Here is a 144179-nt window from a genome sequence, read left to right as displayed (position 1 = left end):
CACCACATGCTTGACCAGACATATGTTGACCTGCCATGCAGGTCGTTGGCAAGTGTACCTCAAAGACCCACACCAAAGAACAAAGCGGACCTCTCCTTGCTCCTCAACAGCTGGCATCTCCAACCCCACTAGACCTTCAGTCCTCTCTGAAACCTGCTCTGAGAGGAATGAAGGTGTAGAATTAGGTGTGTCACAGCCAAGTGCTTCCGGGAACTTTGCTAGCAGTACACCCACGTCCGATTATAGCAGGCAGATGTCCCTGCCCCAGCTGCTGGACCGGCGAAAGAAGTTCACTCCCAGCCATCCACATGCCCAGCGGTTGAATGCTAGCTTGGCTAAATTGCTAGCACTTCAACTGCTGCCTTTTCAGTTGGTAGACTCTGCCCCCTTCCGTGAGTTTGTACAATGTGCGGTTCCTCAGTGGCAGGTCCCCAAACGCTACTTTTTCTCACGGAAGGCGATTCCGGCTCTCTACCGGCATGTGGAAGGCAATGTCCTTGCCTCGCTGGACAGGGCGGTTAGAGGTAAGGTGCATATTACCGCTGACTCATGGTCCAGCAGGCATGGACAGGGACGTTACCTGTCTTTCACGGCCCATTGGGTCACTCTTCTGGCAGCTGGGAAGGATGCAGGACAAGGTGCAGTAGTGTTGGAGGTTGTTCCGCCACCACGCCTCCAAAATGCTACTATTGGTTGTGACACACCTCTCTCCTCCACCCCCTCCTCTTCTTCTTCCTCCATGGCCTCTTCCAGTGCTCTGTCCTCAGAACCAGCGGTGCTCCCTAGGCGTTCCAAGGGCTACGCAAGTACGCAGGCAAAACGATGCCATGTCGTGCTTGCGCTGGTTTGTTTGGGGGACAGGAGCCACACTGGGGCGGATGTTTTGTCAGCTCTGCAGGGGCAGGCCGAGAGGTGGTTGACGCCACGCCAGCTTAAGCCAGAAATGGTGGTTTGCGACAATGGCACCAACCTCCTCTCCGCCCTCCGACAGGGACAACTGACCCATGTGCCCTGTGTAGCTCACGTCCTTAACCTGGTGGTGCAGCGGTTCTTGGGCAGGTACCCCGGCTTACAGGATGTCCTGAAGCAGGCCAGGAAAGTCTGTGTGCATTTCAGCCGATCATTTAATGCCTGTGCTCGGCTGGCTGAGCTCCAAAAGGAGTTGAACCTGCCCAAGAACCGCCTTATATGTGACATGCCCACCAGGTGGAACTCAACGTTGGCCATGCTGCAGCGGCTGCACACGCAGCAGAGGGCCATCAATGAGTACCTGTGCGACTACGGCACCAGGACAGGGTCAGGGGAGCTCGGTTTTTTCTCACCACGCCAGTGGGGCATGATCAGGGATGCATGCACTGTCCTGTCACCATTTGAGGAGGCCACAAGGATGGTGAGCAGTGACAGTGCATGCATCAGTGACACTGTACCTCTTGTCCACCTCTTAGAGCATACGCTGCGTGGAATAATGGACAGGGCACTTGAGGCAGAACAGAGGCAGGAAGAGGAGGACTTCCTTGCCTCTCAAGGCCCCCTTTATCCAGACAGTGTTCCTGCTGTGCCACCCATCACACAGGAAGAGGATGAGGAGGAGGAAGAGGAGGAGGAGGATGATTGTGTCAGCATGGAGGTGGAGGCTGGCACTCAGCATCAGCATCAGCAGCAGCAGCAGCAGCAGTCTTGTAGGGATGATTTACAGTCCCAAGAAACACGTGGACTTGTACGTGGCTGGGAGGAGGTAGCTGCAGATCATGTTGTCCTTAGTGACCCAGAGGACTCCGGACCGAATGCCTCAGCTAACCTACGCTGCATGGCCTCCCTGATCCTGCAAAGCCTGCGGAAGGATCCTCGTATTCTTCGGATCAAGGAGAGGGACCATTACTGGCTGGCCACTCTCCTTGATCCACGGTACAAGGGTAAGGTTGCCGACCTTATCTTGCCATCGCAGAGGGAGCAGAGGATAAGACATCTCCGGGAGGCCTTGCAGAAAGGTCTGTGCAACGCGTTCCCAGAGACTGGGAGGTTACAAACTCGTGTTGCTGAGGCATCGGTCAGAAGGAGCGGTGGAGAAGGTGGCCGTCTGACTGATGCTTTCAGACAATTTTTTAGTCCGCAGCCCCAAGGTATGATCGGTTCCAGCAACCATCGCCAGCGTCTGATTTACATGGTGCAGGAATACCTAGGGGCAAGGTCAGACTTGGACACCTTTCCCACCGAAAATCCTCTGGCTTACTGGGTCTTGAGGATGGATCACTGGCCAGAGCTTGCACAGTATGCAATTGAGCTACTGGCCTGTCCTGCATCCAGCGTTCTTTTGGAACGCACCTTCAGTGCGCAGTTACTTTAGAGGGTAACGAATAATCTAACTGATTACTCTTCCCCTCATGGTAACGCCATTCTCATTACTCATTACCGCAATTACATCCTGTCTGGACCCTTTGGACCCTTTGAAATGAACGGACTTGCCCACACATGGAGTAAAGTCCGTTCATTTTGACCGTGACTCCAGGTAGATGGGACTAGCGATGGAAGTGAATGTCGCCCCCTCCATCGGCGAGATTCACACCTCGCAAGCCCAGTCGCCTGGTATGGATTTAAAGGGGAGCCCCTAGGCCAAAAAACAGCGTGGGGGTCCTCCCAAAGTCCATTGCAGACCCTTATCAGAGCATGCAGCCCGGCCGGTCAGGAAAGGGGTGGGGACGAGCGAGCTGCCCCCCTCCTGAACGGTACCAGGCTGCGTGCCCTCAACATGGGGGGGGTGCTTTGGGGAAGGGGGCCTCCAGATTCTGACCCCCTACCCTATGTGAATGAGTATGGGGTATGATGTACCCCTACCCATTCACCTGAGGAAAAAAGTGTTAATAAAAAAACACAACACAGGTTTTCAAAGTGCTTTATTAGACAGCCCCGGGGGTCTTCTTCCAACTTCGGGGTCTTCTCACCGGGCTCCTCCACTATCTTCTGCTCTTTTACCGCTAGCTCTTTTACTAGCGGAGGAGCCTGGCTTTCTCCTTCTCCTCCGCTAGTAAAAGAGCTAGCGGTAAAAGAGCAGAAGATAGCGGAGGAGACCGGTGAGAAGACCCCCGAAGCTGTCTAATAAAGTACTTTAAAAACCTCTGTTGTGTTTTTTTTATTAACACTTTTTTCCTCAGGTGAATGGGCAGGGGTAAATTGTACCCCATACTCATTCACATGGGGTAGGGGGCCTGAATCTGGGGGCACCCTTATTAAAGGGGCTCCCGGATTCTGATAAGCCTCCCACCCACAGACCCCGACAACCAACGGCCAGGGTTGTTGGGAAGAGGCCCTTGTCCTCAACAACATGGGGACAAGGTGCTTTGGGGTGCTGGGCTGCAGGGCCCCCCTTCCCCAAAGCACCCCCCCATGTTGAGGGCACGCGGCCTGGTACAGTTCAGGAGGGGGGGGGCGCTCACTCGTCCTGACCCCCTTTCCTGACCGGCTGGGCTGTGTGCTCAGATAAGGGTCTGCTATGGACTTTAGGGGGACCCCATTACGTTTTTTTGGTGAAGAGGTTCCCCTTTAAATCCATACCAGGCGACAGGGCTTGAGAGGTGTCAATCTTGCCAATGGAGGTGGCGACATTCACTTCCTTCACTAGTCCCGTCTACAGAATATTAAAAAAAAGTCACAGTTACTTTGCTGAGTAACTAATTACTTTTCCAATGTAGTAACCGAGTTACTAACGTAATTACTTTTTGGGAGAAGTCATTTGTAACTTAATTAATTACTTTTTTAAAGTAAGATGACCAACACTGCATACCAGCAACAGTGTGTGACAACCTTGTGAAGACTTACAGAAAACGTTTGACCTCTTTCATTGCCAATAAAGGATATATAACAAAGTATTGAGATGAACTTTTGATATTGACCAAATACTTATTTTCCACCATAATTTGCAAATAAATTCTTTCAAAAATCAGACAATGTGATTGTTTGGATTTGTTTTCACATTTTGTCTCTCATAGTCGAGGTATACCTATGGAGAACTTGCACAATTGGTGGCTGACTAAATGCTTTTTTGGCCCACTGTATATATATATATATATATATATATATATTAAAACAAAAAAATGGCCACAGTAGATGTGTAAAACTGGAAATCCAAACACATATCTTACCAATGGGGATCTTTCAGATATTTATGAAATAATCAGGTTTTTTTAACTGTGAGTTTGGAGTGCATTGTCCCTTTAAATAAATTACAAATGCATACAGAAAATTATATTACTTTATTACACATCCATTGTTTTTCTTTTATTTAACAGCCTGTATGTGGTTTTGTAGATAATATAGATGTTGCATTAACTTGAGTTTTGTTGATTACGAGAGTGAAACTAATGATCAAAAATCATCATGAGAACAAGAAACAAGTAGGGCAAAGGTAGGACAAACAGAGTAGGAGGGCGATTAATAAAAAAAAAGGGAGGTCGTTAAAGCAATGGGGGAAACAAGACAGACGATAAACAAAAAGTGGAGGCCAGAGTGAGGGAGGTAAAGAAGATTGAGTATGAAAGGGAGTACTGGAATAATAGTCAATGTTAGCCAATCGGGCAGAGCAAATGAACGGAAATTGAAGGAAATTGAAAGAGCAAAGGCTATAATTATAGTTTTCAAGTAAAAAAAAAAGGCTAAAGAATGCTGAGAAATAAAACATAACAAAAAAAGAAATAAATCCATTTTACCCTAGAGACTAGATGGAAGGAAAGATCAGATTTATGAGCGTCAGGGAGACAATCCTGCAGGTTCTCTTGTAGCCACCCAGCATTGTGAGAACAAGAAACATGAAGTCATTAAGTCAAGTGTGATTACAGACATTAGTAATTTTATATATATGTTGTAGTGTGCGCCAATGAGCCGGCATGTTACTGTTACGAAATATTCCCAGTGCAGAGGACTCTACAAGACTGATATGGCTGAATGAAAGAGGAGTTATGTGTGGCCTGACAACACAGAGAAGGGTCATGTCTGAAGGAGAATAAGATCAGCCAAGGGGGAGGGAGAGGACGGAGGGGAAAAAAACAATAGGAAATAAAGGGGATACAAATCCTTTGGAGCAAGATTACAGGCAGACAGTGACAAATGGAAATGCTGAGTTTAGTGCAAGATTTAAAAAAACAATGTTAGTAATGATGAGAATCTTATTGCACTTCAGTGAAATAAAAAGGCCTACATAGATTTAAAGGGAAAATAAGAATTTGGCAGGTAAGAGCATTGCTATATGGGAAAATCTTCTTTTGTGCTACTGGGTAGCCATGAATTGGCACTGTTCTCCTTCAACTTTTAATAAATGAAAACCTGGCTTATTCCACATACTGTGGACACTGGCAACAACACCAAACCGCAAGTGTTTCTTAGGTTCCTAAGCATTCTATAGCAGGTCAGGTTCTTAACCACTTCAGCCCCGGACCAATAAACACCTTAAGGACCAGAGGTCTTTTTCCAATTTCGCACTGCGCTGCTTTAAATGGTAATTGCGCGGTCATGCAATATTGCACCCAAACGAAATTTGCGTCCTTTTCTTCCCACAAATAGAGCTTTCTTTTGATGGTATTTGATTGCCTCTGCGATTTTTTTTTTTTGCGATATAAATGGAAAAAGAGCGAAATTTTTTAAAAAAAAAGATATTTTCTTCTTTTTGTTATAAGAAAAATCGAATAAACTAAATTTTAGTCATACATTGAGGGCAAAATTTATTCAGCCACATGTCTTTAGTAAAAAAAATGTCAATAAGTGTATATATTTTTTGGTTTGCGCAAAAGTTAGAGCGTCTACAAACTAGAGTACATTTTCTGGAATTTACACAGCTTTTAATTTATGACTGCCTATCTAATTTCTTGAGGTGCTAAAATGGCAGGGCAGTACAACCCCCCCCCCCCCAAATGACCCCATTTTGGAAAGTAGACACCCCAAGGAAACTGCTGATGGGTATGTTGAGCCCATTGAATATTTATTTTTTTTGTCCTAAGGGATTGAATAATGACAAAAAAAAAAAAAATTTTACAAAAAGTTGTCACTAAGGCTGCTTTCACACTGCAGCGGTAACGGCGTCGGCGGTAAAGTGCCGCTATTTTTAGCGGCGTTTTACCGTCGTTTTAGCGGCAGTCTGCGGGCGCTAGCGGGGTGGTTTTAACCCCCGCTAGCGGCCGAAAAGGGGTTAAACCCGCCCGCACAGCGCCGCTGCAGCGGCGCTTTGCCGGCGGTATTGCCGCGGTGTCCCATTGATTTCAATGGGTAGGAGCGGTTTAGGAGCGGTGAATACACCGCTCCTTCACCGCTGCAAAGATGCGGCTAGCAGGACTTTTTTCACCGTCCTGCCAGCGCATCGCTCCAGTGTGAAAGCCCTCTGGCTTTCACACTGGAGTTAAAGGGGCCGTTTTTTTTCAGGCGTTACACAGGCGCTATTTTTAGCGCTGTAACGCCTGAATACCGCCCCAGTGTGAAAGCAGCCTAAATGATATATTGCTCACACATGCCATGGTTATATGTGGAATTGCACCCCAAAATATATTCCGCTACTTCTCCCGAGTATGGGGATACCACTTGTGTGGGGCTTTTTGGGAGTCTAGTTGCGCACGGCACCCCGAAAACCAATCACCACCTTCAGGATTTCTAAGGGTGCAAATTTTTTATTTAACTCCTCACTACCTATGACAGTTTCGAAGGCCATAAAATGCCAAAATAGCAAAAAACAAAACAAAATGACCCCATTTTGGAAAGAAGACACCCCAAGCTATTTACTGAGAGGCATGTTGAGTCCATGGAATATTTTATATTTTGCCACAAGTTGTGGGAATATTACAAACTTTTTTTTTTGCACAAAGTTGTCACTAAATGATATATTGCTCACACATGCTATGGGCATATGTGAAATGACACCCCAAAATACATTCTGCTGCTTCTCTTGAGTACGGGGATACCACATGTGTGGGACTTTTTGGGAGCCTAGCCGCGTACGGGACCCCGAAATCCAAGCACCGCCTTCAGGATTTCTAAGGGCATACAATTTTTATTTTACTCCTCACTACCTATCACTACCTATCACAGTTTTGAAGGCCATAAAATGCCAAGATGGCACAAAACCCCCCAAATGACCCCATTTTGGAAAGTAGACACCCCAAGCTATTTGCTGAGGGCCATGTTGAGACCATTGAATATTTATTTTTTACAAAAAGTTGTCACTAAATGATATATTGCTCACACATGCCATGGTTATATGTGGAATTGCACCCCAAAATATATTCCGCTACTTCTCCCGAGTATGAGGATACCACATGTGTGGGACTTTTTGGGAGTCTAGTCGCGCACGGCACCCCGAAAACCAATCACCTCCTTCAGAATTTCTAAGGGTGCAAATTTTTGATTTAACTCCTCACTACCTATCACAGTTTCGAAGGCCATAAAATGCCAAAATAGCACAAAACCCCCCAAAATTACCCCATTTTGGAAAGTAGACACCCCAAGCTATTTACTGAGAGGCATGTTGAGTCCATGGAATATTTTATATTTTGCTAAAAGTTGCGGGAATATTACAAACTTTTTTTTTTTTGCACAAAGTTGTCACTAAATGATATATTGCTCACACATGCTATGGGCATAAGTCAAATTACACCCCAAAATAAATTCTGCTGCTTCTCCCGTGTACGGGGATACCACATGTGGGAAACTTTTTGGGAGAATAGCCACGTACGGGACCCTGAAAACCAAGCACTGCCTTCCGGATTTAAATATAAAATGCTACCAAAAAAACTGTTAGCGATCGCAGGGATCAGGCCTGACTCTGCGATCGCTGCAGTTATGTGTTTAGTGTTTTGTAAGTGACAGTGATAGATCGATACTGCACTTGGGTGGGCTGGGTAGAGGGGCAAAACGCAGGTGCTAGCAGGTATCTGGGCTGATCCCGCTAACAATGTGTTTTTTTGGAACCCTGAACTGCTGGGGACGCTAGTATAGATCTGATCAGATCAGATATTGATCTGTTCAGATTCTATACCACTACGGGAGGTGTATGCTTTGCGCGTGGGTGTTAGCGGTACTGGCACTAACCTAGCGCTGCCTGGGGCGACGCAGACCCTGACCCTAAAACCTAATTGATATCACCCGCCGGGTGATCAGGGGGTTAAACCTTTATTGGATAATAAATGGTGGGTGCCCTGATGCTATAAAAAGCAAACTAACCAGAGTCACCCGTAACACTTATACGGTGATCAGTGGTGAAAGGGTTAACTAGGGGCAATCAGGGGGTTCAAATTTTTATTAGGTAGTATATGGGGGTCCCTGGCGCTATATAAAAACCTGACGGGGAACCTAAATAACTAACTGGCTAACCAGCGTCACCAGTGACACTTATACTGTGATCGCTGGTGAAAGGGTTAACTAGGGGCAATCAGGGGGTTAAAACCATTATTGGGTAGTATATCGGGGTACCTAGCGCTATAAAAACCTGGCGGTGAACCTAAAAAAATAACTAGCTACCTAGCGACAGTAGCGACACTGATGCAGCGATCAGAAAAATTATCGTTTAGTGACACTGGCAAAAGGGGGTGAAAGGGTTAACTAGGGGCAATCAGGATGTTAAAACCATTATTGGGTAGTATATCGGGGTACCTAGCGATATAAAAACCTGGCGGTGAACCTAAAAAAATAACTAGCTACCTAGCGACAGTAGCGACACTAATGCAGCGATCAGAAAAATGATCGCTTAGTGACAGTGGCAAAAGGGGGTGAAAGGGTTAACTAGGGGCAATCAGGGGGTTAAAACCATTATTGGGTAGTATATCGGGGTACCTAGCGCTATAAAAACCTGGCGGTGAACCTAAAAAAATAACTAGCTATCTAGCGACAGTAGCGACACTGATGCAGCGATCAGAAAAATGATCGCTTAGTGACACTGGCAAAAGGGGGTGAAAGGGTTAACTAGGGGCAATCAGGATGTTAAAACCATTATTGGGTAGTATATCGGGGTACCTAGCGATATAAAAACCTGGCGGTGAACCTAAAAAAATAACTAGCTACCTAGCGACAGTAGCGACACTAATGCAGCGATCAGAAAAATGATCGCTTAGTGACAGTGGCAAAAGGGGGTGAAAGGGTTAACTAGGGGCAATCAGGATGTTAAAACCATTATTGGGTAGTATATCGGGGTACCTAGCGCTATAAAAACCTGGCCGTGAACCAAAAAAAATAACTAGCTACCTAGCGACAGTAGCGACACTGATGCAGCGATCAGAAAAATTATCGCTTAGTGACAGTGGCAAAAGGGGGTGAAAGGGTTAACTAGGGGCAATCAGGATGTTAAAACCATTATTGGGTAGTATATCGGGGTACCTAGCGATATAAAAACCTGGCGGTGAACCTAAAAAAATAACTAGCTACCTAGCGACACTAGCGACACTGATGCAGCGATCAGAAAAATTATCGCTTAGTAACACTGGCAAAAGGGGGTGAAAGGGTTAACTCTAGGGGCAATCAGGGGGTTAAATCTTTATTGGGGGGTGATAGTGGGCTACCCTGGACCTAACACTAACTGCCCTGACAGTTTTTACTTTTACAACTGACACTGAATGCATTGATCAGTAAAGAAATGATCAATGCAATCAGTGACACTGTGACTGGGGAGGAGGGGCGGGGAGCGATCGGGGGGGATCGGGGGGGGGGGTTTGTGTGCCTGTGTGTGCCTACACATCAGTGTAGTGTTGGTGCACACTTACTTTTAGTCTTCTCCTCGTAGTCCGGTCAAAAAGACCGCCCCGAGGAGAATGACATCACTTCCTCCTTCCTGTGTAAACAATACACAGTGGGAGGAAGTTCGTCATTGGCCAGGACCGATCGAGAGGGGGTGGCCAGAAACCAACGGCCATCCCCTCATCACGGATCGCTCCCGGAGGGAAACGGACCGCCGTATCCAGCGGGAGGGGGTCTGATCGGACCCCCCACCCGCTGGAAGGCAGGCACGTACATGTACGTGCTTGTGCCTGCCTGTGCCATTGTGATGACGTACAATAGCAATATGGCGGTCCTTAAGTGGTTAAATATAACAGTAGCCAGGTTATGGACATTGTAATAATTACATATTCATAACAAAAGCGTTTAAAATAAGTACTCAGTAAGTAACCTTTTTAGTTACAGCCATTGTGGAGCAATTTATCTAGTGCAAGTGCACTAAAGAGTCAGAAAATTGTTCAAGTTAAATCTCAGCTGTTTTCTTCCTGTATACCTACTCTGTGTTTACAGAGCATCCGGAAAGTATTCACAGCCCTTCACTTGTTTCACATTTTGTTATGTTACAGCCTTAATCCAAAAAGGAATAAATGTATTATTTTCCTCAAAATTCTGCAAACAATATCCCATAATGACAATGTGAAAGGAGTTTGTTTGAAATCTTTGCAAATTTATTAAAAATAAAAAAGGAAAACAATCCCATGTACATAAGAGTTCACAGCCTTTGCTCAATACTTTGTTGAAGCACCTTTGGCACCAATTACACCCTTTTTGAGTATGATGCTACAAGCTTGGTACACCTTTTTGGGCAGTTTCTCCCATTCTTCTTTGCAGGACCTCTCAAGCTCCATCAGGTTGGATGGGGAGTAACGGTTCACAGCCATTTTCAGATCTCCCCAAAGATATTCAATCGGGTTCAAGTCTGGGCTGTGGCTGGGCCACTCAAGAACATTCACAGAGTTGTCCCGTAGTCACTCCTTTGTTATCTTGGCTGTGTACTATCTGGTCTTGAAGGTCTACAGACAATTCCTTGGACTTCATGGCTTGGTTTATGCTCTGACATGCTCTGATAATTATGGGGCCTTGTATTGACAAGTGTGTGCCTGTCCAAACGATTGAATTTACTACATGAGGACAATCAAGTTGTAGAAACATCTCAAGGTTGATCAGTGGAAACAGGATGCACCTGAGCTCAACTTTGAGTGGCATGGCAAATGCTGTGAATACTTGTGTACGTGTGATTTTTTTCGTTTTTTATTTTTAATAAATTTGCAAAGATTACAAACAAACTTTCTTTCATGCTGTCATTATGGGGTATTGTTTGTAGAATTTTCAGGAAAATAATGAATTGAAGCTGCTTATTCTTAAGTGATGGTGCAGGTGAGTGGCTCTGAACACACATTTTGTGCTGATAGCTTCCAGGTCCAGTGCCAGGTGGCTTCCCTGCTGATTAAAGAACACAGGACTTTGCATTTTCTCAATGAATGCAAAGTGTTCTCTAATTGGATGAGGTGGAGAGGTGGGGTGGTGAAATTACAATCTCCACCTCATCCAATCAGAGAACACTTTACATTCATTGAGAAATTGTAAACTGCACCTGGGACCTGGGAGCTAGAAGAGATCACTGAAGCAGCAATGCCTACTACAGTAATCCAAGCTGAACCAATGAAACCTAGCAAAAATATTCATACTTGGAATTCAACTTTGAACTAAAAAAGCTGCAGCTACCCCAACGATGGCTGTCCCCTCACCAGCTATTGCTCAATGGTGCACTACAGTAAATGCTGTTCTGGGTAGGGAAAAGCATACTTACCATCACAGGAGTGTCTAAAATAATTTAATTTTAATTTAAATGTAGCGGTGGCTCCTGAAGAGCACACGCTATGCGTTTTTCAAAGTTAAAGTTATGCCTGAACTGCAGTTTGGTTTGGGTACAATTGTCTAAATTTAGACTTCGGCATCAGTCTGACTGGACTGTGAGATGTTCAGCCTGGCCACAGGGGGCACTGTCTCTTCTGGCAGGCATGGAACTCTGGTCTGGTTAGGTGCTTAAGTTACTCTCTCTCTGAGCCCACCCAGTGGGAGTGGCGCTCTCGCTGTGCTTTCTGGGAGAGTTTATTTAAGATGTGGACATCAAGTGGTTCGGGATTCCGGTCCAGAATGATGTACTGACTTCATGGTCCTGGTCCTCCTGACCAGCCCCCAGGAAGGCTATGGCCTGGGGTGCGGATCCACCCGATTTTGATGTCTCAGGGCTGGCTAGCACGAGGCAAGGAAACTAAAGAAGGATTCTGAGGTGGTTGGGTGCTGTCTCCGGTTTGGGAGAGACCCAGTAACTTCAAGCATTCCAGGGGAGGACTCTTCAGGCGGCACAGTGGTGTAGTGGTTAGCACTCTCACCTAGCAGTAAGAAGGGTCACTGGTTCAAATCCCAACCACAACACTACCTGCCTGGAGTTTGCATGTTCTCCCTGTGCCTGCGTGGGTTTCCTCCGGGTACTCTGGTTTCCTCCCACAATCCAAAGACATGCAGGTAGGTTAATTGTCTTCTGTCAAAAATTGGCCCTAGTATATGAATGGGGACCTAGGATTGTGGGCTCCTTGAGGGTAGGGACAGAAATGAGTGTGTACAGGGATAGGGACAATTGTAGACACTCACTCAGGATGGACTGGTGTCTTTATTCAACCTAACTAATTATGAAAGTATGAAGACCACATACGGGTTGGTTTCTTAGTAAGAGCCTGGAAGGGCTGAAGTACCCGAGAGAATCCGGTCTTGTGGATATAGCCAAGCTGGCTGAAAGATCCAGGTATCCTACAAGTGTTTTCAAGTTTAGTTTCCCTGCGTGTTCTACAACAAAGTCTATGGCAGAGACATTATATTGTATGTTCTACAACAATGTCTGTGGCGGGGACTTGTTCCTGAGTAAGCACCTTGTTGGTTGCTAGGCCTTGTGACTGTCCAATCTGAGTGATCATCCAGTTGCGAATGGCTATTCTCTGGATGCAGTCAAAGTAAGCATGCTCTTCAACATTTTGACTTTGACACTAAGAGTAGCTGAATTTCCTATCCAACCCTCTGATCCCAATTTAAGAGACTGTTCATTGTGTACGTTTTGCAAATAAAATCCATCCAAGTGGATCTGTTGTCGGTCTCTCAAGATACTGGGCCATTTACCACGGGACACCCCTAGACGTGCAACAAGGAAAACAGAAGGTAACGGTAAGCCCAAATCTAACCAGTAGCTCCTTCGGGGGTTAGTGCTACATAATATTATTTGGTCCCCTTTGCTCACCACCTTGGGGATGGCTACCTAAACAGTTGGAACACTTTTGGATCTGCCTGAGGATGCTTTCACTCTATCATAGGTCTATGGTCTCAACGCCAAGGTTGGGTCCTGGACGAGTGCTATGTAGCACCTATATTCAGGTTGTGGTCCCTTTAAGGGAATCCCGGTAGGCTTCAGGGGGTCACCCAAAAATGGGTGAGAAATTTGGGATAGTATTTAGGAGAGGACTGACTCGCGGTCCTCTCTATATTAAAAGAGAAATAGTTAGAACCTGGAATTTGGGGGGCTCTGAAGTGACATTTGGGTGGGAAAGAGCCTCCCTCTCTGACCACAGGGATTCTGCACACAGGGGGCCTCCAAGAAGACAGCTCATAAGACAGGAAGTAGTAGAGAGGTGGTGGTGAGGAGGAGTAGGAGATTAACACCTGTCTGAGGAGCTATGTTGCTGTCTTGCTGTCTTGCTATCTTGGAGGCTACAAAAGAATGCTGTAAGGACTCTGAAAACTTTGGGGCGAAGACCTGACTACAGAACTGTAGGTGCTTTCTTTTCTTGTTCTTTTTGTGCTGAAGATAAGCGGACTTCAATTTACGTTTTGATTTGTATGCTGAAGAAAAGCCTTATTTTGATTTAATTATAAATAAAAGTGGTTTTGGTTTCACCTCTGACCAGTTTATGCACTTGGTGCTGCGGAGCTAGTATCCCCAAACTTTACAACTGGTGTCTTGGATGCTGGCAAAAGTGCATTTGCAGCTGCAAAAAAACGTTTAAAAACCAAAAAATGACATTTAAAAGAGACTGTGTACAAATGGCATGTCTTGGGTGAAGTCAGCTCATACACTGCAAGCAGCAGGTAAAGACATGGAGGAGGTCATCAGGGCTTTGGCACAAGCCACCGTGACCCAGCAGCAAGCTTCAGCAGATGCAAACCATCGCCATGAGGAAGCGATGGCTCAGCAGCATCAGGCCCTGGCACAGGCCATAGCTGCACAGCAGGAAAGCACACGGCTGCTAGCCGCCCAGTTTGCTGCTCAGCAGGAGTCCACTCAAGCACACGTGGCTGCCTTGCAGGAGGCAGTACAGCGGCTGGCTCAGGGACGAGAACAAGCTGGCAACAATGTGTCTGTGAGGGCCAGCCATTTTTTACAAAAACTGACACCCAGTGATGATATAGAGGCCTTTCTCACCACCTTTGAGAGGATAGCGGAGAGAGAGGGGTGGCCCCGTGACCAATGGGCCGGCATTATCTCCCCTTTCCCCACCGGTGACCCACAAAAGGCCTATTTTGACCTCCCAACGGAACACATCAGCGACTATGAGCATCTGAAGGCAGAGATCCTGACCCGCCTAAGAGTGACCACAGCCGCCTGGGCTCAGAGGGTGCATTGCTGGCGGTACAAACCTGACTGACCACCCAGGTCCCAAATGCATGAACTGGTACAGCTGGTTAAAAAATGGCTGCAGGCAGAAAAACTGTTAGGCCCACAGATGGTGGAAGTAATATTGATAGACTGGTACCTGCGGCCCCTGCCAGATGACCTACAGCGCTGGGTAAGCCATGGAGACCCTGCAACCACTGACCAGCTGGTTGGGTTGGTTGAAAGATAAACCATAGTGGAGGACCTGCTTGGGCCTGCCAAGCATTGGAAACCCACACCAAGGGCAACCAGACCAGGTTGGGGTGAACCACCTTCCTGCCAGGGCGCTACTGGACTCTGGTAGCATGGTAACACTTGTACATGCCAGGGTGATTGGGAGACTTGGCCCTGTAAGAAAAACCCTACGTGTAGTGTGCATCCATGGGGACACCAAGGAGTACCCCTTGGTTTCGGTGACTGTGTCCTATGGCCATACCTCAGTGACACAAGAGGTCGGGGTAGTGAGAAGCATAATACATTACATTATAGTGGGGCGGGACTGTCCACTATTTTTCGAACTGTGGAGCCAGGTACAGATGGGGCTACCAGGACAGCCAGGAGAACTGGGGACACTGGGCCTGGAAGAGACAGAGTCTGAGGGACCTGGGCCTGAAACCCCCACAACACACCCCACTGATATGGAGATACCGGTTACTGATAATGATATTGCAGAGAATGTTAAGTTAAAGAATGATTCTGTTTCAGGTTTCTAAACCGAGTTAACCTCTGAGGGGGGGGGGGGAGTCTTCCCGTTACAGGTTATGCTGGGGGAGTATGACGAGGAGCTCTCCCCGCTGCAGTTCCTGGTTGAGGAAGGGGAAGGGGAAACATCCTCAAGGCCAGTACACCCAAACCTGGATGTACCCAGGGGTGCGTTTGGCACCGCCCAGTTGCAGGATCCTAAATTGGTCAATGCCCGAGAGCAGGTTTCTGTTGTGGATGGGGTCTCACAAATGCCAGGGGCAGATCAGAGGTTTCCTCATTTTGCGTTGAAGGGGGACTTGCTTTATCGAGTGGCTGAAAGCCATGAGGAAACTATAGAGCAGTTGCTGGTTCCCCAATCGTATAGGCCGATGCTACTTGATCTAGCCCACGACGACGCACTGGGAGGACACTTGGGGGCAGAGAAAATAGAGGCCAGGATAACCGACCAGTTTTACTGGCCAGGGGTGAAGGCTGAGGTTAAAAGATATTGTGCATCTTGTCCCATTTGCCAGTTAACTGCCCCAGTGCCCCACTATAGAAGCCCTCTGGTACCCTTGCCAATTATTGAGGTTCCATTTGAGCGGATCGCTATGGATCTCGTGGGACTCCTGGTAAAGTCGGCAAGGGGGCACCAATATATATTAGTCATCCTAGACTACGCAACCAGATATCCAGAAGCAGTTCCTTTGAGGAAAACTTTCTCTAAAGCCATTGCCCAGGAATTATTTCAAATGTTTTCATGAACTGGATTTCCCAAAGAGATACTAACGGACCAGGGCACCCCTTTTATGTCAAAGGTGATGGCGGACTTTTGCAAACTGTTTCAGATTAAACAGTTGCGGACATCCGTCTACAACCGCAGACCAATGGCCTAGTTGAGAGGTTTAATGAAACTCTAAAGTCCATGCTAAAAAGAGTGGTCCAGAAAGACGGGAAAGATTGGGATATGTTACTCCCTGTCCTCTTGTTTGTCATCCGGGAGGTTCCACAAGTGTCCACGGGCTTCTCACCATTTGAGCTAGTGTATGGGCGAAGGCCCCGGGGGTTGCTTGATTTGGTAAAGGAAACGTGGGAAAGTGAGTCCTCACCGCACAAAACCGTGGTAGAGCATATCTCTCAAATGCTCTCAGAGAGGGTGGCTAAGGTGATGCCGCTGGTGAGGGAGCACATGCAGAAGGCTCAGGATGCCCAAAGAAGGGTGTATAACTGATCTGCAAAAGTCTGACAGTTTCAAGTAGGAGACCGGGTGGCTGTCCTAATACCCACAGTGGAGAGTAAGTTCTTGGCCAAGTGGCAAGGTCCATTTGAGGTAGTAGAAAAAGTGGGGGAGGTAAACTACAAGGTACACCAGCCAGGAAAAAAAAAACCATACCAGATCTATCACGTAAATTAGTTGAAACCCTGGAGAGACAGAGAACGGGTATCCGCGGTGGTAGCGGTACAGTCAGGAGACCATGCAGGGATCGACCTGGTGCAGGTGGCTGCTACCTTAACTTGGCCCCAAACCCAGCAAGCAAAAGAGTTCCATCAAAGAAATAGGGACATGTTTTTAGGGTTGCCGGGACTCACCAATGTCCTCGAGCATGACATTGTAACTGAACCCAATGTAAAAATGTTGTTAAAGCCTTACCGTATCCCAGAAGCTCATAGAGTGGCAGTGTCTGAAGAGGTCAAAAGAATGCTCGAGCTTGATGTCATTGAGGAGTCGCAGAGCGAGTGGTCAAGTCCAATCGTGTTGGTACACAAACCCAACGGCACTCTTCGCTTCTGCTTTTAGAAAACTTAATGAAATCTCCAAGTTTGATGCTTATCCCATGCCACGGGTAGATGAGCTAATTGAGAGGTTGGGTCCTGCCAGGTATAGTACCACGCTGGACCTCACGAAAGGGTACTGGCAGATTCCCCTGACCAAGGAAGCTAGGGAGAAAACAGCCTTCTCTACCCCGGAAGGCCACTTCCAATACAAAAGAATGCCATTTGGTTTACACTCTGCCCCCACTACGTTCCAAAGGGCCATGGACAAAACTTTGCATCCACATCATCGGTATGCTTCTGTTTATTTGGATGACATAGTCATCTTCAGCCCTGATTGGGAGTCCCATCTTCCCCGAGTTCAGGCAGTCGTAGACTCCTTGAGAAGAGCGGGATTCACCATCAATCCAGAAAAATGTGCAATTGGGGTGGAGGAAGCAAAGTACCTAGGGTAGATTGTGGGTAGAGGGCTGGTGAAGCCCCAAATGAGTAAAGTAAAAGCCATACAGGACTGGCCCCGTCCCCTAACCAAGAAGCAGGTCAGAGCATTTTTTGGCATAGTTGGCTACTACCGGAGGTTTATCCCCAACTTTGCCACCATTGCTGCACCATTGACTGACCTCACCAAAGGCAGAAAGTCGGTGATGGTAAAGTGGAATGACGATGCCGAAAAAGCTTTTCAGAAGCTTAAGACGGCATTGTGCCAGGATCCGGTGCTCGTTGCTCCGGACTTTACTAAGGATTTTGTAGTACAGACAGATGCTTCAAATGAAGGGTTAGGAGCAGTCCTGTCGCAAGTGATCAACGGGGAAGAGCACCCCATAGTTTTTCTAAGTAGGAAGCTGACGGCAGCAGAGAAAAACTACACGGTGGTGGAGCGGGAGTGTCTTGCCATTAAGTGGGCTTTGGACTCTTTGCGGTATTTCCTCCTAGACAAAAGGTTTCGCCTGGTATCCGACCACGCCCCACTGACCTGGATGAGGCAAAATAAGCACACTAATGCCAGGGTAACAAGGTGGTTCCCTTCTCTCCAAAAGTTCAATTTCGTGGTAGAGCACAGATCCGGGAGACAACATCAGAACGCCGATGCCCTCTCCCGGGTCCATTGTATGATGTCAAGTGGTGCCTCCAACACCTCCGCGTTGAGGCAGAGGGGGGGATATGTACAGGACGCCAAGGTTGGGTCCTGGACAGGTACTATATAGCACCTATATTCAGGTTGTGGTCCCTTTAAGGGAATCCCGGTAGGCTTCAGGGTGTCAACCAAAAATGGGTGAGAAATTCCGGAGATAGTCTTTAGGAGAGGATTGACTCGCGGTCCTCTCTATATTAAAAGAGAGATAGTTGGGACCTGGAATTTGGGGGGCTCTGAAGTGGCATTTGGGTGGGAAAGAGGCTCCCTCCCTGACCACAGGGATTCTGCACACAGGGGGTTAAAGGCCTCCAAGAAGACAGCTCATAAGACAGGAAGTAGTAGAGAGGTGGTGGTGAGGAGGAGTAGGAGATTAACACCTGTCTGAGGAGCTGTGTTGCTGTCTTGCTATCTTGGAGGCTACAAAAGATTGCTGTAAGGACTCTGAAAACTTTGGGGCAAAGACCCGACTACAGAACTGTAGGTGCTTTCTTTTCTTGTTCTTTTTGTGCTGAAGATAAGCGGACATTAATGTACATTTTGATTTGTATGCTGAAGAAAAGCCTTTTTTGATTTAATTATAAATAAAAGTGGTTTTGGTTTCACCTCTGACCGGTTTATGCACTTGGTCCCGTAGAGCTAGTATCCCCAAACTTTACAGAAGTTAGATCTGTCTACACAACTTTGTGGATACTTGCTTGTGTAGCAGCCTGCCCAGCTTCCCCTAATACTTACCTGAGCCCATCTCTATCAAGCCATTCTGTAGGAGAGACTCGGCTGCCTGGGATTCTCCCTCCTCCATTGGCTTCAGCTGTTGTCAATCAAAGTCAGTGAGCTAATGAGGAGAGAGAGGGGGCCTAGCCATGGCTTCATCTCTGAATGGACGCACGGAGCTATGGCTCAGTTGCCCCATAACAAGCTGCCTGCTGTGGGGGCACTTGTCAGGAGGGAGGGGCCAGGAGCGCTGAAGAGGGACCCGAGAAGAGGAGGATTTGGGCTGCTCTGTGCAGAACTACTGCACAGAGCATGTAAGTATAACATGTTTCTTATTTTTAGGCAAAAACAAACAAGACTTTAGTATTATATTAAGGAGGTATTAGCTGACAAGTTTGACTAAATATACTTGCTATCAAAGGCATGCATACAGAGTGTAGCAGGTGTGCCCTGGCACACCCTACCGACCCTGTGCAGCACAGATTCCCCCTCTCAGATAGCAAGTAATTGTGCTGCAAGTTTGAAAACGACTTGCTAAACTATTGCTAGACTTGCCGGGCTTCACAAGTTAGTTGCACAATTGCAGCAAGTCTGCATTGCATGACTCCAGATCAACTTTCTTTTTTTTCACAAAAATAAATTGTTTATTCAATTTTTACAGTACAAGCGATGCATACACACAGTTGTTCACAGAAGATTGTTACATGAATTGTCACAGGGTAGATGGGCTATACATTCAAATAGGAGAAAGATGTGGCGGCTTTTAAGTTACAATACATTGGGATATGGGTTCGGAGGCATTAGAATACAGCAGTATCAAGTAAGGAGGTCGGTGGGAAAGGGGGGGGGGTGAGGAGGGTAGGATACAGGAGGAGAGGAGAAGGGGGAGACTGTGTAGGTTTGTTGTGTTAAGTTGAATCTGTTTGTAATTTTCAACTGGTACATTTTTAAAGTGTAGCTCCAGTCAAAAAAAATTTTTTTAAGCTTTTTGGAAAACATAGGGAAGGGTTATCACCCCTGTATAATTTGTTTTGTCGTCCATCTTTTTTCATCTCACTTGCTGTTGTCTCCTTCCGTTTGCAAGTAGGAGATGTTTGTAAGTTGGATGTTTGAAAGTAGGGGCCTGCCCTATATGCTCTGCAGAAATGGCGGAACAAGGTGTTGGTTTTGCCACAACATTGTAAGCCCTCAAAGTGACTCTTGGTGGGCGCTGGAGCGCCCTGCTGTGAACGATTATATCAAGAATTGTAATTACATGCCATTGTTGAACAGTGGTAGAAAAATTTACCTTTGGTGGTTGTGGTGCTGGTGCCACAACACTATAAGTCCTCACAGTTACTCTGGGTGGGCACAGGAACGGGCCCTCCTGTGAAATATTATATCAAGAATTGTAATTACATGTCCCTGTTAAACAGGGGCAGAAAAATACTTAGGCACTGGTGCTGGTGCCACGATACTGCAACCTCTCCCATATACTCTAGTTTTATTGCAGGAATTAGCCCTGCTGCAAAGCATTGCATCAAAAATTGTAATTAAACGCCCCTGTTAAACAGGGGCAGAAAAATTGGGCTTTAGGCACTGGTGCTGGTGCCACGACACTGCAACCTCTCCCATATACTCTAGTTTTATTGCAGGAATTAGCCCTGCTGCAAAGCATTGCATCAAAAATTTTAATTAAACGCCCCTGTTAAACAGGGGCAGAAAAATTGGGCTTTAGGCACTGGTGCTGGTGCCACGAAACTGCAACCTCTCCCATATACTCTAGTTTTATTGCAGGAATTAGCCCTGCTGCAAAGCATTGCATCAAAAATTGTAATTAAACGCCCCTGTTAAACAGGGGCAGAAAAATTGGGCCTTAGGCACTGGTGCTGGTGCCACGACACTGCAACCTCTCCCATATACTCTTGTTTTATTGCAGGAATTAGCCCTGCTGCAAAGCATTGCATCAAAAATTGTACTTAAATGCCCCTGTTAAACAGGGGCAGAAAAATTGGGCCTTAGGCACTGGTGCTGGTGCCACAACACTGCAACCTCTCCCATATACTCTTGTTTTATTGCAGTAATTAGCCCTGCTGCAAAGCATTGCATCAAAAATTGTACTTAAACGCCCCTGTTAAACAGGGGCAGAAAAATTGGGCCTTAGGCACTGGTGCTGGTGCCACGACACTGCAACCTCTCCCATATACTCTTGTTTTATTGCAGTAATTAGCCCTGCTGCAAAGCATTGCATCAAAAATTGTACTTAAACGCCCCTGTTGAACAGGGGCAGAAAAATTGGGCTGATGGCATCACCCAGAAACAGAAATGTTCTTCCAACATATCATCGGAGGAGGAAGAGGATAGGCAATCAACATAACAGGACAGTCACTCAGCATCAGCATAGGCAGTCTTGAAGGGATGTGATATTTCAAAAAAATTTTTTCGGTTACATCAGCTTCAGGTGCTTGGTAGCTGTGGGTGATCCAAGACTGATTCATCTTGATGAAGGTCAGTCGATCAACTGATTCGGTAGACAGCCCCACCCTGTGATCGGTAACAAAGCCACCAGCAGCACTGAAGGTGCGTTCTGAAAGAACGCTGGATGCAGGACAGGCCAGTAGCTCAATTGCATACTGTGCAAGCTCTGGCCAGTGATCCATCCTCAAGACCCAGTAAGCCAGAGGATTTTCGGTGGGAAAGGTGTCCAAGTCTGACCTTGCCCCTAGGTATTCCTGCACCATGTAAATCAGACGCTGGCAATGGTTGCTGGAACCGATCATACCTTGGGGCTGCGGACAAAAAAATTGTCTGAAAGCATCAGTCAGACGGCCACCTTCTCCATCGCTCGTTCTGACCGATTCCTCAGCAACACGTTGTCCAGGACCAGGAGTTTGTAACCTCCCAGTCTCTGGGAACGCGTTGCACAGACCTTTCTGCAAGGCCTCCCGGAGATGTCTCATCCTCTGCTCCCTCTGCGATGGCAAGATAAGGTCGGCAACTTTACCCTTGTACCGTGGATCAAGGAGAGTGGCCAGCCAGTAATGGTCCCTCTCCTTGATCCGAAGAATACAAGGATCCTTCCGCAGGCTTTGCAGGATCAGGGAGGCCATGCAGCGTAGGTTAGCTGAGGCATTCGGTCCGGAGTCCTCTGGGTCACTAAGGACAACATGATCCGCAGCTACCACCTCCCAGCCACGTACAAGTCCACGTGTTTCTTGGGACTGTAAATCATCCCTACAAGACTGCTGCTGCTGCTACTGCTGATGCTGAGTGCCAGCCTCCACCTCCATGCTGACACAATCATCCTCCTCCTCCTCTTCCTCCTCCTCATCCTCTTCCTGTGTGATGGGTGGCAAAGCAGGAACACTGTCTGGATAAAGGGGGCCTTGAGAGGCAAGGAAGTCCTCCTCTTCCTGCCTCTGTTCTGCCTCAAGTGCCCTGTCCATTATTCCACGCAGCGTATGCTCCAAGAGGTGGACAAGAGGTACAGTGTCACTGATGCATGCACTGTCACTGCTCACCATCCTTGTGGCCTCAAACGGTGACAGGACAGTGCATGCATCCCTGATCATGCCCCACTGGCGTGGTGAGAAAAAACCGAGCTCCCCTGAACCTGTCCTGGTGCCGTAGTCGCACAGGTACTCATTGATGGCCCTCTGCTGCGTTTGCAGCCGCTGCAGCATGGCCAACGTTGAGTTCCACCTGGTGGGCATGTCACATATAAGGCGGTCCTTTGGCAGGTTCAACTCCTTTTGGAGCTCAGCCAGCCGAGCACAGGCATTAAATGATCGGCGGAAATGCACACAGACTTTCCTGGCCTGCTTCAGGACATCCTGTAAGCCGGGGTACCTGCCCAAGAACCGCTGCACCACCAGGTTAAGGACGTGAGCTACACAGGGCACATGGGCCAGTTGTCCCTGTCGGAGGGCGGAGAGGAGGTTGGTGCCATTGTCGCAAACCACCATTCCTAGCTTAAGCTGGCGTGGCGTCAACCACCTCTCGGCCTGCCCCTGCAGAGCTGACAAAACATCCGCCCCAGTGTGGCTCCTGTCCCCCAAACAACATATGTCTGGTCAAGCATGTGGTGCCCAAGCGGCTGATGTTTTGGCCACGCGAGATACGCTTGAGACATATGTTGCAAATAGCAGCGGTGCGATCTGATGCACTCGTCTCAAAAAAGGCCCACACCAAAGAACTTTTAGAATAACGTGCAGAGGCAGCGCCCTGCACAGGCGGAGCTCTGCGGTGTGATTCAGTCGGTGTGCTGCCCCTAAGCTGGCCCCCGGAGGGCATCCTGCCTCGTTGGACATGTGCCTCCTCCTCCTCCTCTCTCCTACCAGGCACCCACGTGGAGTCAGTGCCCTCATCATCCCCTCCTTCTTCATCGCTGTAGCAAACCTGGCAATATGCTGCAGCTTGTGGAACATGACTGCCAGATTGCTGTCCTTCTTGAGCATCCCCTCTCTCTGCATTCACACTACTGCCTTCCTCTAGCTGAGTGTCATCATCAGAGGCTACAAAACACTGGGCATCCTCCTGGAGCATGTACCCAACACTGTGCTCAAAGAGTTCAGGAGACTCCTCAGGAGGACGTGATGGGTCTAGGGAAGGAGTCACTGATGATGACATTGAGAGAAGGGAAGACGATGCGTTGGCAGCTGCTTTGCTAATACCCTGAGACTGGGTGAGAGAGGATGAGGAGGATGAAGAGGGCTTGGTCATCCACTCTACCAAGTCGTTGGCATGTTGCGGCTCAACATGTCCAGCTGCCGAAAAGAAGGACAAGCGTGTCTGACTGCAAGCTCTATTATAAAAGATAGATCACTAGCTATATAGGTGAGGTGAATATAGCGGTGTATACTGCGGTCAGGGCACGCAGACAACAACCACTACACAACGGCAAGATCGAAAATCGTCCAAAAACGATCGGTGTGTACTGTGTTGAAGGTACACAGAACAACCACTGCTTCAGACGCCAACTCACTACACAAGGCCGCCGCGCTGGCGGCCTTATATAGTGTGGGGCGTGCACTACACAGCCTGAGCTATGATTGGCCACAGGCATCCTGCCTGTGGCCAATCATGGCTCTCCTCGCTGCTGGCGCTGTGATTGGCCAAGCATGCGGGGTCACAGTGCATGCTTGGCCAATCATGAGCCAGCAATGCACTGCGCCATCGCAGTGCATTGTGGGCCGTGAGCGCCACACGAATTTGGCGCGAACGGACCAAAACCTTCGGACTTCGCCGAACGGGCGAACAGCCGATGTTCGAGTCGAACGTATGTTCGACTCGAACACGAAGCTCATCCCTAATCCTGACCATATTTTTTCAAACTTGCCAGGGCAATTACGATTGGCATAGGTAAGCTTATACAGTGGCAACACCGAATTTAGTGTTAGGTGCCATGAGGACACCCTCGGAGGCACAGCGTCTTTCCGATGTAGGAATATTTCTCTGCAGGCATAAAAAGTAGCATAATTTTGAAATAATCTAGTATATTTACCCCTTACTCTGGAATAAAAGACATTAAGCAGCATAATTTTGGGGTCTGTTCCCAGCTCCAGAGAGGTAACCCGACCCAGGGTATCAGCTATCTCTGACCAATAGTCTCCAAGACGGGGACATGACCACGTCATGTGAAAAAATGAGGCGGAGGTACTATCACATTTAGGGCAGGCCACCGGGCTTCTAGGGTTCATAATTGTTAACCGCCTAGGAGTGTAATAGGCCCTGTGGAGGAACTTAACCTGCATAAATCGGTCTCTGGCCGATATCATGTTAGTGACAAAGGAAGATACACAAGTCTCCCATTCCTCCTCTGTCAGGTCTGGGGTGTCTAACCTCCACTTTACCAGGGTTTTTGCAAGCTTCTAACAGTTGGGCTATAGATAAGTGGAAGTATAGGGAGGAGAGAGGTTTATCTATGATCTTGGTAGTAAGTAGTCCCTCCACAGAGTCTGACTCCAGTACGAGCTGTGGCGGAAACTGTTTCCTATATGCATGGCGAAGCTGGTAGTAGCGAAACAGCATCCACCCGGTAGTAAGTAGGCATTTTTAAGAACAGAAAAGGTTCTCAGCTTGCCCCCCGAAACTATATGTTTGAGCTTGGTTATACCCTTCTTTGCCCATACTTGGGGACCTGGAACTGTATTCATGTGTGATCAGATCAACTTTCTTTAAAAACGTTCTGCAAGTCTGCTGTAAGTTCTGGTTCAGTTATGTTGTGCACAGGGGTCACTGTGGCTGAATTTTCATGCTGTAGACTTGTAGAGCTCTTGCTGTAGACTCACCACTGTAACTTTGCTCTTGCTAGAGACTTGCCATGCAAATTTTCTACAAATTGGAAAAGTGTCAACTAGAACTTGTGCTTCAAGTGCTCTGCAAATGTCCAACTTGCCTGTGGAAATGTGGAGCAAGTTAAAAAACGTACAATTAATAGACATTTGCATTAGTTTTCGTCCGAATGCATTTTCGTCCGAATTTACGGTATTTTCGTTTTCGTTTTGACAAACGATAACGAAAGTGCAGAATCCGAAAAACAAAAGATCCGACATAAATAAATGCTTTATTTTCATTTTCGTTGTTACAACAGTTCGATATAGAATAGGAGATTCGACGTGACTCTGACAATAACAATCTGTGTCTATAGAACCTGTGGTCGAATGTGCCTTACCTCTATTAGTCCAACATTATAGAGAGAAAATATTCGACAGAGAGAAAAGATTCTAAAGTGCTAATTTTAAAGGCTAATATGCAAGTTACTGTCCTAACTTGGGGAACGGGGTCCTGCCCCAGGGGACATGTATCAATGCAAAAAAAAGTTTTAAAAATGTCAGTTTTTTCGGGAGCAGTGATTTTAATAATGTTTAAAGTAAAACAATAAAAGTGTAATATTCCTTACCAGGTACGAAATTTTAAGGAATATTACACTTTTATTGTTTCACTTTAAGCATTATTAAAATCACTGCTTTCGAAAAAACGTCAGTTTTTAAAACTTTTTTTTGCATTGGTACATGTCCCGTGGGGCAGGGCCCAGGTCCCCAAACACTTTTTATGACAATAACTTGCATATAAGCCTTTAAAATTAGCACTTTAGATTTCTCCCATAGACTTGTACGGCTTTTCTTCGAATTTGCCGCGAACGCCCCAAATTGTTCGCTGTTCGGTGAACAGGCAAACAGGCAATGTTCGAGTCGAACATGAGTTTGACTCGAACTCGAAGCTCATCCCTAATCGTGAGAGATCAGTGGTGTGTGTTTGAGCTTTGGGGTACACACCCTATTGCAATAGGCTGCAAAAACCTATGCTTGCTATGGAATAGTCATTCTCCTTTACATATGTTGGAAGCCCTGTACCCGAATGAGTTGTGTAATCAGAACTATATCTTGCCCTTACTTTTATACTTGTCGTACTTAGTGTAGTTACCTTTAATTATAGGTAACCTGAAAGAGGACAAGGGCTGAACCACACAGCTATGAGTGTACAAGGGAGAGTACCAGAGAGAAGGTGAATATTGCAGCAATGCTGACAAAGATAAAAAGATAAAAATCTTGGGAGTTTTCATACTTTAAGTAATTCACTGACTCACCAACAGAGCAATTCTCAGATGTACATCTCTACAAACAAAAGCTACCCTTGCAAAAAGAAACAAAATATATGTATGGGAAAACCAAACAGGTTGAGTAAAAAAACTTTCTTTGTTGCCAAAACAGTATACAAATATAGTGTAAAAACTGTATACTTTTATTCTGTTTTGGCTACAAATAAAACATTTTCTTGAGAGTACATCACGGGACACAGGAGCTTCATTACATAGTGGGTTATATAGGTACCTCTGGTGATTGGACACTGGTTGACCCCAATTAAGGAGAATTCCTCCCCTATATAACCCCTCCCATCTGGGAGGCACCTCAGTTTTTTCGCCAGTGTCTATGGTGATGGTCACGTAAAACTTTAGCTCTATGAAGGTCCCTGCGAGGGCCTAAGGGCTACAATAAACCGGATCCATACCTCGGGCCGATATTTGACTCCCAAGATGGTATGGTACCCGGGCCTCGTCAGCCGAAGAAGCGAGGTTTTGCCTGTAAGTCCTCTCCATTGGAAGACTGGGCTCTGGGAAAACCAGACTTGGTGTACTGTTTATACAGAGTGCACGAAAGTTTCTGGCAGAGCTTTCTACATGGCCCAGGTGGGAGGTTCTTCCGAGAAGGAACCCCAGATATACCTGAAGGTTGGCTAACAATACCCGCCGTGAAGGGTGAAGGCTGGAATTTGTCTGGTTCAGCAATTCCTGCGGCAGGGACAGGTAAGGGAAGTTATCCTGTATATTTAATTATATGAATGGATTTCTTCATTGTGAGTAGTTGTATGTCTTCCACCACTAGAGGGAGTAAGAGCAGCCTGATGCATACTTACATGCATTTTCAATACACATGCTCAAGTGAAAGCCTGATTCTCCAGCTAACTCACGTCTCCATTGCAGTCCCTGCCACAAATAAGGTAAAACACTTCAGGGGTCCCACGCAGCTCCGTTTTTGGGTTCTCCTTCCCCCCCTGGATTCCGCGGTCCTGGTGCACGCGCGCCGGGCGCGCTCCCGGCCTAATGGAGGAGGGGGGGACTGTGGTTGCGAGCCGTGCACGTCAGTGTGCACGGCGCTGTACTGCGCAGGCGCCAGGCGGCAGTTTTAAAAGCCCAGAGCGTCAGGGGGCTGTAATTGGAGACACAGGAGCTGTGGGCAGTAAGCATCCATGGGGATTGGATCCAGGCAAACCTAGACACCTACTCAGCATCAGGTTGTGCAATTTAAGCATATATATTATTGTGAGACTTTAAGCACAACAGTGATTGCACTTGTACTAGTACCTCTGCTTTGTAGCCTAGTACTATGTCTCCTCGTAAGAGGGTCTCAGGGGGAGGTAAGAAGGGCACTGGTAAATCACCGCCTAGGTCCAGGGGTTCCAAAAGTGCCTGTAAATTACCATCCCCCCCTGCAAGACTGGAGCCAGCCTCTCAAGACGAGTCAGTGCCCCTGTCGGGTTTTGCAGCCTCTCCTAATGTTGCAGCCCCGGTTTATGTCACTGAGGACTCCCTTAGGGCTACATTGGAGGGTTTTGAAGGGAGAATCATGAATTTTATTTCTGCTTCCCTAAAAGATAGCAGGAAAAGGGGTAGATCCCTTCCCTCTGCTGATATCCCTCTCTCAGATGATTCTTATGAAAATGAGGAGGGATCCCTATCTTTGGATAGGGATCATGAGCAGTCGGATGAGTCAGAGGAAGAGGAGATAGTCCCCTCCTCCCAGGCGCTTAGAAAACAGGTGCAGTATTATACTGAATTGGTGCGTACCACATTCAGAATGCCTGCTGCTGAAGTCGCTACGTCCTCTGTCTCTTCCCTGGGAGTCAGGAAAGCCCCACAGACTGCCTATTCCTTCCCAATTCATCCTTTAATGGATAAATTGATGTATGAGGATTGGGGACATCCCGATAAACTGTTTGCTCCTCCTAAAAGGTTTTCTATGCATTATCCTGTGGAGGAAAGTTTCACCAAGAAGTGGGGGGTCCCATCTGTCGATGCGGCTGTTTCTTGTGTGAATAAGAACCTAACTTGTCCTTTGGATAATGCGCAGGTATTCAAGGATCCAACTGATAAAAAGCTGGAAACCTTATTAAAAGCCTCCTTTTCCATGGCTGGCACTGTGGTGCAACCTACAGTCGCAGCCGTGGGGTTGTGTCAGTTCCTCAAGGAACAGGTTAAACAGATGTTTGGGCTCCTTCCCAGTGAGGAAGTAGAAAATTATACAGAATTGCCTCACATTCTGTGTTTCATAATTGATGCGATTTTGGATTCCGTCCAACAAGCATCACGTTTGTCTCTCATGTTGGTTCACATGCGAAGGGCCCTATGGCTAAAGAATTGGGCAGCTGAGCTGTCATGCAAGAAGCATTTGACTGGGTTCCCGTTTAAAGGGGAGCGTTTGTTTGGAGAAGAACTAGATAAGTTCGTCCAAAATATTTCAGGAGGAAAATCTACTCTCCTTCCAGTCAAAAAGAGCAAGCGTCCTTCATTCAGGCGTGCTCTCTCTCCCGAAGCATCAAGCTCTAAACAGTGGCGACGGCTTTCTCAGTCCTCCTCTACCAGAAAGGCTCAAGGCCAAGCCCAGGGACAGAAAAAGACTTGGGGGCGAAAGCCTGCCAAGCAGAGCCCAAAAACTTCCTTGTGAAGGGGCGCCCCCGCTCGGCAGAGTGGGGGGAAGGCTCCTGCAGTTTGCAGGCGCCTGGCGGGAAGAGATCCAGGACAAGTGGGTGATCTCTTCAGTATCTCTGGGCTACAAGCTAGAGTTTCAGGAGATTCCACCTTCTCGTTTCCTAAGGTCAAGGATCCCCAGGGATCCAGTAAAGCAAAAACCGCTATTTCTGGCCTTAGATCAGTTACTATCCCAGGGTGTGATAGTAGAAGTGAACCCGAAAGATCAGGGTTCGGGGTTTTACTCAAATCTCTTCACCGTTCCAAAACCAAGTGGAGGTGTCAGACCTATCTTGGATCTGAAAGACCTGAACCGGTTTTTACACATCCGGTCCTTCCGAATGCAGTCAATCCGCACTGTGGTCTCCTCCCTGCAAGGAGGAGAATTCATGGCATCAATAGATATCAAGGATGCATATCTCCATGTGCCAATTTTTCCAGCACACCAAAAATTCCTAAGGTTCGCGGTAGAGCGGCGCCATTTTCAATTTGTGGCCTTGCCGTTCGGGCTTGCTACAGCCCCTCGAGTCTTCACAAAGATTCTAGACCCTCTTTTAGCAAACTTAAGAGCTCAGGGCATAGCCGTCATGGCTTATCTAGACGACTTGCTTCTCATGGAGAAAAATGCAGCGTTCCTAAGTCGCAGCGTCACCAAAAAGCTAGAACACCTAGAACACCTAGGTTGGATTATAAACCTAGAAAAGTCGTCCCTACAACCGACTACCAGGTTGGAATACCTAGGTATGATCATCGACACCGCTCAGGGCAGGGTGTTTCTTCCAAGGCTAAAAGCCTTGGCCATTGGGGATCTGGTGCGCCTGATTCTGGGCAGAAGATCTTCCTCCATTCGGTTGTGCATGAGACTGTTAGGGAAGATGGTCGCCTCCTTCGAGGCCGTCCCATTCGCCCAGTTCCATTCAAGGCCTTTACAAGGTTGCATCCTTGTGGCTTGGAACAGGAAGCCCCAATCTCTGGATCTTCCTATGCGTCTATCCCCAGGGACACGCAAGAGTCTTGTCTGGTGGTTACAAACCAAGAATTTGCTGAAGGGCAAAACCTTTCTTCCTCTCTCATGGAAGATTATCACAACAGATGCCAGCCTGACAGGCTGGGGAGCTGTGTTGGAGGAAACATGCTCGCAGGGGAAATGGTCTGCGACCGAGAATCTACTGCCCATAAATATCTTAGAGTTTACATGGCACTCATGGAGTGGTCTTACAGACTGCGAGGTTTCCCAGTTCGGGTTCAGTCCGACAATGCCACCGCAGTGGCTTATATCAATCACCAGGGTGGTACCAGAAGTCTGGTGGCCCAAAAAGAGGTGAATCCCATACTTGTCTGGGCAGAAAAGCATGTTCCGTGTCTTTCTGCAGTCTTCATCCCAGGAGTGGAGAATTGGCAGGCGGATTTTCTCAGCCGCCAGCAGTTGTGCCCAGGAGAATGGGCTCTGCACCCCGACGTGTTTCAGAACATATGTCACAAGTGGGGTACTCCAGACGTAGATCTGTTTGCTTCCAGGTTCAACAGGAAGCTGGACAAGTTTGTGTCAAGGACAAGAGATGCACTTGCTCAGGGGTCAGATGCTCTGACGGTTCCCTGGGATCAGTACAATCTGATCTATGCCTTCCCCCCGAGCCCGCTTCTGTCGCGGTTCCTAGGAAGGGTCAAGAGGGAGACAAAGTCGGTCCTTTTGGTGGCCTCGGCTTGGCCCAGGCGACCATGGTACGCAGAAATCATGAAGTTGGCAGTAGGCAGGCCATGGACCCTCCCTCTCCGGCCAGATCTGCTCTCACAGGGTCCAATCTACCATCCTGCTTTACGAAGTCTGAATTTGACGGTCTGGCTGCTGAGACCCACATTCTGAGAGACCGTGGCCTTTCGGGGCCAGTCCTTTCTACTCTGGTCAATGCCAGAAAGCCGGCCTCCAGACTTGTTTACAAGATCTGGAGGACATATGTTTCCTGGTGTGAACTCAGGAAATAGCATCCTAGAAAGTATGTCATTAACAGAATCTTGGCCTTTCTCCAGTCAGGCCTGGAAATGAATTTGGCCATAAGCACTATCAAAGTGCAGATTTCGGCCCAGTTGGTATTTTTTCAAAAACCGCTTGCATCACATTCCCTAGTACGGGCTTTTATCCAGGGGGCTATGCGGACAAAACCGCCAGTTAAACCTCCGGTATGCCCATGGGATCTGAATTTGGTTCTCTCGGCCTTACAGGGGCAACCATTTGAACCTTTACACCTGGCTTCTTTAGCTCTCCTGACTAAAAAGCTGGTCTTCTTATGCCCCGTACACACGAGCGGACTTTTCGACATCCAAACTCCGACGGACCGAGTCCGTCAGACTATCCGATCGTGTGTGGGCTGCAACGGACTTTTGATTCGCCAAAGTCTGACGGACTTTAGAAATGAAGCATGCTTTAAATTTTCCCGTCGGAACTCCGCCGGACCCGGTCCCCTTCGAAAAATTCGCTCGTGTGTGTGCTACTCCGACGGACTAATACCGACGCTAGGGCAGCTATTGGCTACTGTCTATGAACTTCCTACGTCGAATCCAGTCGTACGTCATCACGTTCGACTCCGTCGGAGTTTGGTGTGATGGTGTGTGGTCAAGTCCGTTCGGTCGAAAAATCCGCCAGAACTCCGTCGGAACTCTGGCGGAACTCCTTTGGAGGTCTGTCAGACTTAATCCCTCTCGTGTGTACGGGGCATTAGTAGCCATATCTACGGCTAGAAGAGTATCAGAGTTGGCAGCTCTTTCCAGTAAGGAGCCGTATTTAATTATCCATAAGGACCGGGTGGTCATGCGTCCCAACAGGTCCTTTCTGCCTAAGGTGGTTTCGGGTTTCCATTTGAATCAGGATGTAATCCTACCATCCTTTTTTCCGGACCCTCAATCCACAGAAGAAGAATCTTTACACACTTTAGATGTGGTTAGAGCAATCAGTATTTATCTTCAAGCAACTACTCAGATAAGAAAAACTGATTGTTTATTTATTCTGCCGGAAGGCCCTAGAAAGGGCCAGGCAGCGTCAAAATCCACTCTCTCAAGATGGATCAGGCAAGTTATCTCTCAGGCCTATGGTTTAAAGGGGAAGATTCCTCCTTTTCGGGTGAAAGCGCACTCTACTAGGGCTGTTAGTGCTTCTTGGGCAGTGCATCACCAGGCCTCCCTGGCTCAGATCTGTAAGGCTGCGACTTGGTCATCAGTCCACACATTCACCAGATTCTATCAGGTGGATGTCAGAGGGCAAGAGGATATCGCCTTCGGGCGCAGTGTACTGCAGGCTGCAGTTTGGGTCCTCCGGTCCCTGGCGGCCTATATTTATGATCTGTGTCTCCCTCCCCTCAATCTGAGCATTGCTATGGGACACTATGTAATGAAGCACCTGTGTCCCGTGATGTATGATCAAGAAAATTGGATTTTTATATACAGCTTACCTGTAAAATCCTTTTCTTGAGAGTACATCACGGGACACAGGGCTCCCGCCCCTCTTGGGTTTTACGTGGTTTCTTATTGCTTTGCTACAAAACTGAGGTGCCTCCCAGATGGGAGGGGTTATATAGGGGAGGAATTCTCCTTAATTGGGGTCAACTAGTGTCCAATCACCAGAGGTGCCTATATAACCCACTATGTAATGAAGCTCCTGTGTCCCGTGATGTACTCTCAAGAAAAGGATTTTACAGGTAAGCTGTATATAAAAATCCCATTTTTTTATCCAAATCTCATAAAGCCTCGCACTGACTTTTTAGTTTTCCTATATTTCTGGATTTAATTTGGCAAGTTGCAGTTTTTATTTTTAACAAGCACTAACCTGTATTTTTATTTTTATTTTTTTATTAAACTGGAATTGCCCTTTATTGTCTTCTTAAAAACCTGTGACCTTTTGCACATGTAATCTGGGTATGCCATGTTATATAGCTCACTACTGGAAGCAGGTAACAGATCTCCTGTCCCCAAGGTTATCATTACCTGTACCATGCACTCCTAGAATATGCCTTTTGGGGATTTTGGATGTGGAGCAGTGGCAGAGGTATCACAGAGTTCCACTGAAAGATACACTGTTTCTGGCTAGGAAGGCTATTGCACTCAAGTGGATTGAACTCAATCCTCCATCTGTTGATACATGATGGTGAATTAGATATTGCCTTATTAAAAACTTGTATATGAACATAAAGGTTGTTCTAAGAAATATAATAAAATGTGGGATGTATTGTGTACATCTACCCTTATTATTTCCAGTAATTAAAAAAGCACAAATTACTTGGCTCACCGACTCAGGGGTAAGGTATAGTAATTATCAGAACCCAGTCCTATTAATGCAGATTTCATATATCCAGGGGTATAGCTGTGAATTATTTTATGTTTCTTTTGGCATTTGTGATCCAAGCAAAGCTGTATATATATTTGTTACATGTGCTTTGCATGAATCTATCCGTGGCCGTCGCTGCCACCCCCTATTCAGGCGTCTGGACCCTTTTTAGATGCCAGGCACCTGAATTTCTGTGGTGCGGGTGTTTTTTTGAAGCACCTGATTAGTCTCTTACAGGCTTTAAAAAAGGAGGACTCTGAGCACAGAGCATTGGGCTCGCAGTCCACCCAGATGTGTTAGAAAAGCAAATTAATATTTGCTTTTCTAACACTGAACTGCCTCTCTGCCAATCAGGTAGCCTGGGTCTAATACTCATTACCTGACTGACTGAAGGCAGAGGCGCTCCGATTGGATGCCTATCAAAAATGGAACAACAGAGGAGTGGGAAGTATAGAGGACACAGGAGCATCCCACAGTCAGTGCCTGACCTGCCACTAAGATTGGGTAAGTGCCGGGCAGACAGCAGGCAGGCGGGCGGGGCCACAGTGGCAGCATATGATGGGCACAGTGGCTGCATTTGATGGACATAAGTGGCTACATTTGACCGTCACAAGTGGCTGCATATGTTGGGCAGGAGTGGCTGCATTTTATGGGGCACAAGTGGCTGCATTTGATGGGCACAAGTGACTGGATATGATGGGCACGAGTGGCTGCATTTGATAGGAAAAAGTGGCTGCATATGATGGGCACAGTAGCTGCATTTGATGGGAACAAGTGGCTGCATTTGACAGGCGTGAGTGGCTACATTTGATGGGCACAAGTGGCTGCATATGATGGGCACAAGTGGCTGCATTTGATTGGCACAAGTGGCTGCATTTAATGGGCACAAGTGGCTGCATTTGATGGGCACAAGTGGCTGCATTTGATGGGCACAAGTGGCTGCATATGACAGGCACAACTGGCTGCATTTGATGGGCTCAAATGGCTGCATTTGATTGGCACAAGTGGCTGCATTTAATGGGCACAAGTGACTGCATATGGCAGGCACAAGTTGCTGCATATGATGGGACACAAGTGGCTGCATTTGACGGACACAAGTGGCTGCATTTGACGGGCACAAGTGGCTGCATATGACGGGCACAAGTGGCTGCATTACACGAGCACAAGTGGTTGCAGTTTGAGTTGAACAAGTGGCTGCATATGATGGAGCACAAGTGGCTGCATATGATGGGCACAAGTGGCTGCATTTGATGGGCACAAGTTGCTGAATATTTTTCCGTTTGTTTGCACCCCCCAAAACATTTGAGCACCAGCCGCCACTGCTTTATATGCTATGGTGCTCATTTTGAGCAATATGTTGAATATGTTAATGTAATGCACAATTGTCAATAAAAAGAGTTTAAGAAAAAAAAAAAGATTTCCATATTAGTAAAGAAGGCTGGCCATGCATATAAAGAAATTGTTTAATATAATGAATGTTTTAATGGAATCTTATATTTTAGAAATAATGTTACACCAAAAGGCCAATTTGATCAATAGTTCATCAGAAATCTCAATCTAATGCGTAACTTTTCTTTTGTTGTATTGAACAATTATTTTTTAGTGAAAAATAGTTTGAAACAGTAAAAATGTATCTCTAGACAAAAATGGTTAGAAACCTTGACAGTGTTTTTTTTTTTTTTTTTTAAGTGAGGGGATTTGCAATCTTAAACAGTTATCAATAGAACTTTGTCCCATACTGAAAGATTTTCCTTTAACTCATTTTTCAGTAACGGCTATAAATTTTGGAATTCCTACCACTTTGTATTATAGGGGCAATGGTCATCAGGAAAATTAACATTCCTTACACAAAAAAAAAAAAAAAACAACAAAAGTTTGGACTTTATATCTTTGTACGGCCAACAATACACCTGGCAATTTCCAAAATCATAGGATAAAGTGTAGTAGATAGTACTACATTAGCATTTACGTTGCCAATACAAACAGTTGTCACTTTATAACACCATACTGTATATTGCAGTCAGATAAAACCTCCTACAAGATGCAATTTAAATCCCAGCCAATTTTGTTTTCAATCTCAGTGATTTGTTTCAACTTCTGCTAATCAAATGATCTAAAATAGCCTGGAAATAGGTTTAAAATGCCCTTAAACTGACAATAAAGTGGATTTAATTGATTTTCACAACAGTTTGGAATTGGATTTTGGATTTGCTTGGTATGTTGTATCAATTTCTACCAGTTTTCAATTTTAAAAGCTACTGGTTGTATGTAGACCAGTTTTTCTCAAACTTTTTTCAGTCATGGCACCCTTCGAAAGTATAAACAAATCTCAAGGCACCCTACTTTAAAATAGGGTCTCCTGTCGCATCAGGATCCTCTCTTTCAAATATAAGTCACATCAGAGTCCTCACTTTCCTCATCCCCCTTTCACATTAAAGCAGAACTTCACCCTAAAGGGGAAGTTCTCCTTTATGCCTTTCTCCATCCTCCTCTTCTATGTTTGCAGGTGCCTGGGTTTGACAGGCCGGAAGTTCCACCAGAATCTCAACTTCCCCCCCCCGCGCCCCCTCAGCAACCTTCTAAGACATGTCATAGGTCCCAGAAGCCTCTAGGACCATTCACAAAGTGCAGTGTGGCTTGTGCATGCGCAGTAAGCAGCTGACTGTGAAGCCACAAGGAATCACAGCCAGGTGCCCACAATAAACATGCCAATACTGGGAACCAAAAGACTAGTGGGGAAGTGGTTCGGGTGAGCATGGCGCTTTCCCCCCTGGACAGGTAAGTGTCCAGTATTTGTTGCTGCTGACTTCAAGTTTTTTCTCAAACAGGGCAAAGAACTGCTTTATAGGTGGTTCTAAAGGCAGAAGATTTTTCATATCTATGCATTAAGATAAAAAGCCTTCTGTCTGCATCAAACCCCCCTCAGCCCACCTAACACTTACCTAAGCCCCCTCTAGATCCAATGATGTTGCATGAGACACTCGACTGGCCAGGATTCCCCTCCTCATTGGCTGAGACAACAGCATGATGCCATTGGCTGCTGTCAATCAAAGTCAGTCAGCCAATCAGGATAGAAATGGGACCGGGCCGGTCCACGGCTCCATGTCTGAATGGACACACAGAGCTGTGGCTTGTCTCGAGTGCCCCCACAGCAAGCTACTTGCTGTGGGGGCACTCAACTGGAGAGAGGGGCCAGGAGCCCTGAGAATAGGAGGATCCAGGCTGCTCTGTGCAAATCCACTGCACAGGGCAGGTAAGTTAAGGTATTTGTTTTTTTTACCTAAAACAATATGAAACTTTACAATCACGTTAATGTCCTTTGTCCCAGTCCCTTCACATCAGAACATTAGAGACCTCAATCCCTCCCCCTTTCACATCAGAGTCCTCAGTCCTCTTTCCTTCACATCAGAGTCCTCAATCCTCCTTCCTTCACATCAGAGTCCTCAATCCTCCTTCCTTCACATCAGAGTCCTCAGTCCTGCTTCCTTCACATCAGAGTCCTCAGTCCTACTTCCTTCACACCAGAGTCCTCAGTTTTCTCCCTCATCCTATCACATAAGTGTTCCCCACCTTTTTACAAGCAATCTCTACCTTCTGGTCTTCCCGGCAGTGTGGCTGTGGCTGCATGGCAGTGGGCAGGAGGTGGAGTAGGTCTAAACTGAGGTAGACTTCTGCTCCCTTCTGAATGCTGGTGCTTCTCTGAATGCTGCCCATCCTCAATTAGCCTCCTGCAATTCCATGGTGCTTGTGGTCGGCCCGTGTGCATCTTGGTAATGCAAGTGCAAAAATACCAGAAGCAGCATGGCACCATTGACAACCCCAGATGGTACACTAGGATGCTACGGAACCCCAATTGGGAAAATATGATTTAGTCAACCTACCACTAACGATCAACGGTTTTGATTGTTTCTAAGTTTTGTTTCAAGAAAGCTGAACTGATACATCATTTGAAATAAAAACATTTATAAGTAAAGGTATACTTTAAGTTTATGCCAAATGTTTTCTTAGTAATGGATAGAGAAGGGCTCATTAAAACCTCTGCATTTTGCTTTCTGCATTCCGTTGGCAAGGTTTCCCTTTCATTTTCTGAGAGAAGTACAAGGCATCCAATGTGTGGAATATGTGCAGTGAGATAAGAAAAGAAGTAAGGAACATGGCAAACATACCTTCATATCTAAGGTGCAAATATAGATGCCCCCATGTACAGGGTTAAATACAAACTATTTATAGATGGCAACTGTCCTGAATTTGCCAGGGCAGCCCCACAGCTATGTGTTCTGTCCCAGTGATGCTATGTTTGGACTGTATCTAGAGGTCACAGAATCATTCCTTTTGTGTGGGCTGTGGGCAGGGGTGACAGTATCCTTGCGACTAGGACAAAGATTGTGGCTAGTATGTAAAAGTGGAAAGTATGCAAAGTGCAAAAATACATTACCATGCATTGATTAACATTAAAATCATCACGTTCACATGTATAGCTAAAAACAAGTCAACAGTCCCCAGCTTCAGGAAGCCTTTTGTGAGACCGGAGGCCAGCAAGTATGATAATACAAACTCACATAAACAGTGTTACATAAATTTGCATAGTGAGTCAATGGCATTAAACATGGATACCGACTATATATACCAACTATAGGGCCTCATAAATGCCTTAGTTTGTTCCAGCATTAAAGACATTCCCTGTTAGGGGCCCACTCAAGAGAACTATCCACATACACTCCAGGGGGGGTTACGGAAGTGAATGAGGATCGCTCTGCATTAAAATGTACTGCAGTCAATGAACACTTGTGTGTATCGAGCTGTACACATCAATATACATTCCCTAATCTTGGCATCCCTGGTGAGCACTTGGTGATGGCAGTAATGTACATCTTTTATCCTAATTTGGCGCTTGTGTATACAAATCCTGGCATTAATCAGAGGTCTCGTATAGCAGTTCTAAGTGTAAAGGCTGCTTGTAGATCCCTGGGACCCCAGACCTAGTCATGGCAGGGGCGGCCGTCCATTAAGGGCGCACGGGCGCCGCCTCCCTTTTCCATCACCGACACCACCCCTATTCATGCGCCTGGGTCCCTTGTACACTATCTGCATGGAGTTTTCATGTTCTTCCTGTGCTTGCATGGGTTTCCCCTGGGCACTCTGGTCTCCTCCCTCACTCCTCTGACATGCCAGTAGATGAATTGGCTTCTGTCTAAATTAGTCCTTTTTTGTATGAATATGAACTAAGGCCCTGAAACCACTTGCCTACTGGGCACTTTCACCCCCTTCCTGCCCGGCCAATTTTCAACTTTCAGCGCTGTCACACTGTGAATGACAATTGCGTGGTCATACAACGCTGTTACCAAATTCATTTTTTATAATTGTTTTCCCACAAATAGAGCTTTCTTTCAGTGGTATTTAATCACCGTTGCTAAAAAAAACAAAAAAAGACCGGAAATTTTGGAAAAAAAAAATTTTTTCTTTCTCTACAGAAAATTTAGAAAATAAGTAATCTTTCTCCTTTACTGATGTGCGCTGATGAGGCTGCACTGATGGGCACTGGTAGGCTGCACTAATGAGGTGGCACTGATGAGGCGACACTGAAGGATACTGATGAGGTGGCACTGATGAGGAGGTACTAATGTGCAGCACTGATGGGCACTGATAGGCGGTACTGATAGTTTGCACTGATGGGCACTGAAGGGCTCTTGGACTATTGATATGATTCTTTGGTGCTCTCTCTTTTACAGTTGCCCCCCCTTATACATGTGGGCTGTCATTTACCTTGCAGTCATAATAACAATTAAAGTGGTTGTAAACCTCAGACATTAAATATAAACAACGTATATCCCTCTACAGTGTGTACGTGTCTCAATTTAAGTATAATTTCTGTGTGCGGCTTCATTCCTCTTCTATTAGCATGAATTACTTCTGACAAATTTTCCTGACAACAAGAGAATAATGATGACAGGGGAGGAATCTCCAGCTGATTGACAGCCTCAGCTCTGTTCCTGTGTGCTATGTGAAGGGGGTGTGTCCCTTCCCTCCAATCAGCAATCAGGCCTCTCCTCACTGAGCTCTGCAGAGTGTAACTTCAGCTCTCCACACCCTTTTTTTCTAAACTCTCACACAAGCTTAAAGCGGACCTTCAGTAATTTTTTCAACTTTCCATCTCTTAAATCTTCTGCCCTTGTTGTTTTAACTTTGGATAGTAAAGCATTTCTTTCTGTCAGTAAATACCTTATACAGCCCACTTCCTGTTTCTTGTCTGGTCATTAGCCTAGGCTTATGATATCAGGCATACCTCTGTCTCTCACTCTTGTGAGAGTTTGCCAGGAAAGGAGGGCATGAGTCATAAGAGGACCAATGAAAGCAGCAGGGCTGCAGAGCTGGAGGTGTGCCTCTGTGTAAATCCAGGAAGTGAACAGGCAGCAGCTTCAGCTGCCCACAGTTAAAATGGCTGCAGCCAGACTTAGTGGAGGAAGATTTCTACAGCATGTTTGGCAAGTAGAGAATCGCAGTATATATAAAAGAATATGCAAAGTGATTGGAGGGAAGCTTCAGAATGGCAAATATGCTTTTATTACAAATTATCCGAGCAGACTTCAGTTCCTCTTTAATAATTTTGGTCTTTTAACAGAGGGCTACAGATAGACAGGTACAACTTATGTAGGATAATTTGTTTCATTTCTGTGTATCACCTGAGGGTAGCCCCTTCATTGGGTATACTGTATGTAAGGGTTTAAAACCACTTTAACCACTTCAATACCAGGTACTTGCACCCCCTTCCTGCCCAAGCCAATTATTAGCTTTCAGCTCTGTTGGACTTTCAATGACAATTGCGCGGCCATGCTACACTGTATCCAAGCAATTTTTTTTGTCATTTTGTTCCCACAAATTGAGCTTTCTTTTGGTGGTATCTGATCACTGCTTGGGTTTTTATTTTTGTGTCACAAATAAAAAAACTGAAAATCTTTGTTTCTGTTATAACATTTTGTAAATAAGTAAGTTTTCTCCTTCAATGACTGGCACTGATGAGGCTGCATTGATGGGCACTGATGAGGTGGCACTGATGATGGGCACTGATAGGTGGAACTGATATGCAGCACTGATGGGCACTCATAGGCGGCACTGATGGGCACTCATAGGCGGCACTGATGGGCACTGAAAGGCTGCACTGATGGGTACTTATGGGTGGCACTGATAGGTGGCATGGATGGGCACTGATAGGTGGCAGTGATGGACATTGATGGGTGGCAATGCTGGGCATCACTGTTCTGGCATGCATTTATAATGGGCATTGACTGGCACCATTTGTGGGCACTAATTGGCATATATTGGGCACACTGTGGTATCCCTGGTGGCCATATCTGGCCATCAACGTGTTGGGGGCTTCCCTGGGGGTCCTGGCAGCATCCCTGCCACCGATCGACTCTCCTCTACTCACATCTGTCAGACGCGAGTGAGCAAAAGCCGATAAATAGCTCTTCCTGTTTACATTGTGATCAGCTGTGATTGGACACGGCAGATCACCTAGTAAAGAGCCTCCATCAGACGCTTTTTACCGAGATCGGTGTACACCAGATACACCAGACAGGTCAGGTCAATACACCAGACAGGTCAGGGATAAAGTTTGAAGCAAGGTTAGGTTATAAAAAAATATCCCAAGTTTTGTACATCTCACAGAACACTGTTCAATCCATCATTCTAAAATGGAAAGAGTATGGCACAACTCCAATCCTACTAAGACAGGGCCGTCTACCTAAACTGACAGGCTGGGCAAGGAGAGCATTAATCAGAGAAGCTGCTAAGAGGCCCATGGTAACACTGAAAGAGCTTCAGAGATCCACAGCTTAGGTGGGAGAATCTGTTCACAGGACAACTATTAGTTGTGCCCTCCACAAATATGGCCTTTATGGTAGAGTGTCAAGAGGAAAGCCATTGTTGAAAGAAAGCCAGAAAAAGTCCAGTTTGCAGTTTGCGAGAAGCCATGTGAGGGACACAGTAAACATGTGGAAGAAAGTGCTCTGGTCAGATGAGACCAAAATTTAACTTTTTGGCCTAAAAGCAAAATGTTATGTGTGGTGGAAAACTAACACTGTACATCAACTTGAACACACTATCAACTGTGAAACATGGTGGTGACAGCATCATGTTGTGGGGATGCTTTTCTTCAGCAGGGACAGGGAAACTGGTTAGAGTTAATGGGAAGATGGATAGAGCCAAATACAGGGCAATCTTAGAAAACACCTGTTAGAGTCTGCAAAAGACTTGAGACAGGGGTGGAGGTTCACCTATCAGCAGGACAACGACCCTAAACATACAGCGAGAGCTACAATGGAATGGTTTAGACCAAATCATATTCACAGTCAAAGTCCAGACCTAAATCCAATTGAGAATCTGTGGCAAGACTTGAAAACTGCTGTTCACAGACGCTCTCCATCCAATCTGACAGAGCTAGAGCAATTTTGCAAAGAAGAATGGGCAAAAATGTCACTCTCTAGATGTACGGAGCTGGTAGAGACATCCCCAAAAAGACTTGCAGCTGTAATTGCAGTGAAAGGTGGTTCTACAAAGTAGGAATGCACGACACACTTTTCAGATATTTATTTGTAAAAAAAATTGAAAGCGATTTATCATTTTCCTTCCACTTCACAATTATGTGCCACTTTATGTTGGTATATCACATAAAATCTCAATAAAGTAGATTTACGTTTTGGGTTGTAACATGACAATGTGGAAAATTTCAAGGGGTATGAATACTTTTTCAAGGCACTGTATGTATTGGCTGTCTCATACCTTCCTGTGATAATACCAATAAAAGATTTTGGACTCTTGAAAGAATAATTTGGTTGGCCCTCTGAATTGCATTGGATGTTTATTACCTTCATTAGATAATAATAAGACCCCTTTCATACTGAAGACCAATCCACGCTAGCGGTAAAGCGTTGCTCGTTTTAACAGCGCTTTACCGGCTCTGTGCGGGTGGGAGATGGCCATTTTTAACTCTAAAGGAGGGGTTAACAAGGGGTTAAAAGTGCCCAGAAAGCATCTCTGCCGAAACGCTGTGCAGGTGCTTCGGCAGCGCTGCCCATTGACTTCAAAGGCAGGGGTGATTTAGGAGAGGTGAGTACACTGCTCCAGCACCGCCCCAAAGACACTGCTTGCAGGAGTTTTTTTTTCGTCCTGCAAGCGCACCACCCCAGTGTGAAAGTACTCAGGCTTTCACACTGGGGAGAAAGGGGAGGCAGTTTACAGGCGCTATTTTTAGCCCCTAAATGCCTGTAAAGCACCTCCAGTGTGAAAGGGGTCTAAAGGAGCTTGTGCTGTTGAGCTGTTAATTTGGCACCCTCTATTTAGACCTCTTTCACACTAGGGTGCTTTTCAGGCAGTTTTGTGCTTAAAGCGGGAGTCCGCCGGAAGTTCCGCCTTTTTTTTTTTTAAAGCCAGCAGCTACAAATACTGCAGCTGCTGACTTTTAAAATAGTGACACTTACCCGCCCAGCGCGCCCGCGATGTCGGCACCCGAAGCCGATCTCTCGATCGTCTCTCGGGTGCTGCCGCCGCCATCTTGGGTATGGGAATCAGGAAGTGGAGCCTTTCGGCTTCATTTTCCGGTTCCCTACTGTGCATGCGCGAGTCGCGCTGCGCAATAAGGATGGTCCCGCTGCCTCTGGGATCCGTGTGTTTCCCAGCAGGCAGCGGGGGACCTTCGGAATGGGGCGTAATCTACTTTCCGCAGATAGCTATGCCGGAAGTGGGTGCAGATACCTGTACTGTACAGGTATCTGCACCCCCCTCCCCCCTGAAAGGTGCCAATTGTGGCACCGGAGGGGGGGAGGATTCCAATGAGCGGAAGGTCCACTTTAGGGTGGACCTCCGCTTTAAAATAGTGCCTGTAAAGCGCCAGTAAAATGCCTTTCAAGCCACCCCAATGTGAAAGTCCAAATGATTCCACTGCACTTGCAGGACAGGAAAAAAAGTCCTTCAAGCAGCATCTTTGGGGCGGCATGGGAGTGGTGAGTTCACCACTCCTCCACTGCCCCTACCCATTGGAATGAATAGGCAGCACTGCCGAAGCACCTGCAAAGTGGTTTGGCAGCACCGCAACATGGGCGCTTTTAACCCTTTATTCGGCCGCTAGTGAGGGTTAAAAGCACCCAGCGAACAGCTGAAAAGTGATAAAACTAGTGGCACTTTCCTGCTACCGCCCCTACCTCCCCAGTGTGAAAGAAGCCTTATTGTTGGCCCCATGATACACATTGGCTGTCTATTATCCCTGTGATAATAACAATAAAGGTCCTTAATTGTTGGCCCCTTGAAAGACATTGGATTTTTTTTTATATATTCCCAATTTAACAATTATAAAGGTTCTTGGACTGTAAAGAAGATCATTTGGAGCTCTCACTGACAATCATTGGTTGTCTATTACATTGGTCTACAAAGAGAAAGCCTCAGAAATGAAAGTAGTTACATTTTATTACAATTGGATATAAATAAATATATTGGGTATTTGGGTATAATTTGGTATAAAATATATTGGGTATAAATAAAGGAAAATTAAGTCCTGACTTGGCTCCAGTTTGCAAGATACAGCTTCAGGTCAAAATTGCAGTAAAATAATTCAAAATTACAAGGGGGATGTGATATAGCAATGCAAATGGCGCCACACCAATTATTATAAATGCATCTTTTTATTGATACTTAAAGTTAGATCTTGGGTCCGCTGACATCCACGGCCCCCGATCAGCTGCAACCTGCCCATCGTCTTTATCATCATCTGAGTCTAGAGAGTAGGATTCTGGGGGATCTGGAATTGGCAAGTCCTCACCATGGAGTAAAGGACACAGTGCAGATGGAATATTTGGATATTCCATGCTCCACTTCTTTATTCTTACGATCGCTTTTGCAATCAGGGAAGCCATGCAAAAATAGCATTCGCTACTATAAATGGGTTCCCTCCACACCATTGACACTGAGAAAGCCATGGATTTTTCTTCTTGTTTAGCCAATGATGAGGGGCCCAACTCTTGTACAGATCTTCTATTTTGCTTCCAAACTATAGGTGGTCTGCCTTTTTATCACTGCCGTCATACTTCACTTTTGAGATGCAAATGTTACCACAAACGTAGCAGATTTTACCTGCATTTTTTTATACAGTTTAGAGTAATCTTGGCTTCTGAGGGAAAATATCACACAACTGTTCCCTGGAAATGTTAGGCAATGCCACTTTCACAAGTCACCAGATGTAACGGTATCATGCATAGATCTGACCATTGCAAATGTACCTTACAATAAAAGAACAATAAATTACAGTCAGGGCTGGTGCAAGGATTTTTGACACCCTAGACAAAACCTAATTTTTCCACCTCTTGGCTCCACCCCTGACTCCACCCCCTGTGCCCTGCCATGTATGCTCTGCCTTTTTAATGAAGCGCCCATCAAATGCAGCCTCACCAGCACTCATCCATGCAGCCTCACCAGCACCCATCAAATGCAGCCTCACCAGCACCCATCCATGCACCCTCACCAGCACCCATCAAATGCAGCCTCACCAGCACCCATCAAATGCAGCCTCACCAGCGTCCATGCATGCAGCCTCACCAGCACCCATCTTGCAGCCTCAACAGCATCCATCAATGCAGCCTCACCAGCACCTATCAAATGCAGCCTCACCAGCGCCCATCAAATGCAGCCTCACCAGCATCCATCAAATGCAGCCTCACCAGCGCTCATCCATTCACCCTCACCAGCACCCATCAAATGCAGCCTCACCAGCACCCATCAAATGCAGCCTCACCAGCACTCATCAAATGCAGCCTCACCAGCACCCATCAAATGCAGCCTCACCAGCACCCATCAAATGCAGCCTCACCAGTGCCCATCAAATGCAGCCTCACCAACGCCCATCCATGCAGCCTCACCAGCGTCCATGAAATCCAGCCTCACCAGCACCCATCAAATGCAGCCTCACCAGCACCCATCAAATGCAGCCTCACCAGTGCCCATCAAATGCAGCCTCACCAACGCCCATCCATGCAGCCTCACCAGCGTCCATGAAATCCAGCCTCACCAGTGCCCATCAAATGTAGCCTCACCAGCGCACATCCATGCAGCCTCACCAGCGCCCATCAAATGCAGCCTCACCAGTGTCCATCAAATGCAGCCTCACCAGTGTTCATCAAATGCAGCCTCACCAGCGCCCATCAAATGCAGCCTCCCCAGCGCCCATCAAATGCAGCCTCACCAGTGCCCATCAAATGCAGCCTCACCAGTGCACATCCATGCAGCCTCACCAGCACCCATCAAATCCAGCCTCACCAACACCCATCAAATGCAGCCTCACCAGTGCACATCCATCCAGCCTCACCAGCACCCATCAAATCCAGCCTCACCAGCACCCATCAAATCCAGCCTCATCAGCACTTATAAATAAATGTTTGCTTTCTTCTATTCATTCAGGAGTTGGGACACAGACACAGTCCTCCACTGCCGCTGCCCCTCTGACACTATGGGGGTTATTTACGAAAGGCAAATCCACTTTGCACTACAAGTACAAATTACAAGTGCAAAGTGCACTTGGAAGTGTAGTCGCTGTAGATTTGAGGGGGACATGCAAGGAAAATAAAAAAACAGCATTTTAGCTTGCACATGATTGGATAACAAAATCAGCAGAGCTTCCCCTCATTTCAGATCTACCCCTCAGATTTACAGCGACTGCACTTCCAAGTGCACTTTCAGAGCAATTTCAAGTGCACTTTACACTTGCAGTGCAAAGTGGATTTGCCTTTTGTAAATAACCCCCTTAGTTGCTTGCTGCAGAGAGAAGAGAATAATAACACTAGTGGCCATGCGCCCTAGGCAGCAGGGTGCCCTAGGCAGCTGCCTAGTTTGCTAGTTGTAGCACCGACCCTGATTACAGTTAGGTAATAATCTCTAGTTTTAAAGTAAAGATAAATGTATACACTTCCATGTGGTATCACTCTCATTGTTCTACTGTACTTTGTAGAGACGTTAGGAGGCATCATGATCATCAGACACCTCCCACCCTTGTGGGCAAATATACTTGTGTGTTTTAAATTTTTTGGGGTGAAATATCTTTAAAACTTTAGCCAACCAGCACCTTTATCACCTGTTTTCTAATACATCTATTTAAAATGCGTAAGAATTAATATATATTATCTCGGAGGTGGATAATTTCCCAAAATGTGTTCTTTCTTCCCACATTGTCTCTCTGATAGGCCCTGGCTGTCTTTTACCTTCCTGTAATAATAACAATAAAGGATCTGGACCTCTTGAGACCATCATTTGGTGTTCTCTGGTATATCAGGTAGATGTTTGGAATGGAGGGGATGTGTACAGAGCAGGGCAGCCTGGCATTGGAAAGTAGTTGACAGGTGAGCACAGACATGGCAACCCAATACAGGGGAGGAATGGGGTGATCAGAACCTACAGGGGCAAAGCAGAAGGGGTGAATAGAAGAGGGGGGGGGGGCACACTGTGAGCATGCTGGCAGATGGGGGAAGAAGGGAGGACAAGAAGAAAGAGTTAAGAAAGAGAAGGTGAAAAGGGGAGGGAAGAAGGCAGGGACAGAAGGAAAGAGAAGGAGAGGAGAGGAGGGGGGAGAGGTGGGACGGGAGATTGGCTCTCAGCATTCTGACAATGCCTTGAAATATCTTACTTTTGCTCAGTTTATCTGCGGGCTGCCATTCACACGCAGCGTAATATGGACAGAGCGCTGAGCTCCGACTATTAGACGGCTCTGTGCGCAGCCCGGACACCGACCTTCCATCTCCCACCTCTCCGTGTGTGTGTCCGCCCATCCCGACCCGGGTCCATGGAGAAAGTCCAAGAGGAGAATGAGACCGAGCGCTGGGGGAGAGCCGAGGACATAACGGACACCGACAGGGGCATCATCAAGGAGACCTGGGAGCGGATCTATGCCAACTGTGAGGACGCCGGGGTCTCCATACTCATCAGGTAATCAGATCAGCCCTCCGCCTGGCACTGCCAGCACCACCTACCTACCCTGCACTGACAGCACGGAGCACCATCACCACCTACCTACTTACCTACCCTACACTGACAGCACGGAGAACTATCACCACCTACCTACTTACCTACCCTGCACTGACAGCACGGAGAACTATCACCACCTACCTACTTACCTACCCTGCACTGACAGCATGGAGCACCATCGCTACCTACCCTGCACTGCCATCACAACCTACCTACTTACCCTGCACTGCCATCACCACCTACTTACCTACCCTGCACCGACAGCACGGAGCACCATCACTATCTACCTACCCTGCACTGCCAGCATAGAGCACCATCACCACTTACCTACCCTGCACTGCCAGCATAGAGCACCATCACCACCTACTTACCTACCCTGCACTGACAGCAGGGAGCACCATCACCAACTACCTAATTACCCTGCACTGCCACCTTCTACTACACAGCACCATCACTACCTACCTACCCTGCACTGCCACCTTCTACTACACAGCAGCACCATCACCACCTACCTACCTACCCTGCACTGCCAGCATAGAGCACCATCACCACCTACCTACCTAACCTGCACTGACAGCACGGAGCACCATCACTACCTACCTACCTAACCTGCACTAACAGCACAGAGCACCATCACCACCTACCTACCTAACCTGCACTAACAGCATGGAGCACCATCACCACCTACCTACCTACCTACCCTGCACTGCCAGCACAGAGCACCATCACTACCTACCTACCTACCCTGCCACCTTCTACTACACAGCACCATCACTACCTACCTACCCTGCCACCTTCTACTACACAGCACCATCACTACTTACCTATTCTGCACTGCCTCCTTCTACTACACAGCACCATCATTACCTACCTACCCTGTTACCTTCTACTACACAGCACCATCACTACCTACTTACCCTGCTACCTTCTACTACAAAGCACCATCACTACCTACCTACCCTGTTACCTTCTACTACACAGCACCATCACTACCTACCTACCCTGTTACCTTCTACTACACAGCACCATAACTACCTACCTACCCTGCACTGCTACCTTCTACTACATAGCATCATCACTACCTACCTACCTAACCAGCACTGCTACATTCTACTACATAGCACCATCACTACCTACCTACCTAACCTGCACTGCCACCATCTACTACACAGCACCATCACTACCGACCTACTTATACCTACCTACCTAACCTGCACTGCACTGCTACCTTTTACTACATAGCACCATCACTACCTACCTACCTACCCTGCATTGCCACCATCTACTACACAGCACCATCACTACCTTCCTACCCACACTGAACTGCCACCATCTACAACATAGCATGATCACTACCTACCTACTTACCTACCCTGCACTGCTACCTTCTACTACACAGCACCATCACTAATTACCTACCCACCCTGCACTGCCACCATCTACTACATAGCACAATCACTACCTAATTACCTACTCTGCACTGCACTGCCACCTTCTACTACACAGCACCATCACTACCTACTTACCTTCCCTGCACTGCCACCATCTACTACGCAGCACGATCACTACCTACTTGCTTACCTACCCGCACTGCCACCTTCTACTACACAGCACAATCACTACCTACCCGCCTCCTGCCTCCATCTACTACATAGCATGATCAATACCTACCTACTTATCCACCCTGCATTGCCACCAGCTACTACACAGCACAATCACTACCTATCTACCCTGCACTGCCGCCATGTACACAGCATGATCACTACCTACCTACCCTGCACTGCCACCACGTACTATACAGCACAATTACTATCTACCTATCCGCCCTGTACTGCCACCATCTACACAGCATGATCACTATCTAGACTACCTACCCTGTACTGCCACCATGTACACAGCATGATCACTACCTACCTATTGACCTATCATGCACTGCCACCACGTACTACACAGCACAGTCACTCTCTACATACCTACCTATCATGCACTGCCACCATGTACACAGCATCATCACTATCTACTTACCTGCCATGCACTGCCACTATGTACACAACATGATCACTCGCTATCTATCTATTGTGCACTGCCACCATGCATAGAGTACCGTCACTCTCTATCTATCATGTACTACCACCATGTACACAGCGCCATCACTTTCTACCTACCTACCTATCATGCAATGCCATCACCATGTACCTATCTACCATACACTTCCACCATGCATGGAGTACAATTCCAACTACCTATAATGCACTGCCAGTGTGCACAAAGCACCATCACTCTAGTCTCTACCTACCTACCTACCATTCACACAGCACCATCACTTACTCTCTACCGATTTTGCACAGCCACAACACTCCCCATGAACACATACATGTAACAGTGGCCATACACTTCAATATCACTATGAAATTGATGTGCGATTCAATCAAAACGATCAAACTGTCGAATAGACGTTACTTCCCTTCCTATTGGATTACATTGCATTCAATCAAATGATTGGCCAGGGTGGAAAATGATCAATTATGTTGCATTGATCATGTACTGAGGTGCTTTGTTCATTAATGGAATTAGATTTTATTTCAATCAATCAGATTCTCAGATTACAAAAAAAAAAATTACAAGAAAAAAAAGAGATGCAATTGATAATTTATGATCATATCATCCAACTATCAATTGAAAATCTGCTTCCATGTGTGTGTGATATGAATTGAATGGGTTGTCAACTATCAGAAGAGAGTGATCAGAAAATAAATGTGTGCCCACCAAATGTTCTGTGCCACAAATAGGAGTTCCCCTGCCTGGCAGTCTGTCCTGATTTACTTACAGGTTGGTATCCTGTATAAGTTTCAGCCAATCTGACTGTACAATCAATAGGCAGCCTCCTAATCTTATCAGTCAAAATCTTAATTCATTTATGACTGCCAATAGATGCAAAGCGATGAATAATTTTCCTCCCAGGCCTAACAACCTGCTTTGGTCTGAATCAATTGCAAGGGAAGTTATGACTATTTGATCATTTTCTGGTTCGATTGTTTTGACCAAATTCCACATTAATCAGTTCATAAAATCAAACCATACAGCTTTACCAAAACGATGTAATATGAGGACCTACCTCATCTATCCCTGTTTTCCCGAAAATAAGACCTAGCCCTACCCCCCAAATAAGCCCTACCCTGTTTCCCCCAAAATAAGCCCTACCCTGAAAATAAGACCTACAAGGACTTTAACTAGGGCTTATTTGGGGGGGGGGGGGGAGGTAGGGCTTATATTGCAGCCATCACCGACAATCACGATAGGTTATTTTCGGGGAATCAGGGTAGCTGTTGGTAGATCTAAAGTAAATTGTACAATCAGATTGTAATGTGTGCTGTGAGTTTAAGAACTACTGGCAGCTATGTGATACAAGGACCTGCCTAGTTGGATACAAATGGATTGCATCTTTTAGCTAAGTCCTAATATTACATGGTTTTGGTAGATTGTGCGGTCCAATTGTCACATGTATGGTGACCCATGGAGACTTGAACCAAGCAAATGACTTGAGATCACCCCGGGGATCCTGATTTCATAATATCCTGGGGAAAGTCATCCTGTGACTGCTCTGTTTATATTACATTTTCTATGTTTTACTGGTCCCTGGCATGTTCCAGCAGGGGGATTCTGACAAGTGTGTATAGGGACAATGAGGACAGCTCAATGGTAATATCATTTCACTGCTGGATCTGATCATCATTCCTCTCTATTATCTATTATGCCTAGCTCCACCTCCTATATTTGTTTAACCTTTTCTGTTTGTTATGAGAAATATTTTCTTTTTCTGAGTTGTTCTCAGGATTTGATACATTCACGTGGTGAAAAGAGCGATCCTTAGTCTTGTGTTAAAGGTTGTGAATTCAGCTAATCCTAAACATTTTTTTTACTTTGATACATTCCCTGCATTAAAGTGGAATTCCACTCCAAAAATTATTTTAGCATTTTTCAGCTCAATTAAAAACGATTAATAATATTTGGAAAAAAAATAAAAAAATGTTTTTTACTCACCTCCTATTGCCTGTTGCTAGGGGGTCCCTCATAATCTGCCTCCTTACTCATCTCGGCTCCTTATGTCACTTCCCTTGGCACCCTCGCCGCCAGAAGAAAGATCACCTCTCCTCTTGCCCTCTAGGCAATCATCTGGGACATGTCACAGGTCCTAGATGATTGTGCGGCCAGTTACGGCGCGCGGCGTGGCTCGCGCATGCGCAGTGGGTGCCCGGCTGTGAATCCACAGCCAGGTGCCCACAGTTAGAATGCTGGCACCACCAAGCGGAGGGGTAGACGAGCAGGGCTTCAATCCCCCGCATCGATGGACCCTGGGACAGGTAAGTGTCTGATTATTAAAAGTCAGCAGCTGCAGTATTTGTAACTGCTGACTTTTTATTCTTTATTTTTTTTTAAGCGGAACTCCACTTTAAGGTAAAAAAAATGTTTTGGTAGCAGTATGCCCCTCAACCCCCCCCCCCCCCCCCTTAGCCCTTGTACACACGGTTCGGAGACTCCAACAGAATGTGTCCTATCGGACCGTTTTGTTGGATAATCCGACTGTGTGTGGTCTCCATCAGACTGTTTCCGTCTGAGTATCCGACGGACCAAGTTTTCCAACTTGTCCGTAAAATTTTCCGACAAAATGCTCCGATCGGACATACGCCGATCATGTGTAGCCTACTCCGACGGACAAAGTGCCACGCATGCTCAGATCAAATTCCTAGACCAAAGCTATTGGCTACTAGCCTGAACGTAGTCCCGTCGTAATGAAATAACATTATCATGTTATGTACAATCGGATTTTCCGACAACTTTGTCCGACCGTGTGTATGCAACAGTTTCGGATAAAATCCGTCGGACAAAATCCAAAGGATTTGGTTGTCAGAATGTCCGACCGTGTGTACAAGGGCTTATACTTACTTGACTCTTCACTCTATCCAGTGCCTGTCTGTAGTGGCTTTCTCCACTCTCACAGGCTTTGCTGAGGCAGCAGGAGCCATTGGCTCCGACTGCTATCAGTCATATCCTGTGATGAGGGGGTGTGGCCGAGCTGTGCTCTCTGAGTGTATGGACTCAGTCAGCACGGCTTGGAAGCGAGCCTGCTGGCGCACTTCCATAGCAAGGGGGTTGCTATGGGGGCACACTAAGAAGAGGAGGAGCCAGGAGGGCCTGTGGGGGACCCGAGAAGAGGAGGTTTGGGGCCACACTGTACAATTTCACTACAAACTTTGTTTGTTTAAAAAAAAAGAATATTTACAATTTTAAAAGCCATGTTGACATTTTGCATTTATTTCCCAAAAAAACTAGCGTTGGCAAAATAGTTTAGAACAGCCTTTCTCATCCAGGGTTCTGTGGAGCCCTAGGGTTCCTCTAAAGCAGGGTTTTTAAACCAGCATTCCATGGAACCCGAGGGTTCCTCCAGAGGTTTCCAGGGGTTCCTTGAGCAATGAGCAATTTCTGCCTCTCAGATAAGTTCCCACTGACACCATTGATCTTTTTAGCTATCTGTAATGGAGTAATTCTTCCCAATGACCACAATTGTAAGGAGCATTCTTCACACTGACCATCACACTAATGTATCATGAGTTGTAGATATAGTCATTTTTAGCAGGGGTTCCTTGAGACCAGAAATGTATTTCAAGGGTTCCTCTGTGTTGAAAAGGTTGAGAAAGGCTGCTGTAGAGGTTGCTAGGAAATCCTTGAACTTTGCTGGGTTGACCTCCCATTGCTGGGGACTATGTCACTTGGTAGAACAAACCACATGGCACCAGTGGATCCTCCCCTCATATGTCTCAGATAAGTTACCATTACCAGCAAGGGACAAATTCTTCCCATTGAATGACAATGTAACAGTGCACTCTTTCCAGTGGCCGGCACAAGGCATTCTTCACACTGACCACCATGCAAAGGGGTCATGTCTCTACAGATCACCAATGTAAGGGAGCACTACTCTGATCACAAAAGTCAGAGGGTCTGTTTTAAATTCCCCTCTTGCCATTATTATTAGATTCATTTAGATTTAATAAATATTACTGAAAATACTTTTATTGGACAAGGGGGATGTTGAATAATTATCCACCCTGAATATTAATTATTATTTATTACAGGTATTTAAAGCGGTAGTAATCCCGCTGAGGTTTTTTTTTTTCTGACCTGCAAGTGAAAAGGCATAATGAGCTAGTATGCACCGCATACTAGCTCATTATGAAATACTTACCTTAGAACGAGGTCCCGACATCTCGCCCGATCCACGCCGAGGGAGCTGACATGTTCCCTCGGCGTGTCTTCCGGGTATTGCGGCTCCGGCGCTGTGAGTCGCCGGAGCCGCGATATCTTCACTCCCGCGCATGCGCACGGGAGATTTCTTTCCGGCAGGGTCTGGCGTCTGCCGGACTTTCAGCCGAGAATCCCCTGTGCGCCTTATTATAGGCTTACCTGTAGGTAAAAGTTGTAAAAAAGACTATACAACCACTTTAAACTCTAGGGACGTCACATATTTAAACTTTAGGTGTGTCACATTCTTTAACTATTTGCTTATTATTACTATACCTAAATCTTGTTGATCATACCTATGTACCATGAGCTGTAGATGTAAGTATTTTCAGCAAAGGATTACTGAGACTTGAAAATGATTTCTCAGGTTTCCCTAGGGTAAACTGGTTGAGTAAACTGCTGTTTACTAGTATTGTTTTTCATTTACCAATGTAGATACATGGCACCTAGATTCCTACTAAAAGTGATTAAGAAAAGAGAAAGCTAAAGTTTCCTATGGATACAAGAGGATAATCAGAATATATCACTGTCAAATGCTCGCTCTATACATTGCAACATTAACATGCATTTTCGTACAGACCGAGTGTACATGTTTTTGCCCTAAAGCGGCAACCCTACAAAACACCCTAATATTAAGGGGGCATTATCAACTGACAAGCAAAAGCCAGCTAAACATGGACGCTTGCACCATAATTGCTTAGCCTGGGGTTGCCTGTACAGGTAACAGACTGACAAAAGACTTTTACTCATTTTCCATCAAGACGATAATTATCCAGAATAGGTGACAATCTACTCATGTAAATAGTCACCATTAAAACAATCTGAGCATGGAAGCTTAGAATTTAATAGATGAAAAATAGAGAAATATATAACAACTAAACAAGTTAGTAATTGTTGTTTGCAGTTGATTTATGTAAGATTTGAAAATTACAGTAACATGGCTAAAATAAAGATCCTGTTAAGTGTCAAGGAATTCAGCTTATTTAGTTGAAAGTAATACTGAAATTTTGTATTAAATATACAGAAATGTAGATATTGTCAAAGCAATAAAAAAAACAACAACACTATGGCCGAGTACACACGCCTGGACTTTTCAACAGTAAAGGTCAGATGAAAACGAATCTGTCAGACAATTTGACCACGTGTAGGCTTCATTGGACCTTTGCTGTCGAAAAATCAGACAGACTTTAGATTTAGAGCATGTTTCAAATATTTCCGATGGACTCGAGTCCGGTTGAAAAATCAGCTCGTCTGTATGCTAGTCCAATGGACGAAAACCGACGCTAGGGCAGCTATTGGCTACTGGCTATGAACTTCCTTATTCTAGTCCGGTTGTACGTCATCATGTTCAAATCCGTCGGGCTTTGGTGTGATTGTGTGTGGCCAAGTCCGTTCATTCGGAAAGTCCGTCGGAACTCTGCTGAAAAGTCCGTCGGACCTAGTCTGCCGGAAAGTCCGGTAGTGTGTACGTGGCATAAGAAAACCATTTTAGAATGTTTATTAGGTATAAACATCAGGGATGTCCAAGCTTGAATGAAAACTAATTAGAAACCTGCCTGTCTGCAGTTGCTAAAAGCTGAATTTTGATTGGATAACTGGGGTTACTGTACCACTATTTCTTTGGTATTGAAATAGGGTTCATATAGGAAAGCTTCAATCCCGAGTCCCCATTTAAATGTTTTAATCAGTCATCCTAATAGTGCTATTAGACCCCTTTCACACCACACCGCCGATAGCGCGGGCGGTAAAACGCCGCTATTTTTAGCGGCGTTCTACCGCTGGATTTGTGGCGCATTTCGGCCGCTAGCCCCTCGGGCTTTCACACTACAGACAATGGTGCAGCTTCTTTAGGGCGGATTGCAGGCGCTATTTCTAACGCTATAGCGCCTGCAAACGCCCTGGTGTTAAAGGGGGCTTAGTGGGAAAAGCAGGGAAGAGCATGCTGGGATAGTTTTCTAAGACCCCTTTCACACCGCACCACCCATTGCGTCGGCGGTAAAACGCTGCTATTTTTAGCGGCGTTTTACCGCTGGATTTGCGGCGGATTTGTGGCGCATTTCGTCTGCTAGCGGGGAGCTTTTACCCCCGCTAGCGGCCGAGAAAGGGTTAAAACCGCCGGCAATACGCCGCAATAGCAGCATTTTGCCGGCGGTATTACAGCGCTGCCCCATTGATTTCAATGGGGAGCAGCGGTGGAGGAGCGGTAAACACACCGCTCCTTCACCGCTCCAAAGAAGCTGCTGGCAGGACTTTTTTTCTGATGTCCTGCCAGCGCACCGCTGTAGTGTGAAAGCCCTCCGGCTTTCACACTACACACAATGGTGCAGCTTCTTTAGGGTGGATTGCAGGCACTATTTCTAATACTATAGCACCTGCAAAACGCCCTGGTGTGAAAGGGGTCTTACACAAGAGCATCTATTGGATGCATGCTACAGTAGACCTGAAAGCATATATATCGCAATGATTTGTTTATATTTACAGTCTTAGAGGTGGATGTGAATTTAAAAATATGATCTTCAACAGTTATAACATTTGGGTTGCTTTTGTAGCAACATTATAACAAAACAAAAAAAAAAATATATATATATATATATATATATATATATATATATATATATATATATATATATATATATATATATATATATATAGAGAGAGAGAGAGAGAGAGAGAGAGAGAGAGAGAGAGAGAGAGAGAGAGAGAGAGAGAATCTCACAAAAGGGAGTACACCTCTCACATTTTTGTAAATATTTTATTATATCTTCCTATGTGACAACACTGAAGAAATGACACTTTGCTACAATGTATAGTAGTGAGTGTATAGTTTGTATAACTGTGTAAATTTGCTGTTCCCTCAAAATAACTCAACACACAGCCATTAATGTCTAAACCGCTGGCAACCAAAGTGAGTACACACTTAAGTGAAAATGTTCAAATTGGGCCCAGTCAGACATTCTTCCTCCCCGGCGTCATGTCACTTGTGTTACAAGGTCTCAGGTGTAAATGGGGAGCAGATGTGTTAAATTTGGTGTTTATCACTCTCACTCTCTCATACTGGTCACTGGAAGTTCAACATGGCACCACATGGCAAAATACTCTCAGAGGATCTGAAAAAAAAGAATTGTTGCTCTACATAAGGTTGGCCTAGGCTATAAGAAGTCTATAAGAAGTCTGCCAATACCCTAAAACTGAGCTGCAGCATGGTGGCCAAGACCATACAGCGGTTTAACAGGACAGGTTACACTCAGAACAGGCCTCTCCATGGTCGACCAAAGAAGTTGAGTGCATGTGCTCAGCATCATATCCAAAGGTTGTCTTTGGGAAATAGACATATCTGTGCTGCCAGCATTGCTGCAGAGGTTGAAGGGGTGGGGGGTCAGCCTGTCCTTCCTCAGACCATACATCACACACTGCATCAAATTGGTATGCATGGCTGTCGTCCCAGAAGGAAGCCTCTTCTAAAGATGATACACAAGAAAGCCCACAAACAGTTTGCTGAAGACAAGCAGACTAAGGACATGGATTACTGGAACCATATCCTGGTCTAATGAGACCAAGATAAACTTCTTGGGTTCAGATGGTGTCAAGCATGTGTGGTGGCAACCAGGTGAGGAGTACAAAGACTGTGTGTCTTGCCTACAGTCAAGCATAGTGGTGGGTGTGTCGTGGGCTGGGGCTGCATGAGTGCTGCTGGCACTGGGGAGCTACAGTTCATTGAGGGAACTATGAATGCCAACATGCACTGTGACATACTGAAGCAAAGCATGATCCCCTCCCTTCGGAGTCTCCCCTCCCATCGGAGACTGGGCCACAGGACAGTATTCCAACATGATAACAAACACACTTCCAAGACAACCACTGCCAAGCTAAAGAAGCTGAGGGTAAAGGTGATGGACTGGCCAAGCATGTCTGCAGACCTAAACACTATTGAGCATCTGTGGGGCATCCTCAAACAGAAGGTGGAGGAGTGCAAGGTCTATAACATCCACCAGCTCAGTGATGTCTTCATGGAGGAGTGGAAGAGGACTCCAGTGGCAACCTGTGAAGCTCTGGTGAACTCCATGCCCAAGAAGGTTAAGGCAGTGCTGGAAAATAATGGTGGCCACACAAAATATTGACGCTTTCGGTCCAATTTAGACATTTTCACTTAGGGGTTTACTCACTCAGTGGTTTAGACATTAATGGCTGTGCAGTGAGTTATTTTGAGGGGACAGCAAATTTACACTGTTATACAAAATGTACACTCACTATTTTACACTGTGTATATATATATATATATGTGTGTGTGTGTTTTTTTTGTACCATCTTAACTTCTGACAGATTTTTTAATTGTACTTAGGGTAAAAAACAGTCAAATTGAGACGCATGTATAAAGTTTAACCACTTCAATACAGGGCATTCCACCCCCTTCCTGCCCAGGCCAATTTTCAGTTTTGCTGTCGCATTTTGAATGATAATTGCACGGTCATGCAACATTGTACCGGAATAAAAAAATTTTCCTCACAAATAGAGCTTTCTTTTGGTGGTATTTGATCACCTCTGCAGATTTTATTTCTTGTGTTATAAACAAAACAACAGTGACAAGTTTGAAAAAAAAACACATTTTTTTACTTTTTGCTATAATAAATATCCCAATTTTTTTTAAAACTCATTTTTTCCTCAGTTTAGGCCAATATGAATTCTTCTACATATTTTTGGTAAAAAGAAATTGCAATAAGGGTATATTGATTGGTTTGCGCAAAAGTTATAGTATCTACAAAATAGGGGATAGATTAATGGCATTTTTTTTTTTTACTAGTAATGGCGGTGATCTGCAATTTTTATCGTGATTATGACATTACGGTGGACATATTGGACACTTTTGACACTATTTTGGGACCATTAACATTTATATAGTGATCAGTGCTATAAATATGCACCGATTACTATATAAATGTCACTGGCAGTGAAGGGGTTAACACTAGGGGGTGATCAAGGGGTTAACTGTGTGGGATGGGACTCACAAGATGAGGAGACCGATTGGTGTTCCTCTGTATTGGGAAGACACCATCAGTCTCCTCTCACCTGACAGTAAACACACAGATCCACGGTCCTACGCTTATCGTGCAATTGTGGGTGCCGGTGAACATTGCGGCCACTGGGCACATGTATCGGCTCCCGAGTGACGCAGCGCGTGTGGCCCTTAGACAGCCGGGAAGCCAAGGATGCCATATGACGTCCGCCCAGGATGGGAGATCCCTCCTGCGGATGTCATTTGATGGTGGCTGGGATGGAAAGTGGTTAATAAGAAGGTGAAAAATTACCCATACCAGCCAATCAAATGTTATTGATTCTCTGTGGGTTACTGCACTTTGCTAATACCGTAGCTGTTTGCTTTATCAATAAGTTCAATACGGTTTTTCTTTTTTTTGCTAAGAAATGTAACATATTATTACAGCACGATGTGATCTCGCTACCAGTTCAGTTTTTCATTGACCAATGGGGATACATAACACCTAGAGTCTGACCAAGGATGATGAGGGTATGGTGAAGGTTTAGAAAGAAAAGAGAAAATTGAAGGTGCCCATAAACATTAAATGGTAGTAAAAAAAAAAAATCTGTTCTATATGCTTGCTCTATAGAACAATTACAACATTAAAGAGGAACTGCAGTCTGCTCACATAATTTGTAAAAAAAAAAAAAACACATCTTTGTCATTCTGAAGCAACCACTTTGCATATTATTTTATATATACTGTGATTCTGTACTTGCCAAATATGCTTCAGAAATCTCCCTCCACTGAGTCTAGCTGCAACCATTTTAACTGTGGGCAGACACACAGAGGCACACTTCCAGCTCTGTAGCTCTCACTGGCCCTTTTATGACTCACCCCCCCCCCCTCCCTTCCTGGCAAACTCTCACATGAGTAAGAGAGAGATCTGTGCATGATGTCATAAGCCTAGGTTGTTTTTTACCAGACAAGAAACAGGAAGTGGGTTGTATAAGGTATTTACTGGCAGAAAAAAATATTTTACTATCCAAAGTTAAAGAGGAAGTAAAGCCTCTTAAAAAAAAAAAAATACACCCTGCAAGGCAAAGGCATAATGAGCTGTTTTTTTTCTTTTTTTTTTTAAAGCCTGTGGCGTGCAAGACACACCCAAAAATGTCCAACCGGTGCCAAAAAAAGTGCACACACATAAAGAGTGAACACAAAAACGTGCAATGGGTGTACCACTGTCCTCCACGAGGAAGGACCTTCTCCTGATCCCCCGGGGCATTAGGCTCCAGACAGGGACTGAGGTACCGTACTAGGTCCATCTGGCCGAAACCAGACGACCACTTTTCTCTGGAAGGTCTGCCGAAACAGACCCACCCAAGTACTCAGCTTGGGCTCCTACGAAGGGAAACCCCCCTGAGAGAGAGGGCGAACCAAGCAAGAAGGCCTATGTCTACCCCCTCCCAAGACTTTCAGGGTTGGCCCGAGGACCAACACCCTACTCATCACACGTGACAAAACGTGACACACCAAACAAAAAAGAGACAAACAAGGGATAAATAAAAAGAAAGTGGGGAGAAGGAAGTGGGAGAGTGAGTGAAAGTGACCATAGTGAGATACAATGGCCGCGCCTCCGGCCAGGAATAAAAATTTCCCCTGGTCCTAGCCAAAAGGCCGGACCCAAGAGGCAGGTGTGAAAAATGTGTGTTGTGGTGAAGTGACCATGGTGCCAAACATCAAAGTGATTTCTCACAATGAAGATAAGGCACCCCTGAACTGCCACTTCAGGGGCATATCACCACAGGCTTTTCAAAAGCATCCCTGACCCACAGCCCAGACCACAGCAGCCCCCACCCCAGGCAGAAAGGCATAGAGATCTGGGAGCTTAGTGAGAGCCCTTTGCCATCAGGCCCCACCCTCGCTCCCATCACTCATACCTAATTACATTCGGGAAGTACTGGCCTTTCCCAGTGGGAAAAAGGGGAACCAGGGTTCCCTCCCAAAAAAAACTGACCAGAGCTAGAGCTGCCCCAATCCAGGCCAGAAGGCCAGGGTCCTGACCCTTCAGCGCCGACCAGTGGTTCTCCATCCCCATTAGAAGACTTCCCTTTCGGCTATGAACAGCTCAAGGTTACCTTCACGCCAGCTCATAGCATACCAGCTCATTAGGAATTACTTACCTTAAATCGAAGCCCCGGCATCGGCCCACGTTTGCCTCCTCCGACGCCACCATCTATCCCGGAGTGACTTCCGGGTATCGCGGCTTTGGTGCTGTGACTGGCCGGAGCCGCGATGACGTCACTCCCATGCATGCGTGCTGGTGCCGCCACTAACAGTATGATCGCCGTTAGAAACGGCACGCTCAGTGCACCTGCGCCCGATGTCTAAATCTTTTAGGTTTGGGAGATATTTCTTGCACCTACAGGTAAGTCTTAATCTAGGCTTACCTGTAGGTTAAAGTGGTTGTAATGGGTTTGCAACCACTTTAAGACAATAGACAGGAATAAAGAATGGATGTTTATAAATCAGTAGATGGAATATAGATGTACAGCATTGTCTTCTTTCAATAAAAATGTATTTACACATTCTTATTTCCAGCACAAAACCCAAACTCATGGAGCCTTTTCTCTGCTTATGGGTAAGTGGGTGGAATGATGCAAATTATTTCTTTTTGTCCCTTTTAGCCATCTGTGCATCCCTAACTCCTGATATATAGAACAGATACAGCCATAATTTTGCCGAGCAAGGAATACAAACTTGCATACAGCTGTTTCAGGCTTCTTATCCCTCATGAGTGCAAAATATGCCTTTACTGGCTCTATGGTGTAGGTAGGGCTTGTGAATCTAGGATATTGTAAATCCTTAAAAAGGATATACGTAAAAACTGCACAAAATAGAAAGTAAAAAAAAAAAAAAAAACTTCCATAGTGTTCCTGAAGATATTGAAATTTTATCCTGAACTCCCTGAATCACACATATCAGGAATTAAAATGGGGTTTCTTTAGTTCTACATGTAAAACTAATAGGCACTAAAGTCATATCAGTGTGAAAATATACTCCCCCCTCCCCGCAACCTCAGGGGCACAATGCTTCATGAAACATGGTAACCCATGGCTCCTTCTGTAAGTAGGGGATTCTGATCTGTAATCCCATGAACAAACAAATGGGGTTGTCTTATCAGCAGGTTTTCTATAATAGGGGTTTATTTACTAAAGGCAACTCCACTTTGCACTGCAAGTGCACTTGGAAGTGCAATCGCTGTAGATCTGAGGGGAAGCTCTGAAATGAGGGCAAGCTCTGCTGATTTTATCATCCAGTCATGTGCAAGTTAAAATGCTGTTTTTTATTTTCCTTGCATGTCCCAGTCAGATCTACAGCAACTGCACTTCAAAGCACACTTGCAGTGCAAAGTTGATTTGCCTTTAGTAAATAACCCCCATAGATTCACTTTCTCAGCATCTAGAAGCATGGCAAGGAAAGAAAATGAATAAGTTTGCCTTTGCTTACTTGGTATGCAGTTTGTTGTATTTCTTTGCATGTGTTATTACGTGTATGTGTATTTTAACACGTTACTATACAATTTCTACAAAACTGTCTAAGCAAAAATGGCAGCTGCGCAAATCAATATATCACAAGGCAAAATCCCACAGAACAACCAGACCATAAATCTATAGACTGCAAAGGTGTATCTTTTGCATAGAATTGTGATGGTGTTAACCAATAGCATGGTACAGGAACACTAATGAAAATGAAATTTTTGAGCCTTTAAGGGTTCCTACACACCAGCCCAGTTGGGTTCTATAGTACAGAATTGCCCATTTCAAGTGGTTGTAAACCCTTACAACACACTTTGACCTACAGGTAAGCCTAGATTAAGGCTTACCTGTAGGTCCAAGAAATATCTCCTAGACCTACACGGTTTAGGAGATATTTGCCTAAAGACAGGCACCGCTGTCTACGGCGCATGCCCCGCAGACAGCGGCGCGCAAGCGCACTGAGCGCGGCACCATCAACTACGAAGATGTCGCGCGTGGCGGCTCGAATGACAGCGGCGGAGCAGCGAGACCCACCGAGAAGATAGATGCGCCGGACTACAGGGGACAGCGGTGACTTCGCTGGCTCCTGTGTCAGGTAAGTGACACATAATGGACAATTATGGGATGCATAGTAGTCCATTATGCTTGGCCTTTGCAGGGAATGAAAGAAGAAGTAAACTCATCAGGGTTTACTTCCTCTTTCAGTCCCAATGCATAGAAAAAGCCATTTTTCCCTATGTCCTATTATTTCAGTTCACTTTAATGCACTACATTGGTGTGCATTAAAATAAAGTAGGGTAGGGTGCATTTGTTTGCAGTCTGTTGTGATGCACTGCACTGCATTGCAACATGCTGTGGTCTAGAGTGTTACATTTCAATAAAGTTATAAAAAAAAAAAAAGGTTGACCGTTGTAACAATGCATTGCAGGGCCCCTAAAAAATGCACACCAACTGACATAGTATAAGGTGTGCTTGGTGACACAAAAAGACCCTTAGAATGTTGTTAAAGAAACTCTATTTTTGGAACATTCGTTTGCTTTTCTAGTGGTTAGTCGACTTAAATTGACAATAGTTTTCAACTGTAGTGGCGAAAAAATTCAAAGGAGCGGGATGGGAATTTTTTTTTCTTTATGAACACTGTGAATATGGTTTTTGTTCAGTAAAAATTGTACATATTGTATTCTTCGTATTCTAGGCACAAAAGAAACCTGTTTAATACATCTGAAATTCCATTTTAGTAGCAGGTTTGAAGGAAACTTTAAGGGCTTTCGAACAAAATTAGTTGAATCAGTGATGGCAAGATCAAACGCTCTAATGAATAATTTTTCAGAATCTCTGTGTGAATGTTTGAATGCAATTCTACTGGTGTATGACTAGCTTAAACAGTGGCGGTTGCTCCATACACATTTTCAACTGGGTTTTTTATTTTATTTTTGAAACATGTGATCAGACCCCGAGGCTCTAGTTGGTTTCAAAAAAAGGGTGGGCTTGGGGCGCCGAGCACTGTGCCCTGAGCCCACCCAGTTGTGTGACAATCGCAAATAATTATTCACTATTGTCCGATTGGCCGGGGAGTTACTATTTGGCTGGGAGAAGAAGCAACAGACAAGTGTCATGGCAGACTGCAGCAGGCGGAGGGAAAGCTTCCAGGAGCCCTACCCCAGATCACCAGCACCACCCCCTTAGGTAAGGATATGGATGGTGTCCAAACCATTCGCATGTGGGTGGGGGGGGCTAGTGCAAGCAAGGGGTCCAGGGGTAGCTTCCAGTTGGCATCACTACCATCTGTCTCCCGCGGGGGTTGTGGCTGGACATGGGTAGCGTCCAACCCGTCCTGGAGGTGGGGTCATGTGCTAGTGCGAGTGAGGGGGCCAGGGGTAGCTTTCAGGAGCCTGCAACACCTCCTATCCCCGTCCACCTCCCATGGGGGGTGGGGTGGCGGCTGGTGTGAGTGAAGGGGCTGGTTTGTTTGCTGCCCCCCCCCCACCAAAATATGGAGCACCAGCCGCCACTGAGCTTAAGGGAGAGAGTGTTTTAACCGTGTCAAATGTAAAGACAATTCCAGTATCTTTTTAATAAAAAAAAAACGCAAATCCCTACAGTTTATAGTGCTTCTTTTGACAACTTTAGAGGATGAATTCCTCCACAGTGCTAGAAGTAAGTAATGGCTATACTCTATAGAAATTAAAAAAAAAATTCCCTTGCAATGAGGTTCTCCCTACACTGCAAGGTTTAAATGCTGATTTATGTCTAGGGTGCCAGTGAAAAAGGACTTTTACCTACTTTATCCCAGGATCCCTCCATGCTATAAGACCAGACCCAGCAGCCTCTTCTCCCTGTAAGGTGCCCTGACAGTCACAGGTACTTTGAAATCATCAAGTACAACACAGAGCCATTTACCCTGCATTGCGAGGACACTGAGGGACTGCCTACAACCTGGAGTGCCAGGAAGAAATGTTGAATGCCGACTTCTGGGGAAGCAAGGAATTAGGTCCTTTTTACTGGTAATCTAGGCATAACCCAACACCTGGAGTACCAGACAAAAGACTGAATGCTGATTGCTGGGAATGTAGGGATTAGGTAAGAAAAAATATTTTTTACTGGTACACTGGGCATAACCATTGCTGGAGCCCACTGCAAGGGAATTTTACGCTACCCCACTGACTTTTAAAGCTTTAAAGTGGATGTAAACCCACTCTCATCCTTTCTAAACTACTGCAATATTGGTTATCTAGAAGGATATACATGCCTCCTGCATGTATACTTATCTGTCAAATGTCTCCCCTCTGTCTGCTATGAGACCCGAAAAACTGCAGATTTTGTGGGTGGGTCTGTTTTCCAGGGCTCAGTGGGTGGAGTCGTGATGTCTGTAGACTCCCCGCCCACCTCTACACTCCCCTTATCAACATGCATTTTCTCCTGTGTATTTCTTACACTGAACTTCTGCTATGATCACTAACATCCAATCAAAACCCAGAAAAATCCACACATGACTTCAGCATGCCAAATCATGTTGAGGTGTGGAGCTGCTGAAGAAAGGAGTGGGGGTGGGAATTAAAAAATAATGCATGTCTTAGCCCACGTACACACGGTCGGAGATTTTGCCAACCAAATCCGTCGGATTTAGTCCGACGGATTGTGTCCGAAACTGTTGCATACACACGGTCGGGCCAAGTTGGCGAAAAATCCGATCTTTCAGAACATGATGACGTAATTTCGTTACGATGGGACTACATTCAGGCTAGTAGCCAATAGCTTTGATGTAGGAATTTGATCTGAGCATGCGTGGCACTTGGTCCGATGAAAATGCTCTACACATGATCGGATTAGGTCCGTCCGGCCCAGTTGGTCGGGAAATATTTCCAACATGTTGAAAAATTGGGTCGGACGGAGATTTGGACGGAATCAGTCCGATGCATACCACACACAGTCGGATTATCTGACGACACGGTCCGATAAGACTCATTCCGACAGATTCTCCGACCGTGTGGACAAGGGCTTAGGCTAGTGCACGATATGTAAATCACCTGTCACTCACAGCAAGGGGGAACAACCGACAAAGATTTCACAGTTTGTCTGTTTTATTTCACTGAAAAAAGATATGAGGATTGCCCAGAGCTGGATTAACTCTTTGTGGCAAAACTGGGCACAGCTGATCTGAAGTCCCACACTCTATATTGTGCCAGACAATTTTTTTTTTTAATTTTTCGGGTTTACATCCACTTTAAAGCTCTACTTTACTGCTTATTACAGTGTATCTAAAACTAAATAACAAGAATGTAATTATATTGCAGCTCACCAGTCCTTAGGTGTGGTGGCTACATTCATTTTCAATTTTCAGGCTAAAAACATTACTGTCAAGTACAGAAAAGCCTTAATACAGTGCCCTTGTATTTTTTTGTGAACATAAAAGAACATAGAAGATGGAACCTTAACTTAATCACGTAAACTACTAGTCCCATCAATTTACTATGTATGTGTGACATAAACAGATGTTGAACGTCCAGTCTATATGACAGCTATGGCTTCCCCAATAGATACAATTGAAAAATAAGTGTAGATAAGGAAGGATTATTGACAGTATTACCAGGTGAAAAAAAAAATGCATGAAAAAATAAATAAAACGAATACAGGCAAAATCTAAGGACTGGTAAACTGTGGTCTATTGCTTTGTTTTTGGGTTTAAATACTCTTTAAGAATATGTATGTATATGTTAGTGTTCATTTTAAAGTGGTATTAAAACCCTATACTCTTCAGCGGCCTTGCAGATTGTTACAGTGTTAGTTCTGTTGCTCCCAGCCAGCTTTTCTCAGCCAGGGTGCCGTGTGGGTTTTTCATGAGTGCTACCTGCAGGCTCTGATCGGTAAAGAGCGCTATACACACCAGACGCTGCCAGCGCTACACATTCACCCTGCAAGACACTTCCCTGCTGGGCCAGAGCCAGCTCATCTACTCATTGACTGTCCATGGGTGAGGGGCAAGCAGGGACCCAGTCATCGAGCAGATGATTCCTACATGTGGCAGATAGAGAGGCTCTGATTGGCTGCCAGATGGGTTAGAAGAAAGGCATTAGCACTGTTAGAAATAAATGGGGGGGGAGGGGGGGGGTCAGTGTCATTGTTAGAAGGGATAGTGATGGGGGTGATGCCAAGATGCCCAGGGATAAAATCTGTGAAATATAGAAGCTTGTTAAAGTAATTGTCCACATATATAAAAATGAAAGTCAGCAAATACAAGCTGATAGGTAAAGAAGATTGAAAGCTTAATTTAAAGGCTAAGTTTACCCTTTTTTTTCTCTCTAAATTCCAGCTCCCCTATGTGCCAATATAGCATTAATGTACTTCTTTTGCAAAAATAAAACAGCTTTCCATTTATTCTACGCACGCTTACCTCACTCTCTTTATGGCTGTTTCGAAACACTGCTCGATTAGGTCTGCCTTACTTCCTGGACAGACTTTAGGTCATGACACAGGAAGTAGTTGACCAACTGAGGGTAGATGATGCAGGGATCAGCTGGTCAACTCCTCCCTGTGAAAGAAGGCAGGAAGTAAGGCAGAAGTAATGGAGCAGTGTTTTGAAACATCCATAAAGACAGTAAGGTAAGCGTGTGTAGAATAAAGGGAAAGCTGTTTTATTTTTGCAAAAGTACATTAATGCTGTATTGGTACATAGGGGAGCTGGAATTTAGAGAAAAAAAAAAGGTGAATAAAGGTGAACTTATACTTTAACCACTTAAGCCCCGGACCATTTTGCTGGCCAAACACCAGACCACTTTTTGCGATTCGGCACTGCGTCGCTTTAACCGACAATTGCGCGGTTGTGCAATGTGGCTCCCAAACAAAATTGACATCTCTTTATTCCCATAAATAGAGCTTTCCTTTGGTGGTATTTGATCACCCCTGCATTTTTTATTTTTTGTGCTATTAACAAAAAAGTGCAACAATTTTGAAAAAAATGCATTATTATTTACAATTTTTCTATAATAAATATCCCCCAAAAATATATAAAAAATACTTTTTTTTTCCTCAGTGTAGGCCGATGTGTATTCTTCCACATATTTTTAGTAAAAAAATCACAATAAGCATTTATGGATTGGTTTGCGCAAAAGTTATAGCATTTACAAAAAAGGGGATAGTTTTATGGCATTTTTATTAATATTTTTTTTTTCACAAGTAATGGCAGCGATCAGCGATTTTTATCATGACTGCAACATTATGGCGGACACATCGGACATTTTTGACACATTTTTGGGACCATTGTCACTTATACAGCAATCAGTGCTATACAAATGCACTGATTCCTGTGTAAATGACACTGGCAGTGAAGGGGTTAACCACGAGGTGGCAGTGTAGGGGTTAAGTGTGTCCTGGGGCGTGTTTCTAACTGTGGGGTGGCGTGGCTGTATGTGATATGTCACAGATCTCCGCTCCCGATGACAGGGAGCAGAGATCAGTGACACTGTCACTAGGCAGAATGGGGAGATGCTTGTTTACATTAGCATCTCCCCATTCTTCCTCCCCGTGAGGCGATTGCGGGTATCCTCGCGGCGATCGAGTCCACGGGACCTGCGATCCGACTCACGGAGGTCCTGACCGGTGGCGTGTGCGCGTTGGCACGGCGGAAAATTTAAAAGGACGTTCCTGTACGCCCATTTGCCTGTCCGTGCCATTCTGCCAACGTACATCGGCGTGCGCCGGTCAGGAAGTGGTTAAAAACATCTGGCAGTGAAGGTGATTAGCTAGAGTTTAGTTGTTAATCCTCTCCCATTGATAATTACCATTTATGTTTTTTTTTGCATTTTAGACTGGGGTGCCTCAAGCTTTTGCATAATATTAAAGGGTGCCGTGGCTGACAAAAGGTTGAGAAATGCTGCTTTAGGCAACTTTTTTATGAAGTGTATTATTCAGCAGAAATTTCACATTCTGTTTTTAGGAGCAGAATGTGACATTGCTGTACTTTGCAATACTTCAGAGGAAGGGCTGTTCGGTTTCTTTTGACCTGCCTCAGACACTCATGTTTTCCATACCTGGGATTAATTATTACAAAATGAATCTGAAACAGCTTTCTGCCCACTATCCTGAAATGAAGGCTTATGCACACAGGTGGTTTAGCCTATACAGTGTCAAAATCACTGTGTTTTTGGGTGAGGGTGCCACATACAGTCCGCTATCAGCAGCATGTCAAAACCAAGAGGCTGAAATACACGGCAGCTACATTCTCTTCTGAGACGTTCTTCTGAGACACGTGTTTAAGGCTGTATTTGTACAGGAACATACATTATATTACCAAAAGTATTTGGAGGCCTTCCTTACATGCACATGAACTTTAATGACATCCCAGTCTGTAATCCATAGGGTTCAATATCGAGTTGGCCCACCCTTTGCAGCTTTAGCAGCTTCAACTCTTCTGGGAAGGCCGTCCACAAGGTTTAGGAGTGTGTCTATGGGAATGTTGGACCATACTACCAGAAGCGCATTTTTGAGGTTGGGCACTGATGTAGACGAGAAGGCCTGGCTGGTAGTCTCCGCTCTAATTCATCTTAAAGTTGTTCTATCGGGTTGAGGTAAGGCCAGTCAAGTTCTTCCACCCCAAACTCGCTCATCCATTTCTTTATGGACCTGTTATAGCTGCAAAGGGGGGAACCAACTTTGTACAAACTTTCCTGTGGATTTTTGTACAAAGGGCGTCGGCCGAGAACTTGTATTGCATACACACGGCAGGACTTTTTCAGCCAACTTTCACAAAATCATGTGGTTTTTCTGCTCTTTACCGCCACCTTTGGTCAACTTCTGTATTGTTGCCTGATCTTTTGCATTGGTTCTGAGCATGCCTGTTTGTACTTTGTACAAAAGTCCTATGGTTTTCTGTACACATGATCAGACTTTGCTCCATCGGACTTTTGTTGCCAGAAAGTTTGTCCAACAGTCAGCCAACAAAAGTCAGATGAAAACCGAAAAAATTTGTCCGGTGGAGCGTACACACGGTCGGCTGTTGCTCCAAAACAGCTAATTTGCATGTTTGTTGTCAAAAATTTGGATCGTGTGTATGGGCCTTTAGACTGGGATGCCATTAAAGTGCATGTGCGTGTAAAGGCAGGTGTCCCAATACTTTTGGTAATATAGTGTACAGTATCTCACAAAAGTGAGTGCACCCCTCACATTTTTGTAAATATTCTATTATAACTTTTCATGTGACAACACTGAAGAAATAACACTTTGTTACAATGTAAAGTAGTGAGTGTACAGCTTTTATATAACTCAACACACAGCCATTAATGTCTAAACCGCTGGCAACAAAAGTGAGTACACCCCTAAGTGAAAATGTCTAAATTGGGCTCAAAGTGTCAATATTTTGTGTGGCCACCATTATTTTCCAGCACTACCTTAACCCTCTTGGGCATGGAGCTCACCAGACCTTCACAGTTTGCCACTGGAGTCCTCTTCCACTCCTCCATGACGCTATCACAGAGCTGATAGATGCTAGAGACCTTGCGCTCCTCCACCTTCCGTTTGAGGATGCCCCACAGATGCTCAATAGGGATTAGGTCTGGAGACATGCTTGGCCAGTCCTTCATCTTTACCCTTAGCTTCTTTAGCAAGGCAGTGGTCATCTTGGAGGTGTGTTTGGGGTCATTATCATGTTAGAATACTGCCCTGTGGCCCAGTCTCCGAAGGGAGGGGATCATGCTCTGCTTCAGTATGTCACAGTACATGTTGGCATTCATGGTTTTCCAGTGCTGGCAGCACTCATGCAGCCCCAGAATATGACACTCCCACCACCACCACCATTCTTGACTGTAGGCAAGACACACTTGTCTTTGTAATCCTCACCTGGTTGCCGCCGCACATGTTTGACACCACCTGAACCAAATAAGTTTATCTTGGTCTCATCAGACCACAGGACATGGTTCCAGTAACCCATGTCCTTAGTCTGCTTTTCTTCAGCAAACTGTTTGCGGGCTTTCTTGTGCATCATCTTTAGAAGAGGCTTCTTTCGACAGCCATGCAGACCAATTTGATGCAGTGTGCGACGTATGGTCTGAGCACTGACAGGTTGACCCCCCACCCCTTCAACCTCTGCAGCAATGCTGGCAGCACTCGTTTATTTCCCAAAGACAACCTCTGGATATGACGCTGAGCATGTGCACTCAACTTCTTTGGTCGACCATGTCGAGGCCTGTTCTGAGTGGAACCTGTCCTGTTAAACCGATGATCTTGGCCACCGTGCTGCAGTTCAGTTTCAGGGTCTTGGCATGCTTCTAGCCTAGACTTTATGTAGAGCAACAATTCTTTTTTTCAGATCCTCAAAGTGTTCTTTGCTATGAGGTGCCATGTTGATCTTCCAGTGACCAGTATTAGAGAGTGAGAGTGATGACACTAAATTTAACATACCTGCTCCCCCTTCACACCAGAGACCTTATAACACGAATGAGTCACATAACCCCGGGGAGGGAAAATGGCTAATTGGGCCCAATTTGGACATTTTTACTTGTGTGCTTACTTTTGTTGCCAGCAGTTTAGACATTAATGGCTGTGTGTTGAGTTATTTTTAGGGGACAGCAAATTTGCACTGTTATACAAGCTGTACACTCACTACTTTACATTGTAGCAAAGTGTAATTTATTCAGTGTTGTCACATTAAAACATATAATAAAATATTTACAAAAAATATGAGGGGTGTACTCACTTATGTGAGATACTGTATGTCCCGAAAAAGGATTTCCTGCATGTGGGGCTTGCAGCCCTAAAATCAAGTTCTGCTCGAGACAGCATCCAGTGTGCTGATTATTTCAGCCTATCATTGATTTTGACAGGGTTCCCTTGGTCCCAAAAAGACTGGGATTTTACACTGTAGGGGCCAAATACTTTGTGCTTTGAATTTGTATTGGAAGTCATGACATGTAAACCCATTAAGGCCCTTTTCACACTGGGCGGTTTCAGGCGCTATAGCGCTGAAAATAGCGCCTGTGTAGTGCCTGGAAAAAAAAACGCCCCTTTCACTCCAGTGTGAAAGCCGGAGGGCTTTCACACTGGAGCGGTGCGCTAGCAGGATGGTGAAAAAGTCCTGCTAGCAGCATCTTTGGAGCGGTGAAGGAGCGGTGTATTCATAAACCATCCTACCCATTGAAATCAATGGGGCAGCGCAGCTATACCGCCGGCAGCAGTGCTTTGCGGGCTGTTTTAACCCTTTTTTGGCCACGAACAGGGGTTAAAACTGAATACAGCCGCTAAAACAGTAAAGTGGCGCTAAAAATAGCGCCGCTTTACCGCCACCGCCGCTCCCGCCCCAGTGTGAAAGGGGCCTAAAGGATGTGTATGGATAAAGTTGCGTCCATTAGAAGAGAAATATGGGTTTCAAGAAAAAATTAAAATGGTATTCACCTAGATGGATGCAGCATGTGTCCCCTGCTGTTTCTAAGAATGAGAAGTCAGATTTCATTTGATCGCTCAGTTCTCAGCTTTCAGTGACTTCCAGTCACTGCTCTCTGCTCTGCTCCTCCAGCGCTCACTGGAGCACTGGGCTGTGGAGGGGGTGGGAGTGACTGGCTTAGGCTCTCAATGGGAGCAACTGGCTCAGGCTGTGGCCAGCTGCCGGTCCAGGATCCCAACCATATATCCAGAACCTCTTCAGAGCCTGGACTGCCTTTGTGATGTCATCTGACAGCGGGCTTTAGCCAGAACGAACTGCACTTCTCGCACCAAATGTTGTCACCCTCTCACCAAGCTGCTTGGCGATGGTCTTGTAGCCCATTCCAACCTTGTGTGATCCTACAATCTTGTCCCTGACATTTTCGGACAGCTCTTTGGTCTTGGCCATGGTGGAGAGATAGGAATCTGATTGATTGATTCTGTGGACAGGTGTCTTTTACACAGGTAACAAGCTGAGATTAGGAGCACTCCCTTTAAGAGAGTGTTTCTAATCTCCACTCGTTACCTGTATAGAAGACACCTGGGAGCCAGAAATCTTGCTGATTGATTGGGGATCAAATACTTATTTCACTCATTAAAATGCAAATCAAATTATAACTTTTTTGAAATGCATTTTTCTGGATATTTTTGTTGTTATTCTCTCACTGTTAAAATAAACCTTCCATTAAAATTATAAACTAAACATTTTTTTTGTACAAAATCGTCAGGGGATCAAATACTTTTTTTCCTCACTGTAGTAAATGTGTCGTGTTGTGTATTTCTCTCTTGCATTATGCAAAAGTGTGGCAAATTATAAAGATTTTTCAACTTGTTCAAATTTGCCTAAAAATAAATAAAAGAAACATAACACATGGCATTTATGACAAATGTGTGAAAACAGGCAGACATTCACAGATTGGATGCAAATATTTGCAAAACAGGAAGTGGAGCGGCACTCACAAAGTTCAGCCGTGACAGGTAGAAAATAAACTGCAAATCATTTGCACATATTGGCATGATGCAACGTTTGGAAATAGAACACAAACGTGTTCAGAATTGTCCACCATTCTAGACGGACCAGAAATGTCACTGTCACCGTTGTTGAATGTTCTTCTTTCCGATGAGCAATTGCCTAAATAATCACTTATCAAAAAGATTTTGTCCTTGTCCAGATCATGTTTTTAAATTTAATATGCATTCAGTTTACATTAAAGAATAAGTATCACTATAACCAGGGCTTTTTTTGCAGGGGGAATGCAGCACTGAATGTAGGTAATGGTAAGAGGTGCTGGGGGGGGGGGGTACAGTTGTTGGGAGGGATTTAATGTTTAGATGTCTAAAATGTTTAAAAACTTTTAGGAGGGAAGTTTAAGGAAAAAAGCTTACATTTAAATGCCCATCAATGCAGCCTTGTCAGTGTCATTTGCAGCCTTCCATTGCAGCCTTGTCAGTTATTTGCAGCCTTATCAGTGTCTTTGCCGTTTAAAAATGGTGCGGCTGAGATACAGAGCGGATGTCCTGTGTATATCGGCGGCGCTCGGTAGTTCTCGGCAGCTTTGGGATATTTTCAGCCACACTCGGCCGTCCTCGCCTATTTTCGCCCATTCTCGGCTATTTTCAGCCACACTCGGCCGTTCTCGGCGGCTTGGCCAAAAATAGCCCAGAACAGCCGAGTGCGGCTGAAAATACCCGAAAGCTGCCAAGAACGGCAGAAAGGGTTAGAAATGGCGGGGGATCAGTGTATAACACGCACCCCCAATTTTCCCCTGATTTTAAGGGGGAAAAAGTGCATGTTATACGCCAATAAATACGGTAAATGAAAAGTTAAAAGGCTATTGGGGCAGCATTTGCTAACTTTTTAACGTTTTTAAAATGTTTGTTCTTTAGTTCACCTAAAACAAATATCATTATCCAGGTCCCATTCTATCCTGACATCATTTCTTTAGGGGACAAATAACAAAAAATTACAATTGTGCATATGTTGCAACAGAAAGTCTTAGGCCGCGTACACACGCGGGGACTGTTGGCCCAACTTTGTCCGTCAAACAGTTTCGGCAAACAGTCCGCTCAAAATTAGCATGGACGGACATGGCCACACACGACGGACGAACAGTTTGCTGAAACCGTGCGCGATGACGTGAACGGCACGTACGACGGGACGAAAAATACGATGTCCTATACACTGCATTATAACTTTCAGCGTGTAAATCCTTTCTGAGCATGCGCGGAACTTAGTTTGACGAACAAGCCTACACACGAGCGGACTGTTCGCTGAAACAAGGTTTCAGCGGACAGTTTTTCGGAAATTCCGAAAAACCTTGTTCGTCAAACTGTCCGCTGAAACTGTCCGCTGAAAGCCCACACATGAGCGGACTGTCCGCCCAAACACTGTTCAGCGGACAAAGTTGGGCGAACAGTCCGCCCGTGTGTACGCGGCCTCACTATGTTCATATATACTATATTACCAAAAGTATTGGGACACCTGGCTTTACACGCACATGAACTTTAGTGGCATCTCAGTTTTATGGCCCATACACATGATCCACAAATCGGACGAAAAATACCACTTTCGGTGCGATCGTATGATACTCGGATCGTTAAAAAGGAAGTAAACCCTGATGGGTTTACTTCTTATTTGTCTCTCTGCAAAGGTAAAGCATAATGGGCTACTATGCATCGCATAGTAGCCCATTATGTGTCAGTTACCTGAAACAGGAGCCAGCAAAGTCACCGCTGTCCCCTGTAGCACGGAGCCTCCATCTTCTTCTGGGTATTCCTGCTCCGGCCACTCACAGCGCTGGACCAGTGATGACGTCACTCCCACGCATGCGCACGGGAGCCGCCACTAACGGCATGTCGCCGTTAGGAGCGGCATGCTGCTAACGGCGATAGTGCGCCTGCACGCCACGGTCTACTGCACATGCCTGACTTTTTGTAAATATCTCCTAAACCGTATAGGTTTAGGAGATATTTCTTGGACCTACAGGTAAGCCTTAATCTAGGCTTACCTGTATGTCAAAGTGGTTTGTAAGAGTTTACAACCACTTTAATTCAGAGCTTTCGAGAGCCGATCATGACAGTTCATCAATATTATTTAATTGAATGTGCACACATTTTTTTTTCATACTATACCAGATCGTACGATTTTCATTTAATCACTACAGTTGCCATCCAAAAATACAATACAAATACACTACAACACATGACATCACTTCCGATTTTTTTATTCTGTCATATGAGAATTTTCATAACTTTAGTAAACTCTTCAGGTTCGATATATGACTAGCATGCAAAAAAAAAAAAAACGGACGATCTGTCGCCCAATTTTTCGAATCGTGTGTATATTGAGTTGGCCCACCCATTGCAGCTATAACAGGTTCAACTCTTCTGGGAATAGGGTTGCCACCTTTTCTTCAAGTCAAATCCGAACACTTTAGCGGAGCACGCCAATCTTTTTTATAGTATAAACTTTATATATATTTTGCCATTAAATAACATTTCTAATCATATGAAGTTAATAACAAGAGTCCCTCTTTACATCAGAGTCCACAAAGTTCCCTTTTTACATCTGAACTCGCAGAGTTCTCTTTCACTGTAAGGGGGGTCTCTGCAGACTCTGATGTAAGGGAGAACTCTGGGGACTCTAACATAAGCAATTCTCTGAGAGCCCTGATTTAAGGGGGAACACTGAGAACTCTGATGTACAGAGAGGACTCTAATGTAAGGGGGAACACTGTGGCTTCTGGTGTAAAGGGGAACTGTGATATAAGGGGTGCTCTGAGAACCCTGATTTACCTTAGTGTACTCACTCAGAGGCAGGAGAGAGGAGGGGGGAGACTTCAGTGACAGACAGGGATGGATGGTGAGCTCACTCACCCCTTGGCAGTCAGCACCTCTCATCCAGATGTATCCGAGGCTGCTGAATTTAAATTTCTGGCCCCAACTTTCCTTTTTTGAGGCACAGCACCGGGGTTTGGAGTGTGGGCAGACACAGAGGGGTAGGCGTGGGAGGATGAGGTGCTGATCGAGCCCTCTCGCCTCTCCTGTCTGTGTGTGTGTTTGGGGGTGGACTGTTAGTGCTGACTTTGGGCAGTGTGAAAGAGTGTAACAGACACTCTCAGCCTAGACAACTGCAGCCAGCAACCCTACTGGGAAGTCATAGTCCAGTCTAAATAATGTGTCCGGGTTTCAGGCAGTCTAAAACCCGGACGCATGATTCCAAACCCGAACTGTCCGGGTGAATCCTGGACAGGTGGCAACCCTATCTGGGAAGGCTGTCCAGAAGGTTTAGGAGTGTATCTATGGGAATATTTGACCATTCTTCCAGAAGCGCATTTGTGAGATCAGGCACTGATGTGGATGAGAAGGCCTGGCTCACAGTCTTCTCTCTAATTTATCCCAAAGGTTTTCTATTGAGTTGGGGGTCAGGACTCTGCGCAGGCCAGTCAAGTTCCTCTACCCCAAACTTGCTCATCCATGTCTTTCTGGACCTTGCTTTTTGCACTGGTCCAAATAATTTGGTGGAGGGGGAATTATGGTGTGGGGTTGTTTTTCAGGGTTTAGTCTTGGCCCCTTAGTTCCAGTGAATGGAACACTTAAGGCATCACCATACCAAAACATTTTGGACAATCTCATGCTCCAAACTTTGTGGGAACAGTTTGGGGATGGCCCCTTCCTGTTCCAACATGACTGTGACACCAGTGCAAAAAGAAGCTCCATAAAGACATGGATGAGCGAGTTTGGGCTGGAGTAACGTGACCAGCCTGAAAAGAGTCCTGACCTCAACCCAATAGAACACCTCTGGGATGAATTAGAGCAGAGACTGCAAGCCAAGCCTTCTCATCCACATCAATGCCTGACCTCACAAATGTGCTTCTGAAAGAATGGTCATACATTCCTATTGACACAGAATTTTGCTCTGCTGCTTTCCAGCCACATTTCATTTCATATGTCTCACAATTGCAGATCTTTATCTGCATGCCATCCATCAAAAGGGACTCATTAAAGCTATAATAGTTTTTGCTCAGTTTTATATAATTTTTTTTAATGTTTTCACATTTATACAGGAATCCTTCTTTTGTCAGTTTGTTCATTGCCTGTAAGAATTTTTTTTTTTAATTTTAGAGACAAATATTGAATACAGGACTTTCAGGGTCCATTCACACAGGGGCAACACGACTTGTAGGCGACTTGAGTGAGGCAACTTGTACACGACTTGAGTTAAGATCACAGCGCGACTTGGGACGACTTCAACACGACTTGTGATGACTTCAACCTGACTTGGGACGACTTACAAGTCGCCCCAGGCCAGGCGACTTTTGCCGTGGCCAAGCAGAGAATGAGCTCAAGGGGGAACTCCATGCCAAATTTCTGAAAAAAATTTGGCGTGGGTTCCCCCTCCGAGAGCATACCAGGCCCTTAGGTCTGGTATGGATTCCAAGGGGAACCCCCTACGCCGAAAAAACGGCGTGGGGGTCCCCCCCAGATCCACACCAGACCCTTATCCGAGCACGCTACCCGACCGGCCAGGAAAGGGGGTGGGGACGAGCGGGCGCCCCCCCCCCTCCTGAGCCGTACCAGGCCGCGTGCCCTCAACATGGGGGGTGCCTTGGGGGAGGGGGGGCGTGCGGCCCCCCCACCCCAAAGCACCTTGTCCCCATGTCGATGAGGACAAGGGCCTCTTCCCGACAACCCTGGCCGTTGGTTGTCGGGGTCTGCGGGCGGGGGGCTTATCGGAATCCGGGAGCCCCCTTTAATAAGGGGGCCCCCGGATACCGGCCCCCCACCCTATGTGAATGAGTATGGGGTACAATGTACCCCTACCCATTCACCTGTGAAAAAAAGTACAAAAAAAACACAACACAGGGAAAAAATATTTTATTGCACAGCTCTGGGGGTCTTCCGTCTTCGGGGGTCTTCTCGCCGGACTCCTCCGCTATCTTCTTGTAGCTCTTTTGCTAGCGGAGGAGTCCGGCTTTCTTCCTCGCCGCCGGCCTCTTCTCCCGACTTCGGGGGTCTTGTCCCCCTCTTCGGTTCTTCTGCCGGGCCACCGCGCCTTCTTATAGCTCTTTTAGAGGCGGTGGCCCGGTCTTCTGTCGCCGCCGTCGCCGCCGCCGCCTTCCGTTCTTCTCCTTCTTCTTCTCCTGGAGATGTTGACTCGACGAGCTCTCCGGCCGCAATGCCAGGGACGCGCTGCGCTGCCACTTATATAGGGACAATGGGGCGGTGTCACATGGGTTGATGTCACATGGGTTGGTCACATGGGTTGATGTCACATGGTAAGGGGGCGGGGTCACCATGTGACATCAACCCATGTGACCAACCCATGTGACATCAACCCATGTGACACCGCCCCATTGTCCCTATATAAGTGGCAGCGGAGCGCGTCCCTGGCATTGTGGCCGGAGAGAGCGTCGTGTCAACATCTCCTGGAGAAGAAGAAGAAGAAGAACGGAAGGCGGCGGCGGCGACAGAAGACCGGGCCACCGCCTCTAAAAGAGCTATAAGAAGGCGCGGTGGCCCGGCAGAAGACCCCCGAAGACGGAAGACCCCCGGAGCTGTGCAATAAAATATTTTAACCCTGTGTTGTGTTTTTTTTGTACTTTATTTCACAGGTGAATGGGTAGGGGTACATTGTACCCCATACTCATTCACATAGGGTGGGGGGCCGGGATCCGGGGGCCCCCTTATTAAAGGGGGCTCGCGGATTCCGATAAGCCCCCCGCCCGCAGACCCCGACAACCAACGGCCAGGGTTGTCGGGAAGAGGCCCTTGTCCTCATCAACATGGGGACAAGGTGCTTTGGGGTGGGGGGGGCGCACGCCCCCCTCCCCCAAGGCACCCCCCCATGTTGAGGGCACGCGGCCTGGTACGGCTCGTCCCCACCCCCTTTCCTGGCCGGCCGGGTAGCGTGCTCGGATAAGGGTCTGGTGTGGATCTGGGGGGGACCCCCACGCCGTTTTTTCGGCGTAGGGGGTTCCCCTTGGAATCCATACCAGACCTAAGGGCCTGGTATGCTCTCGGAGGGGGAACCCACGCCAATTTTTTTTCAGAAATTTGGCGTGGAGTTCCCTCTTGAGAGCTGATAATTCTGTCAGAGTCGCCTCCGTATAGACGGAGATTCGACTTGGAGGCGATCTCCATTGAAATCAATGGGTACCGGTCGCCTACAAGTCGGATAGAAGTAGTACAGGAACCTTTTCTGAAGTCGGAGCGACTTCAGTAGTGTGCATTAAGACGGCTCTCATTCACTTACATTGCTTTTTAAATGTTGTCCGACCTGAGGCGACTAGGGGCGACCTGAAGTCGGATCAGGAGTTGCCCCTGTGTGAATGGACTCTCATGGTACTGTGCATTCAGAACATTTTTAAAGTGACAATAAAGATTCATTTAAAAAATAAAACAAACAAAAAATATAAAAATATCATACTTAGATGCTCTGTGCAGTGGTTTTGCACAGAGCAGCCCCAATCCTCCTCTTTTCGGGTCCCCCCCGCCAGTGCTCCTGGCTCCTCTTCTTCAGACAGCGCTCCCAATTCTGCCATACTCCAGAGCCCCACTCTATGCCTCCATAAAACACACAGCTGTGGAAGAGAAAAAAGAGAGGGCGCACCGGCCTTCTGCATTATCCTTTAACCACTTGCTTACTGGGCACTTAAACCTCCCTCAGTCCCAGACCAATTTTCAGCTTTCAGCGCTGATGCACTTTGAATGACAATTGCGCGGTCATACAACGCTGTACCCAAATGAAATTTTTATCATTTTTTTCCCACAAATAGAGCTTTCTTTTGGTGGTATTTAATCACAGCTGGGAGTTTTATTTTTTGCTAAACAAACAAAAAAAGATGCAAAAAAAAAAAGATCATGTTTAATAGTTTGTTATAAAATTTTGCAAACAGGTCATTTTTCTCCTTCATTGAAGTGCGCTGATGAGGCGGTACTGATAGGCTGCACTGGTGGGCACTGATAGACTGCACTGGTGGGCACTGATAGGCTGCATTGGTGGGCACTGATAGGCTGCACTGGTGGGCACTGATAGGCATAGTTAAGGCGGCACTAATAGGCACAGATAAGGCGGCAACGATGGGCACAGATAAGGCGGCACTGATGGGCAAAGACGGGCACAGATAAGATGGCACGGATGGGTGGCACAGATGGGTGGCACGGATGGGTGGCACTAAGGGGCACTGATAGGTACCACTGATAGATGGGACTGATGGGCACTGATAGGTGGCACTGATAGGTGGCTCTGATAGGTGGCACAGCTGGGCACTGATGGGCGGCACTGCTGGGCACTGATGGGCGGCACTGCTGGGCACGGATATGTGGCACTGGGGTGCAGCACCTTTGTTGAGGCAGACTGTGGGCACTGCTGGGTGGCACTGTGGGCACTGCTGGGTGGCACTGCTGGGTGGCACTGTGGGCACTGCTGGGTGGCACTATGGGCACTGCTGGGTGGCACTGACAGGGGGGGCACATTTTTTTATTTAGGCAGGCAAAGCAGGGGGCAGGTGAGCACTGGCAGGGGGCAGATGGGCACTGGCAGGGCTGGCCGTGATCGGGACTAATGTCCCGATCACGGCCGCCGGTGATCGGCTTTTTTTTTTCTCCTCTCGCTGTCAGCGCGAGGAGGAATAATAACCGATTACCGGCTCCGTTCTATCACATGATCAGCTGTCATTGGCTGACAGCTGATCACGTGATAAGGGGTCGGGATCGACCCCTTACACGGATCGGTGATCAGGCGAGTCTCGTAGACTCGCCGATCACAGAGCGCGCCGCGCGCGCCCCTCACGGGGCGCGCAGGACGCTCGTGCACGGGACTACGTCAATAGACGTAGTCCCGGAAAAGGAGATCCACGCTGTAGCCGTCATTCGGCTATAGCGCGGCCCTCAAGTGGTTAAATATGTATTTATTGAAGACATAAAAAAGAAAACTACTCACAAACGATCGTATAAAATCTTGCGATAAGACAGTAAAAGTAGTCATCAAATAACAGCATCCAATACTATTACATTTACTATTATACTACTGTCTTATCGCAAGATTTTATACGTTTGTGAGTAGTTTTCTTTTTTATGTCTTCAATAAATACATATTTAAAGGATAATGCACAAGGCCGGTGCGCCCTCTCTTTTTTTCTTTTCTCTCTTTGACTTCTAGGGTCCCCCACCCTTGAGAGCAGCAAGACCAGTGTTGATTTTTTCCAGAGCTGGTCTGGTGTTCTGCTTACGCGTGGGAGTGTTTTTGTTATATTGTTGTAACACACAGCTGTGGCCTGGTCCCACCCCCTTTCTCTCCTCATTGGCTGTGATTGACCATAGCAGGAGCCAATGGAGCCAAAAGAGCTGCTGTCTCAGACATTGAGAAATGAGAGACCCGGGAGAAGCTCAGCTCTCATGCACTTTGCTGGATCAAGTGGGAGTTCAGGTGAGTATTGGGGGGGGGGGGGCGCTGGGTGCCTTTAAAGCCACTTTAATAAGACAGTCCAGCAGCAGCTAGTCACTCTTGGCCTGCCTCTCTTTAATTGATATTCCATTGGCTTCCTGCACAATGGGTGTTTAGCCCCAGTGCATGAGCTCCGATGTTTAGCTAAGACTGGAGAGCAGAGGCGCGCCATCCAGTCCTACTGCCGGCAGACTGTCAAACTCTGAGAGGACATAGATGGAAAAAAAAAAAAATCTGAAGGGGGTAATAATTCTTCCTTGCTCTATCCAAGATGTAAAAAAAAAGTTTTGTCTATAGTTCCACTTTAATGCCGCGTACACACGATCAGACTATCCGCCGGACAATCCGCCTGTGTGTGGGCTCCGGCAGACTTTTTTTTACCCAAAAGTCCGGCGGACTTAGAAAGTAGTTTTGACTCAAAGCCGTGTGTGTGCTAGTCCGCCGGACTTTTGAAATGAACGGACTTTCCCGCACATGGAGGAAAGTCCGTTCATTTTGAATGCGGCTCCAGGGGGCCGGGACTAGCGAAGGAAGTCAATGTCGCTGCCTACGGCGGCGAGATTGACACTTCGCCAGACCCGGTCACCTGGTATGGACTTAAAGGGGAAGCCCTACGCTGAAAAAACAGCGTGGAGGTCCCCCCCAAGGTCCATATAAGACCCTTATCCGAGCACGCAGCCCGGCCGGTCAGGAAATTGGGGTGGGGACGAGCGAGCGCCCCCCCTCCTGAGCCGTACCAGGCTGCATGCCCACAACATGGGGGGGTGCTTTGGGGAAGGCCAAAGGCGGCGACATTGACTTCCTTCGCTAGTCCCGGTTATCTGGAGAAATGATGCCCGTGTGTGGGCAAGTCCATTCATTTAAAAAGTACGGCGGACTCCCACCATAGTCCGGCGGACTAAAGTCCGGTCGTGTGTGGGCAAGTCCGCTCATTCTGAAAGTCCGGCGAACTTTCTGGCGGTTTGTCAACCAGACTAAGTCCGCCGGATAGTCTGATCGTGTGTATGCGGGATAAGTGGTCATTGTGGTACACTTTGACAGAGCTAAAAGTTTTTTTTTAATAAGCGTTCATTCCATGTGATGGTGGACCAGGTATGCATTCAAACACTTTCCACTAATAAACTGCCCAACAAAGCTTATCTTTAAAATTGCCAATTGCCCCAACCAGTCTTCTGCTGCTTGATGCTTCTTCTTCTTGTGGCCTTTGAGAAACGGTCACCATGGTAAGACCTTCAAACCAGCAGACAGTGAGATGGTACCCTATACCTATCACCTTGACAGATAGAATCAGGGGTTTATAGCTAGAGATCAGTCAGTAGCTTTCCTAAATGTTTTACTTTTACTCGTGAGCAGGCAGACCTAATGCCCAAAATTTCTTGTCAGGGACCAGCATAATTTGCAAAAGATTTAGCAGTCCAAAGCAATTTTGGAAATGGTTAATTGGGTTTCGCATTGCTGGTGGAGGGCTTCTGGTGGATATTTTGCTGGATGGCTGTGCTTCAGGAGAACCAGGAAGTCGGGAACTCCACGCTGGCCATTTTGACCCGCAGAAGAGGAAATGACGTCATCAGCACGGGGTGTCGGAGGAAGGGATCAGGACCGTCTATATGAAGACTAGGCTATGCGCTCAGAGCTCACAGCTCCTTCTACTGGCCTGTTGCTCTCTGGAGGGAAGCATCCATAAATACACGCTCAGAAGCATGATGTCCACTGCCGTAGAACTGGCAGCGGACCCAGAGGAATTAAAAAAATGTTGGATAGTAAAATTTGGGGCATACAAAGGTCTAGCAACAATATGATGTATTATGCTGCGTACACACGACCGGACTTTCCAGCAGAATAGGTGGGACGGAATCATTCTGTTGGATAGTCCGATCGCATGTGGGATAGTCTGATTGTTTTTCTTTAAAAAATTCTGACGGACCTAGAAATAGAATGTTTCAAATCTGTCCGACAGACTCAATTCCTATCGGGAAAACCGTTCGTCTGTATGCTGGTTCGACGGACCAAATACGACACAAGGGCAGCTATTGGCTACTGGCTATTGAACTTCCTTTTCTAATCCCGTCATACATCATCACATTCAAAACGAACTGACTAAAGTCCGTTCATTCGGAAGTCCATTTTCCATATTTTATATAAATGTGTGTGTGTGTGTATGTATATATATATATATATATACTATATATTTTTTTATTCTCATATTTAGATTTTTCTGTTTATCATATCATCAGCCTTTTCAATTAAACTCAATTTGTGCTCCATACTGCAATGGAACCATTGCCACTTACATTGGAAATACAGTATCTCACACAAGTGAGTACACCCCTCACATTTTTGTAAATATTATATGTTTTCATGTGACAACACTTGACAAATGACACTTTGCTACAATGTAAAGTAGTGAGTGTACAGCTTGTATAACAGTGTAAATTTGCTGTCCGCTCAAAATAACTCAACAGCCATTAATGTCTAAACTGCTGGCAACAAAAGTGAGTACACCCCTAAATGAAAATATCCAAATTGGGCCCAAAGTGTCAATATTTTGTGTGGCCACCATTATTTTCCAGCACTATCTTAACCCTCTTGGGCATGGAGTTCACCAGAGCGTCACAGGTTGCCACTGGAATCCTCTTCTACTCCTTCATGACGACATCATGGAGTTGGTGGATGTTAGAGACCTTGCACTCCTCCACCTTCCATTTGAGGATGCTCCACAGATGCTCAATAGGTTTTAGGTCTGGAGACATGCTTGGTCAGTCCATCACCTTTACCCTCAGCTTCTTTAGCATGGCAGTGGTCGTTATCATGTTGGAATACTGCCCTGCGGTCCAGTCTCTGAAGATAGGGGATCATGCTCTGCTTCAGTATGTCACAGTACATGTTGGCATTCATGGTTCCCTCAATGAACCACCATACTAGACTATAGGCAAGATGCACTTGTCTTTGTACTCCTCACCTGGTTGCCGCCACACACGCTTGACAAAATCTGAACCAAATAAATTTCCAGTAATCCATGTCCTTAGTCTGCTTGCCTTCAGTAAACTGTTTGCAGGCTTTCTTGTGCATCATCTTTAGGTCGTCCTTTTGGGACGACAGCCATGCAGACCAATTTGATGCAGTGTGCGGTGTATGGTCTGAGCACTGAGAGGCTGACCCCCACCCCTTCAACCTATGCAGCAATGCTGGCAGCATTCATACATTTATTTTCAAAAGACAACCTCTGGATATGACGCTGAGCATGTGCACTCAACTTCTTTGGTTGACCATGGTAAAGCCTGTTCTGAGTGGAACTTGTCCTGTTAAACCGCTGTATGGTCTTGGCCACCATGCTGCAGCTCAGTTTCAGGGTCTTGGCAATCTATCTATACCCTAGGCCATCTTTATGTAGAGCAACAATTCTTTTTTTCAGATCCTCAGAGTTCTTTTCCATGAGGTGCCATGTTGAATTTCCAGTGACCAGTATGAGAACGTGAGAGCGATAACACCAAACTTAACACACCTCCCCATTCACACCTGAGACCTTGTAACACTAATGAGTCACATGACACCGGGGAGGGAAAATGGCTAATTGGGCCCAATTTGGCCATTTTCACTTAGGGGTGTACTCACTTTTGTTGCCAGCAGTTTATACATTAATGGCAGTGTGTTGATTTTGAGGGGACAGCAAATTTATACTGTTATACAAGCTGTACACTCACTACTTTACATTGTAGCAAAGTGTAATTTCTTCAGTGTTGTCACATGAAAAGTTATAATAATATATTTACAAAAATGTGAGGGGTGTATTCACTTTTGTGAGATACTGCATGTAGGAGGAATGCCTTCCTTACAGTAGAAGTCAGAATGCCACCCTTACAGGCAGCTAAAACGATCTCTAATGTTATGCTGCTGGCTCTGCCAAGTGGTGTTGTTTGTGGATCTACAGTGGGTATAGAAAATAATCACTCCCCTTTGAAATAATCACATTTTGTTGCTTTGCAGCCTGGAATGAAGAGAGACACCGTTTTTGTTTTTTATCCAGCTGTATACAAAATAATTCAAAAACAGAATCACTGAGTTGGAAAAAGGATCACCCCCTTATGTCAGTATTTTGTTTGACCACATTTTGCTTTAATTAAAGCCTTTAGTCTTTTGGAATATGTCTCTACTAACTTTGCACATCTAGACTTCAATATTTGCCCTCTCTTCTTTGCAGAACTGCTTAAGTTCAGTTAAATTTGATGGTGACCGTTTGTGGACTGAAGTCTTTAAGTCATTCTATAGATTATCAATGGAGTTTACGTCTGGACTTTTTTTCTCCTTCGAACAAAATGTGTGGTCAATTTTGCTGTGTGCTTTGGGTCATTGTCATGTTGGAAGCAAACCTTCTTCCTATTTCCCACATTGATCCTACTTTCTGGCAGGGGGCAGCAGATTTTTCTCAAGAATTTGATGGTATTTTTCCCCATCCATTTTCCTCTATCCTGACAAGTGCTCCAGTCCCTGCTGCAGAGAAACACCCCCATAACAGAATATTACCACCTGCATGTTTTACTGTAGGAATAATTACATTTTAGTCTCATCTGACCATAACACCCTTTTCTATGTGATCTCCAAATCTTCATGGTGCCTATAAGGTGGTCGGATGAGACTAAAATGTAATTATTTGGCCTCAACACCAATGTCTGGCGCAAATCCAGTACAGCTCACCATCCAAATAAAACCATTCCTACAGTAAAGCATGGAGGTGGTAATACCCTGTTATGGGGGAGATTCTATGCAGCAGGGACTGGAGTACTTGTCAGCACAGAAGAAAAATGGATGGGGCAAAATACCATCAAATTCTTGAGAAAAATCTGCTACCGCTTTTATGCCAAAAAGTTGTCAATGGGTAGAAGGTTTACCTTCCAATATGACAATGACCCAAAGCACACAGCAAAAATGACCACACAGTGGTTGGAGAAAAAGGTAAATGCCCTTACATGGCCTAGTCAGAGTGCAGACGTAAACCCCAATTGAATGACCTGAAGACTGCAGTCCACAAACAGTCACCATCAAATTTAACTGAACTTGAGCAGTTCTGCAAAGAAGATTGCAGTCTAGATGTGTAAAATTAGAAGAGTCATATCCCAACAGACTAAAGGCTGTAGGTAATGCAAAATGTGGTTCAATAAAATACTGACATAAGGGGGTGATAACTTTTTTCCAATTAAATGTGATTATTTTACAGGGGGTTGATTCTTTTCTATACCCACTGTAAGAAGGTACTATCAGATGCAAAGTCAATCAGCCACAGCTTAAGGAACCTGTAGCAATATCTGGAGGAACCCTGTTTGAGAATAGCTGGTTTAAATTGACTCCAAATTAAATTGTTTGAGATCTTTAGCCCTTGTACACACGGGTCGGACATTTTGTCCGACGGATTTTGTCCGAAACTGGTGTTGCATACACACGATCGGACAAAGTTGTCTGAAAATCCGATCGTTTGTAACGTGATGACGTTATTTCGTTACGACGGGACTACGTTCAGGCTAGTAGCCAATAGCTTTGGTCTAGGAATTTGATCTGAGCATGCGTGGCACTTTGTCCGATCGGAATTCTCTACAAACGATCGGATAAAGTCCGAACGGATCATGTTGTCGGAAAATTTTATAGCCCAGCTCTAAAACTTTGTCGGTCGGATATTCCAACGGAAACAGCCTGATGGAGCCCACACACGGTCGGATTATGTGACAACACGGTCCGATCGGACATTTTCCGTCAGAATGTCTGACCGCGTGTACAAGGGCTTACACGTGTTATGCAAAGAAATGTGATTATTTTACAGCGGGGGGGGGGGGGGGTGATTCTTTTCTATACCAACTGTAAGAAGGTACTATCAGATGCAAAGTCAATCAGCCACAGCTTAAGGAACCCCTAGCAATATCTGGAGGAACCCTGTTTCAGAATAGCTGGTTTAAATGGACTCCAAATGAAATTTTTTGAGATCTTCGCACATGTGTTATGCAGTCCTCAAAAGATACCACCTTCAGTCCCATCTAACAACATTGGAACAGATAACTAACAGGCAGGGAGGTTGGCAACTTTATAACTTTTATAACTTTATATCTAATATTCTGTAATAAAAGCACCACGAAACAGCTTCCTGTACTGTCCGGCTATACAATCACTTGCCAATATACTGTAGCTGTTGCACTTGGTGAATTATTATGGGTAAAATATATAAAAGTTTTTAAGTCATGCATATTTTATAGATTACATAGGTAAGGTTTCCTTTAGGAAGAGGGTTGGGAAGCCAGTGAAAAGTATATTGATTATTTTTTTAAGCCTCATTATGTTTAATTTTGCCCCCCCAAAGGGAAGAATATGCATAAAAACCTGGCGAGACCCCATTGAAGAACAGCTTATCTCATCGAGCTAACTCATATGCATGTAAATATTGTCTTAAGTGCCATGCAAATCTTCATCAGATCTAGCCAGTCACCTGGGCCACATGTGACCAGAATAAGTCACACGCATTTAATGTGGCGAGAAGTAGGATTCACAGGAAAAGGAGGAATCCTTTGTAGAATTGGCTTTTCTTATCACCTCAGCCATTCTCCTCGGTCTCTTTCCTTGCTTCAGTACCTGTTCCCTCCTCCTACTCTGTTTTCTCTCGGTCCCCTTTCTCCTCCTCTTCTTTAGCTGCCTCCTGCTGCTTCCCTAGCATCTCCTGGACCATTTGTGAATTAGCCGAGGGCGGCTGTTATAATTACATAGTTAATTAGCATCTGCTCATTAAATTGGAATTACATGCTGTCTGTGAGGGGCCAGGCCCTGCCACTGTGCAGATGTATTAATATATAATGTGTTTATATAACGTATATACTTGTGGGTATTCATGCAATTAATGAATTCTAGGCCCTGTGGCATTGAGAAGCGTTAACCCTTTCCGAGGCGTTGTTTTTTGTTCCCCCCCCCCCCCAGTAAAGTGTTTCTGTACCTTTCGTTGTTGATATTCAACCCGCATTACACCAGGGTCTTAAGCAGACCACCGGCAGTGTCTCCCTGGGTCATTCGTAGATTGTGATGCACATTAGATTTGCACAGCATGGGGCGGGAATACTCTTATTGCAAAGCAGCACCATCAATACATCAGAACAGACATGAATGCACACATTGACACTAACTACTACACAGTGTTTGTGCCAGCAGACCCAGTTACATATTCATCAGCACAGGATGTGTTCACAGAGACGTGATGGAAATCAAATTAAAGGGCCATTACACGCCAAACATAAGTTCTTCTCTCCAACGAAACTTCTTTTCTGCATTTCATGATAAAACAGTATATATATTTGACATGCATAGGAATCCCTAGAACCCTAAAGTGTATGTAAACCCGAATGATGAACTTCCCTTTTGGTCTGTTAAATATACCATTGGAAGTGTTTTATTATATCTGTTCAATAAGGCCCTTTCACTTGGACGCCCTTTGTTCCATCTCAGCAGGAGATCCTGGACTGATTCCCTGCTGTGTCGGATCAGAACAGAAATAGAAGTCTTATATGTGACATCTATTTCTGTTCCGATTTTTCCTTCATCATGTGATGAAGGAAAAAGAGATCCATGTAGTTCCTTTGGGTGGCCACATATAGGCAGATGTGTGTCCACAAATATTTGCCCACATCTGCTCAGGTCGGTAAAATTGGATCAAAACAGAAACAGATTTCACATATGTGAGATCTTTGTTCATTTTGATTTTTTTTTCCATCTTGCAAAGTAGGAATAAGTGATCCATGTAATCCCTATGGGTAGTTGGATGCAGTCGGACTAGGGTCTGCCTAGGTCAGTAAAAGCAGACCTAGACCCAAACTGGAATTTAATCTGATGAATGTGAACAGACCTATATTTGGGCGACTATAGTCCGTGTACATCCAGCCACCCAGAGGGAGACATTGCATTCCATTTTGGATCCATGTAATCACGGGTCAAAAACGGGCGGCCAGAATGCCCATGTGAAAGGGGTCCAGGTATAAAAAAATTACCTGTTGATCCTGCCAGAAATCTTTTCATGACTACTTGTGGACTCCACTGATTATTATCAGTTAACATCATCCTATTTCCCTCTGTGAACTACAGAGTGCCTCCCCCTAAGTAAAACCCTTCCTGTCCTAAGGTGTAAAAACTTCTACCTCATAGAGGGAGTGTTGTCATCCTACATAGTTACATAGTAGGTGAAGTCGAAAAAATACACAATTCCAACCTATGTATGTGATTATATTGTGTGTGATTACCCTATGTCAGGAAATGCAGCCACCACATGTTAGGACTGGTATACTACAATACATTGCTTTTTTATTCTTGGGTTTAGATATTGGGTTTAGAGAAACCATAAAGCCCATCCCTGGTGCGTGTGTTGTGCAGCCCAAAGTTTAGCTAAATTTTATTTATGTTTTTTAAATTTTATGTAATTTTATAAATTATATAAAATATTTATTTTTATAAACTTTTAATGCAGGGTGCAGCAGTAATGCAGGTTTTGCAGAGCAATGTGTATTTTCTAAAGATAGATCACAGCAGTACCTGTTTCCTTTCAGACTGTCTCTCTAACTGAAATTGTGTATGGAACTCTACAAAGGAGGGATGGAAGCGAGACAAATCCTTCCCATAATTCATTAAACAGAGCATTTCATTAAATCTTCAGTCATCCTGGTCTGTAAACAACATTTTCAGGAAAGCAGTTAGGGTTAACCTGATAAACATACGAAAAAAATGCCTACAGCAGCCCAGGATAGGTGGTGGTAGTAAATCTGAATTTCGCTGTAGGCCACCAGCATTTTCCCTACTGCTACAAATTGGGGCGGCACAGTGGTGTTGGGGTGGCACAGTGGTGTAGTGGTTAGCACTCTCACCTAGCAGTAAGGGTTGCTGGTTCAAATCCCAAACACAACACTACCTGCCTGGAGTTTGCATGTTCTCCCTGTGTTTACGTGGGTTTCCTCCCACAATCCAAAAGACATGCAGGTAGGTTAATTGGCTTCTGTCCAAAATTGGCACTAATATATGAATGGGGACCTTGGGTTGTGGGCTCTTTGAGGGTAGGGACTGATGGAAGTGTGCAATGTGCAGGGATAGGGACAATTGTAGGCACTCACTCAGGTTGGACTGGTGTCTTTATTCAACCTTAGTAACTATGTAAAATTACTTACATAGGGAATCCCCATTTATTTTCACACCTGTTCTCTTATTTCACAAACAGTTCTCTTTAAGGCTGGATTCACACTGTTCTGCGCTTTACTTGTTATATCATTAATTTTTAATAGAACCCCAATGCACTTCCACAGTGCACCTACAGTATAGTACGAAAAGTATTGGGACATCTGCCATTACACATAAATTAACTTTTAATGGCATCCCAGTCTTAGTCTGTGGGTATAATATTGAGTTGGCCCACCCTTTGCAGCTATAACAGCTGCAACTCTTCTGAGAAGGTTATCCACAAGGTTTAGGAGTGTGTCTATTGAAATATTTCACAAATTCTTCCAAAAGAGCATTTGTGAGATCAGGTACTGTTGTGGACGAGAAGGCCTGGCTTGCAGTCTCTGCTCTAATTCATTCCAAAGGTGTTCTATAGGGTTGAGGTCAGGACTCTGTGGAGGCCAGTCAAGTTTCTCCACCCCAAACTCACTCATCCATGTCTTTATGGAATGTTACTGTGAATGTTCCTATTACATTAGTGGTCATTGTAAATCCCGTTTACATTGGTGGTCATTGTAAATCTTCTCATTGCATTGGGGCTTGGTGTACAATCTTTTTATTCACACTAGTGGCCAGTGTGAAGGTCCCCCTCTTTGCATTGGTGGTTACTGTGAATTCTTCTATTACATTAGTGGTCAGTGTAAACCCATATTACATTGGTGGCCAGTGTTGAAACTCCTCTTTATATTGGTAGTTGATAAAAACATCAGCATTGCCATTGATCGCACCTCCCCCCCCCCCCCCCAGCACTGCCCCAGTCCATGGTGTGCAGGGAGGGTGAGAGTGAAATTACATGGGGGGGGGGGGGCAAGTAAATGTTTGCCCAGGGTCCAATAAATATTAAAGACGGCCCTGAGTATGTTTATTGAGCATAAGCCAGTGATAAGGGTAAGAGGGGGTTAAAAGCAAAATAAAACTGGGGAGAGTAAAGTTCCACTTTAATACCGTTACTTGTGTAGTAGCTGTATATGTTATGTCGGTATTATAATGAAAGTGCTGTTTGCCTTTAAACGCTTACTTTGATCTCATCCTCTAGTACTTCCATTTATAGGCTTTCTGGGAATATCCCAGTGGACTTATTGCATTTTAAAACGAGTAAATGTAATGTGCATTGTACAGGATTGCTGGTCTGCCGTGCTGTGATTACAGGTTTTTCAAAGTAATTTGAAAACAAGCAGTGAGACGGTAGGGAATTATTTTGCTAAAAGAAAAATCCATTATTTTTCATTGTGTTTCAAGAGAAAAAAAAGCAGTTACCGTATATGATCAGTGCTCATTGCCAGTTTGCCACAATATATGTTGCTTATACACAAGATTAGGTTATACAGCATATGAGTCTCAGTAGGGAGAGAAAATGAAAAGTTGATCAGCAGTATGGAATGTTTTATTAACCTTTCAATTACAAGAGTGAAAAGAAAGTGGCTATTAGCTCTAGGTTTACATTTAGCATCACAGTCCACCCTGGAAGACAGTTGTGATGCCATAAAATTTACAGTAATTGATAATCTATTAAAGTGAACTCTAGGCAGATGTAATAAAATACCATTTAATCCAACGTTATTACTAAATCCTTAAATGTATTTTGAAATATGGCAAGTGTTAATATCTAAATAGGAGGTGGAATACCCTGAGCCAATTAAAGCTTTCCTGTTTTGTACACTGCTGTTAGTCAAACCCTGTGAGCATTCTTCCAGGAGAGAAGGGCACAGGGATGACTTCATCTGTGTGCCGCTGCTTAGTCATTTTCAAATTAACAGGCTATGTTGGGTCCTTGACCAAACTTTTTTTGGGGGGGGGGGGGGCATGACTTGGTTATACAGAGTTGCAAGGGTAGGTTAGCCTCAAGGAAAGGGGTATAATGAGAGTATAGGTACCATCATTCTGAAAATTCAATTGGAGGTATAGAAGGGTGAGTAGGTACAATAGGGCCTACTCCAAACCCCATTGACCCCCAAATCACCCTAAGGGGTCTTAGGACTATTGCGGTACTCAATAATACAAAAATTCATAAATAAAAAAAGGGGAATAACATTTATTAGAAAATATACAAAAACAATTTAATCAAAAATTCACAGTACAAATAACAACACGATATTTTACAATATAAAGACATAAAATTCTGGGTAGTATCCCCCAAAAAGAACTGGGGTGTGATATAGGTATAGACGTGGCCTCGACTAGTTTTGCAGCTAACGCCGCTTCCTCAGGAGGTGTCAACCTATAAACATCTGAAGAGAAATATGGGTAGACAAATAAATCAATACAAAGATACATGGTTGAATAGAAATACAGAGCAAAAAATAATAATAATATGTGTATGTGTTGGGACTGGGAGTATTTAAATTTTGAGCAACTCACCTACAAACCCAAAGTAGAGTAACAGACGGCAAAAATTTAGTATATAGTATATAGTTGCAAGGGTGTTTTGATCACAAGAATGACTAGGTAGGTAAATTATTTCCCAAATATACAGTATATTTCAGCTTTGTTTTTAGCTGTTTGCCTAGGATTCTACTTTAGCCTAACAACATAGCAAACAGTAAAATTACTCCAGAGTGCCCACAGCTACAGAGGTTAGTGAGGGTAAAAGCTTGTTCTTTCTAGCTAAACACTAAATTGGTATAAAAATATATTCTATTCAAGTATGTATTCTTAGTTCAAAAAAGTACCTTCTATTCTTCTGTTGCTCTCAGCCTCCGCCAAATCTAAAAATATTTTTTTTCTTTTTTTGCTGCTGCAATCTAACTTCCTGTTAGAGAGAGGCTAAATTCCTTATTCATGGTCTGTAGGAACATAGTCATCCTCTTTTGCTCGCTTCCAAGATGGCTTGGCACTATGGACTATGGCAGGGGTCTCCAAACTTTCTAAGCAAAGGGCCAGTTTACTGTCCTTCAGACTAGGGCTGGTGGCAGTAGAAAATGTCCTGGTGTCCAGTGGGAGTAAACCATGCCCTATCTTTGGTTTCAGTGGGAGGAATAGTGCCCCATTGTTCAAAGAATCTCACATGTTAGTATGGGACGTGATTAGTGCTAGGAGTGTAAGGAGACCCTCTCACACGGTCTTTCAGTTTTTCAGACAAACCTGGTCGGGGGTTCAGTGCAGCTCTATGGACATGCAGATAAACTTGTGTCTATCTAAGTCCAAAAAAAAAAAAAGGACTGCATCCTTTTTTGGTTTTTTGAGCCTAAATGTGATGGATCAGAGGTAGCTTACTGTAAACGGACACTGGAGTCCCTTAACATCTGGCTGCCCGTAGAACTAGCATGGGTCCACCGGTGTTTGGCGGACACAAACTGAACATGCACAGATGTAAATAAGCTGTCCCGTTTGGCTCTGATTCAGCAGAAAATCTGCTCATAGATCCAAGTGCTGTAAAGATATATAGTCAGAGCCCCAAGCTCAAGAAAGGCTTGTTTGCTAGCAGGAAACACCAGCCTGGAATATTTGCAAAGAAGCGGTAAGGATTGTGGGGAAATAGGCATTCAGTGGTGATTGCCTGATGATATAGAATACACATAGACTTGTTAAAACAAATGTTTATTCGAAAATATACAAAAAAATTACATATACAAATACACAGAATGGGCTACCAACTGTACCCCTACATGGATAAAACTACCAAATGTGCAAAGTCTCAGTTTTTTTTTGTTTTTTTGGGTTAAAATTAAAAAAATGTTATACTTACCTGCTCTGTGCAATGGTTTTGCACAAAGCAGACCCAATCCCCCTCTTCTCGGGTCCTCTGCCAGTGCTCCTGGCTCCCCCCCACTGCAGCTTGCTATGGGGGGGTCACTCACGTGTGCTCGCTCCCAAGCCCATCTGTGTGTGTCCATAGAACCTCCTGCTCCCTTGTCATTGGCTGTCATTGACACCAACAAAAGCCAGTGGCTTCCGCTGCTGTATCTGAGCCAATGGGGAGGGAGAGAGCTGAGAGAGCCTCTGTTCTCATGCTCATCGCTGGATTGAGATTGAGCTCAGATATGTATGTATTGGGGGAGGGGGGGTTCAATTAATGTCTATTAGGTTTTACATAACACAGGCATCACCCACAGGGGTTACTTAAACAGATTCCAGGAGTGCTGCACAGCTGCCAACATAAAAAGAATACAACATACAGAACCGTGTGTGTGTGGAAAGCCCACACAATACTTAAATGAGAATTGGGCAGCAAAAATTAATTCCCCCCGTTATTGGGACAACAGTACTTTAATCCTTAATGAGAAGCTGTAGAGTCATCCTTAAAGCGTTTTGTTAACCCCAACAAAAATGGATCCTGCTCTTTAAAAGCAAGGTAAATGACACAGTGCTTGTCCTGTGTAATTTGGACCCCTGTAACACCTAAAAAACCTGATCTTGCCAGTTTCTCCCCACCCCTCTGTAAAGACCATGGTGTATCGTGGCTGCTGAGACCATACACCATGGTCAGTTTAGGTGCCTCTGTCATCAGCAGCCTGCTATCTGCTCTCCTCTCTGCTCCTGTGTCCTCCTCCCCCTTTTCCTCTCTGTGTGCGAGCCACCCCTCTCCCACTACTGCTGCTTCCATAACACTAACCTGTATACATCATCAGCACTGCCTCCTATTGCAGTGTCCCTCTCTGTGAATGATTTATAAATATAAATATAAATGCTGTAAATACCTCATTTAAGAGCCGAGATTGCAATCACATGACCAGCCAGCTCTCTCCTCCTCCCCTCCAGACTGACGTCAGCAGAGGAATCTGAGCTCCGCCCACTGCATCTCTCAGAGGTGGAAAGGAGAAAGCTGGCCAGTCATGTGATGGCAGTCTCAGCAGTGAAATAAGGTATTTGCAGCATTTATATTTATAAATCACACACAGAGGAAGATACTACAATAGAAGGCAGTGCTGGTGGTGTATACAGGTTAGAGTGGCTTAACAACCACTTTAAGCCATTTATCCCAGACTTTATTGAACTTCTTCGGGCAGCCTCTATTATAGTAGGTGTCTTTATAGAAAGGGATAGCATAATTGACCAACTTCATCCAGGCTGAAACTGTAGGAGGCACAGGTATTTGCCTTCCTAGCATAAAAAAACAAAGCATTGTCCGTTCTGCTACTATAGGCACCAATTCTTCAACCAGACCCAATAGGCAGATATGTGGGGAGGGAGAAAGGTTCAAACCAGAGATCCTCTGTATGATCCGAGTCACTGCCTCCCAGTATTTTATTATGGCTGGGCATGACCAAAAAATTTGCATGAAGTCTCCTCCAGAGTGAGAGCATATCCAACAATCAGACGGTGCATTAGGAACCATGTTATGTACTTTTTATGGCTTATAATAAGCACAATGTACTATTTTGAATTGGATACGACGGCCATGCAGAAGTTTTTTATTAAGGTAAAAAAAAAAACTTATACTTTACAGAAACCTGTTGTCAAAACCTATTCTTTGGTCATGCATGGGCAAAGAAAAGGTCCACTATAGCCCCGTACACACAAGCGAACTTTTCAACATCCAAAGTCTGACGGAATGATTCCGGCAGACTATTCGATCGTGTGTGGGCTGCAACGGACTTTTGATTCGCAAAAGTCTGACAGACTTTAGAAATGGAACATGCTTCAAATTTTTCCGCCAGAACTCTGCCGGACCCAGTTCCTACCGAAAAATTTGCTCGTGTGTATGCTATTCCGACGGACTAAAACCGACGCTAGGGCAGCTATTGGCTACTGGTTATGAACTTCCTTATTCGAGTCCAGTCGTACGTCATCACGTTCGAATCCGTCGGAGTTTGGTGTGATTGTGTGTGGCCAAGTCCGCTCATTCAAAAAGTCCGTCAGAACTCTGTCGGAACTCCGTCAGAACTCCGTCGAAAGTCTGCCGGACTTAAGTCCTGTCGTGTGTATGTGGCATAAGTCACTCGCATATATATCTCACAATATACAATGTATATGTATGTACTATAAATGGACACCATTTTCTCTTTAAACTTTAGAAGATAGTATTTTACTGTCAGCTCATTTTTTATTAATGTAGAATGTATTCTCATAGCTAATTTGAAGGCGTCAGGAAAGAATTCTTCCTTTCCTCAGGCTGGGCTGGAAAGGCTTTAGTCTTGTTGTTCTGTCTTCTGGCTCAGTGACAGTAGACTTTGGGATCTGTGAAAGGTTGAACATTATGGATTCCCCCCAAATTCTCTTCACAGAGTGGATGTTCTCTTTGACAATAAACTAGTTCCATGTGTTTTACAAGCTTCATACAGAGAAAAAAAATATTTTTACATCTGACTTGGGATATGTATATGATGTCATGTATAAAAATGGCAGATCATGAGTAATATGGTATCCAAATGACCAGTGAGTATAGTTTACGCCAAGTGCATATTTATTTTGGCATTACAATTTTGTAAAATAGGTTAAACCAGATATTATTCCACATAAGTAAGAATCAAGAACTAATTAATGAACTTATAATACTCAAAAAATTGGAACTGTGATACAATGGGAATGTTTTCTTAAATTACCCTTAAACCCCCTCCAAAAAAAAAAAAATTCGACTGACCAGCCCACTCCTTCCCCCAACATATTCATGATATAAGGCTTGCTTTTTTATAAGGGGGTTCTAATAAAGAGATTATTACAAATACTTATGTAGCACTGACCCCCAAAGGAGTGGCTGATTTTGTTGTGCTTTCCGTTACCTTCTTGACCTCGTGTCCGTCTAGGGGTTTCCCGAGGTAGATGGCCCAAAGTACTGCAGAAACTGACACTGGATCCACTTTTAGTATATTTATTGGACAAGTAGACAGAACAGTCTCTCAATGAAGGGAAGAGGGTTAGGTAGGAAATGTAGGCACTCTTGGAACTGCAAAAGATAGGAAGTCTCTCACTATAGAAATCCTGAGAATTGCTGCTCACAACTGGATTCTCACAGCTACTGGATAGACCTCCCCTCACTAGGCCTAGAAGCCAATAGAGTGCTTGAAATAAGGCAAAGCCTCTGCCTCAGACTTGCATATAGAACAGGTGGATAAAGTCTCTGCCACAGATTTGATGTAGAACACTTGTGAATAAAGTCTCTGCCACAGACTTGGATATAGAACATGTGAATAAAGTCTCTGCCACAGACTTAAATGTAGAACACTTATGGATAAAGTCTCTGCCACAGACTGGGATGTAACTGAAGAATGCAGATAAATTTAGAGAGCCCTCATATGGTACCAGTATCTTGCAGCCAGTCCAGCGATACCATTTGAGTGTAGATTCGCTTGGTGTCTTTCAACTGAGCCTCCAGGCTCTTTCTAAAAGAAGCCAGCCTTCAGCGTGGCCTTCTCCCGAAGAGTCCTCCCCTGGTTGCTTCTCCAAGTTGCTGGGCCTCTCCACAGATGAGACAGCACCGGACCACCTTTGAATCCTCCTTCCAGTTACTTTGCCTCGGGCTAGCCAGCCCCGAGACTTGGAATTGAATGGATCTGCACCCCAGGCCATGAGGCCCATGGGGGCTGGTCAGGAGGACCAGGACCAAACAGACAGAAAGATCTTCTGGACCAGAACTCAGAAGCACGTGATGTCAGTACCTTAAGTACCCTCTCCCAGAATGCACAGCAAGACGACACTCCCACTGGACTGGTTCTGAGAAAGAATGGCACTCAATGCACCTAGCTAAACTGCGTTCTCACACTTGTCAGTGGTGACACGCCACCTGTGGCCAAGCAGATCACAGGGCAATCCAGCTAGACTGGTACTGAAACCATAATTTGGTATAATTGACCCTAAAACCCAACTGTGGTTTTAGTAACTATAAATAGAAAAAAAAACACATAGCGCATGCTCTTCAAGAGCCGGCGCTACAGTTACTTGAAGGTCAATTTCACATTTTGTCTTTTACTAAATCCCCTCACTCCCCTGCAGGAGATGGGGATTATACTTACCTTCAGACACAATCCAATGACACAGTCCTGGCTGACTTCTCTTTATTCTGTGCATGTGTGCTCCTGCCTCTTTTTTTCTATATGGAAATCCATACTCTGAGGGACCACTGGAGGCTGCTATGAGTATGGCTACCCAGAGGTATGAATGGTGCCACAACGCACATGTGCAGAATGAAGAGAAGATGGCCAACTGGCTAAGGCCATTTCAAAGTCAAGATTAATGGATCAGAGCTGAAGGTAAGTATAATCTCTGGATTTTTGAACTCAGGGTGGCGAGGGTATTTATTGAATAAAGAAAAACCTTACGAAAAGTGATGTCCTTTAAGGCGTCCTTCCTGCTGGTTGCGGTAGTGATAACCAGTCCACTGCCAATTGTATTTCTGCTCCTCTCGCTGATGTCATCACGTTCATTGCAGGGCCAGGCTTGCACACATTCCATTGCAGGAGAGAAGAAGACATGGTGGCCAGTTGCCATGAAGAAAGGTACATTTTAGATACACCTAGACACATTGAGCATGGTATTCCAAATATACCATAGACAAAAAAATAGAGCTGACATGGAATGGGCTGAAGTAGTGTCTCAGTCCCAAACGAGTATATACAACACAAGAAAAAATATTTTGCCCACGGGACTTTTAAAGAGTCACACCTCAAACAATAGCTAGAAAATTAGAAAAATGTATTTAACATACTTTTAAAAGCATATACTGCACAATAGATGAACAGGAATAATGTTACATAGATCTCACTTCCTCAGGAGACGCACAGGAAAGTATCTAGAGATAAGAATGAATCAATGAATAATAAAAAATAAAAAAATGGAAGTTTGAGCAAAATCCAGCTGTAATGGACAATATGAAATTCCTACCCAGCCATCATTTGACAATAGGGTGGGCGGAAGGTGGTTAAAGCTAAACTATGGACAGGCCCACAACATAAAATCTGTCTATCCCCCTCCTCCATTGTATATGGAATACAACACAAGAAAAAAAAAATTTTCCACTGGACTTTTAAGTCACACCTCAAAATATGAAAAATGTACAGTATTTAACATACATTTAAAAACATATACTGCACAGTAGATGAACAAGAATAATGTTACATAGAAATCACATGAAAAAACTTTATATGTGGGACCCAGAGGCACCATATAGATACCACCATCGGTCTGGAGCAACTGTGTGACTTGTTCTCGACATGTTTCACAAGATAGATCTCGCTTCCTCGGGAGAACCACGGGAAGCTATCTGGAGATAAGAATGAATCAAGGAATAATAAAAAAAAAGGAAATTGGGGGGAAGGGGAGGGAGACAACCATATATACATGTATATGTCCAAATGTGTACGACTTACAGTTAATGCCAAATATTGGCCAGCTTACACCCAATTGGTGATCAAGCTGTAAAGTGAATATAGGACTCCTATATAGAAGTATACGTGATGACATACAAATGGTATCCGCAAGGCGTGCTAAGAGGTCCACTGATTCTTCCCCCTGGGAGATGTGAAGGGGCGGGGAGATGGTACAAACGTGATATGCTCACATCACAGAATTCTTAGCGGTCAGTGTAGAATCCAACATGGAAAGTGAAAACGCCTCACACCTGAAATAATGATAATGCTCTATGATGTAGATATAGTGGATATAAAGAAACATCAATCAAACAACAACATGTGATGTCTGTGTGAGCTCCGTGTTGGTGAAGTACTATGAGTTGGGTGGGAATTAGTTATATTATAGAGGTGTGGGCTGTGAGTGAAACTGTGGATTGAATTACTAGTGACTGATAGCATTCGTATTGAAAAAACTATAAATCAATAACACCAAAAAACATATCTCCATTTTTGTAATAGGTATGTGATGATAGTGCTGATTGATCTCAGGTGCATGACCAATGCATGTGAAAAATGAGAATGTATGATTAATAAATAAATGACCTTAAAATATTGGATGTAATTGAAATATTATACATATGTATTAAAATTGATTAACGTGCAAATTGGGGAAGGTACATAAGTACTTGTCCTGTATGTGTGAGCCAATGGGACCAAAAATGTCCAAACAACATCAATGTGTATAAAGAACTTTGCACAAAAAACACCCTACTGGCATTCCCTGCTAGAAAACAATATCCACCATAAAGTAAAAACACCACCCAAAAAGTGAACCTCCCAGGTAGACTTACCCTTGGGGGGGGGGAGAAGGACTGCCACAGCCCACCAGAGATCTGTGCAAAGGACAGGCACAGCATTGAACCCACTTAGGGGTCTGGACTAAATAGTCGCCCATTCAGCGTCATCATGGTGGTAAAACCACCAATTGGCTTGCAAGTGAGTGCGGGGACAGGGAGAATCTCCCAGTGACGCAGCCGATGGACAGTAGTCTAACCGCACGAGCACAGTTGATAGTGGTAGATGCGACTCCACGTGGGCGCGATAACACAAGACGTCGGAAGGCCGTGAGCGTCAGATTGACGCTGCAGATGACGCCAATCCCTCTCGTCTCTAGGGGCGGAAGTGGAAGGAGACTTGAATTTTTTGGGCTGTACCATAGGGCCCTTGTGGACGCGCATCTCAGAACATTACTGTGACAGTTTGAATCCCAATGCCAGAAATATTTCCAATGTGTCAAAACATTTTAGAGATGTAACGGGGGACAGACATCATGGACTTTTAGAACATGAAGTTTACTGGGTACACAGGATTCACACCCGCTTCCCACAGGGACTGAACCACAAATCGGATGTAGATCTTTTTCTTAAATGATTTTTATTAATTTAGTGTCCAGGCAGTATCATCTTTATGTAGCCCCCACCAATGTAACTATGTCCTGTTTTATAATCATATGAACCCTGCCTGTTATTGTGGGTTGCTTTTTATATGCCTGGATTTTCCTATGTCTACACTTTCTGTGATGTGTTTCATTGCATGTCATGTTGGGCTTTTAAACCATGCATGCTACTGCGGGTCGCTTTTCATATGCCTAGCTTTTTATATGTAAAAAAATCCACTGACATAATGATGTTCTGTTTTGAGATACGGTAATATTAATTATATATGCTATTGTGGATTGCTTTTTATATGCCAGGCTTTTTTTTCACATTCATTTTTATTGAAAAATTTCAGGATATAACAGAGTATACAGTTATTAACAGATATATACATGAGAGATTATTTCTGAAAGTTACTGACAGGTCAGACTATAACATCAATAGTATGAATCAGATATTGAATACAGTTGGATTTCACATCTATTTATATTGCAGTCAGTCAGTTAAGGAAAGTTCACCAACAAGTGTTGAGTGGAATTGAGTTCTTGGTAGGTCTGTTATAGCCCATCAACAAACTATCAGAAATGAAATGAAAAAAAAAAAAAACAATGTACATATGAAAAATAAAGATAAAGATAGAGGGGAGAAAAAATTAAATGAAGTTGGGATGAAATCGGGATGGACCATTTCTATACCATTATATTTTACTTTAATAATACAGAATGATTTACAGTGTTGGTGAAGCTATCAATTAGGATTGGTTTAACAAATACTGCAGCTGCTGACTTTTAATAATCAGACACACAGTCATCTGGGACACGTGACAGGTCCCAGATGAATGTGTGGCGCGAGGGGAAGGGATGTCATCAGCCCAGGCATTGAAGAAGGCAGACTACGAGGGACCCCCTAGCAACAGGCATTTAGAGGTGAGTAAAAAAAAAAAATTCCAATTTTTTTTTTTTTTTATGAATTTTAAGCTATTTTTTTTTTTGGTGGCAACACCACTTTAATTATGCCTGTGGAACCTCTCTCTGCAAACTCTCCACCGTCCGTCACATTTCTTTTTGAGCCTTGTCTACTAGCCAGTAGAGTTTATATTGAGTTTGTATGATTGGGAAGATTTCAGATATGTTTGGCACTACATTACTTTTCCATTTTCTGATTCTAAGTAACCTGGCTGCTATGAATATGTGCGTGACAACTGTACGGAAGTCTAGAGGGAAGGCCTCAATACCCAATATATGCCAGGCTTTTCATATGCTTACAAAATAAAATAAAAATGTATTATCATTAATTTAGCATCTATCTAGGCAATATCATCTTTATGCAGCATCCACTATTTTTATGATGTTCCATTTTGGAAAAAATACAAACTACCCATGCTATTGTGGGCCACTTTTTATATGCCTGTTTTTTTATGTCTACGTTTTGTGATGCGTTCCATTGTACGGAGTCATGACGGGTTTTCCCTTTTGCATTTTTAATTCACCTGTGTTGGTTAATCATGTGACCTTTGTATATACTTATTTAGTTTTTTATCAAACATGACTAAGGACTAATGTCTGAAACGCGTAGGCTGTTGTACAGCTTTGTACATGTATTTAATAAAGAAATACTATTTTGGATGTCATCCTGAGTGCTGACCATCCCTTTCCTTATTCTGGTACCTTATTCTGGCCTCGAGGTCTGAGCACCAGGGGAAGCTTTTATGTGGGAAGGTTGCAGTGCCTATCTATACACCTGTTTTCCTTGGATGTGACACTGGTCACCTTTTCGCTTGTGAGACAGGACCAATTTGGAGGATACAGCATGTAGGCAGTTAGCCTGCTGTATGTGTAGTTAGCACCCAGCTGCCCTGGTTAGGGGGAAGGTGTTAACTTTTTTGATGCCTTTTCCCTGGTGTGTGTGTGGGCTTTCGCTGGGGTCCAGCCTCCCTTCCTCTATGAAAGGGAAGATGTCCAAGTCCTAGAGGGGCTCCAGGAAACACTTGGACAAACGCATGGGGATTCTACACTTCTACAAGGAGTGAAAACACTATCCTACGTGCAAGTGTTGTCCCCTTGCCAGCTGGAAGAAAAAGGCATCACTTTCTCACCAGCCGATCAGGTTTTTCAGTGTTTGTAGCAGCAAGGTAGTGTCACCCCATTGCTGAAGCTGGCAGGGGAGCAACACATACAAAGGTATGGGTCTTCCCTGTATTCTCTAGCAATGCTGTCACTGATGGATACTCACTAGCAACAGCTAGAGTGTCAGGGGCCTTTAAAGTGGTTGTAAACCCCAGGACAAAAAAAAACTTGCAAGACAAAGGCATAATGAGCTAATATGCGTAGCATACTAGCTCATTATTAATTACCTGAGATTGAAGCCCCTGCAGCCATCCTCATACACAGTTTCGGCGGCCAACATTGATCCTGGAGATCCCGGGTATCGCAGGCTCCGGCATTGTGATTGGCCGGAACCACAATTATGCTACGCATGCGTGTAGGAGCCACCAGTAACGGCACACTGACTGAAGCAATGGCACAAACTTACCATTGCTTCAATTTGCTTCAGTGCGCATGTGCCAATGATGACCGTTCAAGTTTAGGAGATATCCATGGTAGCTACAGGTAAGCCTTATTATAGGCTTACCTGTAGCAAAAAGTGTGTTGTAGAGGTTTACAACCACTTTAATTACAAAAATGACCAAACGGAGGAATGCACTCTACCACTAGCCATTTCTTTTGACACTGTGAAGTGTGGTAATCTAAAGTTTTGGCGGCAAATTGCCTTATATTTTGAAATTGCTGTGTGCATTGCCAGAATTAGAGATTCACAGAGTAGGGAAGCCAGCTAAACACCAGGTTTAACATCAGAGCTTCTTAAAGTGGATGTAAACCCACTCTCATCCTTTCTAAACTACTGCAATATTGGTTATCTAGAAGGATATACATGCCTCCTGCATGTATACTTATCTGTCCATTGTCTCCCCTCTGTCTGCTATGAGACCCGAAAAACTACAGATTTTGTGGGTGTGTCTGTTTTCCAGGGCTCAGTGGGTGGAGTTGTGATGTCAGTAGACTCCCCGCCACCTCTACACTCCCCTTATCAACATGCATTTTCTCCTGTGTATTTCTTAAGCCGCGTACACACGGGCGGACTGTCTGTCCAACTTAGTCCGCCGAAACACATTTCAGCGGACAGTCCGCTCGTGTGTGGGCTTCAGCGGACTTTTTCAGCGTGCAGTCTGGCGGACTAAGTATTTCGGAATTTCCGTAATATTGTCCGTCCAACTTTGGTTTCAGCGGACAGTCTGCTCGTGAGTAGGCTAGTTGGACGGACTAAGTATGGCGCACGCTCAGAAAGGATTTACACGGCGGAAGGTTGCATTGCTGTGTATTGGACGTCCTATTTCTAGTCCCGTCGTACGTGCTGTACACTTTCAACGGACTGTTTGTGTGGTCAAGTCCGTTCATTCGAAAGTACGACGGACTGTCCGTCGGATTGTCTGACGGACTTAGTTGGCCAGACAGTCCGCCCGTGTGTACGCGTCTTTACACTGAACTTCTGCTATGATCACTGACATCCAGTCAAAACCCAGAAAAGTCCCCACATGACTTCAGCATGCCAAATCATGCTGAGGTGTGGAACAGCCAATCCTTGCAGAGCAGTAGAAGAAAGGAGTGGGAGGGAATAAAAAAATAATGCATGGCTCTTAGGCTAGTGCACAAGATATGTAAATCATCTGTCACTCACAGCAAGGGGGAGGATTTGACAAAGTTTTTCTCTGTTTGTCAAGATTTATCTCACTGAACAATAAAAGAGGATTGCTCAGAGCTGGATTAACGCTTTATGGCAAGACTGGGCTCAAATGATAGGAAATCTTATACTCTACTCACCTTATCATGTGATCAGCTGTCAGCCAATGACAGCTGATCACATGATGTACACAAAAGCTTGGTAATCTTTTTTTTTTCTCCTCACGCTGACAGTGTGAGGAGAAAAAAAAGCTGGTCACCTGCATATGTTAAAGGGACATCAGTCCCGAAGAGGAAGCATCACAGGCACCTCATCTGTGCCAATCAGTACCCCTTGCTAGTGCCACCTTCCCGTGTCCACAGTGCCCCCAAGTGCCACCTATCAATGCCCACAAGTGCCACCTATCAATACCCACAAGTGCCACCTATCAATGCTCACTAGTGGTACCAATCAGTGCCACCTATCAGTGTAAGCAATCAGTGCCCATTATTGCCACCCATCAGTGCCCATCACTGCCACCCATCAATGCCTATCATTGCCACCTATCGGTGCCCATCACTGCCACCTCATCAGCGTACATCCATGAAGGAGAAAAATTACCTGTTTGCAAAATTTTATGACAAAATATGAAAAAAATATATATTTTTTTTAATTCGGTCTTTTTCAATTTAAAAAAAAAATATATAAAACCCACAGAGGTGATCAAATACCACCAAAAAAATCTCTATTTGTGGGGAAAAAATTATAACAATTTAATTTGGGTACAGTGTTTTATGACCTCGCAATTGTCATTCAAAATGCATCAGCGCTGAAAGCTGAAAATTGGTCTGGACATGAGGCACAGTAAGCAAGTGGTTAAGCTGGTCATTATTTACGATAAACTAGATAACAATTGAGCTGTAGTTGGGTCTGTCAATATCTGTCCAGCATCCTTCAATCTGAAAATGGAAGGAACTGGGTGGAAAATTGTCAACCAAACAGTGGCTGCATCCAGTAAAATTAAGTCACTGTTCAGGTATTCTGATATCCATAGATGCCAGCTATCGGAATACAATAGCCTGCAGGGCTGTATGATTTCTCTAGCTAGTTATTTTACTTTTCTGTGAAACCTTCAGTAGTAAAATGCAAAACCAAGCTGCGTGGGTCCAATCATAGAACTGTAACCACTGATGCAGTGTTGTACCTTTTTATCAACCACCCTTTTTGGAACGTGTGTGTTTTGTATGTGCATGCCCCTGGGTCTGGATTTTTTATGTATAATGCCGCGTACAAACGACTGGTTTAATAAACTCTGACGGATTATCTGACGGAGTTCCGCTGAAACGGCCTACACACAATCACACCAAAGTCCGATCGTTTAGAACGTGCTGACATACACCACATATGAGGGGACTAGAAAAAGGAAGTTCAATAGCTAGTAGCCAATAGCTGCCCTTGTGTCACTTTTGGTCCGTCTAAACAGCATACAGACGAATGGTTTTCCCAATAGGAATTGATTCCGTCTGAAAGATTTAAAACATGCTATTTCTAGGTCCGTCAGAATTTTCGAAAAAAAAAGTTAGCTGAAGCCCACACATGATCAGAATATCTGATGAAATTATTCATCAAAGTCCGACCGTGTGTACGTGGCATTAGGCAGGCCATAGACGGTGGTTGCACAAAAGAAATGTACATAATTCCGCCATTAACACAGACAGTGTTGACAGGAAACTCTCCTGCCGAGACATTGGGGTTGATTTACTAGAGGCAAATGCACTTTGCACTACAAGTGCACTCAAGTATACTTCAAAGTGCAGTCACTTTAAATCTGAGAGAAAGATCTAAAATGAGGGGAAGCTCTGCTGATTTTATCATCCAAGCAAAAATGCTGTATTTTTATTTTTCTGCGAGACGCCACCACCAAGATGGATGCGGCGGACTACAGGGGACAGCGGCGACTTCGCTGGCTCCTGTGTCAGGTAAGTGACACATAATGGACTACTATGCGATGCATAGTAGTCCATTATGCTTTGCCTTTGCAGGGAATGAAAGAGGAAGTAAACTCATCAGGGTTTACTTCCTCTTTAAAGGGATGAGGTGGCAACTCTACTAAATAGGCAGATGCAATACCAAGGGGTCCGAAGAGTTGGGGTCACTATGCAAGTTTCAGTTCAAATCAGTGTGGTCAGTCATGCTGGGCATTAGAAGCAAATGAAGAGACATTAGTCAGAACTGAGACACAGTTGTAACATAATCCTCAAATGTAACCACAACATTGCATCAACAACAACTCTGTATCAGGCAAAGGGCTTATGCAGGAGCAATGCTTAAAGTAGATCCTACCCACATTAATTGTATAAAATTCAAAATGTTAATGTTCAGACACTGCCTGTTAGAGGGTGAAAATTGTAGCCCAACTGTGGTCTTGTTTTGCACACCTGCTGGCCTTCAATACCAGCCGTCACTGGCAGCCTGGTTTTTCCACTAACGATCAGGAACAAATCAGAGTGGGCCTTGATCATACGATTGCTATGTCAGCTCCGATATAGTGGTCACATGCAGGCTTATATGCATGTTTTTTGCACTAGCGATCAGGTCATAGGGTTGCCACCTGTCCGGTTTTACCCCTTACAGTCTGGGTTTTGACACACATGTCCGGTTTTCAGTGTGCCCGACACCCAGACACACTGCTGTCAGTTGGGAGGGGAAGTGAGGAAAGTGTCATTCTGCTGGATGATGAAGGGTGGGTAAGAATTGAGCGATTTGTATGGGTGACACTTTTCTATACTGTGTAAGCGCTTCACCCTCCCTATTCGATACTTAGTGGGCAGCATATTCTCTCCACACTGGACCTCCGCCTCCCATCTCTGCCCCTGACTTCAGCTTCCATGTCTTGCCTTTAGCCATGCTGTTTCTGTCTGCTAGACTTCATCTTCTGCACCTCTGTGCAAAGCAGCTCTGCCTCCCAACTCCGGCTGCCACGTCTTGCCTTCAGCCATACTGTTTCGGTCGAGCTTGCAAGCTAAGAGTTCCCTGCTGCTGTTGAGCAGCTACCGCCTGGTAGCCAGAACTATATACACTGACTCTTCTACACAGTGCCCAGTCAGTGTATAGTATAGTATGTCCTACAGTCACTCTGCCCCCTCCTGTCACATTGTGCCCCCTCCTGTCTCACTGCGCCCTCCTGTCACATTCTGCCCCCTCTTGTCACATTTTGCCCCCTCCTGTCACACTCTGCCCCACCATGACACACTCTGCCCCCTCCTGTCACACTCTGCCCCCTCCTGTCACATTCTGCACCCCCTCCTGTCACACTCTGCACCCCCTCCTGTCACACTCTGCACCCCCTCCTGTCACATTCTGCACCCCTCCTGTCACATTCTTCCCCCTCCTGTCACACTCTGCATCCTCCTGTCACACTGCGCCCCTACTGTTACACTCTGCCCCTTCTGTCACATTCTGCCCCCTCCTGTCACACTCTGCCCCTCCTGTCACACCCTGCCCCCTCCTGTCACATTCTGCCCCCTCCTGCCACACAGTGGAACGGTGACTTGACTCCCCCAGGCATGTGACAGTGCTTGGGCCTAGTGATTGGCTGCTAGAGCAGAGCACTGTCACATGGGAGGAGACAACATCCTCCACCATATCAGGTATTTTTGGCTAGGCAAATTTCAGTGATATCCAGGTCCATACCTCCAAGACAATGCCTTTTTCTGCTTTTTTTCTATAATGCCGCATACACACATTTCCCGTCGGAATAAACTCTGAAGGTTTTTCCGACAGAGTTCCGCTGAAACTGTCTTGCGTACACACAATCACACCAAAGTCCGATCGTTAGGAAAGCGGTGACGTACAACACGTACGACGGGACTAGAAAAAAGGAAGTTCAATAGCCAGTAGCCAATAGCTTCCATCTCGTACTTGCTTCAGAACATGTGTCGTTTTTGGTCCGTCGGAACAGCATACAGACGAATAGTTTTCCCGATAGGAATTGGTTCCCTCGGAAATATTTAAAACATGTTCTATTTCTAGGTCCGTCAGAATTTTGTGTATTTCCTGCACCGCATTGCAATGTTATCCTAACGACACCTCAAAACAGATCGCAAAACGCAGTGCAATTACCAGAACACTCATGAACACCCAGGCGATGCAATTCAGGTGTGGGGGGAAAAAAGGGTCTTGCACCATTTTGGTGCAGATGTGATTTCATTTCAGCCATACAAAATGTATGTCCGAAATCGCACCGCACAGACATCGCATGTGATGTGCACAGGAATGTAGAGCAATTCCTGTGCGAATCACATGTGGTGTCTAAATCGCACAAGTGTGAACCCAGGCTCACAAATGTTTTTTGTTTTTTTTCACAAGAAAAGGCTCACAAATGTTTAACACAGGTCAGCCCTTACTTTATCCTCACATTTTGTGACTTGCTACAAATGTACAATGTTGTAGTCTGTGTGATGGGGGGAGAGGAGACTCCATCAGGCTAATGACTGCTTTTTACATGCAAGAATACAGCATGGAAAATGATACTGTTGTTTTATATTATGACATGTCAGGAATGTATTAATGGCAACTTGTAAAGTCTGAGATTGTGTTGGCTCAGGTTAACCACTTCAGCCCCGGAAGAATTAGCTGCTCAATGACCAGGCCATTTTTTGCGATACAGCACTGCGTCGCTTTAACTGACAATTGCGCAGTCATGCAACGCTGTACCCACACAAAATTCTCCCCACAAATAGAGCTTTCTTTTGGTGGTATTTGGTCATCTCTGCGGTTTTTATTTTTTTGTACAATAAACAACAAACGAGGGACAATTTTGAAAAAGACACAATACTTTTTGCTGTAATAAATAGCCTCCATTTTTATTTTTTATTTTTCTTAAAGCAATTTTTTTCCTCAGTTTAGGCCGATATGTATTTTTTGGTAATAAAAATTGCAAAAAGCGTATATTGATTGGTTTGTGCAAAAGTTACAGCATCTACAAAATAGGGGATAGATTTATGGCATTTTTATTATTATTTTTTTTATTAGTAATGGCGGCGATCTGTGATTTTTATCAAGACTGCGACATTATGGCGGACACATCGGACACTTTTGACACATTTTTGGATCAATTGACAATTATTTTTTTTGCATTTTATAGCATTGATCGCTGTATAAATGTCACTAGCAGGGAAGGGGTTAACTGTCCCCTATGTGTGTGTTCTAACTGTGGGAGATGGGATCGACTATAGGAGATGAGAGATCGTGGTTTCCAGCTCGTAGGAACACACAATCTCTCTCTCCTCTCAGAACTGTGGATGTGTGTGTTTACACACACACGTCCCTGTTCTGCCTCTCGTGCCCGCGATTGCTCGTGGCCAGTGGTCATCGTGACCGCTGGTAACGAGCATCGGGACCCCCGATGTGCGGTACACGTGCGGAAGTGGATAATTGTGAGAAGGGCCGTACCCTCTGCAGAAAGGAAAAACTGGTTCCAAATCCCATGTTTTAGAGTATTTTTCCTGCTGATGTTGTAAAGTAATTATCAGGTCCTCCATTTTATTGATATCCTCCAACTTGTGAAGCCAACTAGGAATAGCTATGTTCAGAATTAAGCAATCACATTCAAACTCATGTCAAATAGGAGTCTGTGCACAATTGCCATCATTTAAAGTGCCTCAGATTAACCCCAAATAAAGTTCAGCTGTTCTAGTAGGTCTTTCCTGACATTTTCTTAGTTGCATCCTACAGCAAAAGCCATGGTTTGCCGAGAGCTTCCAAAGCATCAAAGAGATCTCATTGTTAAAATGTATCAGTCAGGAGAAGGGTACAAAAGAAGAGTGGAGAGTGGAGAGGGATGCAGGACTTGGCGGTGTTCAAGAGTTGTCACATTTTTTGATTGTTTTATAAAGTTTGGCTGAAATGGTGGAGACATGCAGCAGGAAGAAGGCCGGGCCATCAGGAGTCTTATATTGTGTGAATTTTTTAGTGATTCCCCTGACCAGGGGCGTACCAAGCAAGGGGCGGGGGGGGCGTTCCGCCCCAGGTGCCACACATTGAGGGGGGTGTAAGTGGCTGGGTGGCATTGCTATGGGGTTCACTCTGCACTCAGTCACTGTCTGGCAGTATCCTGAAGGGAATCCCTGGCTCTGGCTGCTCTGTTTTTTGTGAGCTGGAACACCCCCAGCACTGTGGCCGAAATAGTATGGTCTAGTTTCTGTTTTCACCTGCTAGCTCCACCCACCACTGCTGAGCAGCCGAGCTAAGTGTGTCATCATTCAGCGCGGGGGTGGTTGCTCTTACACATTGTGTCCACACCATCTTCTGGAGTCTAAACCTCCCTAGCTGAAGCTGAGAGCCAAGGTGAGCTGGTGATAGGGTGTGTGTGGGCTGTGAGAAGACGTTGGAGGAGTGTGTCTGTCCTGCCATCCTTACTGTGCTGGTCTGTCATAGAAGGGGAAGGGGGGGGGGGTTGCTGTGTAGTAGGTATAGTGTAGCTGACCTGATGGGGGGGTTGCAGAATACAGGCGTGTGCTATGTACAGGTTGTAGACTCCAGATTTGTGCTATATACAGGTAGCAGAATACAGGCGTGTGCTATGTACAGGTTGCAGAATGCAGGCGTGTGCTATGTACAGGTTGTAGACTCCAGATTTGTGCTATATACAGGTAGCAGAATACAGGCGTGTGCTATGTACAGGTTGCAGAATACAGGCGTGTGCTATGTACAGGTTGCAGAATGCAGGCGTGTGCTATGTACAGGTTGCAGAATGCAGGCGTGTGCTATGTACAGGTTGCAGAATACAGGCGTGTGCTATGTACAGGTTGCAGAATGCAGGCGTGTGCTATGTACAGGTTGCAGAATACAGGCGTGTGCTATGTACAGGTTGCAGAATGCAGGCGTGTGCTATGTACAGGTTGCAGAATGCAGGCGTTTGCTACGTACAGGTTACAGAATGCAGGCGTTTGCTATGTACAGGGTGCAGAATGCAAGCATGTGCTATGTACAGGGTGCAGAATGCAGGTGTGTGCTATGTACAGGGTGCAGAATGCAGGTGTGTGCTATGTACAGGTTGCAGAATGCAGGCGTTTGCTATGTACAGGTTGCAGAATGCAAGCATGTGCTATGTGCAGAATGCAGGTGTGTGCTATGTACAGGGTGCAGAATGCAGGTGTGTGCTATGTACAGGTTGCAGAATGCAGGTGTGTGCTACGTACAGGTTGCAGAATCCAAGCGGGTGCTGTATACAGGTTGCAGAATGCAGGTGTGTGCTGTATATTGCTGTGTGACCAACACCCACCTATAGTAGCTGAGCTGTGATCTTACCTGGTAAGGGAGGGGTGTTGCTGTGTTCACAAACCAGGTATAGAGTAGATGAGCTGGTCTGATAAAGGGGGGAATTACACCCACATCTTGCAGCCATCAGATCCGTCCAGCAAGCAGCAGGTCACAGCAGCATCTTGCCATCTTCCCTGCGGCCATCAGATCCCATCCACGGTCCAGCAAGCAACACGCCTTGTCGGCAGGTCAGTTCCCAAATCTGAATCAAATCCTCAATGCCAATGCTGTCTTCAGGGACAGATCCGATCCAGAGATCGCCATACAGTGGGATATCTGGATCAGATCTGTCCCTGAGGACAGTAGATAATGCAAAGTATGGGCCATACTTTGTATTGTCAGCTGTCTCACTCTGATGTCTCCCTCATAGCAGCTCTAGTCCAGCTCTCCACTTTCCTGACCGTGGCACAATCTGTCCAAAAATGTGGCATCTGCTCACACCTGAGTGACTGACACCTCTGTCCTTTCCCGTCAATTGTCACTGGCTACCATGGATGAACAGCATCGGCTGTTATTACAAGGAGCGGGAGGGGACATCCCCATTCCCCCACAGCTCCGCCCAGGTCTCCCATCCCACCCGCAGACCTGAGCCACCAGCCAGCTGGCCAGAAACCCAAACAAAGCCGAATTTGCCTTTGATCAGGTCTCCGATGTAGAAAACTGGAAGCGACAGCACAGTGTCACTTCCGGTTTACTCGGTAGCCAACAGCGCCATTTAAAAAAGAAAGCAGAATTAAAAAATGCTGATCTTGGCAGAGGAGGGTGTTTTTTGTGGGTGTTTTTACAGTTGGGGGGGGGGGGGGTGCCAGATATAGGATGGGCCCTGGGTGCCAAATGCTCTAGGTACGCCCCTGCCCCTGACTGTCGCCCAGAAGTGATTTAACGTAAGGCATGACCAAAATATGTGGAGCAGCGTCCTTCTGTCCCCCCTGGCATCTCCAGGAATGATCAGTTGTTGTTTGGTTGGTGTAAATGTACGATTCAATTCCTTTTCCCATTTTCTCAGGTATGGTAAATGTGGCTGCTCGGCCGGGGTGTTTAAGAGATTGTATATTTTAGACAGAACTTGTGTAAGGGAGCCTTCATCGGAGTAGTATTCTTCAAATGTTGTTTCACTGACAAACAATTTACTGGCAGAGCACATTTTTTACTGATGAAAAAAATTCCAGAACTCCTATTAAAAACGAATGCCACGTACACACGATCGTAATTTTGGTCAGAAAAAGCTCTGATGGTTTTCCCGACGGAATTCCGATGGGATTTCGCTCAAGCTGTCTTGCATACACACGGTCACACCAAATTCTGAACGTCAAGAACAACGGGACTAGAAAAAGGAAGTTCAATAGCCAGTAGCCAATAGCTTCCGTCTTATAGTTGAATCTGAAAATGCGTGAGTTTTTGCGCGTCTGAATTGCAAACACACAAACGCATTTTCGGATATTAACTTTTTCCAACCGAAAAATTGAGAACATGCTCTCAATCTTTTTCTGGCTGAAATTCGACCAGCAAAAGTCCAATGCATACACACAAACACAAAAAGTCATTTGCATGCTTTACACTTAGAAATTCCACACAGCACGACAAATTATTAGCCCCTGATATTTACAGACAGATGTAAAAAAATCACAGATTTTTACAAACTGTCAGTAATTTGCTGACGGTTTGCAACCCACCATGCAGCATATGTCCAATGCAGCCTGTGTCCAATGCAGTCTGTGCCCACCATGCAGCCTACCTGTGGAGGGAAAGAGAGGGGAGCCGCCGGCCAGATGATCAGATGATCAGAGCAGGGAACATCACAGCTTTCATTTCAATAGCTGTGTGTTCCCCCCGCCGTGTGCCATAAGCCCCTCCCCTAGGATTGGACGGGTGATCTGTCTATCAAAGTCCTGGAAAATGAGGAGGGACTGTATGTGATGGCGCAAGGCGGAGGAACACACAGTTATTGAAATAAAAGCTGCTATGTTCCCACGCGCTTTCTTCCCCTCTGTGATCGACGGACAGCACTCCCCCCCGCTCCCAGGCAGCCCTTCTCACCAGCCCTCAAAATCCACTCGCAAAATGCGAGCAGGAGAGTGGGAATTTTGAGGGCTGACCTATTCTACTAAAGATTGACATGAGGCATTAATAAAGATCATGGATTTAAGTTGTGCCCCACCAGGCTGCACCCCCCCCCCCCCAATTGACAATGTGCCTGGCTGCTGAGTTCATCTCCCCATCCCTGCACTCAGTGCACTGATGGGCACTGATTGGCAGCACTGATCGGCACTGATTGCCACTGATAGGTGGCACTGATTGGCAGCAATGATGGGCACTAATAGCTACCCCTGATTGACACTGATAGGTGGCACTGATTGGGAGCACTGATTGGCACTGATAGACAGCACTGATGTCTATGGATAGGCAGCACAGATTGTTAGCACTGATTGCCACTGATTGGAAGCACTGGTAGGTACTGTTAGGCAGCAATGATTACCACTCATTGGCAGCACTGATAGACCACACTGTTAGGCACTGATTGGCACTGATAGGCAGCAGTGATGGGCATTGATTGGCAGCACTGATAGGCAGCAGTTATGGGCACTGATTGGCAGCACTGATGGGTGCGGATTGGCAGCACTGGGCACTGTTTGGCACTGATAGGCTGCACCGATTGGCACTAATTGGTAGCACTGATAGGTGGCACTAATAGACAGCACTTATTGGCACTGATAGGCGGCATTGACTGGCAGCACTGATGGGCACTAATAGGCAGCACTTATGGCCACTGATTGGCACTGATACACACTGATGGACACTGATTGGCACTGATAGGCAGCACTGATGGGCACTAATTAACAGTACTAATGGGCACTGATTGGCAATACTGATGAGCACTGATAGGCGGCATTGATTGGCACTGATTGGCAGCACTGATAGGCAGCATTGGTTGGCACTGATAGGGGAGAGGGGGAGTTTCACATACAGCAGATAGTGAGGCTTGCAAGAGCTGCTCAGTGTGTCAAACTGTCAGATAATGTAACTGTTTACTGGGAGAAAGACCAGCTGTCACAACTCAGCCTCGATGTCCAGGATGGGCGGGACCAAGCAGCTATCAACACCAGCCAAATGATTGGGCTGTTTAAGAGAGAAGGGGCGGAGCCAAACAAATATAGAGGTCCGCCCAGACCCCATCCCATTGGCTGGTGTTTGATAGCTGTTCGGTCCTGCCCACCTCTGACATCACCGCTGAGTTTTGACAGCTGGTCTCTCTCCCTGCAAGCAGTAACATTAGATGACAGTTTCATAAACTGAGCTGCTCTGGCAAGCCTCACGATCTGCTGCATGTTAAACAGTTTCACGGGCAGTGCAGGTTACACGGGCTCTTAGATGCAACATTTTGGGGTAGATCTCAGGAGACAGCCCAGGCACATCTGATACGCCCCGTGCGCACGCCTATGCCTGCTGGTTGTCTACATCTTCAACCATGGCACCCAGCTTAAAAGTATGCAATATTTTGAGGCACACCAGTCTAAAATTTAAAAAATGGAAATGGAAAGACCTGAGATCCCTTTGTGCTCCTCATTGGACAAGTGCCCCCTTTCTGCAGGTCAGCGCACAAGTGACCCCTTTCTGCAGGTCAATCCTATGTCCCTTGTTTCATTGGTGTTAAGTGGAAACAATGTAATATACAGTACATGAGGAAATTCACTAGTCCCGAATGCAAATGTCAGCTGGGGCTGGATCTATCTGCCCTATCAGTTGATGTCTTCTTACTTAGACATAAGTAGAAAATCAGACAGAGGGTGGTAGGACTCAGATGGTGCTGACAGATAAGTATTTTAACAATGGAAAGGTGGATTTTGTAATAAAGATGGCCATAGATGTATTGATCCTCAGCCAGTTCAGCAGGGACCAGCTGAGGATAGATCCATCTATGGACAGGCTGGTTGCACCCAAGTTGGTCCATTGATCCATCGATCGACCTGGGTCAGTCAGTCTATCAATCAACTTGGGTACAACCAACGTGTTGAATTTTTAGCATACATTTTTTGTCAGCGGCTAATGGCTATGGCCGCTAGGGAGAACACAATAGCTCAACAGGAGAGATTCCCCCATCAACACAGTCAGTGGTGGATGCAGGAAAGAAAAATTGCATAATCTATGGCCTGCTTAAGGATTTTAAAGCAATGGACCTAAAGTCAGGATGTGCAGAGCTGACTGACAGATTTCCAGAACAAGTAGACTTTAAATTCAAAGTGGAAAATATATACTACCATTAGAAATACAAACTATGGTTAACACTCCCAAGAGGTTATTTAAAGTAGTGCAAATAAGCAATGTTCTTATGTTACAGTTTTGCAGGGGAGAAGTACTGTTGGCATCTAGAAGTTATTCTTCTTTTCACAGAATTAAATCAAACCCGTTTGTTCGTCTGTGCAGGAAAAAACAAAAGGTTTGCTTTAATGCACTACTACCCAGCAACATATACATTACTTACCTTTCCATCACTTCCTTGCTGCTATGTTCAAGCACTGTGTACTTTCTGGTATGTAGGAGTGGGACTCTCATATCACACATGACCACATTGATATTTGGTCACTGACGCAGCTCTGTTACGTGGTCAGAGGGGACAGTCCTCAACCCTGTGTTAGCTCTGATTAACCTACCCATAATTTACACAGAGCTTCCTTTCCTTACTACCAGTGGCAGAATATAGCTGGCAACTACCCATATTTAAACCCCAAAAGCTATTTAATCCAGTTTATTAGAGCATCTTAGTTCAGTGGCATGGAACAATCCCCTGCTATCACATTGTTAGATCCTGTACTGGAATCCAACCAGGGGGACACAGCGATTTAATAATAAACCACTATCCGTTATGGTCACAAAGCTGTGCCAGATTCCACCTGTTGACAGTAGTGCAATGGCATTCTAATACAACAGCTCTGCTGACAGGGTCCCCTTCTATATTACCATACTGAGGTGTCCTAAATAAATATTTCCATTTCCTTTGATTGACTTAATTATAGCATGCAATATACCATGCTCAAAAATATTAAAGGAACATTAAGAGTATAGAATCAAGTAAATTAACGACTTGACATCCGCGCTATGGCCGAATGACGGCCACAGTGCGGATCTGAATTCCCGGGAGGCCGTCACTGAGACTCGGGCGATCACCGATCCGAGTAAGGGACCGGTCCCGGGCCCTTACCATGTGAGAAGCTGTCAGCCAATGACAGCTGATCACATGATCAGAACAAGAGCTCGGTGATCGTTTTTTTTTCTCCTCACGCTGACAGCGGAGGAGAAAAAAAAAGCCGATCACCAGCTCATCTTAAAGGGACATCGGTCCCAAAAAGTTATAGGCAATTATGCCTCATTTATGCCACCTATCAATGCCCACAAGTGCCACCTATCACTGCCCACAAGTGCCACCTAGAAGTGCTGCCTATCAGTGTAACCCATCAATGCCACCTCATCAGCGTACATCAATGGCGGACAAAAATTACCTGTTTTAAAATTTTATAACAAAATAAAATAAAAATATTTTTTTTTAAAAAATTCTGTCTTTTTACAAAATGATTAAAACCACAGAGGTGATCAAATACCACCAAAAGAAAGCTTTATTTGGGGGGAAAAAAATTATAAAAATTTCATTTGGGTACAGTGTTGCATGACCGCGTAGTTGTCATTCAAATTGCATCAGCGCTGAAAGCTGAAAATTGGTCTGGATAGGAGGGGTGTTTAAGTGCCCGGTAAGCAAGTGGTTAAACTCCTGAGATATTGATCTGGTCTGTTAAGTAGCAGAGGGGGTTATTAATCAGTTTCAGCTGCTTTGATGTTAACGAAATTAACAGGTGCACTAGATGGGCAACAATGAGATGACCTCCAAAACAGGAATGGTTTTACAGGTGGAGTCCACTGACAATTTTTGACTGTTTTTTACTAGTTTTGCATTTGGCTAGGGTCAGTGTCACTACTGGTAACATGAGGAGATACCTGGACCCCATTGAGGTTGCACAGTTAATCCAACTCCTCCAGGATGGCACATCAATACATGCCATTGCCAGAAGGTTTGTTGTGTCTCCCAGCACAGCAAAAGCAGGGAGGAGATTCCAGGAGACAGGCAGTTACTCTAGGAAAGCTGGACAGGGCCGTAGAAGGTCCTTAACCCATTAGCAGAACTGGTATCTGCTCCTTTGCGCAAGGAGGAATAAGATGAGCACTGCCAGAGATCTACAAAATGACCTCCAGCAGGGCTAAACTAAAAGAAAGAAAAGGCGCGTGGCCTGATGCTTGAGTACTTTTAAAATGTTTATTAAAACAAACTGATGTGCTGATGTGCTGATGTGCACGGTGCTGAGAGCGCTGGCTTGTAGAGGGAACTGACCTACAGTGAAGGAGAATCCATGCATTTGAGTGGACCACCTGTCCAGTTTTTGTGCCACACATCCAGTCCTCTACATTTTAAAGATGCAGACCAGACCTGGTATATCAAGGCTCTGAGGAAGAGGAAAACCCTCGAAACGCATTAGCTGATTGTTTAATTTTTATCCCATATATGGGCACCACATTTTTTTTAATTTTATATTTAACTCAGTTGACTAGGGGGTACTTACATTACAACTCAACCACTCTTATGAATCCGTATAATTTTTATTTTCTGTACACACCACTTTGTTTTAATAAACGTTTTAAAAGTACTCATCCATCAGGCCACGCGCCTTCTCTTTCTTCTTTTAGTTTAGCATTCTGGACTTTCCCTGGTCGGCCAAGACAGTGGGACATGCATGCATAATTGATTATATATCAATATCTATATGAAAATACTACCAGTTTTACCAAGACCTCCAGCACGGCACTGGTGTGAATGTCTCTGATCAAACAATCATTAAACTGGGCCCTGTGCTCACTGTCCGGCATTGTGGAGATCAATTGGCATTTGCCATTGAACACCAGACTTGGCAGGTCCAACACTGGTGCACTGTGCTTTTCACAGATGAGAGCAGGTTCACCCTGAGCACATGTGAAAGAAGTGAAAGGGTCTGGAGAAGCCATGGACAACGTTATGCTGCCTGTAACATCACTCAGTATTACCGGTTGGGTGGTGGATCAATGATGGTCTGGGGAGGCTTATCCATGGAAAGATGCACAGACCTCTACAGGCTAGACAATGGCACCCTGACTGCAATTGGGTATCCTTGAAATCCTTGAACCCATTGTCAAACCCTACTCTGGTGCAGTGGGCCCTGGGTTCCTCCTGGTGCACGACAGTGCCCGGCCGCATGTGGCAAGAGTATGCAGCCAGTTCCTGGAGGATGAAGGAATTAATACCATTGAATGGAATCTATGATCACCTGACCTAAATCCAGTAGAACAGCACTGGGACGTTATTAGGGCTGAAACAACTAACCGATTAATCGACAACTAATCGATTATGAAATTTTCATAATCGATTAATTGGCCAGTAACATCATGGGGTTAAAAAACTAAAATGAGCCCTTTATAGTACAAAAAGAGCAAATCGCTACTGTAAATATTGCTCTCACTGTTCTACAGTAAAAAAAATTAACCGCGTACAGTAGTGATTATCTGCTTTTTTTCTACTATAAAGGGCTTATTTTAGTTTAGTTTTTTAACCCCATTATGTTACTAAACGTCTTAGCCCTTGTACACACGATCGGAGATTCCGACAGAATGTGTCCAATCGGACCGTTTTGTCGGATATTCCGACTGTGTGTGGTCTGCATCGGACTGTTTCCGTCAGAGTATCCGACGGACCAACTTTTCCAACTTGCCGGTAAAATTTTCCGACAAAATGCTCCGATCGGACATACTCCGATCATGTGTAGAGAATTCCGATCAGACAAAGTGCCACGCATGCTCAGATCAAATTCCTACACCAAAGCTATTGGCTACTAGCCTGAACGTAGTCCCGTCGTTACGACTTTGTCCGACCGTGTGTATGCAACAGTTTCGGAACAAAATCCATCTGAAAAAACCTGGTTCACATCTATGTGTTTATTGGTGCTTTTTGCAGAAATGTACCACAGTTCATTTACATGGTTTCCTATGGGACACATTCACATCTGAAAGGGTCAGGGACTTTTAACGCAAAATGATGCTTTATTGGTTCAATATTCTTCAATGGAGAAGCTGCAGAAAAGCATGTAATGCGTTTTTGCAGCAATTTGTGTTTTTTAATCTTCCCAAAAAAAATGAAAAAATGCAAATTGTAGTAAAATCACGTGCGCAAAAATCAAAACATACAGCAAAAAGCACTGCAGAAACAGATCAAATGCAAACTGCATAGGTGTGTACAGAGCCTTATTGTGGTCACACAGATCAATTTTCAGATGAGAATATTCAGACGAAAAATCTTTGTACATTCACTGAATGAAAGAATTTTGTTTGAAATTTTCACTTTTTTTTTTAACATTCCGTTTTTAAAATGAATGTAATTTCTGAACGAAAACCATACATTGTCTGAAAATTCCTTTGACTAATGCCACGTACACACGATCGGAATTCTCGTCGGAAAAAGCTCTGATGGTTTTCCCGACGGAATTCCGATGGAATTAGGCTCAAGCTGTCTTACCTACACACGGTCACATCAAATTCCGATCATTTATAACGCGGTGACGTACAACACGTACGACGTGACTAGAAAAAGGAAGTTCAATAGCCAGTAGCCAATAGCTTCTGTCTCGTAGATGATTTTTGGCATGTCGGAATTGCATACACACGATCGGAATTACCGATAGAACGTTTTTCCATCTGGAAAATTGAGAACATGCTACCAATTTTTGGCTGGCGGAAATTCGGACAGCTAAATTCCGATGGAGCATACACACGGTTGCATTTTCCAATGAAAAGCTCTCATCTGTCTTTTTCTGGCCGGAATTCCGATCGTGTGTATGTGGCATAAGAAGTTTTCTATTATTTCCAAATTTTCCCGTCACTGTGGTTGAAAATAAAAAAACAATTTGACCCACTTTTTTTTTTTTTTAAGTCATCAACCGATTAATCGAAACAATAATCGGCCAACTAATCGATTATGAAAATAATCATTAGTTACAGCCCTAGACCAGTGGCGGAACTACCGCCATAGCGGCACATGCAGCCGCTATGGGGCCCGCAGCTGAGAGGGGCCCGTGGGAAGGATGAGGAATGCATACTGTGGAGGGGGGCATCACCTCCCGCACGGTCCCCCAGCCAGCGGAAGCGAGGAGAGGAAGAGGCAAGCTGTCTGTACGAGCAGAGAGCTGTAATAGCTTTCATTTGAATGTCCCGTGTTCCCGGGGCTCACCGTCACATAGCCCCACCTCTTGGCCCGGCGTCTTTGATAGACAGAACACCGGTCCAATGCGGGACATGTGACATCATCAAAGGCTCCGGGCCAAGAGGTGGGGCTTTGTGACGGTGAGCCCCGGGAACACAGGACATTCAAATGAAAGCTATTACAGCTCTCTGCTCGTACAGACAGCTTGCCTCTTCCTCTCCTCGCTTCCCCTGGCTGGGGGACCGTGCGGACGGTGCTCGCCCCCCCCCCCCCCCCACTCTGAGTCAGCCCCACACTTGCCCGCAGCCATTTGAGGGCTCCAGTATGCACTCCACATCCTCCCCGGTAGTTCTGCCAGTGGCTCGCCTCTTCCTCTGCACAGGTGAGGCTGCAATTGTGACTGCACATTCATTCAGCATTTCTCTAGTTGTTCTAATTCTAACATTAGTCATTGGTTACATAAAGGAAAATTACAAATGCTGATCTTTTAATTCGTGTTATATGGTAATTTTTTGAATTTGAATTGGCAAAGGAAACTAATGTTTGAAAAAAAATTTATGTCTAAAGAACATGTAATGTACAGTGCATTTTTGCATGTAGGAATTATCTTTACTACATATTTCTGATTTTTTTTTTTTTTTTTTTTTTTTTTTTTACAGCTATAAAGTTAACAGTATTAGTGTTTGCATTTTTAACCACTTTCAGACCGGACCAATTTGCTGGTCAAAGACCAGACCACTTTTTGCGATTCGGCACTGCGTCGCTTTAACTGACAATTGCGCGGTCGTGCGACGTGGCTCCCAAACAAAATTGACGTCCTTTTTTTCCCACAAATAGAGCTTTCTTTTGGTGGTATTTGATCACCCCTGTGGTTTTTATTTTTTGCGCTATAAACAAAAATAGAGCGACAATTTTGAAAAAAACGCATTATTTTTTACTTTTTGTTATAATAAATATCCCCCAAAAATATATAAAAAAATTTTTTTCCCTCAATTTAGGCCGGTACGTATTCTTGTACATATTTTTGGTAAAAAAAAATCGCAATAAGCGATTATTGATTGGTTTGCGCAAAAGTTATAGCGTTTACAAAATAGGGATAGTTTTATAGCATTTTTATTAATTTTTTATTATTTTTTTTTTTACTAGTAATGGCGGCGATCTGCGATTTTTATTGTGACTGCGACATTGTCGGGGACCCATCGGACATTTTTGACACCATTGTCATTTATACAGTAATCACTGCTATATAAATGCAGTGATTCCTGTGGAAATGACACTGGCAGTGAAAGGGTTAACCAGTGGGTGGCAGTGTAGGGGTTAAGTGTTCCTAGGGGTGTGTTACTAACTGTGGGGGGGTTGGGCTTTCATTTAGTGTACACTGATCTCTGCTCCAATCACATGGAGCAGAGATCAGCGTCACTAGTTGCTAGGCAGAATGGGAAAATGTTTATACAGCATTTCCTCCATTTGGCCGCGCCGTGAGACGATCCGCGGGTCCCGCGACCGGACTCACGGGGGTCCCGACCAGCGCGGTCAGCACGTCCTGAGTAAAGTCATTCAGGAGGGATCCAGGCCAGGTGTCGGTGAGTGGAAATCACAGTGGAAAGCTCTGGAAGAGACATGCCAGGAGTTGGATGTAGAGCCAGAGCCCCCCCACTGTGAGGCAGCCCCACACTTGCCAGCAGCCATTTGAGGGCTCCAGTATGCATTCCTCATCCTCCCCGGTAGTTTCGCCACTGGCTCGCCTCTCCCTCTGCACAGGTGAGGCTGCATTGTGCTCGGGTCACGCTGCATTGGGCACAGGTGAGGCTGTATTGGGCATGGGTCACGATGCATTGGGCATAGGGGAGGCTGCATTGGGCACAGGTGAGGCTGTATTGGGCACAGGCAGGCCACGCTGCATTGGGCACAGGTGAGACCACATTGGGCACAGGTGAGGCTGCATTGGGCACAGGCAGGTCACGCTGCATTTGGGCACAGGTGAGGCTACATTGGGCACAGGGGAGGGTGCTTTGGGCACAGGCCACACTGCATTGGGCATAGGTAAGGCTGTATTGGGCACTGGACAGGCTGCATTGGGCACAAGTGGGCACAGGTGAGGCAGTATTGGGCATGGGCAGGCCACGCTGCATTGGGAACAGGCAGGCCACATTGGGTACAGGTGAGGATTATTGAAGCGCTAACACCAGCTGTTTGGAGTATCTTTATCTGTTGATTGTTAAACGTTCTGGAATATGTATATTGCTATTGTGGTGTAGGATCTGGGCCTGTTGTCCCTCCATCCCTTTTCTTTGCTTCCTTCCTTCTTTCCTCCTTCATCTCAGACTCGAACCACACCCCCTTTGAGCCACGCATTTTAAACCACGCCCACTTTTTAATTTAAGCCCCGCCATTTTTTTGTGGGGGGGGCTGTTTGAAGGGGAGGCCCCATACAACATTTTGCTATGGGGCCCTGTGATTTCTAGTTACGCCCCTGCCCTAGACGTTATGTTTCGGTCCTCAGACTGTTCAGGATCTCAGCGATGCCTTGGTCCAGATCTGGGAGGAAATACAACAGGACACCATTCATCGTCTCATTAGGAGCATGCCCCGACATTGTCAGGCATGCATACAGGCACGTGGGGGCTATAAAAACGACTGAGTGTCATTTTGAGTTGCTGCAATGCAGCAAATATACTTATCAACAGGGGATGAGGAGGACAGGAGCTAGAACATGTTACATATTACCTTAAATATGGGTGTAAAATACTCCAAAAGGTGAATCTATCCTTTAATCAGCAGAAATTCAAGCTATGGGTGGCCCCGTCCACACCACCTGGTTTGACAAGACTCAATTGAAAAGTCAATGGTACCAACTGGAAAATTGTTGGGTCAATCAGTGACTGCATCTAGGCAGATGCAGTCACTGGTCAGGTATTCAAGCAGCCACAAGTGCTAAAGTTGCTTAAATGCAATGGCTGGCAGTGCAGAATCTATTGATTGGGCTGAACAAGAGAAATCTAGCCATGCATGGCTATCCTAAAGGTATAAGGAACATGATCTTCTATAAATCAGCAGACATCTTTTATTGTTTCAACCACTCTAAACTTTCCAAATCATCTCCACTGTTGCTACACTGTGTTTACATAACATTATTTAGCACAAATTACACTAACATGTTTCTTTCACCTCTTCCTCTTTTTTCTCCAAAAGGTTCTTTGTCAATTTTCCAACCGCCAAGCAGTACTTCAGCCAGTTTAAGGACATGGACGACCCTGTGGAGATGGAACAAAGTGCTCAGTTGCGCAAACATGGTCGAAGGGTAATGGGGGCTATCAACAGTGTGGTGGAAAACCTTGGGGACCCCGAAAAGGTGGCAACTGTCCTGGGAATTGTGGGGAAAAGCCATGCGGTGAAACATAAAGTGGACCCCGTATTCTTTAAGGTGTGTAGACTCAAATTCATAATGCTTGGTTAAAATGCATATACCCCTTACGTTACATATGTATGGGAGATCCCAAAGCACCTATGTGTAGGCTTTTTAGTCAATGGTACAACAGGCAACTACTGTGTGTGTGATCAGATGAAAAAAGCAGGTAAGTAGGACTCTCAGTATTTTTTCAGAGAACAGAAAAAAAGGTTTAGTCCATGTCTACAGTTTTTTGAAAATATCAGTCAAATCTGCCTGGGAATTTGCTTCTTGCTTTATGATTTATACATTTTCTATATACAGTCGACCCCCCCCCCCCCCCCCCCCGCGCGCGCACGCGAATTGTGAAAATCCATGAATTTTGGATGTTGCCCGACTCCCATCCGACTCTGAAGCCGCGACTTTCCATGAATTTTCCATGAATCCATGAATTTTGGATGTGGTAAAGAAATGCCTATAAAGGGTTCATACAGGGGTGGCTTCAAAGTCGCCCGACTCCCATCCGACTCTGAAGCCGCCTCGTACAGCGCAACTTTCCATGAATTTTCCATGAATTTTGGATGTGGTAAAAAAATGCCTATAAAGAGTTCACACAGGGGTGGCTTCAAAGTCGCCCGACTCCCATCTGACTCGGAAGCCGCCCCGTACAGCGCGAATTTCAAAATGACCTCTGTATAGAAGTCAATGCAAGCTGCTCCGAAGTCGCCCCCATGTGGTACAGGATCCTTTTTTCTAAGTCAAAGCGATTTGAGTCACTCCTATAAGCCCTTGTACACACAGTCGGACATTCCGACAACGAAATCCGTTGGATTTTTTCTGACGGATTTTGTCCGAAACTGGTGTTGCATACACACGGTCGGACAAAGTTGTCAGAAAATCCGATCATTCATAACGCGATGACGTTTGTTCATTGCGACGGGACTACGTTGCGGCTAGTAGCCAATAGCTTTGGTCTCCTAATTTGATCTGAGCATGCGTGGCACTTTGTCCGATCGAAATTCTCTACAAACCATCGGACAAAGTCCGATCGGATCATGTTGTCAGAAAATTTTATATCCAGCTCTCAAACTTTGTTGTTCGGACATTCCGACGGAAAAAGTCCAATGTAGCCCACACATGGTCGGATTATCCGACAACACAGTCCGATCGGACATTTTCCGTCAGAATATCCGACCGTGTGTACAAGGGCTTAGAATGGTTCCGTTGTACTGCATAGAACACAACTTGTCAGGCTGACAGGTCGCCCCTGTGTGAACCAGATGATGCGGAAATGGTAGGCTGGGGAAAAATCTGTGAACAACCAAGGCCGCAAACTCTGAACCGCGACTTTGCAGGGGTCAACTGTAGTTTTAGTTACAGCATTGATAGATTATTTTATATAGCTCCCCTATAGGAAGCTTTATTAGCTATATAATTAGCTGTCAATGTTCTAGACTTATGCAAAACTGTCATAAGAAACCACTTGTAAGAATCTGTTATAAAACTCACGTATATGTGAACCCTTAGGGCCGGTTACAACTGCAGGCGAGGCGAGGCGAAACCGACTTGCCTCGCCGCGACCTCAGCGGCAACTTGCAGAGGACTTCTGTATAGAAGTCAATGCAAGTCGCCCCGAGGTCGCCCAGAAGTAGTACAGGAACCTTTTTTCTGAGTCGGAGCGACTCGAGTCGCTCCTCTCAGAACGGTTGCATTGTACAGAACGGGGGCGACTTGTCACACTGCGGCGAGTCGTGTCGCCTCGCATCGCCCGCAGTGTGAACCGGCCCTTACTGTGTAAAAAAAACATTCAGTTTAAAACAAAAACACAAGGCAATTCGTGTGTGTGTGTGTATACATATATACACACTGTACAATGCATCCAGAAAGTATTCACAGCGCTTCACTTTTTCCACATTTTGTTATGTTGCAGCCTTATTCCAAAATAGATTAAATTCATTATTCATTATTAAATTCATTATTTTCCTAAAAATTCTACAAACAATACCAAAACATGAAAATGTGAAAGAAGTTTGTTTCAAACCTTTGCAAATTCATTCAAAATAAAAAATCACATGTACATAAGTATTTACAGCCTTTGCCATGACACTCAAAATTTACCTTAGGTGGATCCTGTTTCCACTGATCATCCTTGAGATGTTTTTACAACTTGATTGGAGCCCACCTGTGGTAAATTCAGTTGATTGGACATGATTTAGAAAGGCATACACCTGTCTATATAAGGTCCAGTGCTTGACAGAGCACAAACCAAGCCATGCCATCTAAGGAAAAGACCTTTGAGACAGGATTGTATGGAGGCACAGGTCTGGGGAAGAGTTCAGAAAAATTTATGCAGCATTGAAGGTCCCAATGAGCACAGTGGCCTCCATCATCTGTAAATAGAAGAAGTTTGGAATCACCAGGACTATCCCTAGAGCGGGCCACTCTTCAAAACTGAGTGATCGGGAGAAGGGCCTTAGGCTGGGTTCACACTAATCCGGTGTGAATTGCAGCTGTTTTCTTTGCGAAGAGAAAATGTATTCATTCAGTAGTTCCCCTCCATTGTATATGCGGATCAGCTGACCAGGGGGGAGGGGGAGAGAATTCCTGTCCAGAACAGAACACATCTGCAAATCAGATGCATTCCCATTGAAGATTATGTGCCTGCAATTCGCACCTCACTGCCTAGAAAACGCACAGGATTTTTGTGCATTGCGGAGTGTGGATGCAACGCACATATGTGAACCATATCCATTGAAAAGCACATGTTTGCAAATGTTCTGCGAGTGCATCCAATTTGCAACAGTGTGAACCCAGCCTGAGTCATTGAGGTGACCAAGAACTCTGCAGCACTCCACCAATCAAGCCTGTATGGTAGAGTGGCCAGACAGAAGCCACTGCCAAGTAAAAGGCACATGGCAGCCCATCTGGAGTTTGCCAAAAGGCACCTGAAGGACTCTCAGACCATGAGAAACAAAATGCTCTGGTCTGATGAAATAAAGATTGAACTCTTTGGCCTGAATGACAAGTGTCATGTCTGGAGGAAACCAGGCACCGCTCCTCACTTGGCCAATACCATCCCTACAGTTAAGCATGGTGGTGGCAGCATCATGCTGCAGGGATATTTTTCAGCAGAAGGAACTGGGAGATCAGTCACGATTGAGGGACAGATGAATGCAGCAAAGTACAGAGACAGCCTTGATCAAAACCTGCTCCAGAGTGCTCTGAACCTCAGACTGGGGCGAAGGTTCATCTTCCAAAAGGACAATGACCCTAAGCACACAGCCAAGATAACAAAGGAGTGGCCACAGGACAACTCTGTGAATGTCTTTGAGTGGCCCAGCCAGAGCCCAGACTTGAACCTGATTGAACATCTCTGCAGAGATCTGAAAATGGCTGTGCATCGATGCTCTCCATCCAACCTGATGGAGCTTGAGAGGTCCTGCAAAGAAGAATGGGAGAAGCTGCCCAAAAATAGTTGTGCCAAGCTTGTAGCATCATAATCAAAAAGTCGTGAGGCTGTGATTGGTGGCAAATGTGCTTCAACAAAGTATTGAGCAAAGGCTGTGAATACTTATGTCCATTTTTTTATTTTTAATAAATTTGCAAATATTTCAAACAAACTTCTTTCGCATTGTCATTATGGAGTTTTGTTAGTAGGGAAAATAATGAATTTAATACATTGTGGAATAAGGCTGTAACATAACAAAATGTGGAAAAAGTGAAGCGCTGTGAATACTTTCCGGATGCACAGTATATAAAATTATAAATACGGTACCTTTTTTCTTTTTTTTTAACCACTTAAGGACCGAGTCTCTTTTTGACACTTGTTGTTTACAAGTTCAAATTATTATTTTTTTGCTAGAAAACTACTTAGAACCCCCAAACATTATATATATTTTTTCAGACACCCTAGAGAATAAAATGGAGGTCTTTGCAATACTTTATGTGGCACCGTATTTGCGCAGTGGTCTTACAAGTGCAATTTTTGGGGAACAAATACACTTTTTTGAGTTAAAAAATAAGACAACAGTAAAGTTAACCCAATTTTTTTCCTATATTGTGAAAGATAATGTTACACCGAATAAATTGATACTCAACATGTCAAGCTTTAAAATTGCGCCTGCTCGTGGAATGGCAATGTTTAAAAATTTCTACCAAGTTACCGGCTTTGAGTTACAGAGGAGTGATAGAATGATTGCTCTCACTCTAATGACTGCGGTGATACCTCACATGTGTGGTTTGAACACATGTGAGGGCGCGACTTACGTATGTTTTCGCTTCTGCGCGCAAGCTCGGCAGGACTTTACACTAAAATGCAATAAAAAATAAATAAATGTAATTTAAAAAAAAATGTTTTCCCCTTTAAGAGCATTAGGCAGAAAGTGATGTTTGACATCGCTTCAGCCCTCCAATGCTATGGAGCCGAGCGGGGGCCATCTTTCCCTGAGTCGGCATCCAGGCAGTGAGGGGAGCAGAAGCGATTGTCTCTGCTGCTCCTACAGTTAGCGGCGGGGAGACGACCAGAGCATGCCGGGAGCAGGCCCCACTCCCACCACCGATAAAAGTGATCTTGCGGCTAATCCACTGCAGAGACCACTTTTATTTTAAAGAGAAATGCACACCGGTCCTGAAAATACCAGAGTTATGGTAGCTAGCTGCTGCCATAACAACGGTATTTAGCATCAAAGTACCGATGTACGGGTACAGCGATTTGCGCGAAGTGGTTAATAAGTGATTACATGGCCTCTGTTGTCGGCTGCATAAGCGATGGTGTTGAGGGTGGAGACTGCAGGGAGGTGGGTCAGCAGGAGACAGAGAAACAGTAGTACACTGAACCTCTTAGTGAGGAGCTGTGTAGGGGGGTGGGGGGTGGGGGCGGGGTGTCAGCACAAGTCTGACCATTACAGGTCAGGCAGGCTGTGCCTCCAGCACAACTAGAAAATTGACAGCTGCGATGGATGTGTTTCTATGCCTAGCTTGGTCAGTTTTAAATGGGAAAGCAAGGGGACTGGCAGGATCACTAGGTATTTCATACAGAGAAAGCAATACAAAGAGAACAGGATATCTTCTAGCACATGCTACGTCTTACGATAAACACATATTGGGCATTCAATTTTGGGGTAACATACACTTTAACTTTATGCTCACACAGAATATTTATAATATAAAGTGAAAAAACCATAAAGGGAGATTATGTATATATGTACAGTATATACTGTATATATACACAGTGAGGTCCAGACCAAGAACTCTTGGTGACAGTTCCTTCTCAGCACACAACCTAATGTCGCCTTGGACACATATGTGCAGCACCTGGGCATTAGAGCCCACCATTTTTGCTGTTGCATATACTGTATGCATTACACGGTCGGCAAGAGATTTACATATAGTAAAAGAGTTTTAAAACCACTCACCTCTCTCGCTGCTTGTCATGAGAAGTAACTCATTCTTAAAGATCTTCAAAGATAAAAAAAAACAAAGACACTTGAGTTATGGTGTGTTTCAAACACCTTAAAAACACACGCTGGTGGTTTACACTGGAGAGCTAGTAGCCTGCCATGATTTGTTTTCACAAAAAATAAAAATAACAGTGCCTGTGTTTTGAATTTTCTAAAATGTATTTCTTCACAATGCTTATAGATGTGGAGGTGAATGAAGGCTTGGTCCATTCACAGTATTGCATTGTAGCTCGTGGCAATGTATGTTATATACAGTATATTTTCCTCACTGCAGTGCCGTTCATTCCAATGCACCTTGCATTAACATGCGTTGTGGTGAGATGCCAGCAATGGTACATGCACCTTTTTTTTTAGTGCAGTTCCGTGAGTTAGGCAACCTATTCAAATAAATTGTCTGTCTCCAAACAACACACTATTGTGTGGCATAATTAAAGAGCCCTTAAACTATTTTATTGCTTGTTCAGATTATGTAAATACTTTAGTGTGCAAGACTGGGGCACAAATTCACGATGAACAAGCCCGCTTTAATGCCAGGAATTCAACAGCTTTAATGCTGAAAACAAAGGGGACATCTGGAAAATCTAAAGCTAAAGATAGGCAGAAGTTATAACAGAAATGTTATAATCATTATATTTGAGCTATAGTATAGTATTTGCTATTTTATAGCGTTTCCAATTGCTTTGGTTGGTGGTAGGTCAAAATAACGACTAATGTCAACACACCATCCATAATGTTGTTGATGTCTACATTTTGGATTGAGCTATCTGGGCATCATATACCATCTTTGTACCCGGTCATAGCTTCCTGCTGTAATTGTGGAGTTGTGTACCTCTCTTGGCTTTACAACCACCTCTTTCTGTCTTCTTCTGTTCTCTCTCATTGCATTCTCCTTTGCTGTACATTCCCTCAGTTGGTTGCTTCTCCTCCCTCCAGGTATAAGTGTATGATCAGGGAAAATGGTTATGACAGGCCATAGTTTATATTTCAACTCTATTGCTCTGTGCTTCCTCTATTGCATGGCAGTTATCCCTAGATTCTGTATTCTTAGCCCTTGTAAACACGGGCGGACATTCTGACAACCAAATCCGTTGGATTTTGTCCGACGGATTTGGTCCGAAACTGTTGCATACACACAGTCGGACAAAGTTGTCAGAAAATTCAATCGTACTTAACGTGATGACGTTATTTCGTTAGGACGGGACTACGTTCAGGCTAGTAGCCAATAGCTTTGGTCCAGGAATTTGATCTGAGCATGCGTGGCACTTTGTCCGATCGGAATTCTCTACACATGTTTGGACACAGTCTGATCGGATCATGTTGTCTGAAAATTTTATAGCCCAGCTGGAAAACTTGGTCCGTTAGATACTCCGACGGAAACAGTCTGATGGAGCCCACACACTGTCCGATTATCCGACAACACTGTCCTATCGGACATCGTCCATCGGAATGTCCGACCGTGTGTACAAGGGCTTACAGATGTCAGTAATGATGTAAAAAAAACTATTAGAAATGTTGTGAAATAGGATGGTGGACTAGACGTATCTACTCTAGTAGGGTCATTCTATGTGCCTTCTGGGTGAGGACTTAGATAAACTGTATTTATTATAATGCTTATGAACATCAATGTCAATGAATGTGCCCACAGAAACAACAGAACATTCACCCAATCCTGACCAAAGTGAACATTTCCTGGTCAAGCACTTTCAGGTCATGAAGTAACCAATTAAGTTGATCAGCTATTGTTCTTCCAGGAGCTAAAAGTCAGAACCCCAGTGCCTCCCTCCTCCCTTCTCAATGGGCAAACATACCCATCTGCATAGATGAGAACATGTATATTTATAGAATGACCTTTCTTGTGAAAGAGCAATAGTATAAAGAGATCTGTAGATAACTTAATATTGAAGTTTATCTTTGTAGATATACATTGTATGATTGTATAATGCTGTTCATTAAGATTGCTGTCTGCTATTAATTGCTTTGCTTTTGTTTTACACTAGATCCTGACTGGGGTGATACTGGAAGTCATTGCAGAAGCATTTGCCAAAGAATTTACCCCAGAAGTACAGCTAGCTTGGAGCAAATTACGGAGCCTCATATGCAGTCATGTACAAGCAACATACAAGGAGGTGGGCTGGACACAGTACCCCAGTAACTCAGTGTGAGCCCATCCATCTTCCAGAGAGGGCCCAGCCAAGGACTTCAGCTCCTGGCTGTCTCAGGCCTCCTGAACCTGGGGCAGCGAGGGAGTACGGGTGTTGGGAATACGGGGTGGGTAATTGGGTGGGCATGCGGTTATAACTACAGGGTCACTACAACCAGGGTGGGATGGGCTTTTTAATATGGCAGTAAAGTATGGTGCATTTGAACTAGCCTTGAACTTCTAAAATGCAGGTTATATAACAGCATGAGGAACAGGAAGGGAACAGAGACATATCAGACAGAGGAGCTAACATTTTACTGTGTGGCTGCTCTGAACATCCATGTAGTATTATACCAGCGGAAAAATCTAGCATTGTAAGCCAGGTTGTTTTGAGATTGTCCTTGCCCTGTTCTTCTCTGTCCCATATTTCCCACGTGTTCCAAGTACTATCAGGCATGAGAAACAGATGGTTCTTGAACACTTCCTAGTACAAAATGGACCCCTACCAGTGAAGGGGTTAACAGGTCTTCATGGCTCAGATACAACCCCACCCTAAACCCAACAGTTTTGCTTGGCATGCACTTGTATATGGTGATCCGTCTTCATTTCCCATAATCATTAGCTTGGCTGGTTCTCATTTGATGAAATGTTGTCATGAGACCGGCATGCAAAGGGTTCAATCAGTTTTGCCCACCATTTAATTTTATGCCTGATTATCAGAAACTTTCTATGGGACCAAATATAAGAGGATATTAATGATTTTAGAGTATATGATATAAAGAAAGTATCTACTTAATATTACAGTATATCAGCTGGGAATCTTTACCCTGGCCAGGAAGTCGGCAGGCTCATGAGCCACGAAAAAGACACAGAGGCAGAATATTTTGGATGATTTTTTTGAGCTGTATTGTGGAATAGAGATATATACGTTCCTGGCCTGTGAAATTTTGTGTCAAAATGTGTCTGTCCATACAATATACTGTTTTACTGTGATATAGAAATAAAATCATACTATTGGATCTGTATTGGAATCGGTTTTTGTCTCATTGTGTCATGCCATCATTGCTTACTGTCGTTGTGTGTGCCCAGCGGTGTTTGAATGACGTTAACATATGTAAAGGGAAATTAAAACAATTTTTTTTTTTCGATTTAAAAACAAAAATCCATCATTGACTGTGTTATTGGAGGCATAATGTGCCTCAGCCATTGATCTATTTTCACTGACCAGAAAAATACAATAAAACACAATAGGGCTACACCCTTGTGATTATTATTGGTTGTATGGTCAGTTAAAACAATGATATACATTCCCTTTACCATCATATTTGCAAGGGAATTTTGCCGTTTATCAGTATCAATGACTTCCATAATTCCGGCATGCCGGTCCCGTGGCAGCCCTGGCTACCTTTCCCTAACAGATCCTACTGTAGAAGGTTTACTTCTTCTCTCATTGTTATGCCACTAGATCTGTGTATCAAAATCCCCCGTACTGTGAAGGTGTGGCCAACAAGAGACCAGAATGTAAGATTTTCTCCCTCTCTTGTACCAAATGCCTCCTGTATAGAAACCACAAATGACATCATTTATCTAAAGATATTGTATCGTATCCAGAATGTATAACATAACATTTTAAACATTCATTTTACTGGTGATCTTCCTTAAGCTCCATACACACTATCAGATTTTCTTCTGATTTTTGTCTTCAGATTTACCAAAACCATATAATGTGAGGTCAAACCTTAGGAGTTTCAATTAGTAAGCAATCAGGCAGGACCTTACACTACATGGTTTTGGTTAATCTGAAGACAAAAATCAGCAGGAAATCTGATAGTGTGTATGGGGCTTTAGAGATATCATTGTGAGCAGGATTTAAACCTTCATACCACTGAGGAGGCCTGGTGTTCACAGCATCAATTCTTACACATGCACACTTTGAACAAAAAGTCAGGTGTATGATTCATTAATTATACCAAGCAGGTGCTAATGATCATTCATTTCATACGTAGGCTGAAGCACAGTTATTAACTGAAAAAGAAACCTCTTTGTAGAAGGCTGGAGACTGGATGAAGAACAGCCAAACTCTGCTACTAAGGTGAGGTTTTAGAAGACCATTTCATGTCACAGATCATACATCATGACAATACTGAGCACAATAACAAGACACAAGGTAGTTATACTGTATCAGCAAGGTCTCTCCCAGGCAAAGATTTCAAAGCAGACTAAGGTTTCATGCTGTGCTGTTCAAGCTCTTTTGAAGAAGCACAAAGAAACGGGCAACATTAAAGATGATAAACGCAGTGGTCAGCCAAGGTGACTTAATGTAGCAGATGAAGAACACATCATGCGTACTTACCTTTAACATCAGAAGATGTCCAGCAGTGGCATCAGCACAGAACTGGCAGAAACCAGTGGGACCCAGGTACACCCATCTACTGTCCAGAGAAATCAGAAGTGGTCTTATGGAAGAATTGCGAGCAAAAAGCCCATACCTCCAACATGGAAACAAGGCTAAGTGACCTAACTGTGCAGGAAAACATAGGAACTGGGGTCCAAAGAAATGGCATCAGGTGCTCTGGACTGATGAGTCAAAATGTGAAATATTTGGTTGTAGCAGAAGGCAGTTTGTTCGTCGAAGGGCTAGAGAGTGGTACAACAATAAGGGGTTGATTTACTAAACCTGGGGAGTGCAAAATCTGGTGCATTGAAACCAATCGGCTTCCAGGTTTTTTGTCAAAGCTTAATTGAAGAAGCTGATTGGCTATCATTTACAGCTGCACCAGATTTTACACTCTCCAGTTTTAGTAAACCAGCCCCTAAGTGTCTGCAGGCAACAGAGAAGCATGGTGGAGGTTCCTTGCAAGTTTGGGGCTGCATTTGTGCAAATGGAGTTGGACAATTAGTCAGGATCAATGGTGTCCTCAATGCTGAGAAATACAGACAAATCCTTGTCCTGGAAGTGGTGGTTTGGCCCCAACAAAACCATGATGTCAACATCATCAGGTCTGTTCAGGATTACATGAACAGACAGAAGGATTTGAGGAAGCCTACATTCACAGAAGATCTGTGGTTAGTTCTCCAGGATGTTTGGAACAACCTACCTGCCAAATTACTTCAAAAGCTGGTGAAAAAGTACCTAGAAGAATTGATGCTGTTTTGAAGGCTAGCCACACCAAATATTGATTTGATTTGGATCTTCTGTTCATTTCCTTTTTAATTTATTAATTGATAAAAATAAACTGTTACCTCTTCTATTTCTAAAAAGCATTCTTAATTTACATTATTTATTCACACCTGCCTAACACTTTTGCATAGTAGTATACTTGTTAAGTGGTACATCTGGGTGGTGTTGTCCCTCTTTTCTCCATTTGGTGCTGCTGTGAGCAAAACTCTTAAATCTTCGTATGTGGTAGAACCATCTTCCGCTACAAAGAAGTTCTCTTATACAGTAAGATCCAGGAGATGGCATTGCAGGTGTTATGTATGAGTTTTTTCATTAATTCAGCTTTTTATATAGCTAGTAGTAGTTACTCACAGTAGTTAGTCACGAAACAAGATAAACTAAATGTGACTAACTACTACAAATTTTACTGAATTAGAGATAAGAGCCTAATCGTTTTTTTTTCAATGTCAAAGTCATTCCCAATGTCATTCCCAAAACAAGATTTCCATCTTACTATGTGGGAAAAATTACCTTGCTTATTAAAAAAAAAAAAAATGAAGGTAGGGTTATGTCTCTGTAATAAAAGTTTGAAAACTACTTGTACATAGTAATGAGCAGCAGCACAGGACTGTTTACTATATACTATTACAATTCATAGTCTTTGGAGGCTATATCAGCAAGAGTGTATTGACAAGGTAGATTTCCAGCACTTTTTTTAGCTGGATAGCCATAGAGTATTTCAAATAGAAAAGCTCTCTTTTACAAAGAGCCATGTAATAATAATAAATTCACTATCGCCCAGTAAATGATTTTGGGTCTGCACCTCCCAGTTGGTCTTACAATTATGATTCCCCCTAGAAAAATTCAGTGGTCCTCCACAGTTAGGATTTTCCTCCTTTCCAGATGTGCGCTCAGTTTGAGTTGGCTGTTATAAAGAAGAATGTTTCTTATGTTTGGAACACTCTCTAAGTATCACTGGGAACAGGGAGCCTACCACAGAGCTGACCATCTGGAGGAACAGAGGGCTAGTGAAGAACTTCTTTTTTTTTTTTTTAAACATTCACTTGTCTTCTTTGGGTCAATTTTATGTTCAAATTGACCTACAGTACGTGAACACAGACATTCTCTTTTGACTGTCTGCATACAAGGCATAGAAGCTACTCTTACTGTGTCTACCATGCAACAGTTTCATATGCCCCCTGGCTACTCTGCTAATGCAAGCCTATATAACTCTTATCATTTAGGTGATATTTCATTTGGATGGGGGTCTGAAAAAATGATTTGCTGTGGGGAAGCTGTTGAGGCAAATTCAACAGAAAATGTAATAGTGAAGAGAGCACAGACCCAGAACTGTATCATAAAAGTTTGCAGTTGTAGTCTTCAGGATTACTGTTGCTGGTTACAGCTATCCCTAGCTTTCTCTGTGCAGCATGTAGCAGTACAGTCCTGTCCTTCACCCCATCTGAAGCTGGGTACACACTTTCAGAAAAACTGAGGGTTCATCAGGAACCCTTTTGGTCAGTGCAACTGTTTGTCCAACAGAAGCCAGTCTAATGACTGGCTTTTGTCGAAGGGACATGCTGGAAAACAGGCATCCAGTAAGAGCTCACAACCAATGGCTGCAAGCCCTAATAAGTGTATTCTGGCAGGGGGAGAAGTCCCCCTGTTAGAATACAAAAACATAGTGGGTGAGATCGCTGTACCAAACATTGCTTGTGTTGGTACGGCAATCTGTAATTTTTTTGCTCAGCCCGCTGGGTAGAAGGAAAATAAACTTAGTGTGTACTGGGCTTGAGAGTAGATTTATTGCTTTCATAGCTTCTGATCATCTTGGCCAGCACTGGGCCATCCCGGGTCAATTGCTAGAGATGCAATAGAATCTCTTTAGCAACTGTTAAGATTAGATATGAGCTACACAGGAAGTGTATTGTTTTGAGAAGGTCAGCCAACTCATAGGCTTGCATTGCTAGAAGAGACGGTAGGCCTGAACCCTTGTCTAGCACTGTAATATACTGTAATATATGTAATGAGCAAATATGGCTCAGAAACACATTAACCCTGAAAGAGTATACACATAAAGCTGATTTCTTGTACATGTATATTATATCTATACAATTATTTTCCAAAACTATGATTCCTTCAAAGAGGCTACCCACTTAGTTCTATGGTTATTTTTAGCAGCACTTCCTCTAATAATCAATCTTTTTATAAGACTGATCAAAGATAAGGACTTAGACATCAAACAACCCCCAGTTCTCCCATGTACATTAATGAGCTGAGGGATGTAAATCATGAACAGTCCCCCTTTGTGCGTAATTGGAAAGATATTAACTCTTTCCTGCAGAAATATTTGAGGCTGAATATGCACAGGTGCCGGATGTTATGCCCATCCAGCTTTCAGGCTTCACCCACTGTTTATTCCAATGCCCACCACCTGGGGTTACTCTTCAGGACGTGGTAGTGAATGTAGACTATAGCGACAGCAGGCCCATTTTAATGCTAAATAAAGTGAAGGAGTTTGCTGAATGTTGTACATATCAAGGCATGTGGCTCATTGCTGGAAATTGTTTGTATTGTTCAGTGTACTTGCCCTGCCCATGTGCACCTTTCCTGTTCTGTAAATTGATCTGAGTAGCTGCCATTTTCCGCTGTTATTTACGCCCTTCATTATATACTGATTGTGGTGTAAAAATATGCCATATATACTCCTAAAACTGACAGTTACAGAGATGCATTGCACTAATTCTTATTGTAAGATAATTTCACCCAATCTCATAGTTCTGGACTCACCTGGACAGAAGCCAACCAGCTTGGAAGCACTACAATCTAGATTGGTAAGGATGGGAAGGAGGTCATAGCTGAGTCATCTGATAAAGAAAACAATGCCCCTTCTTTCAGGCTGAATAATATGTTTCTATAATAAAATTTCTTAAAAAGAATATATATGTTTTATAAAGCCTTTTTTAAATGTGCATGAGTATGATTTATTCTTTGCAAATTATATTTTAATGCATATTTTTTCTAAAGCCACTTTTTACTTGTAGTTATATACTGTATATATGCAGATGCAGCGATTTTTATTCACTTTTATACACTTGCTGTACTTTCTGCTTAGTACTGTATTCCTCTTTCAAAATGAGAGTCTGTCTTCTCAGGATAACCAAGAACAATACATAGGTGTTGATTTACTAAAGGGAAATAGACTGTGCACTTTGCAAAGTGCAGTTGCTCCAGAGGTAAAGCTTAACTTTGTGAAGAATACCTAATCACGAGCAAATAAAAAGAAAAAAAAACAGCATATTTGCTAGCACATGATTGGATGATGGAAGTCAGCAGAGCTTCTGCTCATTTACTAAGCTCTGGAGCAACTGCTCTTGCAGAGTGCCACTGCACTTTTAAAAGTGCACAGTCTATTTGCCTTTAGTAAATCAACCCCAATGTTTTACTGTGTAATTTATTTTATTTCTACAGTTGCTCAGCAAAAGTGATAATTTTTTTTAACATATAGATAACTACTAGATCGAGTTTGTATATAATATGTAATATATTAATAAATACGTACATATTAATATTAATACATAAGTAAAACATAATTCTGTTTGAGACCAAATAGAGGAAAATGTTATACTTACCTAATGGTAATTTTCCTTTCCTGATGCAAAGCATGACAGCATATATATGTATGGGTAGGATCCATCTACTGCCCTATTTCAGGGTGTTATACTATGAAAGTGAGTCTCCTCTCTGCAGGTAGCATTCTCGTAACATATTATCACTGCGAAGCCCGTTTAGGGAGGGACCTACTGTATTTATCGGCGTATAACACGCACTTTTTTCCCCTTAAAAGTGGGGGAAAATCGTGGGTGCGTGTTATACGCCGATCCCCAGAAATTCTGAGCCTCTGGGCGGCTTTCAGCCGCCTTCGGCTCTTCAAGGCGACTTTCGGCTGGTGCAGATGACACTGATGGGCATATAAATGTACGTTTTTTTTTTTCCCCTTAAACTTCCCTCCTAAAAGTTTTTTTCCTTAAAATTCCCTCCTAAACTTGGTGTGCGTGTTATACGCCGGCGCGTGTTATACGCCGATAAATACGGTATATGTTGTCATGCTTTGTATCAGGAAAGGAAAATTACCATCAGGTAAATATGAAATTTTCCTCTTTCCTGACACAAGCATGACAGCATATACATATGGGATGTAACAATCACCAGACAAGATGGGTGGGTAATGCAGTGGATATAAAAAGTCTACACACCCCTGTTAAAATGTCAGGTTTCTTTGATGTAAAAAAATTAGACAAAGATAAATTGTTTCAGAACTTTTTTCACCTTTAATGTGACCTATATATTGTACAACTCAGTTGAAAAACAACCTGAAATCTTTTAGGGGGGGAAGTAAAACTAAAAAACTAAAATAATGTGGTTGCAAAAGTGTGCACACCCTCTTATAGCTGGGGATGTAGCTGTGTTCAGAATCAAGCAATCACATTCAAACTCAGTACACACCTGCCATCATTTAAGGTGCCTCTGATTAACCCTAAATAAAGTTCAGCTGTTCTAGTAGGTCTTTCCTGACATTTTCTTGGTTGCATTCTACTGCAAAAGCCAAGGTCTGCAAAGAGCTTCCAAAGCATCAGAGGGACCTCCTTATTAAAAGGTATCAATCAGGAGAAGGGTACAAAAGAATTTCCAAGGCATTAGATATACCATGGAACACAGTGAAGACAGTCCTTATCAAGTGGAGAAAATATGGCACAACAGTGACATTACAAAGAACTGGACATCCCTCCAAAATTGATGAAAAGACGAGAAGAAAACTGGTCAGGGAGGCTGCCAAGAGGCCACAGCAACATCAAAGGAGATACAGGAATATCTGGCAAGTACTGGCTGTGTGGTACATGTGAGAACAATATCCGATACTAGCGGATAGCATTTGTGAAGATTTGACAGTTTTCTCTACTATATGAGGGGCTGTCTCATTTCCGGGGTTAGTCGAATCTTCTGTCGGACAGACTGTTTTTCCCATTCTGGAATACCTTCCCGTTTGACCATCGGGATTGTGGCCGAAAGTGTCCCCAGGAGACTCAGGAAATGTGATGCAGAGAAGTAAGTCCTTTTTGATGTCTGTTCCATCTTGATCAAGAGGGCTGCCATATTTTGACTCTAAAGAGAGTCCCGGAGCAGAAGGAGAGAAAAGAATTAGCGCAGGGACGGCATGACAGGTGTGGACACCACAGTCAGGCTATTGGGAAAGAAAAATGTGTCCCCTTTAAGAAAAGGGGAGTGGCCGGAGCAGGGGAGGCACTTTGGTTAGGAAGCTAGGAGGAAGGAGGGGGAGTGACATCAGCAGTGAGCGACGGTGGAGAAGATTCCCACCCACCCTCCCGAGTATGGTTCATTATAGTAGGGGCGGTAAGGAAAGCCTTTGGCAGTGGTTGGGTCTTTGGAGGAGGAGAATATGGATGTTATATGCATATATAACATGGTTGGTACCCATCTGTGGTATGGGGTTAACATGGTTGGTACCCATCTGTGGCATGGGGTTAACATGGTTGGTACCCATCTGTGGATGGGGTTAACATGGTTGGTACCCATATGTGGTATGGGGTTAACATGGTTGGTACCCATCTTGTAGTATGGGGTTAACATGGTTGGTACCCATCTGTGGTATGGGGTTAACATGGTTGGTACCCATTTGTGGTATGGGATTAACATGGGGGTACCCATCTGTGGATGGGGTTATCAGGTACCTTCCGGTTAATGAGGGGTTAACCTGGAAGGGGTAAAAGGTAGGTCACTGCAAAAGTTGAGTACCGTCTCCGGGCCAGGGGGCTTGCGACTGGAGGCCTAAAGTTAAAAGAAGTTTGTCGCAGTGACCAGTGATGTGTGTTACCCTCGAATACCCCAAGAGGACATAAGTTGGGTTAAGATTTATTTAAAAAAATGTTATTTGTTTAAGTTTAAAGTAATTGTTAATAAAAGGCCGTCAAGGCCATTTACTCCAAAAATCTTGTCATGTCATTTGTGAGGGGGTTTGGAGGGTTTGGATATTATGTGTAACGGGTGGCTTAACCGACTGTGGATTAGGTCCTTCACATGTCAAGTTCTGTCGTGTTTCTGTTGGTGTCGAGAATCGCACCTAGAAACAATAGTCTCTGTGTGGGTTCTAACTGACTCTTCTCCCAACTGATAAGCCAACCAAACTCTTGTAATGTGTGGATTAGAATCTGTCAATGGTCTAAGACCTATGGACTCCACGATACCAGCAAATTGTCGTCCAAGTAGTGAAAGGCTATTACTGACAGCAAAATTTTGGAAAACTCTCCAATCGAGGTGGACAGGCCAAAGGGCAGGCACCCAAACTGGAAGTGCTGGTCTGATACTGCAAATCGAAGATATTTGTGGAAATGTGGATGCACCAGGATGTGCAAATATGCATCCTTCAGGTTGAGTGACAAACATCCAATCGCCCTGTGGGAGGGCCTGTGCCACTGATTGTAAGGACTCCATCCTGAAACTCTGGACCGAGATTGTCTTGTTCAAGCTTCATAGATACAGAATGGCCCTTAAGTCACCTGTTTTTTTCTGAATTAAGAAAGTGGCGATTAGAACCCTTGCCTTTGCTCTTGCTTTGGTACTGGTTCTAGCGTGCCCTTCTGTAGTAGCGTTTGAACGTACTTGAATATTACCCGCACCTTCTGTTGGTCATGTAGTAACCGCGTGGGAGTAAAATGGGTAATTGCGGGAAGAGACAGAAACCTCCAACGATGTCCTGACTGGACCACATCCGTGACCCAGGGGTCTCTCATGACTGCTGCATCCACTAGAGGAGGTTAAATCTGTTAATCAATGATCCCTTCTTGTCCACCTTCTCCCATTCCTCTTGAATAACATTGTTCACCTCTTCTATAAGGGGGAATAAGAGTCTTGACCTTTTCGTCCTTGTTTTGGCAGGTTGTACCACCTCTTCCTCCCACTCGAGTGCCTCCCTTACCACCTTCACCAGAGGCTGTATTAGGGAAAAGCTGAATTCTAGGACTAGGTTGTCCTCCTGGGAGTCTTCTCCCAAAATGGACCTTGGAGATGGTTCTCCTATGCTTGTTTCCTGGTCCAAAGTTGGGCCTCCATTGATCCACCAAGGTTGACTGGTTATAGTCCTGTAGGGACTCCTTTGACCATCTGTCTGATTAGCTGGGCCATACCAGCCCTCTCTACTAACGTTTCCACTGCTGCTTCCAGCAGGAAAGTTCTACACAGCATTTTCCTTGTAAGGGCCATTTGCCCAAAGCACAGGCACAGATTGTCTCTGGGGGTCTCTTCTTGCTGTGTGTATTCTACTCTGTGCCGGCTTTCTTGGCTTTAGAGTGTGCAGCTGACCTCTCAGAGCGTGAACCATGGTGCTGTTGTATATCCTTGCTTTTGGAAGGAAGTTGCGGCTGATGAGGGCTGAAACAGGTGGCCTGTCAGTTGTGCACTATTTTTTTTTGAAGTCATATAGACACATATACCTAACTGCCCTCACCTTAGTTTATGTGGCTGGTCTCTAGGAGAGCTCATCTAGGATTTATAGATAACAATCAGTCAGTCTTATACAGTAACATTGATACTGGCAATCTGGTCTTGTATGTCTCCTACCTGTCAGGCTAGGTGCAGATAACAAGTAACAGTTCAGGTGTGCTGATTATACAAAGAGTTCAAAGCACATACCATGAGCAGGTCTAAGCAGAGCAGGTCAGCTGGGACTTGTAGTACACCGCTGCAGACGAAGGTAGGTGATTGCTGGACCTTGTAGTTCACTGCTGTAGATGAGGATAGATGAGTGCTGGACCTTGTAGTTCACTGTTGTAGATGAGGATAGATGATTGCTGGACCTTGTGGTTCACTGCTGCAGATGTGGGTACTAGTAGAATCAGGCAAAGCGTAGTCTAGGCAAGCTGGGTCATACACAGGTAGATCAGAATCCAAACGGTACAGAATCAGAAGCAAGCAAGGAAGGTCAAACAAGCCGGGTCAAACAAGAAAGTCACAGAGCAAATATCAGCTGGATCAAACACAAGTGAACTCTAACACGAGCGCTGACTGAATGCTGATACAGGTGATTTAAACGTGAGCTGGCCAATCACTGTTGTTTCCCAGACACAGGCTGTGTCAGGTGAGTTGTGCTGGGTCCTAAAGGGATTCTAGTACTGACAGTACCCCCCCTTTCTCGAGGGGTTGCTCCTGCACCCCCAGGCTTACTTGGATAACGGAGATGGAACTTCTTCTTAAGTCGATCAGCATGAAGATCACGAGCTGGTACCCAAGATCGATCCTCTGGGCCGAACCCTTTCCAATGAACAAGATATTGTAAGGAATTGCGCACTCGTCTGGAATCAAGAATAAATGCCACTTCATAT

The 144179-nt window shown here is 44.8% G+C and overlaps 1 protein-coding gene across 1 annotated transcript; it reads left to right on the top strand.

Annotated features, from left to right (window-relative positions):
• The first annotated feature begins 46924 nt into the window (after positions 1-46924).
• On the top strand, positions 46925-133648 carry CYGB (cytoglobin). Its single transcript, XM_077459298.1, has 3 exons — positions 46925-47242; positions 124829-125060; positions 132481-133648. The coding sequence occupies exons 1-3, from the start codon at positions 47100-47102 to the stop codon at positions 132643-132645; spliced, it is 540 nt and encodes a 179-aa protein (XP_077315424.1). The 5' UTR covers positions 46925-47099; the 3' UTR covers positions 132646-133648.
• The last annotated feature ends 10531 nt before the right edge of the window (positions 133649-144179 follow it).

This window comes from Lithobates pipiens, unplaced genomic scaffold (genome assembly GCF_037356315.1).
Source record: "Lithobates pipiens isolate NorthernLeopardFrog02 unplaced genomic scaffold, aLitPip1_a1.2 Scaffold_28, whole genome shotgun sequence".
NCBI classification, from domain to species: Eukaryota; Metazoa; Chordata; class Amphibia; order Anura; family Ranidae; genus Lithobates; species Lithobates pipiens.
Note: the sequence above shows the minus strand (reverse complement) of the source record. Positions and strands in the feature narration are given on the sequence as shown.

Coding starts and splice junctions, on each gene's coding strand:
- CYGB (XM_077459298.1), top strand. CDS start 47,100: ATGGAGAAAGTCCAAGAGGAGAATGAGACCGAGCGCTGGGGGAGAGCC. Junction 47,243..124,828: donor GGGGTCTCCATACTCATCAG/GTAATCAGATCA, acceptor TTTCTCCAAAAG/GTTCTTTGTCAATTTTCCAA. Junction 125,061..132,480: donor TGGACCCCGTATTCTTTAAG/GTGTGTAGACTC, acceptor GTTTTACACTAG/ATCCTGACTGGGGTGATACT.